The 114,767-nt window shown below is 38.8% G+C and overlaps 18 protein-coding genes across 20 annotated transcripts; 5 read left to right on the top strand and 13 right to left on the bottom strand.

Annotated features, from left to right (window-relative positions):
* Positions 1–18,770: 18,770 nt before the first annotated feature.
* On the bottom strand, positions 18,771–24,040 carry LOC119559785 (esterase B1). The gene is made up of 4 exons (XM_037872865.1): positions 23,797–24,040; positions 20,456–20,768; positions 19,683–20,394; positions 18,771–19,629 (listed from the first exon to the last, which is right to left on the bottom strand). Exons 1-4 carry the CDS (start codon positions 23,835–23,837, stop codon positions 19,004–19,006), a joined length of 1,692 nt encoding a protein of 563 aa, XP_037728793.1. The 5' UTR covers positions 23,838–24,040; the 3' UTR covers positions 18,771–19,003.
* A 2,671-nt stretch (positions 24,041–26,711) lies between these two features.
* LOC119559796 lies at positions 26,712–27,178 on the bottom strand. The gene is made up of 2 exons (XM_037872877.1): positions 27,054–27,178; positions 26,712–26,999 (listed from the first exon to the last, which is right to left on the bottom strand). The coding sequence occupies exons 1-2, from the start codon at positions 27,086–27,088 to the stop codon at positions 26,876–26,878; spliced, it is 159 nt and encodes a 52-aa protein (XP_037728805.1). The 5' UTR covers positions 27,089–27,178; the 3' UTR covers positions 26,712–26,875.
* Positions 27,179–27,767: 589 nt separating this feature from the next.
* LOC119559782 (esterase B1) lies at positions 27,768–39,671 on the bottom strand. The gene is made up of 5 exons (XM_037872861.1): positions 39,102–39,671; positions 31,269–31,581; positions 30,981–31,131; positions 30,182–30,918; positions 27,768–29,371 (listed from the first exon to the last, which is right to left on the bottom strand). The coding sequence occupies exons 1-5, from the start codon at positions 39,143–39,145 to the stop codon at positions 28,907–28,909; spliced, it is 1,710 nt and encodes a 569-aa protein (XP_037728789.1). The 5' UTR covers positions 39,146–39,671; the 3' UTR covers positions 27,768–28,906.
* Positions 35,290–36,774, bottom strand: LOC119559793 (growth hormone-inducible transmembrane protein). The gene has a single exon (XM_037872873.1). It carries the CDS (start codon positions 36,562–36,564, stop codon positions 35,470–35,472), a length of 1,095 nt encoding a protein of 364 aa, XP_037728801.1. The 5' UTR covers positions 36,565–36,774; the 3' UTR covers positions 35,290–35,469.
* A 4,629-nt stretch (positions 39,672–44,300) lies between the features above and the next one.
* On the bottom strand, positions 44,301–51,840 carry LOC119559778 (esterase B1). Its single transcript, XM_037872857.1, has 4 exons — positions 51,386–51,840; positions 47,719–48,031; positions 45,447–46,334; positions 44,301–45,392 (listed from the first exon to the last, which is right to left on the bottom strand). Exons 1-4 carry the CDS (start codon positions 51,430–51,432, stop codon positions 44,916–44,918), a joined length of 1,725 nt encoding a protein of 574 aa, XP_037728785.1. The 5' UTR covers positions 51,433–51,840; the 3' UTR covers positions 44,301–44,915.
* Positions 51,841–53,697: 1,857 nt separating this feature from the next.
* On the bottom strand, positions 53,698–54,386 carry LOC119559795 (ubiquitin-conjugating enzyme E2-18 kDa). The gene has a single exon (XM_037872876.1). It carries the CDS (start codon positions 54,207–54,209, stop codon positions 53,748–53,750), a length of 462 nt encoding a protein of 153 aa, XP_037728804.1. The 5' UTR covers positions 54,210–54,386; the 3' UTR covers positions 53,698–53,747.
* Positions 54,387–54,746: 360 nt separating this feature from the next.
* LOC119559779 (esterase B1) lies at positions 54,747–59,416 on the bottom strand. Its single transcript, XM_037872858.1, has 6 exons — positions 59,272–59,416; positions 56,827–57,139; positions 56,217–56,367; positions 55,598–56,161; positions 55,365–55,534; positions 54,747–55,309 (listed from the first exon to the last, which is right to left on the bottom strand). The coding sequence occupies exons 1-6, from the start codon at positions 59,316–59,318 to the stop codon at positions 54,836–54,838; spliced, it is 1,719 nt and encodes a 572-aa protein (XP_037728786.1). The 5' UTR covers positions 59,319–59,416; the 3' UTR covers positions 54,747–54,835.
* Positions 59,417–60,427: 1,011 nt separating this feature from the next.
* Positions 60,428–65,751, bottom strand: LOC119559780 (esterase B1). 2 transcript variants are annotated; one of them, XM_037872860.1, is made up of 3 exons: positions 61,665–61,794; positions 61,078–61,614; positions 60,428–60,972 (listed from the first exon to the last, which is right to left on the bottom strand). In XM_037872860.1, exons 2-3 carry the CDS (start codon positions 61,585–61,587, stop codon positions 60,517–60,519), a joined length of 966 nt encoding a protein of 321 aa, XP_037728788.1. In that variant the 5' UTR covers positions 61,588–61,614; positions 61,665–61,794; the 3' UTR covers positions 60,428–60,516. The 2 variants fall into 2 exon arrangements, with proteins under 2 accessions (XP_037728788.1, XP_037728787.1); XM_037872859.1 differs by adding an exon at positions 65,248–65,751 and having other exon boundaries at positions 60,438–60,972; positions 61,078–61,953.
* On the top strand, positions 62,413–65,242 carry LOC119559789 (esterase B1-like). Its single transcript, XM_037872870.1, has 4 exons — positions 62,413–62,462; positions 62,521–62,797; positions 63,453–63,603; positions 63,774–65,242. Exons 1-4 carry the CDS (start codon positions 62,449–62,451, stop codon positions 64,949–64,951), a joined length of 1,620 nt encoding a protein of 539 aa, XP_037728798.1. The 5' UTR covers positions 62,413–62,448; the 3' UTR covers positions 64,952–65,242.
* Positions 65,741–66,888, bottom strand: LOC119559794 (reticulon-1-A). The gene is made up of 2 exons (XM_037872874.1): positions 66,308–66,888; positions 65,741–66,156 (listed from the first exon to the last, which is right to left on the bottom strand). The coding sequence occupies exons 1-2, from the start codon at positions 66,780–66,782 to the stop codon at positions 65,843–65,845; spliced, it is 789 nt and encodes a 262-aa protein (XP_037728802.1). The 5' UTR covers positions 66,783–66,888; the 3' UTR covers positions 65,741–65,842.
* A 1,278-nt stretch (positions 66,889–68,166) lies between these two features.
* LOC119559792 (esterase B1-like) lies at positions 68,167–85,195 on the top strand. The gene is given in 5 exon segments (XM_037872872.1): positions 68,167–68,223; positions 70,304–70,509; positions 81,968–82,568; positions 82,570–82,690; positions 84,444–85,195. Coding segments are annotated over 4 exon segments (1,191 nt in total). The 5' UTR covers positions 68,167–68,223; positions 70,304–70,493; the 3' UTR covers positions 84,897–85,195.
* On the top strand, positions 68,168–70,120 carry LOC119559790 (tubulin alpha-3 chain). Its single transcript, XM_037872871.1, has one exon. The coding sequence runs from the start codon at positions 68,647–68,649 to the stop codon at positions 69,997–69,999; it is 1,353 nt and encodes a 450-aa protein (XP_037728799.1). The 5' UTR covers positions 68,168–68,646; the 3' UTR covers positions 70,000–70,120.
* On the bottom strand, positions 70,806–73,798 carry LOC119559788 (esterase B1). Its single transcript, XM_037872869.1, has 5 exons — positions 73,754–73,798; positions 73,422–73,695; positions 73,012–73,162; positions 71,732–72,465; positions 70,806–71,426 (listed from the first exon to the last, which is right to left on the bottom strand). The coding sequence occupies exons 1-5, from the start codon at positions 73,762–73,764 to the stop codon at positions 70,974–70,976; spliced, it is 1,623 nt and encodes a 540-aa protein (XP_037728797.1). The 5' UTR covers positions 73,765–73,798; the 3' UTR covers positions 70,806–70,973.
* Positions 74,501–76,598, bottom strand: LOC119559787 (esterase B1). The gene is made up of 4 exons (XM_037872868.1): positions 76,362–76,598; positions 76,022–76,298; positions 75,811–75,958; positions 74,501–75,736 (listed from the first exon to the last, which is right to left on the bottom strand). The coding sequence occupies exons 1-4, from the start codon at positions 76,373–76,375 to the stop codon at positions 74,550–74,552; spliced, it is 1,626 nt and encodes a 541-aa protein (XP_037728796.1). The 5' UTR covers positions 76,376–76,598; the 3' UTR covers positions 74,501–74,549.
* LOC119559786 (esterase B1) lies at positions 77,127–80,451 on the bottom strand. Of its 2 annotated transcripts, XM_037872866.1 has the most exons (4): positions 80,290–80,449; positions 79,966–80,230; positions 78,301–79,200; positions 77,127–77,854 (listed from the first exon to the last, which is right to left on the bottom strand). In XM_037872866.1, the coding sequence occupies exons 1-4, from the start codon at positions 80,295–80,297 to the stop codon at positions 77,396–77,398; spliced, it is 1,632 nt and encodes a 543-aa protein (XP_037728794.1). In that variant the 5' UTR covers positions 80,298–80,449; the 3' UTR covers positions 77,127–77,395. The 2 variants fall into 2 exon arrangements, with proteins under 2 accessions (XP_037728794.1, XP_037728795.1); XM_037872867.1 differs by lacking the exon at positions 77,127–77,854 and having other exon boundaries at positions 79,037–79,200; positions 79,949–80,230; positions 80,290–80,451.
* A 1,271-nt stretch (positions 85,196–86,466) lies between the features above and the next one.
* Positions 86,467–89,408, top strand: LOC119559783 (esterase B1). The gene is made up of 3 exons (XM_037872862.1): positions 86,467–86,628; positions 86,779–87,245; positions 87,910–89,408. The coding sequence occupies exons 1-3, from the start codon at positions 86,582–86,584 to the stop codon at positions 89,094–89,096; spliced, it is 1,701 nt and encodes a 566-aa protein (XP_037728790.1). The 5' UTR covers positions 86,467–86,581; the 3' UTR covers positions 89,097–89,408.
* Positions 89,409–91,153: 1,745 nt separating this feature from the next.
* LOC119559784 (esterase B1) lies at positions 91,154–96,089 on the bottom strand. Its single transcript, XM_037872864.1, has 3 exons — positions 95,873–96,089; positions 94,469–94,935; positions 91,154–92,844 (listed from the first exon to the last, which is right to left on the bottom strand). The coding sequence occupies exons 1-3, from the start codon at positions 95,917–95,919 to the stop codon at positions 91,661–91,663; spliced, it is 1,698 nt and encodes a 565-aa protein (XP_037728792.1). The 5' UTR covers positions 95,920–96,089; the 3' UTR covers positions 91,154–91,660.
* A 3,404-nt stretch (positions 96,090–99,493) lies between these two features.
* Positions 99,494–99,631, top strand: LOC119560178. The gene has a single exon (XM_037873538.1). It carries the CDS (start codon positions 99,494–99,496, stop codon positions 99,629–99,631), a length of 138 nt encoding a protein of 45 aa, XP_037729466.1.
* Positions 99,632–114,767: the final 15,136 nt, after the last annotated feature.

Consider the following 114,767-nt stretch of genomic DNA (forward strand, 5'->3'; position numbering starts at 1 on the left):
ATTTCGATGCCCCATGCCCCGACATCCTGTTTGTTTGCGGTGCACATGTGTTTTCTGTGCGTCTGCCTGTCTGCTTGTCACTTACTTTTGATTTCCCCCCTTGGATGTTTTTCTTATTTTTCGCTGCTCATGTTTTCCCAAGCCAAAATTGTCTAGCTTTGATTTATGCCACACACATGCACTGCATACGCTTTTTGGGGGCTCGGCTGTCAGGCGTCGCTTGATTTTTCTTCTGCCTCGCCAAAATAAAGGAGAATTCTTTTTCACTCCCAGATCTGGCCGCTTTTTGTTGCGTAATCTGTTCTGTTCCGTTCCGTTCTGTGTTAGAAATTAGATTTGCCTTTGCCGTTGCCTTTGCCTTGTTGGCCTGGCTCTGAAAGACAAACAAATATCAACAGGAGTCGGGCGGCTGCTGTCAGGGGAATTAACAACGTGCGGAAAAGGAAGCTATAGGAAATGGTCTCTCCATGGGCGTTATAATTTCAGAACTTGCCGCAAATAGCTGTCATTTATAAAATAACGCGCATACGCAGCTTTTTAGGCCTTAAATAATTAAAAACCGCGCCAGCACACAAAATCATTATAAAAAACATTAACAAGCTGGCCTGCGTTGGCCATTTGGGTGTGTTTGTTTTGGGCAAACAAATCATCTGTGCGCAACAAAAACAATTTAAAGTTCGGTGCAAACAATTTGCGAAGCTATCAAGATTATGGTGAAACAGGTGCAAAAAGTAGATGTTTGGTTTTAACAGCCGGTTCTCTCAGTAATTTGGTGAAATATGGATTTCCATTTTCCACAAATCCCTCTTTTTCAGAGTAAATCGGAAAACACTTAGCAGCAATGCATACATTTTTAATTTTTTAAAAGTAAGCACATTTAGTATAATTGTAATATTTTTCATGTCCTTTAAATATTACTTTAAATTTAAGTATTTAATACATCAAAAGCTTATAAATGTTTATTTATATATTTTAATTTTTTAGTCACTATATTTTACGTTTTCGTTGGGATACATATATGGAGTAGTAAATTAATATCTAAATATTAAATTCTAAGATTCGTATTAAATATTTGAGTTTATTGCAGAAACACATTATTCAATACAAACAAATATTGAATGGCAAGTTTTAACATATTAAAATCCACGAAGAAAGTGTTAGATACTGTCCATAAAAACCAAAGACTTTTAATCTTAATACTAACTATATGTTTGAAATTTATCATGTTTAAATTTAGTATGAAATTATGGTTTACGAGATACTGCATGTTTTTTCATCAGTGTAGATATTTGAAAAAATTATGCCGAACTGAAACTGAAAAACAACAATTAAAACATAACCGAAAGGGTCACAGGCTGTGCGAACTTGAACAGCAATTAAATAACAAAAACAGCAGTTAGGGCTGAAAATAGGAGCATACACAACAAGTGTTAGCTGCAGCAAATGTGCAATACCTATTTTGCAAAAATAAAAACAAAAACTAGAACCCGGCATTGTTTTCGGAGCCCCCAGTGCAGCGATCTCAAAATGCTGCTCGACTTCATTACAATGGCAACGCATTAGGGCAAAATGGATGGTAAAACAGGGGGCTGTTTTAGAAGGGGGTTTCGAGGGGAGCTTTAATGGTAAGAGGCTGCAAGCGTTTCGAGCAATTAGCGTGTGCCACAATCTCGGTAGAGGGCTAAAAGCAAAAGGTAAAAGCCAGCCAGATACAGACAATTTTAACAAAACGAATTGCCTCTCAGCCAGGGAATGGCTCTATACACATCGGGGAACGCTTATTCTTATATATTCAATTGTGGGATCGAAATTAAGAGCACTCTTACGGATACAAAACATTTATAGAGCAATTCATTTATTATATATTCAATAATTTACAGCACTCTTACGGATACAAAACATTTATAGTGCAATTCATTTATTAAATATTCAATTATTTAATGAAGTTGGGGCGGAGAATAATTTTTCCATTTACTCTAAAAAATTGATGTGAGTTTCTCTACAAAAATAAAAAAAAAATTATATGAATTTCGAAGATGTTCGACCAAACCAGTTATTAAATATTTCAGGACTCGAATCTAGCCATGATAAACCAAGTAATTTCGTGGCTCCTGCCAAGCCGCAGTTCCTTGTGGTTGCCACTTGCCGGGGGAAGTGGAAACTTGGCATTAACTTTTTCGGTTTATTAATTGCCAACATTTGAACTTTTATTCAATTTACGAGCTTGTACGCGGCAATTGCCTCTGTTTCAGCTGCATCGCCCCACACAATCAGCTAATACAAATGCAGAGTCGTGAGGATGTGCACAGAGGAAAAATCTAAGACGACATTGAGTTAGTATTAAAGTATAATTTAATCAAAAACAAATAAAAATAAAAAAAGAGGCTTTCTAGTGAGTCAAAAACTTATCCAATAATGCGGTTTAATTAATTATATTAAACCATTTTCATTAAGAAAATTGAACTCAAATTTAATTTTAGATGTTTGTATAAATCTGTGCCAATTATATAAAATGTAATAGTATGTTAAATATAAAATGCAGACATTAAAATGTCAATTTATGGAATTAAAAGATTAATACCTTAAGAGTGACTTGCAAAAATAAAAATGAATGTCTGCCCATTTGAATCATAATGTCAAATTAAATATTTGTATTAAGTACAAGAACGTAATACTAACTTTTATTAAAACATTTCAAATTGCAAGATTTAAATTTAAAATACTTAAATTATGTGTAAAAATCAATTTTCTATGTTTATTTAAATTAAAGTTTAAAATTATTAAAAATACTATAACTGCCACCTTTAATATTTCCATATTTAAAATTATTAAAATCCTCAATGGAAGAATATATTTAAATTCATTTAAATGATGATGGACTTACTATTTTTTCTTGTCAGTGTACCATAGTTGTACTGCTGTTGTAGAGCATAGGCAAAACCGCCATATATTTTTCTCTCTGTGTGCTGAAGGATGCAAGGCCGGCTTTAACTTGACTTCCACTCAAAGTGGGCGAGTGTGTGAGCGGGCCGCGAGGTGGTGTGCGGGTTTGCGCACAAGCACACATAAAACAATGGCGGGCAGAAAACTGAGCAGCAGCCAACATGGCGTATTAGCAATGTGGCCCGAGTGAGGTCGTTGGCGCGCTATAAATACGTGTCATGTCTGCCTTCCTGTGGACTCCGCTCACTGGCAACCCTTCTTCGACTTGGGAGGAAGATTTATGGGGAGCCACATACGCGGGTTATGCCGGGCTCATGATTTTAATTTCGCAGCGCCGGGGTTAATTGCCATTAAACTTAAAATGCTTTGTGGAAAACAAGCCCGACCCGCGGGGCAGGCCTAACTACGTTTTATGATGAATTTGGGAATTGCTAAGATTTTATGCGCAGTTCGGGGGCCATAAAACTTTTGGCTAGGCCAGCCCGATCAAACATTTACCCAAGCTGTTGGCCAAGAACCCTTTCTCCACCCCCACTTTCTAGCACTCGAAAGTTACGGTGTTGCAACACTGTTTTTGGCCCTGTACCTTATTTTTGCATATTTGCTGCCATTTATTTGCAACAAGAGCAAGAACAAGAAGCGGAGCGCAAATAATAAAATAAAATGGTTAAATTATGCATAAATTGCGCGAAATGTTAAGCAAAGTGGGCAGAGGAGCGGGGGCGGGGCCGGGAGCGTGGCAACAACAGCTGACTCCTGCCGGCGGCAGTACGCATCCTGCCACTCCCACTTCGCCGCCCATCGCCCCCATTTAACCCCCTCTGTGCCATAATTCTTGCGAGTCTGCGCCAACTGAATGCGTAATTAAAATGTTGCACAAAGCAAATGTTGCACTGCCGGGGTAACAAAAAAATGGCAAAAGGGGCCAAGGACAGTAATATAAGGAAATTATGACTTGGCATTACATAAACGCAGTGCAGAACGTGCCCGAAATATGCAAAACACCGAAAAGGAATGTTTCGAAGCTCAGTGACAGAAGTGGAGTTCTTCAGCAAGGTCCCGGATGAAAACAACAAGCAGAATTAACAATGCCAGTACCATGAGAAGAGTGCATCTATTCTTGAGAAAAACACAACACCTAATTTTCTCTTTTATGAACTGACAGTTTTTAAGGTTTGAAACTTTGTTTATCATGGCATTTTTCTTCTTCTATAAACAATAGTAACAACTTGTTTTTTAAGTAACTTTAGTATTATTTGATCTTGTGTTTACGCCGGGTCTTCTTTCAATTCATTTGTAGGGCTGAAATCTTATGTACACTCAGGGAAAAACACCGTGCTAAAAACAATTACAAACAGCCTTGATTTAAGAAAAACTGCATGCTTAACGCTCGTGCTAAAAAAACTCTCATATTGAATACTTTTTGGATTTTTAATGTCTGCCAACTCTAATAATTCGCAACTGTTTATTCTGAAGTACTCGGTATATAAGGCGCATAAATTAGACAGTGTTAATGCCCGTGAGCGGCAAGTCGTAAGTAAGCTTAAAATATTAATATTATTTATATATATCTCATTTATATCGTTTCAGTTTCCAATACTTATTTCCCTTACTAGCATAAAATAAAAACGCATTTTAATTTCATAATATTTATATATTGATTGAAGAATTATTCGTCCTTAAATCATGCCAGCAACTTTCTTACTTTACTATTAAATCAAACAAAAACACCTCTTAACGAGGTAAAAAGTAGTGGCAAACGCGCCTTTAACAAAAATTTGTGATATCAACAATTGTGACGAAAAATGATATTACATTCGAAAAAATAGAATAAACTATATTAAAAATAAAACTAGTTAAACAGCCGGGGGCTTTTATCCCCACCGTATCCAGCAGCTCCAATTTTCTAAATTTTTACTTTTACACTTTCACCGCTTTTTCTCCGAAAAATAATCTATATTTCGAAAGTCTTGGTATGCAATCTTCTTAGTTTTTGCAATAACTTTCGATTGGTGTATCACTCGTTGCGATCGGACCATAATTGCAGATTTTCAATTCTGCGGCTATATATAGTAGTTGTCTTCGCACGCTCTCTTGCGCGCTTCGCCACTACATTTACTGCCGTCCACAGTGATCGTTCTTGTTTTTAGTCCAAATATGACTTGATTTAAGAATTATTCATACTTGATTGAAGACCGAAAGGTTCTTAAATCTAGTATTTACGGACTTGAAAATTCGTGCTCGGAAGTAGTATTTTGTTCTCGCGTTCTGTATTTTCCATGCTTGGCGAAGTTTTGACACCGAAAATACTAGGTTCAAGCACGAAATACTTAATTTTTTTCTGAGTGTACCTTAATAAAAATTGAACTCCATTTCCCCTGTCTCTCCCAACGATACATTTTTTGTGGTTTTCTATATTTAAGAAAAAGTCCTACAGCTTATCAAAAGTTAGAATATCACTATTTTAATAACTGAATTTGTTTTGGTAAAATAAAGTCTATGAAAAAGTCAACTAACATACATTAAAAAGTTCAAAAAATATGAAAACATAAGCTTTAAGCTTTCATTATTTTGATGATGCATTGCAACAAAATATAATAAATCATTGTTTAAAATATATCGCTGTATTTAATTGTAGTCCTTGGACTCTTTTTATTTTGCATAATTTATTTTGTATTCGATTGTGGTTGCCAGCCACATTAAATTGGTTTAATTGGCACACCTGTCATCATTGGTTTCTATTAGCTGACCCACTCTTTATAAATTATTTTTATATTCAAGCGTCGTGGCTTTTGAAAGGCGTATAGGGTATATGTCAAACTTACCGAACAAAAGTGGACGAAATAAATCGACACTAATTTGATTTTAAAGGATGAATGCACTAATACGAATTAAAAGAGACAAAGTGTCAGTTTTCATTGCGCAAAAGCCATAGCTAATCTGGCACAATTTTGCTAGTTTATTTGTATTTTTTAAGCGCCATCAACAACCATTTTACTTGACTAAGCCACGCGGCATTTAACCGAATACAGATAATTAATTTCATTGCACATTGAGCTGGTGCTAATTTAATAATATAGTACAAAACGCTTTGGTGACTTTTTCTATTGACACATTAATTAATTTGATTGCCAATATAGTACGCAAAATGGCAAAAATTCCAATTTGGTTCATTATTAGAAACTAACTGAAAATTTGTGCAGGTTTATTGAACTGAAGAAAAATTCAATTAGTTTTTCATTCACTGGTTTTAAACAATGGAGTATAATCCAAAAAGTTATAAATGAAATTGCCAATTTACGCCTCTATTTGATAATGTTTCAGCACAGGAAAAAACAAGTTCTGAAATCAAAATACATGTGCTTGTATCGAAAACTTTTATAATACAAATGAGTTAAATAGGCTTTTTATAAACCCATTATAAATGTACTTAAATATATATTTCCAATTTGTGATATCTTATACATTGACTGGCATATTTGTTTTTACTTACTTAAATAATAAATACAAATGTTTCATATTATGTTTTGGCTTCAAAAAATATTTGTGTCCTAAAATATATATCCCTACATTTATCCCTATGTTTCCCTAAGTGCACCCTCATCTAAAAATGTCATAAAACACAACCCTTTATTGCTTGTACTTGGTTGAGCAACTAAATCCTCCGTGAAAGCCTTTAACACGCCCACAACTTTAGTTTTCAATACTCGTAAACTTTATCCAGGGGAATGGGAAACACCAAAGAGAAGATACAATGAAGATCGTGAAACGAATTTGTAAGTACCCTTCTAGTGATAGTATTATTTGATAACCATTTAAATTGCATTAATATTAATTGGGCTCGAAAATAAAAGCCCATGCTATAAATAAAGTCAGATTTTTAAAGAAATATTTAAAAAAGCTTGCTTGTTCTGATGATTTACTATTATAATAACACCTGGATTTTTAACCAGTGGCAGATATATTTTCCCTGTTCTTACACCCGGACTTACAATACATTTGAACTAAAAATAGATTTTGTTTGGGCTATCTACAATCGACCAACCACGACTGTTTGCTTCAAGCTAAGCTTAATGTACAGAAAATAGCTGATGTATAATTCGATGGACGAAAACCTTGGCTTGTTAAAATATTCCCATTCTAATTTTGGAAGCTGAACGCTGACGTCTGGGAAATGCAAGCCTCAGGCCAAATTTAACCAGAATACCTACACAAGTAAAACAGGTGTGCTGTTATGTAACCCTCTGAAAGGGTATCGAAGGTGGGAAAATGTTTACCGTGGCGCCTAAACAAACAGTGCATACTTTTGGACGCCACTGTTGACACATGCAAGGCGTGCAATAATGCGAGCTACCGGGCGTGTTGTGGCCGTGTCAAAAGTATTTTGACTTGGAAAATTTAAATTCACCCCTGCCTTGTGCAGAAACAAAGTAAGGAAGCCATGAAAAAGGTTGTTTTGCGCGGGTGCTGAGAAAGGTAAAAGGTAAACACTCTTTGCCTGGCAACAAGTTTTTTATTGCTTACCAAATGAGCAAAAGGGGCGGAAGGGGTCCTGCGAATATGGTAAACATCGCCGTGCTAAGTTTGCCAATCGGAACTTTCATATGCCATACAAAGGCGGTGGGCAATAAAAATGCATTTTTTATTTGGCTTAGAGATTTATTCTTCCGAAAAAAGGGGAGGGAGCACAAAACGCGAATTTCTATTTCTTTGCACTACGTGATTTGCAATTTTCCAATTTCCCAAGAGCCGAAAAATAAAGTTCCACCCCGCCCCAATCTCGCCGACTCTGTTTCAGTTTGTGGTATATCAGGGCAAACACACACGCGGTTGTCCACACGGCAAATGTCGGCTGCCATTTGATTTTTCCTCAGCAATTTTATTTGCCAGTCGCGATGCGTATTTTATACATGACTACAGCGCGTATTCACTAAGGAATAACGCTGGGGAAATTGGCTTGAACTTGCTTCAAAATGCTGGCGATGTTTCGTTCATTTTTAAAGTAGTTTGTATTAAAACCTTAACCTATTTAAATCTCAACTTATTAGTTATTAATAGCTAATATTCGGGATTTAGGGAAAACTTGATTTAAGTTAGGACCTACATTAAAATAAGATCTTTTCGATTATATATTCCTATTCAGCTCTTTAAGTTTTGATTATTTAAAAATTCAGGATTTAGTTTTCAGCTTTCCTAACAGCAACAAACGTTTATATGTTAATTAATTTACATTTTCTGTTTCGCAAATTGGGCATTTAATTTAGTCAAACTTTACTGTGGCGGCTGTAGTGATTTGGTAGCATTTCGGCTTCGGTTTGTTTGCACTCCTGCATTTGTATTGCATTTTATTTACGGGTTCTAGCTGTCCTGGTTGTTGCTGTTGTTCGCGCATTTCCCTGACGCGATATGCACTTCCTGGTCTGATACCTCAACTTTGTATTTCCGCAATTTCTTTCGACTTTCCTCCAGGAGATGGGGCTCAGGCCAAAGCCGTGGCCGTATCTGCAGCTGGAGCACTACGATTTCTATTTTAACGCTGCCAAGGCTGCGCTCGAGGCCAATAAATATTTTTTGGCGCACGCGATTTTTTGCCCCATTTTTCTTGTTCCTTTCTTACACCCGGTATTTGTTGCGGACAAAGGTATATTGAATCCGCTCGGATGTATTTAACGAGCGGAAAATATCAATTCAGAATATTTTGAGTATTTATTGATAATGTTATTTTGCCTTCAGAATTTGTGTACTTCCTTCGATCATCATATTTTCAAGATTGCTTTGGTTAATAGCATATATCTATTAAATACTAATTGGTCTAATACAATTTAGTAAAATTATTTTGTTAGGATCACGATTATATTTCTCATATTTATGTTTGCACGTAAAGTTAAAATATTTAATAATTTTTATAAAAATAAGACACAGAGTAACTTAAGGTCTTAACTCCTAGAAGTTGGGATCTAAGTTTATTCGCTTTTATTTTCCTTGCCTGGAGATGTTTCTGTTTCGGTTTTGGGTCTGGGCCTCGTCCTTCGTGTCCTGCTGCCATTGTCTGCCACACCATATAATGTGTTTACTAGATAATCGAAATCATGGCAGTTTGTTGGTTTTATTTGTTGCATTAACACATTGCAATTGCAGACATGTGGGCTGCCAAGAAATTTCCTTTGTTTGTCCTTAAGTTTGCCTTCTAATTGAAGTTACGTTTAATAGAAGAGCAAATGTTTTCTAATTCCAACTCGTAAGTTCGCTTTTTCCATTCTTGAGTGAGTCACATGAAAGTTGTGAAAATGATTAGCAAAGTTAATTTCAGCTCGTCAAAGGATAGGGCGCCTTTAATTAATTTCGCTGCTCGTTATTACCAGATTGAAGACAAAAACCCAAAACTTTCACAATTCGCACACGCACATAGCAGCTGATGTGATGTCAGGCGATAAACTTGCCGGGGCGGAGTTCAACTATTAATTACGTAACGGAAATGCAAATATTTCAGCCAATTTGTGCCCGCAACAAAACACAGCTACGTGCAACACTTGCCAGCGATAATTAGCAAAAAGTTGCCCCTGCAATAAAGTTACAGCCAACTGTCTGGTGACACCCTTTTCCCACAGCAAATGTACCTGCGTCCTTGGATGCAAGGTGCTTCCTAGAATCCTGCTCCTGCTGACAGGTGTTGCCAGCATTTTGCATATGTCTTCCTTCCATTTCTGGCAACTGAGCACAGGAAATTGCTGTCGGCACAACTTTCTTTTTTCTCGAAAGTTGCTGCCGTAAAAGGTAAAACGATTTATAATTTAGCTAATTTGATACAAGATATTTGTCGGTGTGCAATTTTTTTTGGTCCCCATTTTAGCATGGCACTTTCGCTCGATCCAAGGACGCCTTAACTTTTATCATACGGCAAATATTTGGCTTGCACTTTTATTGTTTGCCAAAGTTGGCCAAAGTACAAATGAATGGGGTAGACAAACTATTGAGCATTGTTTTACTTTTGTTCGAAAAAATGTTTGCTTGTTGCATTCGGAAAGGGGAAGAATTTTTGTGTTGTTTACTTTTTTGCTGCAACGATTTCGTAATGAGAAAAGTTTTTGGCATGGCGAAAATGTTGCCGTCTGCGGGGTTTTTGGATTATACGGATTCCAATTTTGCATTTAAATGCTTTATGGTTTTTGAGACACATTTTGTTTAGTAATTTAAGAACGGGTTAGTTTTGTGATGGTACAGAAAAAATAAGTACAGCTGGGGTCAACAAGATAGCACCTAAAAGTTGACTTGCCTTTTTATGACATTATCAAGTTACTAATAATAATATTTTTAAAATTATTAAGATACTAATATTAATATTTTTAAGATTGATTTTATTTCTTTATGTAAAACATTATAAGCCTAAACAAATTATACAAAAAGGTATAATATTAATGACCTTTGTCAAACTTCAAATACAGGTCAAGCCATTTTATTTTCAATCCGATAAACGGAGACAATATGATCTGCAAGTTTTAAGATTGACACGATTCTTAAACCCTTTGCAAGGTTAAAAAAAGTTGTTTTATTTTAACCACAACTGTTTGTTTATCAATTTAAAGGTATTACTTTATCGAAATGTAATTTAATTTTAAATAAGTTTATTATATTTGTGTTTTACTCATTATGTTAAGCTACCCAATGGCCGAAATAATTTATATTATGGCCACTTGATAAAAAAAAAGCCCAAAAATCTATTTGTTCAATTATTTTTTAGCCTACCTTAAGAGATACATATTTAAAGAGTACACTTTAAACTATTTCACGCTGGAGCATTTAATTTTTATTCGAATTCCCCAAACAGAAATTAAAGCCAACTCATATCGGTAGATGACAATCCAACATAAGCTTAAAATGAGACCACTTGGGAGCAACAAAACGGCTCCTTTATCACGAATTGCTCGACTCCCATCTAGCTTTACTTTTTCACAGACTCCCTGACATGTTGAACGCTGTTGCAACATGAACATGCTGGGTACGGCCATAAAACTCTTGTACCAATCCCAAAAGCCCACTCTCGAACAACCCCAAATATGTCATTACGCATACGCACTGTGGGCGGAAACCGGGCCGAGTTAAACAAATGCGAAAAAGTCGAGAGTCCGGGACTCAGATCGCCAAAAAGCACACTGCGGCAATGCAAAAATTAATTTCAGCCAGCGGCCATGCAGCCAAAAATTTTCGACAGAAGCCGGCAACGCCTAATGTTAAGCAGGGCGTTGGGCTTTTCGGGGGCTTTTGGTGTTTTTGGAGTGATGGGCTCAGGGTTTTGGGCTTGGGTTCTCGGGTGGTAACGTCGGTTCTCCCGACAGTTACAAGTGCTGGTTGCGACTTGCCAAAACAGCCATGGCCAGCGAGCCAAACAAGCCGCATTAATTAGTGGCCAAGGACATGGACATGGACGTGGACGTAAAGGGAACCCTGTCCCGTTTTCGCAGCCCCCGCATTTTGCATTAACAATATTTTTTTCCGCCGGACTCTGTCCCGCTGGCTCATGACAAATTGGACGAGCTCTCCCGAGAGTCCGGAGTGGCGAAGTTATTGCTACTCCAGTCGCCGGAGACCCCGCTTCCTTATCCTTACGCCTCCAACGCGGTGCATTTGTTTAGCGATATTGCCACCATGCAATGTCCCGCTGCTGATATGCATTGAGTGCATTAGTTGCATGTGTGTACACTCAAAAAAAAGGGATTGCCATTTTTAAGTGCCAAGAAAAACGTTTTTGTAACTTGTAACGCTAGGGTACATCCAAAAAAAATAAGTAATAAATAAATTCAATAATTGGAGGTTGTATTCTAAAGAAAAAAATGTAAAAAGGTATCATAAAATTTTGTGGACCGCAAAGAAACAAATTTTTAAAGTAAAAGTAATGTAAAAAAAATAATTTTTGTTTAAAAAAAATATGTTAAAGAAATTTTATTTCCCTTTTTTTATAAATAATTTCGTTTGATTTGTCAACATAATAATATCTTCATATCAACATCTAACGTAACATATATCAAACATCTTTTATATCTTTAGGTTACTTGAGTATGATCCGCACAATTTCAGGAACTTAATTGAATTTTTCTAAACAATAGGCGGTTGTTAAAATAAAACGTTCCCAAAACAATTTTTTTTTAAATTTAGGTAACATTGAGAATTATTTCTCCAAGTGCCCGATGAAGTGTTCACGCCAAAGTTTGTGTGTGTGAGTGCTCCGTATTTTGCGGCGACACTAAAAGCTATTTGTAAATTTCGCGGCTGCAATTATGTTTGCTATGTCGTGTTGCCACCGCCGCCTCCCACTGGCCCCTTCCGCACCCTTTGTCCACTTTGGCCGCACTTAGCACATATCTCTGCCCATCTCCCTCTGGCCCAACTTCCGGTTCCCTCGCACTTTTTTCTGGCCATGTGGCTTTGCTGGTTATTATTAGTTTGCAGTGGTTTTTTGGATGTGGCCGCTTTCTGTCTTGCTGACCACATCGTGTATATATGCATGTAAACATGTAAATATTTACACCATCGTCCATAACACTTCGCACAGTGCTTGTATCAGTGGGTCCCGGGCATTTTTAAAGCTTAGCTTGAATTTTGGCACTCTTTTCAGTTTCCGTTTACACTTTTTGCTTCGAAATATTTTACACGTTCATCGCAGACACAGACTTTTTGTTTTACTAAACTGTTTTCGAAATTTGCACACTTTGATTAGTTTTATGCGCGATTTTATATGCTTGATTTCATATTTAAACAAGAATTTATTCCGGTGAATAAATTACAATTTTTATGTCATATGTGCCCGTCGGCAAAATCCGAAAATTCTTTCCAACAAAAATGTCAATTTAAACTGAGCATCCACTGGTGAAATTGTTTTATTAAATATTTTATTATTGCTTCTGATGTGAAAATTTAATTTTATCTGAGTAGGGGTCCTGAAACAACAATGCATAGTTGGGCAATTAAAATATAAAACAGAAAAGTGTATAACATTTAAATTTTGTGGTACAACTAACTAACAAACACCCGGTAGTATTTTAAGTGAAAGCATCCGCTTCGCGTACGAATACTCTTTAAGTTTACTAAATATTGAGGTTCAAGACGAGGACAAAAAAATTAAAGAGAATCGCTCAATAATTCAGCATTGTCTGTGTTAGCAGCTGCTGGGAAGAACTTCACCGATAGGTTTACCTGAAATGTGCCAACAAATTATGTTCACACTTCAACGAAGGCAAACTTCGACGGCTGGCCATATCGGCAGACACTGGCCCACTATATCCCTCGCCTTTTTAGTGGGCCCACAAATCATTCAGTGGCATGAATTATTGCTGGGGAGCTTAGGACGTGCTCACAGCGTTAAAGTGTCATTACTGGGCTTAATGAGTCGGCGAACTGCACAAAAAACGAGACAGGAGCAGATACACACCACGCTGGAATAAGATGCATAGAAATATGTGCAGAGGAACCAGAAAAAAGAGGCCAAGTACAAGGGGAAAGTAACAAATATGTAGCATGCAAACAAGAGCAAGCTACATTGCTCAGTGACTGCGTATAATTTATGTTGCCAAGGTTAATAAATAATAGTTCCTTCCTCAGATAACTTCAAAAATGGGGTATCAATGGGCCACTTAGGCAATTAGTATTAGTATTAGTATTTCAAATACTACACACAATTAAAAATATTCAAGAATTTCACTTATTGCACACTAGTGGCCATAAGTACTTTGACAAAACTTAGAATTATATCTACTCATAATTGAAACTTAATTTTGGCATGAACTTAAGGAAATCTATATACCGATTTAATGAACTAAATCTTATCTTAACCCATTAAGTACCCAATAAAGATGTTTTATAAAAGTCTCTTTTTGGTTTTTTTTTTTCTTCGGCTAAACATAAAAACTATTTCGATGGCAATGGCTTTTTAAGGCAATAAGTATAGTAGCTGTTAGATCGCTATTAGATTTGATTTCAGATTTTTAAATCTGGGGCTATATTTACTAGACACCTCGCGCACACTGCCGGTGCGGTTCGTCACTACTAGGACTGCCGTTCACGACGCCATTTTGTCTTTATTTCGAACCGATTTTCAAGACTTTAATAAAAAGTTCTATCATTCTGTGCTACTAAGTAGTAAGAAATCTGATAACTATTGTATTTATTAGCCAAAATATAGGTACTTTTATTTTCAAAAACAACACCGAGACCCTTTATTTTTTTCGAAAGGATGCAGAATTATTTATCTTTTAAGTGACCACAGCTTCACCTGCCGATTAGCCACATCTTCATGTGAAGGAGCGAACCTATTAACACTGATATGCCACGCTGCCTGTGGCTAAGTGCAGTATCAAGGATCTTGAGGCTCTGGAGCCAGAGGCACCATCGCCACATAAATTGCGGCACCCAAAATGCATAAACCAAGCATGTCGCGCAATCATTTTCAGCTGCCACGTGCCCCGGCATACATTTCGGGCACTTTATGGGGCAGGGGCAGGGGCAGAGTGGAGTTGGCCGCATGCTACTTTGGCCAAAAAGGAACAAACAAATGGCCAGCGGCAGATGTGATGGGAGTGGCCCGAGAAATTTTAAAGCTGATTACTCAATAACTTTACTTGGGAGTGCATAAAATGCGGAGCATATCCTTCGAGTGCATAACTCCTTCGGCACTCCGTCCGCAGGGGGCCAGGAGCAGGAGCAGTGCTTTCAGCTGCCTGCAAGTCGCTTTATGTGCACTTAAATTGTGTTTGTTATTAAAGCCGGCGAGGATGCAGCTTCTCGGGAATCTGCTGCTGTTGTTTTCACTTGGACCAAATGAAATTTATGCTCAAATTGAGTTGCGTCCGTGTGCGTCGAAGTGTTTTGCAGGTAAAACGCAGTCAACGGGTCCACGTGCCCCCCGGCAGCCTTTTTCACGTAATTTGTGACACTTAAGTGAATAATTTATGCTTGCAACATAATTGAGTTGCACCTGCCTCCGTTTTCTGTCTTGGCTATAACAGCAACCTTTCTTAGTGCCAAGCACTTAGGGGTCAGATGTGCACAAGAATGTATGGAAGACGTTTCCATAAAAATCATTTAAATATTTAAAGGAGTTATTCGTATAAATGCTTAATGCTTTTATTCAAAGCCAAAATTTAATTTTTTGATGGTAAATGTTTTCCGCCCTAATGTTTTCTTTATTTTTCTATGTACTATAATAACGTACAAAAAATATAATTGAATAATTTAAAGCTAACATCTTTTTAAAAAATAATACTATGAAATGTTTTTTAAGCAAGCATTGTATTACAAGTGAACCGAGCAAAAACAGAAAGCTCGCTTATAAATTAAAAAACCCCTGACTTAAAAAAGTAAGCTCCATCAGTCATCATAAAACAAACGAAACGAATAAATATTTATACACAATTTGTGTTATTTATTTATTTCATTTGTGCTCAATTTCCATTGAAATTTAACGCAATTTATTTTTCATCAGCATGAGTTATTCAATTTGGAAATTAGGAACCAACTTTTTGCGCCATGAGCTGTCAAAGTCACTCCGACGAGCTTAACATAGCAGATATAACAAGGAAGAACGTCGAGTACCTCGACTATCAGATACCCGTTACTCAGCTAAAGGGACCAAAGGAAAATGGAGATATGCAAGCAGCAAAGCGAGATTGAAATGCGACACCTACCGGCGGTAGACAGATTTAAGCGTTGTGGGCGTTAGAGTGGGCGTTAGAGTGGGCGTGGCATATTCGCGTAACAAACTTGCGCTGCGCTCAAGCCTAATCTAAATCTGAAATCCCATTTCTCTATCTTTGATATTTTCCGAGATATCCGCGTTCATATTTACGATTTTTTGAAGTTTGTGGGCGTTCAAGTGGATGAGAACAATACATTTCAGTTAAAATTTTTATTCTAGCATGAAAACTGTAGGAGCCACAGTTTTGGGCGGTTTGTGGGCGTTAGAGTGGGCGTGGCACTCTGCTGAAACAAACTTGCGCTGCGTAAGAAGCTCAGGAATCTGCACGCCTAGTCTCAATAGCCTAGCTCTTATAGTTTCCAAGATCGCAGCGTTCATCCGGACGGACAGACAGACGGACAGACGGACATGGCTAGATCGACTCGGCTAGTGATCCTGATCAAGAATATATATACTTTATGGGGTCGGAAACGATTCCTTCTGCCTGTTACATACTTTCCGACGAATATAGTATACCCTTTTACTCTACGAGTAACGGGTATAAAAATGTATTTAAATAAAAACCGTTGAGTTCGTGGATATCCCTCCCTAATGGTCAGAGATTCAAACAATGAAATAAAAAAGAGATTCAAACAAATAAATAAGAACATAATAAAAGATTCTGGTTTATGTGCGGACGCGGCATAAACCAGAATCTTTTATTATGTTCTTATTTTATTATTTAAATGTACAGTAAATTCAATTAGGCCGCAGTTAAAAACAACGGGCGCGAAAAAAACGCGGAATACATGCACATAGCAGAAATTCAATTACAACCGCTAATGCCACTTGTATTGCCTGAAGGCCCGGCCACAGACTGTTCAGCTCTAAATACCTGTAATCCGGCAAATTTAATTTGATAAAAGTTGAACTTCAATAAGCGCCAAAGTTGCCATGGTCGTCGGCCATTATAATTGTGGTTGTTGTGTGTGTGCTGACCACTTTTTGTTAAGCGGCCGCCGCAGTTCAGACCGCAAACAAATATGATCAGACATCCGACGAGTGACTGCGATAAGCAGCAAGCGAGGGGGATCCCCCTACGACAAGTGGCAACACGGCGGATGAAAATGGCTTATGCTGGCAAACACAGCCGGGCACGCACCTACACACTGCCCTCGGGGAATATTAATCTAAAAAAACATTTATGTGCGCTGCATACTTTTCTGCGGTGGCGGAAAAAATTCGTCATCATCTGAACTGGCTACAAAAAACAAACTCCAAGCTATTAGTGCGAAAATATGCAGCTTCCAAAACATATTAAATTAAGTGTCTATTTACAGAAAATGCAGTTAAAAGCCTCGGTCAGGGTAAGCTGACTTTTTTGTTTAACACTTACAGCAAACTTGATGAAATAAATTAAACAATTTTCAATTTTCAATTCAGTGCGCAGTACTGGGCAAAGTAAAATAAATAAATCCAAAAAAGCGGAAAATTTTTTTTATAAATAGTGCTAGCCCACATGAAAAAGTAATAAAAATGTCGAGGTTATAGGAAGCATATTTAAACTGTTTTGCAAAACATACAGAACGCTGACCAAACTGTCACTTTTTATTTTAAACATTTAATAAGTAACGAAAAAAATATAAAAACTTACAAAATATAAAACTGTAATACACAAGGATTGGTGTATTTCACTATGCTGTTAATGGTAACCAAGAATATAATTTAAAAATATACAAAAAAATTCTCAACGGGCTGCTATGGTTTTCTTCTAATTAAATTTAAAGGTGAGAAAGGCTTGCTTTTAAAATTAGGTAAGGTTTTTAATTATTTGCTATAAAAAAAGCGCACTGCGATTTATGTGCCACTCCTGATAGCCACATTTTTTTTTTCATATTAGGCCCCGGACCTGAGAAAAAGTAGAAGCTTTCCAATCAAAAATATTAACCCATCTTACTTGATTTTTAGACAATTCAATTGCAACTGTTCAAATTAGTTTTACTTAATCCCTTCGCCTGAAATTAAAACCTGACTTTATGCACAAATTCATTAAAATCGAATTGAAAATATTTAATCAAACGCCAGCACCAGGAATGGAAAGAGGAATGTGTAAAACGAGAAATCGCATTCTCAAACAATTTTGTGCAACGGAAAAAATTCTAATTTATTGAGTTAACGCCCATTTTTACACCCTGTGCACATGAACGGGATCCAGGCGCTAACGCTAACCCCTCCTGGAAAATCCCCCTTTGGGAACCCCTCATCCGCTGGTCACGCCCGGCCGCATGCCACAGCCATGACCATAACACAGTCTAATTCTGAACAAAAAAATTTTATATATAGGAAAAATTTAACGAAAAATTGCCCAACTCTCTGCGACCACCCGCCCGTCGACGAAATGAAATTTTCACGTTGCTGATGGGAACACGCATCCCGAACACACGGCGAACCCCCTTTGCATTTACCACACAAACATTTTGGCCGTGTTCCGGCAGAGCCCTACTGCCTAAAAAAACGAATTAAAAACTTGCAAAAATTTTAATGGAATTTTTTTTCATTCTTTCTACACTCCCACGCTCCCTGGTGTCATCCCGCCCATCGTTGTTGGCGGTGGCATTGCGGAAATTGTTGTCCCCTTTGATTGTCAAGCGTCGGCTTACACACATAAATGTCACATCAGCATATAGCCAAGTGGGTGGAAGGGTTGTCCGTACCTATACGCTGACGGCTCTGCCTGGTGTTAGCCTTATAGATGAACGAAAAATAAACGTTTACAAAAACCGGCAGGTTTAGTAACACGATGTCCCCTACTGACACTGAACTAAAGCTTTAAGCGGATCTTCGACACGGAAGTGTAAATGTTTAAAAAATACAGCAAAACTAAGAGTAAGCCTTCAGAGGAGAATATATCACAGGAAAAATACTTCATGAAAAAGCTTTCTTTTTAGAGATGAAATAAAAAGCTCTTAGACAAAATTTTCAAAAACATTGATTTGGTTTTAAGAAGTGTACCTGTCTAAATATGTTGAAAATGTACTTTTCTCTTTGTTTGCCACTTGACGAAACATTTTTAATTTTTTCTAGCAGGACTAATGGGACTAATGATTATAAAAATTACTTTAACTGAGTATGTATACATTCAGTTATGTTAAAATTGGTTCAATTTTTTGCCTTGTATAAAAAATGTAATTATAGATTTATTTTCTTAATAGACCCTGTAAGATCGAATCTATGTCATGGTAACCCTAAACAAAATATTTCATATTAAACATCTAACATCTCAAACTTAAAATAACCATAACATATGTACAGAGTATTTACACAAATTAAGATCATCCAAATCCATGGAATTGAGACAGCTAAAGCTATAATACCCCTACTTTTAATGCACTGCATCTACAGTTGATTCGGGGCGTAAAAACTGTTCCACACTGATTTGATTTTCTGCAATTCAGGGAGATCTTTTACTTCGAACTGCTCCCTAATATTGAGGCACTTGAAATCCGTTTCGTTTTCGAGGGGAGCGAACTTCAGAGACTTTATACTTTCGCAGTTGGGATCACTGTTGGCGGCGAAACTCGTCCAAACGTCGATCATTCCGGTGATTACCTTGTATTCCGGTGAATCTGGCGCTGATTGGTGGGACAGCATGCTGTGGAATATATAGCAGATGTCGTCGCCATGGCAAACACCTCGCATCTGATAACCACAAAGCACAATCCTGATGGCATTGCACAATTTTGAATCGTGATCAAAGCGATATAGATAGGTGGGAGCACTGGACTGGCGGACTCTAGCCAAAGCAGCCCTATAAATGGGGTGCCAGAACTCGCGGTATGAGCACAGTTCCAGGAACTTCATCATGTTGGCCTGGTTGCAGGGTTCGTCGCCGAAGTAAGCCTTCTTCAACTGCAATCCGTAGTTTTCGCGCAGCTTGGGATCCAAATTGGGGCTCAGATCGTTCGGCAGCATGTTTTTGCAGTTTCCCACCTCATCCAGGGTTGCTGGCCGCCTTGAAACCTCTGTAATAATATAAATAAATATGTTTACTTAACTCATATAAAAACTCACTCACCTGCATAGAAAAGCAGTCCCTCGAAACTGGTGCCTCCGAACATCATGGGCACCCTGTCGCTCCAGCTATTATTCATTAGATCTCGGGGTGATTTATCAATCACAGTGTGCTCGGTGGTGTAGGGTTCTACAACAGGTCCAAAGGCAAACATAATTCGGTGATGCTTTTCGTCATTGCTGAGGACTGTCCCGGAGGCCTTAACAATCTCGCCACCACTCACTGATTTCAGGAACTCAAGGATGGCCTTATCCTTATTACCGCCAGTGTATCCCAATTTCTGGGCCAGGCGATAGGCCCAATTATTCCTCGGTGGCTGTGTCCAGGGGCACAAAACACTGCCCGACATAATGATGGCTTTGTGGATAAGTCCCTCGGTTTGGGGACATAGTGTGAGGAAGTGGGTGGATGCTCCTCCAGCACTCTCGCCAAAGAGTGTCACATTTTTAGGATCACCGCCGAAAGCCTCGATATTTTGCTGAACCCATCGAAGGGCCAAGATTTGATCCTTGAGGCCGGCATTTCCGGGCACATCTAACTGAGGATCATCTAAGCTCAGGAAGCCCAAGGCTCCTAGTCGATAGGCCACAGTGACTATAACAACATCCTTCGACATGAAAAAGTCGGGACTGTACATATCGCGAGAGGCCTCTCCAACTTGAAATCCTCCTCCATAAAGCCAAACCATCACAGGTCGAAGTTTACTCGGTTGCAACTAAAATTCAAGGTTAATAATATAAATAAAAAAAGAAAAAATTGAATTGTTAGGAACTTACATCCTTAGCATAAACATTTAAGTAGAGGCAATCCTCAGAGCCCGCGTACTTTCGGAATAACGGGTGTGCTTGCAGGGGCTTCTCTGCCGCCGAAGTGCAGTCTAATTCCCGATCCCATGGTTCCACTGGTTCCGGGGCCTTGAATCGAAGTTCTCCCAACGGGGGCTTTGCGAAGGGTATCTTCTCGAAGCTGAAGTAGCTTTCGCCCCAAATTGTGTTCCTTTTTACTCCGCGAACAGGTCCCAACTTCGTCTTTATCACAGAATATATGCTTGTGGCCAACTTGCGCTGCTCATACTTAAAACTGAGCACCCTAAAAAAATATTTGTTTAATAAGAGAGATAGATTTAATAACGATATAAAAAGTTTTAAGTTTTTAAAAGTGATATCAGATATGAAACGTCTAGTCATAACATGATTAAAAATCTTTTCTAAATCTTAGAAAAAAGAGTTTCAATCAAATTTAATTAATACGTTTTTTTTAAGTAAAACCAGTTATAAGCAAATGTTATTTTTTTTATTTTGTTTTATGCAAGTTTTGCCGCGAGTTACTCAGTTTCAACAAGTTGACATCTCTTTTATGAAATATGGGATCCTTAAAACCCTTTGGAGTGGCTGGCAAACTGCTTGGAAATGTCATTATGCCCACTGGCCATTAATACCCCGCTCCTCATCAAAATATTTATATAATAACGTCTGCGAATCTAATCCGGTAAGCGGAGTCACGCATTAGGGACATGATTACAGTAAGCACTCGACGGCGAGCACCTATAGCCAGTTGCCGGCGAACCACTTTCAATGTCGTTGAAGGTCTTTGTGGCTTTAAAAGTCTTGCGAATCGTCAACGGCTTTTGACCAACCTCAACGCTTCACGTTTTGCATGCACGACCAGTTCTCTATTTTCTATAACTCTCCTTTGTTTATGCCTGAGATTTTTTGTTTCTGATTTTTATGGCTAATTTGTGGGTGGGCGTGCGGCGGTTTATTGCATTTAATGGCCTATTTTTATTTGTTCACACTGCGCACCTTCGACTGAGGCGCAAGTCGTATATTTAACTGGCATTCTGCAAATGCACTGACATAGTTTGATCCAACATCATTGCACACGAATGCATACAAATAGGTAATTACCACTGGAATCGAGAGAAAGGCGAGATCAGATTGTACAGCAGATTGGATAGTACGTGACTGCTGTGGCTCTGTGAAAGCCATCGTGCAATATATAACGTTTTTCAACACTTCATACAAAGCGATTTTGTTATTAAAATATTTCTTGCCAGTGTATGTAGCTTTATATGGCCTATCGCCCGAAATACCGAGTAGCAAGGTAACCAACCGTAACAAATGAAGGTAATAAATTAAGACTAATTCGCTCACTTAACCTAAAGTTAAACACTCTTTTATGTGGGAAAATCATTCAAATCGCTTATGTTTTCATTCATCAAAATTAAAATCAATCTTATCAGCATTCGACAACCAATCAATACAGTAAGAAAGGCAAACATGTGCACAAATTTGCGACAAAGTTGTAGGTATTACATTTCAAGTATTTAAAAGTCATTGGGCTGGCAACAAATGGCATGACTAACAAACTAGTAAGGTATAAATAAGTCAGTAAAACTACTGCAAATGGTTATGTATTTATTCAGAAACTTATAAATCGAGCTCCTAAATGCCTAGCTATAAAAAGTTGAGGTAAAAGCTGTCGTGTCATGCCCATAGAGCAGAAATTATGGAAAACCTATCACCTGAAGTGAAATGAACCCTGAACCCGGGGAACTTATCAGTATAATTCCGAATGCGTGTGTATTGACAAACAAACGATTAACTTGTCTCGGTGCTATATTATACAGAACGAGTATCCATTTATATATGGATTTAAATAGCAGGGATTATTAAAGCTGTTCCCGAGTGCAAAAATAAACGATTAAAATGATATAAGTGCCTTTATCTGCAATTTAAATTTAAACCAGAGTTATGAGTCGTCAAAAAATCTTACTGCAGAACAGTGCGGTGAAAACTTCAAAGAAATAGTATTTATAATGTCTTAATTTAATTTAGTGCCTTATGTACCTATGAGTAGCCAGCCTAATACACTCCTTACTGACCTAACCTACTTTTGTGATTTCCTCAATTGAAAAGCCACATAAATAAATAGTGATAAATAAATATAGATACACGCAATTAACACAATCGTGTGTGCTGTGCAATAATTTATGTTAAAAATACTAACTACCCGCAAACTGATAATAAACCTGCGAAAACGTGCAAAAAATAGTAAACACAAATCAAAATAACAAAAAAGACTAACGAATGCCGCAACAGTGGAGCATCGCCGAGTCACGGGCGAAAAATATAAGGGGAAAACTAGAGGCGAAGAAAACAAAACGGACAGAAATGAGCAGGAGAAGAAGCAGCATCATTAAGTTTATGCAAAACAACTGAAAACAAGCAACATACAACCAAAAACAAAAAATGCAGCAAAGTTTGCGCAACAATTTCACCAACGCAAGACACATAAATTGATGTGTGTACGTACAAAGTACACAAAGAAAAAAAATTTAATTAAAAATATTTAAAAAATTCGTGTTTTTAACGTAATTTTTTCTAATGTTTATTTGTGCGTTTTAAGTATCTCTTTGTATTTGTGCATATTTGCAGTTAAAATTCAATAGAATATGATGGGAATGCAGGTTTGCACACAAAGACTACATATTTGAAAAATTACAAAATCATTGATACACGTTTTTCAACATACCTAACATAAAGATCAGAGTAACATTACTTTTTAATTTGAAACATATTAACATTGGTAAAATGCAAATGCATGTTAAGACTCTATTAAAAAAATTACAAATTAACGAAAAAATTTTTTTTTTAGGAATGACAGATTTTTTTTTAAGGTTAACAATTATTAAATATCACGATTGGAGTCTGGTATTTTGAGAAATCGATGGTTTCAGTTCCAATTTTTAGTCATCCTAGATGAGTTACATGTTGATTATGAAAAAACAATTAGATAAGGCTTATAATAATAATAATAGTTTTATGAAAACATTTCATGAAGGTATAACAAAAGTTTTTAAAACAAGTATTGCTTATTATGAAAAGGTTTCTAAAACCAGAATTGCTTAGAGAGCTTTACAAAATTAAAATAAGAAAAAAGATTTTTAAGCACACAGAAAACAATAAAGTTAAAAAAAACTGCTAAAAATTTCCCAAGTGCACATGTGTGCATTTGTATGCATGCAAGGCAGAAGTTATTGCAAAACCAAGACGCGAGACCTCAAAACACAGAAAACCGTTTAACGCTTGGTGATAAACTGAGACGGAAAACTCACTTAAAGGTCAGCTTTAGTATATCCATAAAGCGGGTGGTCATTTCGTATGTCTTTCCGCGCACTCTTTTTCATGAACACCCAAATCACACTGGTTATTTATGTTTGTCACACACGCTTCGATAAAGAGCGCCGATTCGGGGAAAGTGTCACAATAAACTCGAAGCTATCCAAGTTAACCCGACCGGCTAGGAAAACAAGGTGGGTAATCGCTGAACGGAACAAATAAAGCGCTCTTCAAGAGCGTGCTGCACCAACTGACCGATGTGTGGCGATCGGGGTCTTACCATGACGATGATAATCCCACTCAACAAACTCTCTTCCTCTCAATGTGATTCAACCGCGGAAACGTGTCTCACCTGAATCAGCTGTTGTCTTACTAGCTCTCTGCTCTCAAAATACCGGTTGTATGGTTCACTTTACGATTTTTCTTTAGTGTTATGATTCGGCTTTATATACAAGTTATTATCATCGTAAACGAATATCTTTGACTCGCTGAAATCTATGTAACAAATAGAAGAAAGCGTTTCTGACCGCAAGATATCACTGTGGACGGCAGTACACGTAGTGGCGAAGCGCGCAAGAGAGCGTGCGAAGACAACTAAACTAAAATTATGCCGCAGAATTGAAAATCTGCCATTATGGTCCGATCGTAACGAGTGATACACCAATCGAAAGGTATCGCAAAAACTAAGAAGATTGCATACCAAGACTTTTGAAATATAGATTTATTCGGGAGAAAAAGCGGTGAAGGCGTAAAAGTAAAAATTTAGAAAATTGGAGCTGCTGGATACGTTGGGGATAAAAGACCCCAGCTGTTTAGCTAGTTTTTTTCTTACTGAGAATACGCGTCGTATGACATTCATTCGTTGAAATCCAGGGTCCCGTTCAAAAGTAATTCAAAAAACAAGATTTTCTTCTTCTTCCCAAAATGAAAATGTTTGTCCCTTTGTTTGTGGGTTTGTATGCATCCCATCTTAGTTTTAGGGTTTTGGCAACCCTATGGGTGTATAAAGCAGCTTGAAATAGAAAACGTTTGTTCTACGACTTTTGGAAAATCCAGCTAGTTTAGCGGAAAAAAAGCCAGATTTAAAATGCTTATAATATCTAAACAACTAATGCTACAGAAACGTGCTATATATCTCTGAAAAGATAATTTAATTTAAAATACTCTTACTCTTTATACAGTAAAATTGTCTGAATATAATAGATTAAGAGTTATGACAAAAAGTTATTTCTTTTTAAATTTAAAATCATATAGCCCTTGATATTTCTCAACTTTTGGTGTAAAACACTTTTTGCCTTAAAAATTACCGTTTGGAAGATATTAAGCGATAAAAAGTGCAACTCGTTTCAGCTCCGTATATGAAATATTTCATACTTATTAGAATAAACAAGAAAAAACCAATTTGATGAAAAATATTCTTATTAGATTTTTTAAACGGAAAATCTGTTATGGTTTTAGGGTCCTTTACTTGCATGAAGCTAATCGAAATTGGAAACTTGATCTATTTGTTCTACCACTTTGGAAAAACCCGCTAGTTCGGCGGGAAATGTAAGAAACGTCAGATTTCTCTAGGAATCTGAAACTATACAGCCCTTGAGATTCCAATCTTGTCCTATTAAAATAGGTAATTGAAGCGATAAAACTTGTTGTGCCTAATTTCAGGTGGCGTTCAGCTAAGATTAGGGTTCGAATCTGTGTCTTTGGATTTTCAATAGTCATGGTATTGGGGTACTTAAACTCTTGAGCAAAAAAAACTTCTGATATCAAACAAAAACACCTCTTAACGAGGTAAAAAGTAGTGGCAAACGCGCCTTTAACAAAAATTTCTGATATCAACAATTGTGACGAAAAATGATAATGCATTCGATAAAATAAGTAAACTATATTAAATTGATGTATTCGGCACGCTACAACAGAAAATGTACGTGTAGGTAAATAAATATTTACTTTGCGGGCCGAAATCATAAATGTAAAATAGTTTATGTATTTTATTGAATGTAATATCATTTTTCCTCACAATTGCTAATATCACAAATTTTGTTAAAGGCGCGTTCGCCACTACTTTTTACCTCGTTAAGAGGTTTTTTTGTTTGATACATAATAATAACATTCTTAATGAGAACTACGTATTATATACCAATCTGAAAAGTTATAATCCCTTAACATTATCATACAATTTGAAAGTATTATTTACGTATACTTAACTTATGTACATCTATATTCCCTTATTTTTTAGAAATGTTCTATGCAAAATTATCAAATTAAGAACTGGGTATCTTATGGATGAGGTCTTCAATAAAACTGATATTTCTGGTTGCTGCTGGCAATGCTGAACTGCTTAGAAAAAGCTTTTATTTGAAAAGCTCTTTGTGTTCATACAAAATGCTGAATGTTGTGATACTACGTAAGAGTAATAATGATCAAGCTCATAATTTCAATATTCAACCCATAAACCAACGCCCCAAGATCACCTTGAAGACGAACTTAGCTAATTTACAATTCCCAACTATTATTTAAGCTTTTCTTAGCACTTCTAATGAGAGTAAAGACTACACTGTAAATTTGGATTTTGTCATTATCAAAAACATCACCTAATTTATATAGGAATTTAGCCACCAAAGTAAGTTATCCAGACCCTAGTTAATAATTTTCAAACCGTATCGCAAAATGTATTCTTTTGAAATGATAAAATTGGTTTCGGGGAATTATTTGCACAATTTTATAGAGGGCACTTAACATATAAAATGAAAAAATGATAAAGAAACACTTTGCAAAAACCTGGGAAATATTTTTCGCGATGATAAGAAATATCTATGACAGTAAAATCGCACAGCTTATAGATACTCCGTTCTACCTTAAAAGTTGGATGTACCCAACACGTTTTACTAAAATAATTAAGATGCGAACGAAGTTCAAGTTGTTCACTACACAAATGTAGGCTATACTTTAATAGATCAAGTGACAGTGAACTTAATTTTTAAAAATAAATAAAGCCACTTGTCAGTGGTGGTTTGTCCGAAAGATAACTTATTTATTTACCCATGATTGGGCTTTATAGGGTTCTGTATGTATCCGTTAAATGTCGTAGTCATCTGATGCGGTATAGTGCTCCTCACTTTCAGTTACAACCGTGTCGGCTTCGGCAGATGGAACATCATCACATATTGTAAAGTGTAGACTTACAGCAATTAAAAAAAAACTGAAAAACATTTTTCCAATATTATACAAGTATTAAATTATTTATTTAACCTACCTGATCAATAAGATAATTTTCAGTAGTGCATCCATTTCGACTTGACGAGCTGCGAGTCCCAAATATAACTGATATGTAGATGCCCGATCTGAAATAGGAAAACCATGTCAGCTAACCGATATAGATTACACTAACTATTAGCACTTAGCAGCTGATTCACAGCAGTTGGCACAATCACCGGCATTAACTCGACCAGATCAAACAAATTTTGATTAAATTGCTTTGACATTCACTTTGAAACATTATACAATTATTAGAGCTAATTACCGCAACGAACCAAATGCGAAGAATAAAGGTTCCAATTAGCAAGGAATTAGTCACGCTGTATTTGATCTCGCGATTTGTATTAGGTATTAAGTTTTCGCATCAACGCATTTGCGATAATTTGTAGATATTTCGTCAGTCTGATAACTCACATGAGGGCCAGATTGAAATTTGTGACGCGACTTATGATTCCGATGGGAAGTTTTATGGAAGTGATAATGAAAATACAGCCTCATGTTGTTATTGCTGATTTCATTAGTGCTTGGCTTTAATACTTACTGCTGTATAAAATCCCAGTTGGTGAAGACTTGCGGAACATTTTTATTCGAGATGTGGCTAAAGTGTCTCAGTTTTGTCAAAATACCAAGTACTTTCTCATTTTAATTGTGTGAAGACCATTTCAAAGTTCTTTTTAAATCTTTTATTTCTTTGTTTTAAAATACAAAGGAATTATTTTTTTTATAAAATATGGATTTATACATTTTTAAATTTCATAGATTATTTGCATCACAAGACTTTGAAGCTTTTCGACAATAAATTTGTAGTTCCAACATACTGACTTAAAACGTTATATTCTTGTGGACATTTATAAGCGACTTCATATAAATAGTTTTTCTTTGTTTCCTTTTCATATTCTATAAGCAATGTAAAACTTGGACAGGTTTTCTTTTTGTTCAAATATAACATTTTACCAAAAACAACCTATGCATACAAAAGGTAAATATCTAAAAAGACTTAGGCTACTAATATAAAGAAATTTGTTATGGTTAACTAGTTGTCTCAGTTAAATTTAGACATTGAAACACAAATGGAAATTTCCTTGTTGTAAATATGTGCGTGCGTTAGGTAATGGAAGAAAAAGAATGGAACTCTTAACTTAGGTTTGTGCTGAGGACTTAAAACAATCTCGAAATTGAATTGTATTAAATACAGTTGATATTAGTTCGCCTTTTAAAGTTATCAGCGAGTCTTAAAGGAACGTTAAAAATAAGTTCTTTGCTCAGATTCCTTGGCTGTCTTGTTTAGTTTGGTTTAGTAGGTTTGGTAGTTTCTCAAAGAAGGTACTTCAGTTGCGACATGTTTTACACTTATAGGTTATAAGTCATAACTATATACAAACAGCCTGCTTAAACTACAAATTCGATCCGATAAGATATAGACAGAAACGGATGAACTTTAACACACATATAATTCTTCTCGTTAACAAACTTAACAACAGTAAACTCTCTTGGCGTCGGGACTAAAGCTACGCTTTGCATTGTTTCAAACAGAGGCTTCAACGTAAAGCTTTTAGAATCATTTATGGTTAGGGTGGGTTTACTTTAAATGGATACCAAAAATATTTAATAATCTAAGGTCAATTTTACCACATTTGTACATAAAACGGTGGTCTTTTATCGGGGATATGCTGTCTTCATTATAGAAAAACTAAGATTTGCTTGTAGAAAATATCTTAGATTGAAAATATTAGATTCAGTTATTTTTTTAATTATTATAATATTCAAGCCCCATTATTCTTGGTCTCCAAATATGACCCACCCTCGTACAAGTAAAGCTAAATATCTAGTCTATATGGATTCTGCACATCCCTAAAGCAATTCGTCGCGTCGGAAGAAGCTCTCCCAGACCATTAACTTCTTAAGATCGGGCACGTCGATCACCTTCAGCTCGTCGGATATGTTAAGGCACTTCAGCTGGTGTTTCTCGACGGAAGCCAGATCGACGGGCTGCCACAGGTCCTCCTGTTCCGGATCGAAGTTGGGGTTTCCGCAGGCCGCGAAATGCGTCCACAGGCCCACTAGCCGCTCGATGCACTTGTACTCCCGCGTGTGGTTCTTCAGCTTCCTCGCTAGCGAGTTGTAGAACAAGTAGGACAGGTCGTCGCCGTGGCAGGTGCCGCGCACCTTCTTGCCACAGCTCAGGATGCGCAGGTGGTTGAAGTGCTTCGAGTCGAAGTCGAAGCGGTACAGGTACGTCGGCGCACTGCGGGCGTACTGCAGGCGGGACAATACTGTGCGGTAGATGGGGAACCAGAAGTACTCGTGGGAGACCATCTGAAAATATAGAAAAAAGATCTAGCTTTAGAATTTTTTTAAACTAAAAACAGCATGTGTGTTGTCATAAAGTCGCGTGTTAGGTTGGTATACAATATTATCCGACGCTTAACCTCAATAATGTCTCACTAAGAACAGCAGTTTGCTAAACCTTTATAATTTTAATATCAAGAACGTTTATATTTTTATATAAGTTTGGGTACACTTTGAAATATACTTATATTATTTACAATTTTTGCACTTTCACATTGTTGCCCAATTAATTAATTGCATTTAGGATAGATATTCTTCTTTAAATGAATAAATTCGAAATTCTCTAAAATCATATTTACTTAAAGAGTCAGCAATTAAAAATGTACTTTTGATCGGAGCTTATCACTTTAAATTAAACTTTTCTTTAAGCATTTCAAAAACCTCTTGGCTTTTTAAAATTTAAGAAAAATATGAATATTTCAGCTTATCGCTTTTGCAAATTTTGCAATTTAAAGGTGATTCACAGCGTTATTCAAACTTTACTCAACCCGTTTTAGGAACCATTTTGGGTTTCCCCAAAAATATTTATATTTTATCGGAGCTTACACTTTAAAAAGTTGGAAATGTCGGTACTTGCATTTATATTTGATTCAAACCGTTACTTAATCTTTACTCGAACAACTTCATAATCATCTTGGCTTTTCCTAATTTAAAAAATATGACTAGTTTTGTACTGCACATTAGTCAGTGACTAAATAATTCCTTAAACAACAAAATAAGAGCTTATGTTACTTCTTTAAATTAATAAATGGTGATGAGAACATCCAATAATTTTACCTGAAGATATTCATGAAGGGTTTCCAGACTCGGGGTCTTATCGCCGTAGTAGCACTGTCTCAGCTGATCGCCGTACTCCCGGCACAGGGCACTCTCCCTGTCCATGTTCAGTTCGATGGGCACCACGAACCGGCAGTCGTCCAACTCATTTAGACACTTGGGATTCGTTTTGGTCTCGGTGTACAAGAGTAGTCCCTCGTTGGATACGCCTCCGAGGATCAGTGGGATGTTGTTGCTCCAGGCGGTTCGCATCATTTCGATGGGCTTAGAGGGCACCACACAGTGGCTGGTTACATAAGGTTCTATCACGGGCCCGAATGAGAAGCCAATTCGCTCCTTCTTCTCCTCGTCGATGCACAGTTCTCCATTGGCCTTAATGATGTCGGATCCCTTGGCGTTATTCAGAAACTCCCACACATCGCGGGTGTTGTTTTCACCCGTATAACCCGCCTGAACGGCCAAGCGATAGGGCCAATTTCTCTGAGGAGTCACTGCCCAGGGGGAAAGCGTGTTTCCCGACATGCAGATGGCCTTGTGGAAAAGTCCTCGCGTCTGCTCTGTGATCATCATGTAGTGGACCGATGCACTTCCCGCACTGTCCCCAAATATAGTAATGTTTGAGGAATCTCCTCCGAAACGGGAGCAGTTAGCCTTGACCCATCGGAGGGCCAGCACTTGATCTTTGAGACCAGCATTGCCTGGAACATCAAGCTCGGGATCGTCCAGACAGAGGAAACCTAGAATGTTTTCATAATATATAAATATACTTGTATTGCTTTGAGCTTAAAATGTTTCTTACCTAGTGGTCCTAATCTATAGTTGATGGAAATAACCACTACATCTTCCCGCAGCAAGTAATCTGGACTGTAACACTCCCGCGAGGCCTCGCCAAACTGAAAACCACCGCCATAGATCCAGACCATCACAGGCATTGGTTTGGTGGGATATAACTGGGAAGAAATTTAATAAATAATAAATGAACAATTCCATATAGGTTGATCTTATTGAGATAGTTTTAAGTAACCTTTTTAATTATTAATCTTTATTCTTATAATTGAAAAACCTTCTATTACTTCACTTCACTCACATTCTTTGTGTAGACATTGAGGTAGAGGCAGTCCTCGGAGCCATCGGTCATCTCGAACACGAAGTGCTTCTGGAGGGGCTTGGGTCCCTGGGAGGTGCAGCTCTTGACCTCCGTCCAGACCTCCGGGGGCTGAGGGGCCTTGTAGCGCAGCTCGCCCACCGGCGGCTTGGCGAAGGGGATCCGCTCGAAGCTGAAGTAGGACTGGCCGTAGATGGACTTCCTCTTCACACCCTTGATGGGTCCGTAGGTGGTGCTGACGACAGTCTTTTCGCTGGTTCTGTAGCGACGTTGTTGGACCTTAAAATCCACCATTCTGCAAGGGAAAGAGACCGGAGTGAGCTTGGGGGTTTTCACAATATATTTCCCGATTTCCACCAATAGATCTAAGCCTAATCAGCGAGAACGGAAATTTGCGGCCATTAATCAGGTACAATAAACGACGTCAGCTCTGACGATATTGATGGGAGCGTCTTTTCCGCTTAGTGTTCTGCTGATAAGGTTAATTTTTTATCAGCTCGTGGCTGACGGGCCAGGTGTGCGCCATTTATCAGGCCCGCGACTCTCCACGATTCGTATTAAATCAGTTTGCAATATTTTGTTATTCTTTCTGGCTTTGATTTTTTGTTTTCGGCTTATTTGTTTTGAGTAGCGTTCAAACAAAATCTGACGCGCCCTGGTATCAAAAGATAAACAAACCGCTAGCCAAACAAATTTTCGGGCAATTTTTCGAGTTGTGTAAGTCATTCAACTTGAGTGTAGGAATTCAAGGGTAGAGGCCATTGAAATTCAAAAGTGAACTAGACTTTAAGCAAGCACTCACAACTGGGTTACGTGTTTATAGATTCTGAACATTTTGTACTTAAAAGTGAAGCAGTTTTATTTCGGGGAACTATTAACCCATAGTTCCAACGGTGCCGTGATTAAAAAATAAGAGCATATGCGAAATAAGTCGTTTTGAGAGCAGGAATTCAATGCAAAGGCCATCGAAATTCGAAAGTGTATTACCTTTTACCTTTTTGGCTCGGCATTCCGCATTTTGGCAATTGCTTACAGACGTTGTATTTTAAAAATAGAATGAGGTGCTATGTTTTCAGCAAACTAATAACCCGAGTAGTCAGAGGTGCAATTTTTAATTGTCTAAATAAAGACATCAAGGTTGCCTGATAAGGTGTTCGAGACATTCATAGATTTAGTACCCAAAAAATAATTTCATAAGTGCGCAAATATGAACATTTCTTCCCGTATAGATGCCCAATTTTTGATCACCATGAGGCGTTTGTTTATCGGTTGCCATAATCTCCAAGTCATGTATACAAAATTAAACCATTTCTGTCATTGTTTCCAATTTTCGATTGAATGATGTAAGGGACGATAGTTTGTGAGCTCACCCGGCGGAAAAAACGTGCTTAAACTTTTAATTAATGCCTACGTCAGTCCCTATTTGTCATATGCAGAAGAGATAAAACAAAAACCTGGCTATATCTAAGAGATCTGTCCCACTCTTTGTACTGTTCGCGTTGCCGTTGTTTGCAAATGTCATGAGCAGCTGAAGAAACCCCAAGGCGGCGAAAATATATCAAAATTTATGTTTATTAATAGCCGGAACGAGCTGTTGCCCATTTTTCGACCGAGATGGAAGCCAAAGTCCCAACGCATGATGTGAATAATACATCCGGAGCAATTTGGCAGCGACTGTTTCAAAATGCGGCCTTGAACTTAGCCATGGAAATTGTTATGGCGAAGGAGCGCTTAAGCTAATGGTTGGCACCTATAAAAATAGGGAAAGTCAATATAAATAATGTTTATGACAGGTCTGCCCTGGCTATAAAAACTGTGTCCTAATGCCGGGTTTGCGTGTACCAAGGTCATTTCTCTATTAAAGGACCTCAAACGCACCCTAACTCGGCGGACTGACCACTGAGCAATTTTTAAAATGTTAAAAGCTCATGGAGCCTACAAATTTCACTTTGTCCATGGTTAATTTTAATTTTATTTGGGAGAAAGAAAACAAAGTACAAAGAATGCAGATAGTAAAATTTAATGTGCTCTCATTTAGTGCTGCTTAAAATTTGATTTTGTTTTTCTATTCCGTTGCTTCCGTTAAGAATGTATCTGCTAAACGATCTTGAGTGTCACAACTGATTTATGTGTTATTTTTGGCCACTGCAGCGATAAATTTAAGGCAAAACAAACAAGAAAATTCTGCTTACACTTGCATGGAAAATATTCAGCTGCTTATTAGCAACAAGTGACGACAGCAGACCCAAAAAAGCCTCAAAGGAATTCCACAAATTGCAAGGCAAATAAACTTCACTTTAAAAAAATTATACACAAACGGAATTTAATTGAAACGAATAGAGCGAATGAAAATATATTATTTCAATAAATTTCCTAAAGCACACGTAAACAAAAAATGTATTTGTATTTAAATAAATTGAATATATATATAAATAAATGTTTTATAAATATATAGTATAGTATAGTACAGTATAGGTAGTATATACTTTTAATTAAAAAAAAAAGTGGAGCACTGAGGACATGCAAGCCAGAAATTTAGATCACCTTATCTATAGAGCAGTAGGAATATTTTTAACACCGCTCTGATCTTGTGTTGTGTTTTTATGCACTCGGGGGAGCGATAAGCCCGACTTATGTCACATATGATTCAATTAATTTCCCATACACATCCGTAATCTTCCCGGTTGCGCGTTATCAGCTAGACGTAGGACAAATCCGGCACGCGATAGAAGGAAATGTGAGACCTCATAATCTAAGGCAACATCAAATATTGTCTGACCAACTGACTCTTGAAAAAGATGACAACACACGAATATTATGATTAGTGCTCACATAAAAGTGGATACATTAAACAGCAAGAATTTAATTTCAGCCTCAAAATGGCCATAAAAAGTTGGCCTCTATTTCTAGACATTTTACATGGGACTCTCGATGACCTTGGCAAGGCTGCAAAAGCTCCATTGGCGGACTGCAGAATGAAAGCTTCTGCGCCATGAATGAACCGGTTGAAAAGAAGGCCAAAAGCCTACAGAAGGACAAAGCTTCGGGAGGAAGGGAGGGTCTAGCTGCAGGTCAAGGAGCCGTCCGAAGGATGTGTGGGCTGTCAATTAAATGTAAACAACATATAAAAATGTCCAAGGATAAAATGAATGAACTAAAATATTTTAATTTTACAATTTAATATAGGTAAAGGGAACCGAATATATTGCTTTTTATAGATAGAGTTTAACACATATAAGTATTACTTGCAGCAAACATGCAATCACATTCAGTAAATAGACTTTAGTAGGTTATGTGACAATAACTCAGCACAAATTTAATACGATTTTATTATAATTTAATCGTCAAAAGTTGACTTTATTAACCCTAATGGGGTAAATATATTTAATGAACAAGTTAAACCGATTTGCGTGTCTTAATTTAATGAAAAATGAGCTTAAATTTGAACTCATTCATTCATTGAACAATCCTTATAATACATAGCACCATTTACATTTATCAGAATGCTTGCTCTTCTCGCGGCAATTCTTTCATTCTTTATTCATTTAAAAAACTGTTTTCGCCGTACAAAAGCTTTTGGCAAAAAAAATAATAGAGAAAAAGAAAATGCGGCAAAATTAAATGAAATTGACAAGTCGACAAGAGTGTTGGTGTGTGTGGGCGGTAGATAGAAGGCGAGCACGAACGGCCAGCGACAGAATTTCACATACTGACAGACGAATTTTTATGCCGCGGGTATACACGACGTATGCGCAATGTCAGAAATAAAGCATGCGGAACAAAAGAACGCTGAAAATCGCAGAAATCTTAAAACAATACATTTCTTGAGATGGAAAAAGCAGCTGACCACAGAGAATGCATTGTGTCTTTCGTAAGCAATATTTTAGTTTAAACTTTAATACTTCAGGGAAGTCCGCTGTTCTATGCTATTACATTAGTCCGTATTAATGAGATTCATTATAGTATTTTACCTATATTCGATACCTTGTAAACCGTTAAATGATTAAAGCTTATTTAGTTTAAGTTTAATGTTCTCACAAATGACCAATCCAAAGAAGTTACTATTGAATGTATGCCTAAGATATTTATAAATCAAGTATTGGGTTCCCGTTTAGCCCGCTATTATTTTCTAAATATGATGAAATTAATTATTTGCTTTCTTTGTCCGAAGAGTCAAGAATAACTACTTTCGCTTTTGGTCTCCCGCCAAAATAATTGCGATGCGGATAAAGATGTTCAGGGCATCCATGTATATGGCCAGGGCATGATTAATGGGATCGTACAGCGAGCTACTGTACTGGGGATGCAGTTCCGCCGACTTTACGATCCTCTGGGTGTCGTACAGAAGAAATCCGCTGAACAGGATCAGTCCGCCGTACAGGGACATGCTGGCCAGCCCCGCCCCAACCGCAGTGGTGGGCGGTAGCCACATGGAGGCCAGTGAGGAGGCGAAGACCACGCCCAGTCCGATGGCCAGGGGTCCGCCCATGTTGAGGAACTTTTCGCTGGGGGCACATGCGGCCACCGTGGACAGGGCACCCACGATTCCGCCGGTGTAGAGAAGGGCCTTGGTCAGGATGGGTCCACCCAGAAGGCACATGGGCGCCAGGACCGCCCCCAACACGGCACAGTGGACGAGCCAGGCCAGCTGCTTGGCCCCGAATCCTGGATGATAGTCAATGCCCTGGGCTACGGCTCCACTGAGCATCACCAGTCCCAGGGTAACCAATGAGGCAATCCAACCAGAACGCATCATCAGGGACATCATGGCGTCCGACTGGAAAATGGCAACGGACGAAGCTGCTGTAACGCCGCAGGAGGCTCCAAAATAGGCGTAGGTGGCATGGATACGATCCCTCACATACTGTGGCCAGACCACCGAGTGATCGTAGATACTGGGCTGCTTCGAAAGACCCAAACCATAGTAGCACAGACCCACGAGGCCCATCAAGGCTGCCCCCGCAGCAGCTCCTTTGCCCATGGAGTAGGCATTTTCACTAGGAGGCCCCATCATGCGATCCTTGAGAGAGGGTCCCCTCGTACGGCTCTCCAAGTGGGAACGATCGCGATCCCTTGACTCCCTGGAGTACTTTCTCATTCCAACTTCCTGCATATCCATCTTGGGCATCCCGGATTTCCCTTGCGCTAAGGTAGGCATCCTCCTGGGATTACTCGTGATCTGGGACTGGGTGGAGCTCCAAAGACGGGGTCCTCCTGTCTGGCCCAAAAGGCGCAGCGATCGTCCTGGCAGCACATGGGTTAAACGGGCCAATAGCATTTCGATTTGATTTATCTGTTGCTCTTTTCCCAAATAATCTTTAATTTAATTTTTGATGGAATGTGCTGTCTAACATCAGTAAGATATGGATGAAAAAAGCCCTATGGGTTAGTGTTTCAGAGACCTTGTTTCTAAGTGAACAATTTAGCAAACAAATTTTGAGACGAGACTGACCACAAATTGATAAAAGATGTATTTCCGAAAGGCCACTGTGTTAGAAGCTAAAGGTGCATACAAAATTATACATTTTAAATATTTGTTTACTGGTTTCTGTATTTATTATTTTATTACCTATCATTATGTGCTTATCAGTTGTTGTTGACTGACAATTAAAAGGGAATCACTTAAAAAAGCCGCCATACCGCTTTAAACGAGATCAATCTCGCGAAAGCGAGATGGGAACTCAGAGAATTACCAAGAGATATTTTTATACCTCATAAAGACATTTTTGCACGTGCCCAAAGACGCACTAAGAATTCCCAGCGAAGATTGTCTGTAATTGAAGGTTAATTGGCTGGCTAGCGATGAGTTTGCTGTATCAATTGATCAAACCAATGACTAAAATTGATTTCAGGCAATAAATATCAAATTGGAATTGACCAAATTTCAATTTCAAATACTTAAAGGCAAGCCATTTATTGAATGCAAGTTGAAAATACATTGTATGTGAATTGTCAATTTATATGTGCCGAATCGATTGAAAGTGTGCTGTGTGAATTTATTTCGACAAAAAACAACGATTTAAGTATGCAAATGAATGCAAAGTTAAAACATATAAAAAATTGCTTGTGATATGACGTCATTATACTGCAAAAGTATACAAGGCATATCAATGGAAGCATTTTTTAAATAAATACAGTCAAATAAATGCTATTTTATATTTGAACAAAAAACTACGGCAAGCAAACAGTATCGCTTACCAAAATAAAAAGCAAGCTTTTTGAATAATGGGCTAGCAACATCGGATAAAAATTAAAAACCATATCAGGCCCGACATCCCATTTGGTACAATTCATCTTTGCGGCGATTGAAATTCAATGAAATCATCAAATGAAGGGGCCCGAAATGAAACCAGTTAGCCACCGAACCAACCTGATCTCATTCTACACCACTCCCATTCTTTGCCAAATGCCAAACAGTTTTTTTGCACACCAGCCGGAAAATGTGAGTCAGCCTCTGATGGGCTTACTACGGTTTACTCAATACTACAATTTACATACATCCCGCAGACATCTGGGAGCGGGTTGGTGGAGAATTCTAGTTTGCTATCTAATTATCTGCGCAATTTAAATGTCGGCAAAAAGGCCCACAGACAAAAGACAGAGCCAAAGACCCCAACCAAACACAATCAACTCATATAATGACGGCTGCCCTGTAGCTATAGCACCGGTGCCAGAGTGTTTGTGGGTATCTATGATTGCTCATAATATAGACTAAATACAATTTCGAAGAATCAATAGAAGGAAAAGGGGGAAATCCGGCTAAAGGGAGTCGTAAGGAACCACCTGCGTGATAGAAAGTAGCTAAAATGTTGTATCTTAAGTCATAGCTTGGTAATTATTAGGTATTAAATAGGTATCTGTTAAAATGTTCTATGTTAAATTTCAGATAAATAAAAAAATTCACATAATTACTAACGAATTAAGAATTTTCTTTTTTTTTGAAATTTCAATAAGATACAAGAGTTATACTCTTAAAAATATGTTTGTTACATTTTATAAACCCTATATTTTAATAAGTTCAAATATTGATTTCAGTTTTTAATATGTAGTATCTATCTTTCAATGGTTTATTTCTAGTTACGCAGTTGTAATATTCATTTTTAAAGGGAAATTTTGGTAAATCATTTGTATCTTTTCTATGAAAACACCAGTACCTTTACCATCACTTCCCACCTGTGTCCTGTTTGTTGTTGTTCACTCGTACATAATTAAATATGTATGCGTGTTTTACCCAAGGATAGGCAGACCCTGGGGTAGGACATTGTAAACAGCTGCTCTACCGAGGCAATTTCGTTGCTCCCAGCTGCGTAAAATTCGTAATACAGAAACACATAAAAAATTGTGTTTACCGAGCATAAATATTCTCACAGGGATTGACGTAAAAAAAATGTTGTAGTTCCAAGGAAAGTTTAGGTTGGTACGGGAAATATCTTTATCAGCAAGAGACTTATTCAGAACTTGCAGCTGACCCTAGTTTGTTGTTCTGTACATCACGGCATAAATCATAAGTGTGTCAGTTACGACTTGCACAAGCCTTTTATATAGCCCGTGGGTTTTGGAGGTGTGCAGTTTAATTGTATAGTTTGCTTCAGTTGGGATGACACAATGCGCTGATGTCATGTGCTTGTATAATTGGAACGATTTTCATTCGACTCTTAGCAAAGCGAATTAAATGTTTTAAAAGGCTTTATAAATAAAACTGTATGGCCTAGCCAAGTAAGGAACCCTCTAATATAGCGCTTGTTAATTAATTGCAGGGCACTTTATTGCTCAGTTCTGTTAAATCAAATATAGTACGTTATAGTGTCAACTTACTTGAGTCCAATTTTGATCTGATCAAATGCAGCCATGGAAGACATGTTCTTATCTTTCTGCTTGGTCTTTTCGGCTCGATTTCAATTAACAAATTAAACAGCCGCTGTTCAAAAACAGCCAAAATTTGCTTCGCTGGTTGTTAATAAACTTTAAAAATAGTTTTGGGGTTTCGTTGGTGCTTAGATAAATATTTAAAAAAGGTTTCTATAAAAATTGTTTTAGTTTTTGGGCCTAACGCGAGTTGAGGAACTGCCAGCTGTTCGATGGCCTTGCAAGGACTGCGTATATCAACAAAAATGGAGCTTTTATGTCCTGCGCACAAACACACGCACACGCGTCGAAAACCACGCTGGAAAATCGGAACTCAGGATGCGAAAAATTCCGGACTTAACGCTAAATCACATAACTTTACTCGAGTCGCGGAATTAACTTTGGCGAATCGGTTCGCTCACTATTGTTGCCCGATGTCTATCTTGTATATAGTTTGTGGCTTTTGTGGGCAATGGATGGTATTGTATTGTTATATATAGTTTGGCATTTGTTGCCGCTACGCGTCCGCTTGGCGTGAAGGCAGCTCGTCAAATGGCAGCAAAGCACAAAAAGTTCTAAGCGTGTCGAAAAGCTTTCGACGCATGCGAAACATAAAAGCGTTTCTCGGTAGACTCGGGCGATACGAAACCGCGAGCCTTATCAAGTAATTCGGTAGTGCTATGCTGTGTTTTTTGGATTTGGGCGCACTTCCAGGGGCCTGACTCACTGCCATTGCAGGGCACAAATTGTCTCGACTTTGTCCTGCCGCCAAATATCCACTTTATCACTGTCCCAACAAACAGAAACCCAGAGATAGCAGAACCCGAATTTATTCGCACTGGGTAACAAGTTGTGATTTCGCTGATTCGACAATATTTTTCGATTGGTTCTTTTTTGTTTGATGGGGGTGTCATGCGGCGGTAATCTTTATGGCCCACTCATGCTTTGATAAGAATGCGAGGAACCCATTTCACGAATGAGTCATTTTTTATTGTAGGGGACTTCTAGGAAGCTGTAATCAGGCAACCGAATTTAAGTGCGTAAAAGTTTATGGAAGTACGTCACAATTTCTTAAAAATCGTGATTTTTATGGTTATTTAAAGCAAATACTTGATAAGAAACACATCTGTTTTGTTTTTTCCAAATAACTTATCGGGGTCTTAAAGATTTAAGATTTCAAATTATTTCGGTCCATGACTTCACTAGAAAATCTGAAATTTTGTTTAAGTCATTTAGGGAGAACAACACATTGCTGCTTCTAAAAACTGGTTTATAATCTAAATATTTTTATATTTTCTTATTCTTTAATGATTTATCTTAGTCATATATTTAATTATATTCTGCAGAGCTTTAGGTGGTTACTTCATTCTAATGGTCACCCTTCCCCCAATTAAAATGTACCCCGGGAAGCACAAATTTCCTCGAATAAAGTCATTCATTAGCAACCAGGCACACTCTTGTTGTTTTCATTGTTGCCACTAGAGGCAAAGTAAACAAAGCCACGTGAGGAAAACAAAATAAAAGAGGGCAGGACGAACACAGCTGACTGAAGGATCCGCCTCCTGTTGCTGCAAAAGCTGTTTTCCAGGCCAAAGTTAACCCAAAACAAGCACTACTGGGCAGCTTTTCAGGCCCAAGCTTTTAACTGATGAACTGATTTTGATTCGCACTATTGTGTTTTTCGATTTGGTCTGCCCCAAGTAATTGCCTCTAGTTATGGTCAGTTCTAGTTCTCAGTTCAGACACGCAACCGCCACAGACTGGAATCAGCGAAGATTACACCTAATCAAATTATGGGATGGATTAAACGAGCATATGTGTATTTATACACCGGAAAAAATATCTGAGAAAGAAAAAAAAAATTGTAATTCAGATAAAGAGCTATAAACTTAAGTTTTTATAAACCTGTTATAGAAAAATGAAATTAAAATACTTAAAATGTATGCTAGTTTCCACCAAAATATCGTCAGACAAAAAATAGAAAGTTCAATCATATTTTTTTAAAGGAAAATAATTTTTTCTTTTTTAACTAAAAAAAGGGGTAAGGAATAAAAACAAAACATTGCATATTATGCAAAACATATCTGTTTTTACCATATCATGGTAGCAATCAGCCCGATAAGCGGAAATGTTTTCCTGCTTTTTCAAAAAGACATTTTTGACAAATTAGTCATTATATTATATGGAATTTATAGGATATGGTTTTGTGACCCAAACGGAAGTGTCAAGTCTTTGCAGAGACCTCAAAACTAAATATATCCCAAAATCAAACTCACCTAAAAACATCTGTAGGAACAAAAGGAAATGCCAGTATACATTCTTATGAACCATGAGTAATGTACTGAAATGCATAGATATACAAAAAAGTTTAATTTTTTTAACAGTATTTTATGTTTTATAAACTAAAAAATTATTTCCACTGCTTTACGGTTTAGGCATAGTTTTACAAACAACATTAATGAGAGTTTGTCATTTTTTTCTGTGCATGCTTATATAGGCAGCCGACAGATTTGTTTACATTTATGATATGCTAAATAAATAACCTTGGCTGGGGGGTAATATAAACTCTCGTGACTTTTGGCGCTATGTTGCCATGCGTTTATCGCTCGTTGAGCTTTTCAATCAGAACTACTTGGCTTCTATATTTCTATTTCGCTATATGGATTAAAGTTCTCTCTCGTAGCTCGAGTGATATATCTCTCTGGGAACGATCTCGTGCTCTGCGGTCGGCACGTTTTTTCGCTATTTGTACGAATGGTTCTCTAATTCATTTAAATCAATTTAAATAAAGTTGTCGTTTTTTGTGCAACTCGGCAACGACTATTTCTGGCATTGTCAGGCCGTCACATTGTCGCACATTGTTAGATTTTAAATGATTTTAATTAAACCAAAATGATCGCAATCAGCAGCAACTGAAAAAGTATTAGTAATATAAAAGTTTGTTTTCAGTATTCTGTTTTCAAAATATTTTTTTCGTGGGCTTACGTTGGCCATATGTTGCTTAGCGATTTTTCTCTATAAAGACTGATTTCAATGTTTATAATATAGTGTTGGAAAATACACCAAAACAAAAATAATATAAAATATAAAATCTACTTATCCTTGATTTTATTTTTTAATATTATTTCAATCTATTCTGAATAAATTAATTTTATTTAATTTTCAAATCTTTGAAACGGTCAACAGTTCCTATAATAACGTTTTAAAATTCTTTATGTATTTTATAAATTTAACAAGTGGTGAGAATAGATTATTTAAATTTTAGTATGATATTAAAATATATTGTTACTACGAAAATGTGACTTTCTTTGTAATAATTTTTTCTTGTGTGTTTTGGTAAGATCATTTTATGGCTCATCATTTCGAACAGAAAATTGGGTCAGTGAGTAAATGTTTTTACCGAAAGTTCAAATTCCGATGAATTAAAAATTCATTTCTGGTAACCTCCTCACTTTCGATTTCGTGTTTTCCCGCCACAAATTCGGTTAAGAAAATGTAAATGGAATATCAAATGTCCAGGAGTTGAGTCGAAACAACGTGCCAGCTCAGCGGTTCAAGTCGCACATGATAATCATGAGCATTTCGCGCCGCGCACCAATTGCCTCATGAATTTTTCAAAGGCGAATCAAATCAAAGTGGACCCTCTGCCACGCCCCCTCATCAGGGTCCCCTTTTCCGCCCCGGCGAAGTCATAATTTTCCGGCAGTTCGCGTGACTTTTCCATGCCATTTCGTGACTTGATTACAGCGCACGGTTAACATGCGCTCTTGTTTTTGTTTTCCTTGTGCAAGGATAATTGGGGAAGGTCCTTGTCCCGGCGTTGAGTATTTCCCAGAGCCATCAAAGCACCATTCCCGTTCTTCGGTTCTGCACGTGACACAAACCTATTGTCTGTGATTTTAAAAACTCGAACGAAGACTTCTGACACACTTAAGGGCTCACACGTCTGGCTTGAATTGGGGGACTAAATGAAATGGGATAGCTCTTTGAAAGAAATCGCCTTTAATAGGTATTGATTCTGGCGATACCAAAGTTCTTCGTGGCGACCAAATAAAAAAATGTATTTTAATCTGCTAAGATTCAGCGCGTGGAGAATTCAAGTAAAGTTTTCCGTTTTTTAAACAAATGCTTACATGTCTGATGAAATACTTATTGTGCATGTGTGCCCATAAAAACCAAAATAATCCCCTAAATCTTTACCATCAAAATGAAGCCATCCAAAAACATTGCATACTTCGCGGCAGCCGCAAAAATTTCATCTGAAAATGTAGGCATCCCAAAAAGATGGCCCGAAAGTTCCACCCAATTTGCTAAGCACCTGTACATTATTATTACAATATTACAACATAAACAAAATGCCAAAAAATCCTGTTGTTGGGCAAAGGTCAACGGAAGTCAGCGCAACCGAGCTCAGTAAATTTGAAGCACGTGTAAGTTTTTAATTACAATTAATGGGTGGGTGGTGGTGTGCAATGTGAAAGGTTCAGAGGCTAACGTTTTGGCGGTGTATTTGTGTGTATTGTGTTTTAAGCGACCTTTGAAGTAGTCATAGACACAAACACAAACATATAATTTTTTAATGGGTGGGTTATAAACAGGGTACACACAAGTATAAATATATTCATACATATATACATGAGGACAGGTGTGCGCGGCTTTTGTCACCTGACAGCTATCATATGTATGCGTGTGTGGCTTCGTTTCTGTGCAGGTGTTAATATTGTCATGTTTGAGCGTTTAAGTATTTTTAATATCATAACATGTTGCATACTTTATGGGAGGCTCACGCATGGACTTAACCGACACAAAGGCAGGCGTGATTGTGTCACTCACACATCCAACCAGATCAATGTTTCTGTTGGCAAATTTGGGCTTTTCGTTCATTTTTGTAACCACAAATTTAAAAGTAGCCTCTATATACTTTATTTTCTCTTCTAAAATTCGTACTTTTAAGGTAAAATGCAACGTTTTAAATGCAAAAACAGGCTTAAACTATTTTAATAAGTATAATAATACGTTATAAAAAGCACTTTAAAACAACACTTGTATGTAGCATTTTTCAGTTGCTTTTGCATCTAAAACTTTTGCTAGTTTTCTTTGTGTATATACGAAGGAATTTTAAATTTAAAATATCTCAAGAGCCAGCCCAAAATTAAATAATTGTAATCATAAAACTTAAAGAGCTACTGTATTGAAGTGTCATAACGCAATTGCTAAAATTTCCAATTTTAGATTGAAACAAAATGTGGTGAGATATGGCAATTTTTTGTTAATAAGATAGCTAATTGAGTGTGTTTCATTTAAAATGGTAATAATAAGGTTTTATAATATTTTGCTCAAGACGATACATATTTGGATAGTGAATTAGCAACGAAGAACAGGTCAAACCACTTAACTTCAAATTCATTTCATATTTTCTTGGACAGGAAGATATAACGCACATATTAACATAAAATCGATTTATGATTATTTTTCTTAACTAAAAAGTTTCTCAACATTTTAATGCGAATTGCAAAATTAATTTCCCTCGGCTTGCAGCTTGAAGCTTGGTGGCCAATTTTCATGGTAACAAAATATTTACCCACTCGTGTTTGTGTATACATTTTTTGTATTTACTCTTACAGCTAAGCTTTAAAAAATCGCTATTTACATGTGTACATTAGATGTGCTTTTAAGGCCACTTCAGGGCCAGCTTAGGGGCTATATCTAAGGCTAAGTATGTATTGCTATGGGTAAATGGTATTGCGATGGGGAGTGTTGGTCGTAGGCAGGTGGGTGGCCCTCTCAGTACAGAAGTTCTCTAACATAGATGCTGTCCCAAAGTCGCAGCTTTTCCGCCTCTGGCAAATCAATCACATGCACATCGTGCGATATATTCAGGCACTTAAACACTTTATCCTCCCGCGAAATGGGCAACCACGCCCCCTGGGGCTGTTCCTTCTCATCTTGGGAGACCATCGGGATATTGGGATCCCCGGAAATGGCAAACTGAACGATCATGGAGACCAGCCGCTTTATCGTTTTGAACTCAGCCGTTCGGCGTTTCAGCTTCTTGGCCGCCGCATTGTAGAACAAATACGACAGATCATCCCCGTGACAAGTACCTCGCACCTTGCGACCGCAGGTTATAATTCGCATGATATTGAAGTGCTTCGAATCGAAGTCAAATCGGTACAGGAACGTGGGGGCCAATGGAGCGTGATGAGCTCGAGAGAGCAAAGTCCTCTGGATGCCGTGCCAGAAATATTTGTACGAGAAGAGCTGTAGAATGGAAAATTGATTAATAAAAGCTAAAAGTTATTTTTCCCAACTTACATCACTGTACTCCAATATGGTCTTTCTCCCAGGAATCCCATCGCCAAAGTACAGCTCCCGTACTTGCTTCCCGAATGCTTTTCTCTGCTCTTCATTTACCTGGGCATCCAGTGGCGCCAGGTTTTCGCAGTCACCCAGTTTGCAAAGCAACTCCGGCCACTTGTTCACCTCGGGGAACATGAGAAGGCCTTCGAAGGAATTGCCACCGATGACCATGGGAATGCTGTTGCCCCAGCAGTCGCGCATCATCTCCAGAGGTGACTTGGGGACCACACAATGCGGGGTCTCATAGGGTTCGATGGTGGGGCCAAAGCTGAACATGGCCAGCCGCTGGTGGCGCTCCTCCATGGTGATAATATCCTCGGCCACCTTCAGCATAGTGCTGGCCTTGCATCTCTTGAGATGAGCAAATATCTCCTTATCGTTTGGTTCCCCTGCATACCCCGTGGCCTGGGCCAATCGATAAGGCCAATTTACATGAGTGGGGGTCTGAGCCCAGGGGGCCAAAGCCGATCCCGACATGATAACAGTCTTGTGGAAGAGTCCTTTTGTCTGATCCGTCAGCATCATATAATGGGTGGAGGCCCCTCCGGCACTCTCACCAAAAACGGTTATGTTCTCCGGATCGCCACCAAAGAACTGGCAATTTCGCTTCACCCACCGCAAAGCCATCACCTGATCCTTGAGTCCTGCATTTCCAGGAACATCCAGTTCTTTGTCTTCAAGACTGAGAAATCCGAGGGCTCCGAGACGATATGATATGACCACCAGAACCACATGTTCCATCATTATGTAATCCGGACTGTACAGATCCCGCGAGGCTTCGCCCATTTGAAAGCCACCGCCATAAATCCAAACCAGAACCGGCAAGGGTCGGTGGGGATGCAACTAAGGGGAAGAATACAAGTAAATGAAAATACAATCTGAACTACTGAACAAAAAAATAATATATTTTTTTAATTAACAGTAAAGTAAGTGAGTAAAACTAAAAGAGTAAAAATTCATTGTCATAAGGCCTCTTACGTTGTTATCTATTGGTCGTAAAATAATGGAAAAATACTTGATAAACCAAGCTGATATCAGAAGTCTATTTTATAATTGGCACTCTTGGTTTTAATCATACAGGTTTTCAAGACAAAGCGACTTGCTTTAAATTTTCAAGTTTCATATAATTAGGCAAATATATTATTACAAAAAGTAATAGTATATTGATGAGATGTAGGCACTTTATCTACCTTTGGTTGATTATTTCTTATTGCTTTCACGTGAATGGATTTTTTTAAACTCCCTTTATGCTTTTTTTACAAGAAAGTGCTATTTGTAACGTGTATATTTATATATTAAAAAGTTCGACCAATTTTTAAAAGTATTGGGATATGTAAGCAAAAACTTTAATATTGGAAATTCTAAAAGTGTTTAATACAACGCAAAGTTAATCAAAACAAGGAAGAGCGCTATAGTCGAGTACCTCGACTATCAGATACCCGTTACTCAGCTAAAGGGACCAAAGGAAAATGGAGATATGCAAGCAGCAAAGCGAGATTGAAATGCGCCACCTACCGGCGGTAGACAGATTTAAGCGATGTGGGCGTTAGAGTGGGCGTGGCAAATTTTTTTGGATCAATCGATAGGTACTGACGAGACCAATACATTTCAGTTAAACTTTTTTATCTAGCATGAAAATTGTGGGCGCCACAGGCTTGGCCGGTTTGTGGGCGTTAAAGTGGGCGTGGCATATTCGCGTAACAAACTTGCGCTGCGCTCAAGCCTACGGAATCTAAATCTGAAATCCCATTTCTATATCCTTGATATTTTCCGAGATATCCGCGTACATACTTACGAATTTTTGAAGTTTGTGGGTGGCTTGTGAGCGTTACAGTAGGCGTGGCAAACTTTTTTTGGGTCAGGTGTCGATAGGTATTGATGAGAACAATACACTTCAGTTTAAATTTTCATTCTAGCACCAAAACTGTAGGAGCCACGGTTTTGGGCGGCTTGTGGGCGTTAGAGTGGGCGTGGCACTCTGCTGAAACAAACTTGCGTAAGAAGCTCAGGAATTTGCACGCCAAATCTCAATAGCCTAGCTCTTATAGTTTCCGAGATCTCAGCGTTCATCCGGACAGACAGACAGACAGACGGACAGACGGACAGACGGACATGGCTAGATCGACTCGGCTAGTGATCCTGATCAAGAATATATCTACTTTATATCTACTTTACTCTACGAGTAACGGGTATAATTATGAAACCCTTTAAAAAAAGGGTGACTCACCTCCCTGGTGTAGACATTGAGGTACAAACAGTCCTCGCTGCCTTGCACCTGTTTCAGCACGATGTTCACCTGGCAGGGCTTTGATCGCACCTGGGTGCATCGCTTGACCTCTGTCCAGGGGTCGGGCTCCACAGGGGCCTTGAACCGGAGATCGCCCACAGGGGGCTTGGCGAATGGGATGCCCTCAAAGCTGTAGTAGTTGTTGCCGTAGATCGACTGCCATTTCACCCCTTTCACCTTTCCGTAGATCGTATCGGCGATGACCTTGTCGCTGCTGCGCAGACGCTGCTGGTTGGTCTTGAACTTGACATAGCTGCAAAAAAAACATATACAAATAAATTTAATTAAATCAAAGGCGGCAGTTCAGAAACACTTTGCAATAGCAGAGACACCTCGGAGTGTTTGGCAGTTCGCTTTCGATTTTGTTTGTAAACAAACGCTTGACGGCTCGTTTCTAGTATTTTTTTGCGAATTTTCAATTAGCGCGTAAACAAAATAAAATATAAATAGCCAATAGTGAAAATAGAATGTCAGTGTGAAGTGATGAAGTGTTTTATACCCTCTAAGCCCGAAAATATATGAAAGAAAAACAAATACATAGTAATTTAATGAGAGGAGCTCAGATCACCACAAAAACTACATCGGTGTTTGTAGAAAGGAATTGCTTAACACATTTTAAGGATTTAAAAAAAAGGCAGCTTGGGATAACAACCATATATTATATTTTAGAAAATATAATATATCTCGTTATTACAAATTTGTCTATAAAATGCTGACAATATTGACATAAAATAAATACTTTTATATGTACCTGTAATCTGAAAATTATTTTAATTTTTGAAACAAAAAAAAAATTAAAAAGGCCTGCCCGTTTTCGAGGCGTTCACTTTAAAAATGTCCTTAAAATAATATCCACAGCGACTTTTTTATGTTACCTAGAAACACCAGAATTGCCTTCGGCAACTAGCCTGTCCAGAAAACCGAAGCTCCCAGATTGAATTTCAATGGGCAAGCTATAATATATCATCGGAAATACCCTATATCGATGGGGGCGCGGCCCATTTAAATTTCAAGTGCGTTTCCATTTAGGAACGTGCGCTCTAAACGACGCGTGAGCCGATCCACAACAGACCGCCATACGCTGCCTCAATATAGAAGAACTCATAAATGTCTATGCCCGTGTAGTGAAATAAAATAAAGAAGACGGAATGCCTGGCCCAGACGAAAGTCAAGTACGGCGATCACAAATCAAGAGAGCAAACGGGTCTACGAGTAGTAAACAGAGGCAAGAATTAATTAACAGCTGCCCAGCGTCTACTTCTGATTTTGCAGCGGCAGCCTTGAGGAAATTCCAGTAAAAATACTATTTCCAGAGGCAATCAGATCTATTAGAGATCAAGTGCTAATTGCAAGATGGCAGTCGAGGCCGGGCCCTAAGATCCAGTTGTTGAATAACGTAGAGTTCAAGCATGAGAACTTGTTTCTAGTTTCCAATTAGTGGAGGCAGAATTCAATTAATATCACCTAGTATATGGTATTCCATATCCGCAATGAGAATAAATAATCTGCTCTCTCATGGACTGTAAATTGGCCGGAGAGAAATGGTTTCGGAATCAATATTAACAGATTAAGAAACCCGAATTCGATTCCATTTCAAACATAATTGCATGTGTGTGTTTTATTTTCTGTATTTTTTAGAAAAATAAACTGTGCTACTGGCAACTCAAAATATTTACAAATTAAAATACGTATGAGAGGATGTGAAATGGAAATGAAAATGGAAAATTTCCCAAAATCAATCAATATTGCCATGCATCAAAGCTTTGCATGCGGGTCAATGGCATTTTGCTTGAGTGCATTCAGTATTCAATATTATTTTCCCCCAAAAGAAAAATAAAGACAGCATAATGTTCCATATTTTCCATCTATCAAATTCATGCATTCGTGTGTAAAGCCATGCTGAAAGTTATAAATGGCCGTTGATTTTTGATCAACCTCGTTTTATTTATTTTTTTCTTCGTATTGCTCCTCAAAAACAATTTGAGCTCTTGATAAAAGGCGATAGAAAAATATTTACAGCTATTTCCAGTTCAGTACTCATAAACGTAAGGATTGCTGGCGGATGAAAAAACATTTAAGATAAATATACAACTGCAAGTCATTGTGTAATTAAACTGAAATTGATTTCAACTCCTATTCAAACTTAAAAATATATTTGAAGTGTGGGAAAGAAATTAAGCCACTTAAGGCAAGAAAATGTTGAATGATAGTAAACGGAGTAAGTAAAAGCTTAAGTTTGTTGTTTAAAAGTCGAATAATTTGCATTCGTCCATTGAACTTCTTCACTTCTTGTTTACCTTGCTTGACTTCTTCGTTTAACTTTTTAACTGCCTTTTTTTTCTCCGACTTCTTTGCTTTGGCCAAGTTAAAACTTTTTCGCTGAGGCTGCAACTTAGGTAATTGCCTTGACATTTGCTAAACGTGATTCTTATTAAATACTTTTTGTAGTTGTCACCAAAAAAAAAGTCATGTGACTAAACAAAAATGTAATTATATTTGCAAATACCGCAGCTGATTCGGCTGCCCGAAAGTGATTTATATAAGAGGATCGCGGAAAGGTCTAGTAATCTCTTCACTGACTCACCTTGGTAAGCCTGGGTAGTTTAAAATCTTATCAGTCTATATGTCGATACCGATAATTGATAATTGGCTCGAACAGGAGCACCAATAAGTTGTACGTTATCAATTGTACATGGCTTGCTTCGACATAATTCGCGTGAACATTTTCGCACTCAAGAGCCCCGACTTTGATTTTTTAAAATGATGTGTAATGCCGAGAAGGTACAAGGTTCACAGCAGATGTCTGCGGATCATTTGACAAACTTTATTTACAAACTTTTGACGAGACTTCGTTTTGATGACGCTTTTATTCGGCTATCGCCAATGCCGATGATGCGGATGCAGAAACGAGACCTTATCGACGGCTTTATGACTATTAATAAGACCCAAACGGTGAACCGGATTCGGGTCTCTGCCACAGCAGCCTGTAATCTCTGATAAGAAATGAGGCTCGGCGGGCCGGACTTCTCTTATCAGGTCTTCTCAACTCGCGCATCGTATGGTCATGGCAACTGGGCTTTTATGTATAGCAGAAAAGAGTGTGGAACCACTTAATTGACCTTATTGATTGACGGATTAACTAGACTCAACGCCGGCAAAATGTATGTTGCCGAAATGCACAGGAAAAATAAAAAAGGGAAATATGTTTATCGCATAAGTGATTCTAAAATGAATACCAGATGTTCACAATCAGCAAGTAAATTAAAATATATTCAAATTAGGAACCAAATATTAAAGTTTATAGGCTATCGCCTCGATCTTTTTAACCACAACGTGTTTATAATGAAAATGCCTTTTAAATACAAATTCATAAAAATTTCTAGTTGTTATTTCATAAACTTTTATTTTATGTGAAAAAGAAGCGCGTCACATAACATTTTTTTATGGATTTTAAAAATATATTATGAGTTTATACATTTGTAGGCTTCCTGTTTCGATAAAGGAAATTTGTTTTTTACAATTTTTTCAAATATTTATGATAGTTTGCCAAATACATACTTGAAAACAATGTTGTTTGATTTGACTTAAAGTGAATTGTGAGACTTACTTTAGTGCAATCCGCATCTGATCGGCCACGGCTATATCAAATGACATCCTGCTGCGGTCTCACGCCAACGGCCACAATATATGTGAAACTATTAAATACACAGAACACAATTGGCAAGCTGGTCGAAATCCCAGTGAAAATAAACGCGGGCGGCACACACGGAAAATCTATAAAATCGACTGGACAACGGGGCGAATGCGTAACGAGAGCTGCCGGCCCTTAAAGTTTCGTTTTGTTTTCCTGTTGGAAATATTTTCGTTTTGTATTCACTATTCGCTCCACAAAGCCCAATGTCACATCACTTGTTGCCGCCACTGCACAGTAACTGCTTTGATTTCACGGATGCGGAGTAATTGAAAAGGCACCGGATCGTGGGACGGGAATGTCACTGGTTTCCAGCCTGAGAATCTAAGGCTGGCGTTGCGCTTTACTCAGGGTCCGCTCGGCAACTGAGCATTTAAAGTAAGCGCCGGCTAAGTTTACTGCCCGCCGACGTTCGACTCGCACACACAAACAAGGGCAGCGTGTCGATGATGATTTTTCCACTCGCTTGCCCATTCCGCGCTGGCCACGGGGTCGTATGAGTGATATTCTAGCTTGGCTGTGCACTCAAGTGCCTTGGGCATTCGGTGTGCTCGAGTGAGTCCGCTTGCTGGCCGTTCTGGGCGCCGTTGTTTTGTTTAGGCGTTATCGTTTTTGTTGCTCCCGCTTTGTTTATTGTTTATAGCATGCGCCGCTATTCGGCTATCAGCCCCCCGCAATTATTGCTAATGTTATTGCTCTTTGTAGGCGGAGTTTGGGCATTCCTAGCCTGGGAATTATCAAGGGATTACATCAAGTGCGGCTCTAATTATAAATCAATAAAAGATTATTACCGATCATTCCCCAGAGTGAAAAATAAGTCGAAACTTACAATTTATTTATTTACTTTATTTAAATTTCCCCCATCATAAGTTCTAAGTTTTCAAAATATTTAATGCTTATATATGACAGCGATGCTTTTCGTCGGGGGTTTAGTAATTAGACCAGATTGTAAAGCAAATTTATAAATGATCAACATTGCAAATGAATTTATATATTTTTTAATATTTGTTTTTTTTTTAATTAAATAATGTTTGAAAACAAAAAAAAAACATGTTAGCTAGAATTTTTTTAAATTTTTATTTTACAACAAAATTAAAAACTTGAAACAAAGTTTGCCTGACCTTACAAAATGCATTTATTTGTACTAATTTATACATATGTTTTTCCACGGTGAATAATAATAAACCAGTTTTCCGCATTACCTTATTATTCCGGTAATTTTATTAAGTGCTGTTAAATACAATTATATTGCCCTTAGACATGACCATGAAAAATGAATATTATGCAATTACCGAAGTAAATGGGAATATCATCGATGGCTCGAATTGTAGAACAAAGGTACTACATGAAACCTATATAGGAACATTACTGACCATCAAACAAAAGTACTCCCAGAAAATTGAGCTAGTTTTCCCGAGAGGAAACACCAGTAACATGTAGTTCGCGTAATTATAGAATATTATATAGACTTACCGCGCAAATTCCCCCCACTTAGCCGCGCAAACTGACGTGCATGAATCAAGTTTACTTTCATGTGATAAGTTAACTGATGACTTTTTACTATGCATGGTAGAAACAGTTTCTCATTTTTATATGACAAATTTTATTCAAAACTTAATTGGTCAATTAAAGTCAGCGAGAGTTGACGCCGCTTTGATCTTGTTTAGCGGCTAACTTATTGAAATCACCTCATCTCGACCGTACCTATGTTTTAATAAATATTCTATATTATTTTCAGCACTCGGAGGGTTTGGTCAATTGGGTAAGAGACATTTAACTATTGTTTCCAAAAGCTTCGGACACACTGCAGTGCTAACCTGTCCCTTCTCCCAGTTCTGGCCATAAATTATGCAATAAACAACAAGGACTGAGCAATGCAAGTCACTTGAGTCCATAAATTACTTAACCGCCCTGAAACACTCCAGGCTCTGTTTCGATAAGAAAAATGATAATTATATCAGCTATGGTTTCATTAAAGAGCATTGTTAAATTCTCAATATTATTCCTTTTCATTAACGTAAAAATGATTAGGCAATATGAGAAAAAATAATTTTCTAACAATTTGAATTGGGAACACATTTATCAAGAGATTTTAATTGTACCCTTACTATCATAATAATCAAAATATAGTTAGAAAGGCATTAAAAGCCAGTCTTCTTAATTACAAGAAGTGGCTATTTTAACGTTCTTAAAGAAAAGGACAAGGTGCGAGTTTGGTATTCATGGCCTAAACATTGTTTAATTTTGATATACAAATAAAGTAAACTGCTGGCTGACCTTACTCCGGTCGCTTCTCCGCATTCTTCTTGGTGAACTCCTCGGCGGTCTTCATGAACTTCTTGTGCTCCTTTACGAACTCCTCCGCCAGGTCAGAACGGAGCGGGTGCTCCGGTTCCGGGTCGTGGACAATGGCTATCAGGGCCTGGAGGACCTGCTCCGTGCGCGTCGTGGGCTTCCAGTTGTCCGTACTGATGATCGGCAGGCACACCTCACCCTTCTCGTCCACATTCGGGTGGTAGATTTTCGTCTTGAAAAGGATCTTCGGGGGCATGAAGGGATACTGTGGTGGGAAGTTGATTTCGATGCGGAAGGCGCCCTTGTTGTACGGCGCCTTCTCCGGAACCAACAGACCCGTCCACAACAGCAGGGACTCGTCGCTGCTCTCGATGTTCCGCAGAGTGCTCATCTTGGCCTCGACCAGATCGGAGAGCTCCCGGGTCAGACGACGAGTGGCAGCCATTCTATAAATGCGATCGGAGTTCCTTTCCTGTGCTTTCCCTGCGTCTCGAAAAAAAACGTTATAATTTATAAAAGTCTAAATAAAATAATTTTCCTATTGTTTTATTGAAGGCTGACAACAATGTCGAGAGTTTCTGTTGAACTCTGGCTTACATATAAATGGGAAGTAGAACTATCATAAATCTGAAAAGAGTTGATCCAAGTCAAAAGAGTATCCTTTTCATGGCTTTTAAAATGAAATATATGAAAAATATATATGGTTGCCACAGGATTTTTGGAATTGGAAACATGAACTATATTATTTATTGTACTCTGTTGCCAAAAGTTTTAAACTTAAGGTACAGGGAGGAATCGGCCATAGTTGCTAAGGCTTTCGGCCATGAACTATATATTCTTGAGAACACACGTAATCTTTAGATATGAAAAGAAATTTATTTCATAACGTGTTAACAAGTTACATCAGTAGTCTTTAGTTATGCTAACAAGCAAACAAATGTAATTTATAACGTATTTATGTAAATATTCAAGTAAAGTAATCTTCTTGAACAAGCAAATAGTATAATATATTTTATAAAGCATTTGTCCTATATACAATTTCTATATAATTATTTAGCTGTACAGTTCGCACTAGAACAATAAATCCTTGTTGTCATCATATAGGCTCTCCCAAGCTTTCAATTTGGACCACTCGGGCAGTTCGATAACCTTCAGGTCATCACTTATGTTGAGGCACTTGATGACCTCGTCCGATTTTCGAACTGGCTCTATGGTCAGAGTGTCCATTCCGTTGATCTTCTCGCTATAGGGATTTCCCGTGGCTGCAAACTGGGTCCAGATACCCACAGTTCGCTCAATGTTCCGGTATTCGCGACTTTCCTTGGGCAATCGACGGGCCAGCAGACTTGTGAATTGGTAGGCCAAATCGTCTGCATGGCTCACGCCCTTAACACCACGACCCATTCGCATAATGCGGTAGGGGAAGATGAGCTCGTCGGAGTCGAAATCAAATCGGTAGAAATATACAGGGGCTCCAGCAGCATGGTTGTGACGGGAGTGGACCACCCGCAGGGCCGGAAACACGAAGTAGTAAATCGAACAGAGCTGGAAAAATATGAAAATGTATAATTAAGAGATACATTTCTTAAACATCACTTACATCCATGTAATTGTCGGGGTTGCTTTCTGCTCCAGTGCGATGAGCATCACGGATCTTTACACTCCACGAATCCAGCTTTTCTTTGCTGGGCTCCGTGGCCAGCAGTTCCCTGGGAATGAAAGGAGTGCCAGCATCAACTTGCTGCACCACCTGTGGCAACATCTTGACCTCTGCGAATTACAATTTAAATTTTAGCTAACTTCAATCAAGTGAAAAAGATTTAATCCACTCACCCGGCACCCACAGTAGTCCCTCGTAGGAAGTGTTTCCTATCATCATGGGAATGGAGTTGCTCCAGGCGGTCTTCATCATCTCCTTTGGCGGCTTGGGTATCACGCACTCGGGCGTCGAGAATGGTTCCAGAGAGGGCCCAAAGGCAAACATAATCTTATTCATTCGATCCTCCAGGGTCAGCACATTTTCCTCGACGCGTATGAGATCTTTGGCCTTCACAGTCTGGAGGAACTCCAGCACATCCTTGTCGTTGTCCTCGCCCTTGTAGCCAACCAGCTTGGCTATCCTGTAGGGATTATGGGTGATGTCCCCATTGTAGGACCAAGGACAAATGGCACTGCCCGACTGCAAGATACCACGATGGAATAGTCCTTGGGTCTGCTCGGTTATCATCATGTAATGAGTCGAAGCACCTCCTGCACTTTCTCCGAAAACGGTGATGCAGTTGGGATCTCCCCCGAAACTAGCGCAATTATTCTTGATCCACTTGAGGGCCAACACCTGATCCTTGAGGCCAGCGTTTCCAGGTACATTTAGCTCCGGGGACTTTAGACTCATGAAACCTGTATTGGAATGAGACAGTTAGTAAGAATATTTTCTATAAGATATGAAGCATACCCAAGGCTCCGAGACGATATTGAATGGTGACGAGGACAACATCTTCCTTCATAAAGTAGTCTGGGCCATACCATTCCCGATTGGCCTCGCCAATGATAAAGCCACCTCCGTGGATCCAAACCATAACCGGACGGGGTTTATCGGGCTTCACCTTAAATTGACAAATAATTATAAAAAGTTAGTCAACATAATGGCTTCTTTCTCTCAAATAGAGATTATAATCAAAGCTTACAATTTTGTTTAGCCATTGCAGAGAATTACCTTTAAACTTTGAGCGAACATTGTATCTCTAAAGATTACACAGTTTTTATCTCAATTTTTTAATCTGTCAACAAAATATTTGCTTTTGTCTTGAATAAAGGTGGCATCATAATTTAGCAGAGTTGGGGCTTTTATAAATTTTAAAATTAGTCATTATAAATGCCTATTTCAACCACAACAATTACAATTAATGTGAAAAATTATAAAAAAAAAGAATTGGCAATCAATCAATAAATTGTAAGACAGAGAAATCGTTGTTTAAAGTGATATTCATTATACCCTTGCACATATGTACCCACTTACTAATTAGTGATTGAAAAATGACGTGGTTTGGTTTCGTCATACTCACATTGTTGGTATAAACATTAAGGTAGAGGCAGTCCTCGGATCCCTCGACCTTATCCATGACGAATTGCACCTGGACGGCCTTATCCTTGGGCTGGCTGCAGTCCCGAACCCCCTCCCAGGGGGTGGGCCTCTGCGGGGCCTTGAACCGCAACTCCCCCACCGGCGGCTGGGCGTAGGGGATACCCTCGAAGCTGAAGTAGGGCACATCGTAGAGCGACAATCGCTTGACACCCCGCACTTTTCCATACTCCGTCTCGGCAACTACGGTCTCGTTGGTGGACTGACGATACTGCTGGACTTTATGCTCGATGGTTCTGCAATTGCACGATAGCACATATAATTAGCATAACAATATTGGGCTCGACTAGCACCCGGATAATTTGATATTTTTGTCACAAAGTCAATTATTTTAATTCATTCTCAAAGCCACATGCCAGTGGGCAGACTGCATGCATTGCATTAAATTTAAATTGTTTTGCTGCTGTTCATCACATCGCATCCCCCAGACCATCCCAACACTTTACAATCCATTTCTCAGCTGGAGGAAAACACTTGGAAAAATGTTTTTAGGTTAAGGTTTTGAAAAGTATTATAGCAGAGATTGAACATTTTTCTTAGCCCTAAAAAAATTATTTACTTTTTCATCACCGTAAAATTTAAAAGTTAAGTTAATTTCTAGTTCTTAGTTATAAAAATATTTTTTCGGAAAATTCTTTACTTTAATGGAAAGAAATCTATAAATTTCGGACAATAAATGCGTTTTGTTGAGTGCACACGTAGCCAGAGTTGCCGGCTCAGCCAGAGTACCAGGTTTAGGTGGTTCAGTCGACCGTGTGGTCCACCTGCTAACCAGGCACGTCTGTCAGTGATAGATTAACACAGTCCTGTGCTTCTGCTGGGGACCATTGGAGCAGTAGGTACTCAAAAATTAAAGCCAGTTCTGTCCTTAAATCATTTGAGGTTAAAGTGCAGACTACCTCTTGGACTGTTGTTAATAAACATGAAAGTGTAGGCATAATCTTGTGAATATATAATGAGCATGGGCAATTATTCTGCCTTATCAGCAGCTGTCAGCTTGTTATCATAGGCCAGGCTCTTAAGTAGAATTAATTATTTTATTTCACTTTAAAAATAAATGCCTTTAATCAGAAAGGTCCCGAGCATCGTTCAGTCAGGTCTATTGACGTTTAAGAATACACTTTAAAATAAAATTACTTGCTGGGAATTAATTGAGTTGTGTGTATTTATTCTATAAAATATTAATCACGATGATAATATGAAAAATTGCTGGTAATTATTCTGAGCCCTACACAGACTTTTAATTGCATTACATTGGGGCAACAAAATGAAATCACACCTATTTAGCTGTCATCGTGATAAAATGTTAATTTTTCCAATTACTGGCCATAGATTTAAAGCGAAATGCCGTGAATCGAGCTGAAACTGAAACTATTTTTGCCAATCGGCTTCATTATCAAGGTTAATGCGTGATAAGAACCGAACCAGTGTATGAATGACTTTGAAAATATAATAATTATCATTGCATCCACAGCAAGCTCAAGTCAATATTTAATTAATGTTATCATCTATTGACATGCTACTCGGTTTTTAAATTTAAGGGTGCAGTAATCAGTATTTATTTTACAGATGCTTACCATCGTGGAACTATGCAGTCAGTTACCCAGCTGCTCGACCCATTTGCTTACACAAAATGATTTTGTATATCGATTTAATGGCAAGCCCTGATATTACGGGCTTATGTGATAATAAATACAAAATATCTTTTACGTTATACTGATTAAGTAATAAAAACAAATTTATGATTTCAATCGATTAATGGTAACAAGTGACAGTTTTATTACCTCAACAAAAACTTTTTCGTAAAGAGTACGTAAAAACTTTTTCAGTTAACGCTTTTGATGGGCTACAATGATTTGCAAAATTATGTAAATAAATTATTTTTGTTGCCTATAAGATTTGGAGGATAAAATGAGTCTTAAGATATAAGTGATAAAAATATAACCGCTCATCGCTTTGTGTTCGATTTGTATTTCGCAATATTGTTCAGTAAAATAATCTTGTATCTGCCTTCATCGATGTTCCCTGATGACCTTACCCTACCTATATTCATAACGATTGCGTAATTCTCTGAAATCTAATCTCTCGGCTGCAAAGCTGCCTCAATTAGAAAGCTAAAATTAATAATTCCTACCATCCACAGAATTACTCATGCCTGACAGCGAAGAACAGAAATTACTACAAAAAAGGCAAATAGAGCTGAGCAAACAAAAAACCCGAAACTCGAACCGCCACAATTGACAAAGCCAACCACAACAAAGGCACCCACAACAACAGCAAGCGAAGGTATAGGAAGAGCACTCTCCGGCATTAATAAGCTATAATTTAATAAATAATTCCCGGCATTAAGGTCAACGTCGAAACTTACTTGAGGCGCCAGCGCAGGCGCTCCACAAAGCCGAGGTTCTTGTGCATATCGAATAGACTAGTTCACCAGGCGCGATCCGATCGATTTGCTATACACAGATATGGCCACGAGCTGCGGACTGTATCGCGCCAGCGCCAAACCGAAACTGAAATTAAAAACATACTTTTTCACATCGAATTCCAGCGGCGGAGCGTCCGGCAAAAAAGCGCGCAAAATAGGCGAAAACAAGTGAACAAAAATTATAGAAAAAATATACTACATTAACACAAATATCAGAATACAAATTACGCGAAAAAGAAGAGCGTCGAGAGCGGTGGAGAGAGAATAAAATATACAAAAGAATACAAAAAATGGTATTTCAAGTGCGGAGCCGAGATAAACAGAATAACTGATATAGCAGCAACCGATCATCGAGCGTGGGCTGTCGGGTGGAAAATGGGCGAGGGGCGTCCTAGCGAATGCATAATTAATCAGCACTGCAAAAAAAATGTTTGTTCAACCCGGATTAAACATATAATCATAGTTTTTCAAACTAGAACAAGTATCTGAATCTCTTAGCTAAGTATCTTCGAGATAGAAAAGCATACAAGTTTTAAAGGCTAACCAATTATTCCACACTATTAGCTGATATATCTTAAGTATCCAAGTATCTGAAACTATTAGCTCAGCCATCCTAAGTATACTTGTCACTAAATGAAGGGGAAAAGAGGGAGGGCCGCCCACTGAGTGGGTCAACAACATTTTGATCGCGCCGGCAAAACTACTGTAAACAAACAAACTGATGTGTTTTATTTTTGTTTACATGGTCACCAAGCTTTCGACTGGAGTGGGGCGTTGCCAAAAAGCTTTCGATCAGCTTAACTGCAGAAAAGTTGACAGTGGGCCAAATTCCTTTTTAATCGCAAAAAACACGACGTTTTAAATAAACAACTCTTATAAAGTAAAATTTGAATTTTATCTTTTTGATAAGTATTAAAAAGGTTTAAGCATCATAATAGTAATTAATTCAACGATCGCAAAAATAATTAAAATTTTAACACTTTTTATTTTTTTGTTTAAGTAAAATTATTACAATCTATTAATATATTTTTTTAAATATGCTTACAAACTTTTATTTTAAGTTGAACCTCTCAACTGCCAAAGTCATTTTTTAATTCAATATTTTTCGAACAAATTTGCATTAAAGCCAATTTAATAATATCCGCATTTCATAAATAGTTATAAAAATTATAGCAAAATAAACTTTCAATTCCTTCTAATTGCATTACTATATAGTCGATTCCACACCTCCAAGCCCTCCTTTTCGAATTGCGTTACACACTCCACCTCCTGTCCAATATTTAAGACCTTAAATGGGGACTTTGGGGAGATGGGCAGCCACTGGTCAGGGCCCGTCTCCGGACAGTTGGGATCCCCGGTCTTGGCAAAGGTCGTCAAAATGCCCATCATACGCTGGATGGTCAGGTATTCCGCGGAATCCAGCGGCTGTTTCTTTTGGCCCTCCTTGTGAAAAATGTAGCCCAAGTCGTCCGCATGGCAAACTCCGCGCTTGATGTCATCGCCGCAAAGCTGGTTTCGCATCAGGTTCAACTTTGGCGAATCGAAATCGAACCGGTATAGATAGGTGGGTGCTTGGGCGTGGGATGATCTAGAGAGGACCACCCTGTGGATGCCGTGCCAAAATAGCTTGTAGCTGAAGAGCTGGAAGATAGAAACATATTAATTGGAGTGTTTTATTAATCTCTGAATTCTTTATTGATAAGTCCTTATAACAAGTAAAATCAATTATTTATCAAATTTACTCACATCTAGAATCTGTGTGATATTGCACTTGGTGATTCCCCGGGGCCCGTAGTGATGTTTCACCAGCGCATCGGCGGCGGTTTTACGCTCCTCGACGCTCATCGAGCGATATAGCTCGTGGGGCAGGACCATCGCCGGTTCCTCTTTGAGCAGATCCAGCATATAGCCATTGTCCAGCCGGCAAAAGGGGTAGCACACCAGCCCCTCAAAGGAAGTGCCGCCCAGGAGCAGAGGCACTTGGCAGGACCACGCCTCCTTCATTAGCTGCTGAAAGGGGGCTTGAATGAGTCCTCCTACAACGGGAACAAACGGGTTGAGGAACCCAAAGCAGCGATCGCGGACTGAGATGAAATCGTGACCCAACAACCTTTCTGCTTCTACGCTACGCAGGAACTTTAGCATCGAGGACTCTTCTACGGGTCCTTGATAACCAGCAGCCATGGCCAGGCGGCAGAACAAACTCTCTCTTTCGGGAGCATCCACCCAGGGACTTAGCATCGAACCAGACATCATGATGGCCTTGTGGAAGAGACCCTTCGCCTGAGGCAGACACATCATAAAGTGCACCGAGGCAGCCCCAGCACTCTCACCAAAAAGCGTAATATTCTGCGGATCTCCGTTGAAATTCCGGATGTGCTGGCGTATCCATTGGAGAGCTAGCAACTGGTCCTGAAGTCCCGCATTGCCCGGAACATTCGACTCGCAACTCGGCAGGCTTAGAAATCCCAGTGAGCAGAGGCGATAGTTGAATAGCACGTATACAACATCCTTGCCCATCAGGTAGTCCGGGCCGTATTTACTTCTTATAGCGCCGCCCGTACGAAATCCTCCGCCGTAGATATACACCATAACGGGCAGGGGTGGCTGCGATTCATCGAACTAGGGGGTCATTGAATTAAGTTTCTGAATGCTTAATTAATAGTTTAATTTTTTTCTTAAAACAAGCCATTAATGCCATTATTTTTAAGATGATTGATGGTTCTTTTAGGATAGGGGAGGATATAGGGAATGAATCCCCCACTCTGGTTAAAAAGTATATGTAATATGTATTTTGTTCCAAACTTTGTGATTTCAAGTCAACAAATTTTTTTATATCACCCCTCATTCCACACCGAAGTTCTGGATTCGCCCCTGGCAAAACCAAATGCTTTTGTAGTAGAAGGGCGCACTAAGAGATTTCAAGACCGCCTAAATCTGTTAGGTCTACTCACTACACTGCTTATCATATTTAAAAAGTCTATATAGATCGTGTGCATGAAATTTGCCATCATAAAAGGTTATTTTTCCAGTTGATAAGCAGCTACTATCTTGCTTGAGTTTGGTCTCTGTGTGGATCTCCGCTCAGTCAAAGTTTTATATTACTCGAGATCGGAGATGGCGTCCAACTAGTAGGAGAATTTGTTCTAGCCTCAAAGTATATGCCTTAAATTTACATAATACTTGCAGTAACGAAACTACCCCGGTGGTGCAGACGACACATGGCAAAGTGCGGGGAACACTTCTAAAGGGGATATACGAAGATCAGTTTTACGCTTTTGATGGTATTCCCTATGCTGCTCCCCCGCTAGAAAATTTGCGCTTCAAAGAGCCACTTGATATTGAACCGTGGCAAGGGATTCGAGATTGCACCAAGCCGCTAAGCAAGTGCATACAAGTGAGCTCTTATACAAATTTGGTTGAGGGCTCCGAGGATTGCTTATATTTAAACATATCAGCAAAAACGGTGAGTTTTTTTTTCTAAAATTTGAGGGCGCGATCGTCTTACATCGTTAAGTGGTGTTTTTGTTTGATATAAAATCAATTCTAATTTGTTTTCCGTAAATCGTACAGTAAAAGGGTATATTTGATTCGTCGTCAGGTAGAAGGAAGTATATATATAGTTTATGAAGTATATTATTGATCAGGATCTCTAGACGAGCCGATCTAACCATGTCAGTCTGTCCGTATAAACGCTGAGATCTCGGAAACAATAAGAGCAAGAATGTTGGGATTAATCATGCAGATTCTTGGGCTTCCTACGCAGCGCATGTGTATTTTATCGGAGTGCCACGCCCACTCTAACCCCCATAACACTAAATCCTACCTAGCGCCCATATTTTCGAAAATTCGCGTTAATTCAAATTGATTTTAATGAAGCATTTTTTAGTTAGTAAATAAAAAATGGTTGCATGGTCTGTAGTACCGCGTTGATACGCTAAGTGGGGCCACCCGTTAGGTGCTGCGTCAAAAGATAGGCCATGAAACTTTATTTTAAAATTGGCCAACAGTTTATAGTTGGTTAGCTGATTGAAGCTATCTGATAGTCGGCATCTTTTTTTATATTCAACTTTACATTATTGCTTTATATTGTTAACGACCAAAACCGATATTTATAATAGCTACACAGCGAAAAGCCCTTGCCTGTGATGGTATTTATCCATGGTGGGCTATTTAAAGGCGGCGATTCCTCGAGACGAGCCTGGGGTCCGGACTATTTTATGCGAGAGGATGTCATTCACGTGAGCATCGGACATCGTTTGGGACCTTTAGGTGAGTTTTAATTTCTTTAATTTAATTAGTAAGAAAATCACATTGTAGCCCCCGCTATAAGATACCATCCGCCTTGAAACAGACACCTAATAAAAAATGTACCACTCCGTCGAGTTGAATTGTTATGGACAGTTTGCTTTATATAGTTAATCTTTAAACTTGAATTTCAGGCTTCGTCAGCTTTGCGGATACCTCGCTAAAAATTCCTGGTAATACTGGCCTTAAGGATATAATAATGGCTCTCCGTTGGATAAAGGCGAATTCATCCAACTTCAATGGTGACCCCGATAGAATTACCCTTTTTGGGCATAGCTCGGGCAGTATGCTCTGTCAGATGTTGCTTGCCAGTCCACAAACGGAAGGACTGTTTCACAAGGCCGTTCTTATGGCTGGTATTTCCATGGAAGTGAACAGCCTGCCTCAAGTGGAATACCGTCTGGCCAAACACTTGGGATACGCGGGAGAGAATGTAGATAGCCAGGTTCTAGACTTCCTTTTAAGGGCAGACGCGCACCTGATCGTCTCTGCGGACTTTTTAACTCCTGTAGAGAAGGGTCATGGCAATATGGCATTTAAACCTAGCATAGAGAGCTATGTGACACCGAATGCTGTTCTCTTGGCGGAGCCCATAGAACTGCAGCGTAACTCCTGGAGCAATCGCATTCCCATAATTTTGGGGGCCAATAAAGAGGAAGGATTAATTAATGTGACCACTTTTAAAACCAATCCCAAGGTCTTGCAGATGTTCCAGGAATATCCGGACCAAGTGCTTCCCAATGACCTTAAGAATCACTGCGATTCCGTGCAGAAGCGTGAGATGGGACTTAGAACGTTGGAGTATTTCTGCAAGGCCCATGGTCAAGAACTGAACTTGGATCACTTCGATTCCTTAGCAGAGATCTTCACTCACAATGCGTTCCACTTGCTAGACCGATTCGTCAAAGCCAGATTGGCTTTCGGCCAGGCACCGACTTATGTTTACCGATTTGCTTTCGATTCGCCGGACTTTAACTTCTATCGCATTCGATACTTCGGAAAGGGGCAGCGCGGAGTTTGTCATGTGGATGAACTAGGCTATATCTATGTATTACCGGCCACTTTCAAATTAGACAGGTCCCGGCCGGAGTTCTCCACGATATGGCGAATGGTATCAATGCTGGTGCATTTTGCAGCCACCTCGGATCCCAACTCTCACCTTACTAAACCTCTTGTGGATTGGAAGCCTGCGAGCTCTGGTACTCTAATGGTCCTCAACATCACCGAGGAACTAAAGTTTGTTCCTCTTTCCATGCCTAAACTTAAGTTCCACGATCACATGTTCGAACAGGCTGGTGTGGCACTTTTTTAGATGTGTTCACCTTATAACAAACCTAATTATGGCAGGGATAAGCCCCAACATAACCTTGGGTTATAGCGGTAATAACGAGAATAAAAGTATGTTTACAACTTGTGCACTTAATTCTCTTTCTAATTCGGTTTTATCACAATTGTGTTAAAATCATTTAAATATTTTCAACATAAACTAAAAGAATTTTTTAAAGTGTTATAATTGTCAAGATTCCTACTTTTTCCCCTGTTACTGAATTTGCTGCAAATGCTTATGAACTGTTTTTTTCCAATAAAAGAATTATAAATTTTACTCACATGCTTGGTGTACACGTTTAGGTACAGACAATCCTCGCTGCCTATGACTTTTCCCGTCCGCCTATCCATCTGCAGGGGAATCGGCCCTTCCTGCCGTGCATCCAGCTCCGAATTCCATCTATCCGCTGGTTGAGATGCCACGAATCGAAGATCCCCGAGAGGGGGCTTGGCAAACGGAATTCCCTCAAAACTGTAGAACACATCGCCATAGATGCCGCTCTGCCGGCGACCCTTCACTCTCCCCACTGACAGCTCGACGACCTTGGAGTCCTCCTCACCGGGTGAGGGGCAGGTAATTTGCCTGATGCCATTGCCACAATGCGGGTTGAGGAATCGAAAACATTTTATGCGGCATCGACTAATCGGCTGGCAGAGTTTCCACATGTCATAATCGAGTGCTTTGCTTTGACCTGTGGCGAACGGAAGACTGGATCAGGGCTATGTGGAGAACCCGGGTCCCCCAGAATGAATTTGAACAAATGAGGCCGATGAATGAAACTTTTTTGATTGCCAACTGAGTGGAACAACAATATTTAATTCCACAAAACGAATTTTGAACAATAACACCACAGAGATATAACTATTAAATTGAAGTTTAAAGCACCTCGATGGGCAACTCCTGGTGCTCGCAATCGCGACAACGACATCCCTTGCGGTGCTCCGCCTCTAGAAGATCAAGAAGCTGCTCATTGTCGCAGACTTTATATAGCATGTTGCCTTCATTGGAAACCTGGCTTTCATATGGTGACTCCGGCGGATATTCTTCTTCAACGTATTCCGGCTTCTCATCCTTAGCTTCCGGTACATCCTTCTCCTTCTGCTTGCATTTACGGAATTTCCGGACCTGGACATCAATTATTGGCTTATACCACTCGTAAAGTTTTGGTAGGGTGAAAATAGATACGTGTCCTAAAACAAATATTAGACTATGTTAAAAACTATACAATTAATATAAATGTAGAGAATATATAAGAACTGGTGACCTAATATTTCTCAATATTTAGATATTAGAAAATGTGAATAATCTTATTACAAATAAATTAAATAACAATGTACAAACCAATAAGCATCAAAGTCAGCCCGTTGAAACAATCGCCCAGCAAATTAATACCACAGAGCAAAGCGAATAACTTTAGGGAATCCTCCAACTTATCCACGAGAAACAATCCCATCATACGGTTTAACGTTAAGTTCAGATAATGAACGGCCATCCCGGCAAGTCTAATAGTGTCCTCTCGGGGAATTTCGATTTTCTCCTGAGTATACAGGCGTAAGATCTGATCATTGCTTCCGTCCTTCTTCCAGGCCTTCAAGAACTGCATCAAAAGGCGGTGACCGAAGGCCGCTAGGAGTACAGTGATTCCCGCCATGCTAACTACACTGATCACAGAGTGGACCATAACGTCCAGTAGCAGGAGCAGAATGCTCGTGAAGACGATCAGTGTTGTACGGAAGTTACGCCACAGTATTAGGTCCTTCAGCCTTTGCAGCAGCTGGATGGAATCATCATCCTTCTTTAAAGCTTTCGAATTCATATTTTACAATTTCTGTTGTTCCTTTACGGGTACTGGCGATTATGTAAGATTAAGTTTTAGATTTTCAGAAAGGAATAATTTTTCAAAGGCCACCAGATAGACAGGAAAACAAAATGAACATTACAATCAATGGTACATTTTTCGGGTTACTTGAAATATACCATATACGATCAAATTAAGCAAATGTTGTGAAAAACAGAATAATTAAAAAACAAAGCAACCCACTCTAATGTACAACAAATTGAAAAGCCATCGACTCCTAGGGTTCCATTAAAAATATTTGAACTAGTTTTTTGGGATTATTAAATAAAGTTGCCACAAAAAAAATAGCACCATTGTGTGGGCAGTTCTTTGTGCTATAGAATGGCAAATTTGTGCAATATTTTTAATATGTTTTAACAGTAAGTAGGGTTACATATCTAGTAACTCAAAAAAAGTGTGGTTACGCCCACAATGCAAATGGTTTTTGTCACTAAGAAACATTTATAATTAAAGTAGCAAAATTATGGGCAACAAAAATAGCACCATTATCGGTTTTCGGTTCAAACCTTCATTTATTCCAATTTTTTTGCTATTCTTTCGTTTTGTTGTATTAAAAATAAGTACTACTATGTTATTTGGTAAAATAATGAATAAAATAAAAATAAAAATGACTTAAAAAAAAATCTCCCTAGACTGCAAAGCATGGATGAATTTGAAAGACGTTGACTTAAATAAGGCCCACAATAATAGAGAAACTAATTTATGGTCTGGCGGCTGAAAATTGCTTATGTTTAGATAAAAAGGCCTTAAAATTCAATTAAACATTTTTTAATAAAATATTATTTCCAACACTGAATTTTTTTTAACCAATATTTTTGGAATCTTAATAAACCAATATGAATAATTTCAAAAAAATACCACGTTCGCGCGCAAGTAATCGATAAGTGCGCAGAGTGGATCGATAACTGCGCAGTTCCGCACAATACCGAAAAACTACAGCGAACAAAAATACTAAAATACTGCGTAATAAAATATTGCACCCCCCTTTCCAAAGGTTAATGCCACGTATTGCTCGAGCTTACCTGAATAAAAAAATACTGGGTTGACACAGAAATTTCTTTTAATTATTGTACGGTTCAATCCAATGGATATATGTATTGGTTGAATAAATATATACTACTCTATACCTATTACTGGATTTTGATTATTTATAACTACGTTTTAGTATCGCTGAATATTCATGGAGTAACAAATCGCCTTTCACAAAGACACTTTATAATGTCTGCAAATAAGATGAACGTACAAATTATTTCATATCCAATTTGTACAGTTCAAATTAATTTAAACTTGGAAGTAGCTGGTATTTTTAAGGCCCCGCGGTAAATTTCCGCTACACGGTCATACTTAATCTACCAACAAGCGTGCTTGTGCAGATAAAATTTACTGATCTTTAAATTGGGTAAATACCTCCAGTATAACCACATCTAAACCCTCCTGTTGATGGTAAAACAATATTGGCCAAGAGCTAGCAATGTTTTGTAGAAAACAAAGTCGCAACCAAGCCGAATTCAAACAAACGAATCAAAAATCGGCCTGACAGGGTTTTTCGTGCCACCAGAGCAAAATCGATTGGTAAAACGCGTTCATATTATCTAATATCCGAACAAATTGTGAAGTTTATTTTTGTGAAACCCAGAGCTACGTGCGATACACGTCTGTTGAAAATCCATTCTCGGGCATTCCAACGTATACGCTCGCAGAGTCCGACCCAAAATCGTAGCTCTACACTTTTTCCGTTGATTTTTCGTAGTCGCGTGTGAGAAACTGTAACTAGAAACTAGAAACCCGAAACCAGAAAACAGCAACCCCGGTAAAAATCAATATGCGTGAATGTATCTCTATCCACGTGGGCCAGGCAGGAGTCCAGATTGGAAACGCCTGCTGGGAGCTCTACTGCCTGGAGCATGGCATCCAGCCCGATGGCCAGATGCCCTCCGACAAGACGGTGGGCGGGGGTGATGACTCATTCAACACCTTCTTCAGCGAGACCGGGGCCGGAAAGCATGTGCCACGCGCCGTGTTCGTCGACCTGGAGCCCACTGTGGTGGACGAGGTCCGTACCGGAACCTACCGGCAGCTGTTCCACCCGGAGCAACTGATCACCGGCAAGGAGGACGCCGCCAACAACTACGCCCGCGGGCACTACACCATCGGCAAGGAGATTGTCGACCTGGTTCTGGACAGGATCCGCAAGCTGGCCGATCAGTGCACCGGTCTGCAGGGCTTCCTCATCTTCCACTCGTTCGGCGGTGGTACTGGTTCTGGGTTCACCTCGCTGCTCATGGAGCGCCTCTCCGTGGACTACGGCAAGAAGTCCAAGCTGGAGTTCGCTGTGTACCCCGCTCCCCAGGTGTCCACCGCCGTGGTGGAGCCCTACAACTCCATCCTGACCACGCACACCACCCTCGAGCACTCCGACTGCGCCTTCATGGTGGACAACGAAGCCATCTACGACATATGCCGACGCAACCTGGACATCGAGCGACCCACATACACCAACCTTAATCGTTTAATTGGCCAGATCGTGTCCTCGATCACCGCCTCTCTGCGATTCGATGGAGCCCTCAATGTGGACCTCACCGAGTTCCAGACCAACCTGGTGCCCTACCCCCGCATCCACTTCCCGCTGGTCACCTACGCCCCGGTCATCTCGGCCGAGAAGGCCTACCACGAGCAGCTCTCCGTGGCCGAGATCACCAACGCCTGCTTCGAGCCGGCCAACCAGATGGTCAAGGTGGATCCTCGTCACGGCAAGTACATGGCCTGCTGCATGCTGTACCGCGGTGATGTGGTGCCCAAGGACGTGAACGCCGCCATCGCCACCATCAAGACGAAGCGCACCATCCAGTTCGTTGACTGGTGCCCCACCGGCTTCAAGGTGGGCATCAACTATCAGCCACCGACTGTGGTCCCCGGCGGAGATCTGGCCAAGGTGCAGCGCGCCGTGTGCATGCTGTCAAACACCACGGCTATTGCCGAGGCCTGGGCCCGTCTGGACCACAAGTTTGATCTGATGTACGCCAAGAGGGCCTTCGTCCACTGGTATGTCGGCGAGGGCATGGAGGAGGGCGAGTTCTCAGAGGCCCGCGAGGACCTGGCTGCTTTGGAGAAGGACTACGAGGAGGTCGGCATGGACTCTGGTGACGGCGAGGGCGAAGGTGCTGAGGAGTACTAGAGTGGACTGGCGGATCCCTCGAAAACGCAGTTTATTTTCACACGCCCCCACTCGCATGCATAAATTCTCTGCGATACTGTAAAGCGAACAAACAAGAAAATAAATAAACACAAGAAACCCATTTAGTATTTTCTTTATCCGCGCTTAGAAAAATAGTCCATCCTAATATATTACGCTTTAGATCAATTGAAAAAACAAACATTTGAGTATCCAATTGCTACTTGGATACGGTTTAGGTGTAAGCTGCTTTTTTCCTTGGTTGGCTAAAGTCCGTTACTAACCTAAGTTGTTCGTAATTTCACAGTCTACAGGATCCAGATTCAAGACGGCAGAAACCATCATTCACAAAGGTCACTTTGGGATACAGTTACCTTCCACCAGATTTCGGACCCCGCTACCTGGGAAAGCGCTACCTGTTTTTACTGCGAATCGTGACAGTTTGCTTTTGAACACGGATTCCGAGAAGGGATTTTCATATACCAGCTCGTAAATTCATGGAGATTATGGGTGGTAAGGCTTTTACAAGGTTTTCTTCAGAATGTCATGTGTGCACATATCATTCCTGAGATGTACGTCTTCCATGTGACAACTCTATCTAGCTAACGTATAACACGGGTACAAGGATCGAGAAAAGAATTTGTTTGCCAAGTTAGTAAAGACATTTGAAAGAATTTTTTAAGGATATATTGGAAACTGGAAATAAGCATAGATACTTACTAAATTTATTAAGGTTTATACGGAGACTTACAAATTTAGCAGTTCAACTTAAATTTACTATTTCTTTTCAAAAAAATGTAAGACAAGACTATTTGACACAAGTGCACCATTTTATTTTGAAATTAATCATAACGTAGTATATTTTTAATAAAAATTTGTATTAGCTTTGCGAATATTTTGTTGGAATCTAATATTTTTTAACTGACAGACTTACTGATTACCATAAACATAAAAAAATGTTTATTGTCTGTTTAAGCTTATATCAATTGATCCGGCTTGTAGATGCCATCCCAAATTTTAAGCTTTTCATTCTCGGGCAAATCAATTATTTCTATATCATTACTGATATTTATAACTCGCTTTGGATCATCCTTTGTTGATGGTTTCCAGTCGATATGGGCAATTTCATCACAATTGGGGTTGGAGGTCGCTGCAAATGCTGCCCAAATTCCAATCATCCTTTCGATGGTGCGATATTCGGCAGATGACTTTTCTAATTTCCAAGATTTCGAGTTCCGAAACAAATAGCTAAGCTCATCGGCATGGGCCACACCAGTCTTTATGTTATCCCCACAGAATTTAGAGCGATAGAAGTTGAAGTTTGGAGAATCAAAGTCAAAGCGGTAGAAGTATGTTGGTGCCTTTGCATATGCGAGTCTTGCGTTCAAAGTCCGATGAACGCCATGCCAAAAGACTTTGTAGGAATACAACTAGAGAAAAGAAAGGTAGATAAATAGTAACCATATAAAATTCATTCTTGAATAGAATACAACTTTAAACTTTTAAACTTTCTAAATATAAAATCTGGATGACTGTGGTGGTAATCAAGAATATTTATATATTGTAGGACCTGGAATGTCTATATTGCAATGAAATCATAATACCCTCTGCAAGGATATAAAAAACTCGTGTTCATAATTTCCAAATATTTGTTAGAAAACATCTTAATTAAGGAGTCTAGTATACTTAAAGAAAGATTATTTGTCTATGAAAAAAGTATTTTACATTTACTTACATCGAGAATATTCATAAAGAGCGCTGAACTGGGTGGGGCATCACCGAAATAGGCTCTTATCAGACGCTGAGCATATTCCAGATTCTCCTTCTCGCTATTGACCTCACGGACCTCCCGAGGCACCAATCTCAGGGGATCCTGATTAAGGCTATCCAATCCCTTGCGATTGGCAGATACGGCTGCATACATGAAGAGCCCCTCGAATGAAGTTCCCCCCAGCATGACAGGTATATTGTTGGACCATGCATCCCGTGCCATTTCGACGGGCGGTTTGGGAACCACACAATCATCACCCACATACGATTCCACAGTGGGTCCAAAGGCAAATAACATCCCGTTTCTTCGATGTTCGGGTGTTATCAGATCGTGGTTCACAAGATCTCTAGCGGGAACACCCTGAAGGTGCTCCAGAACCTTGGCGTCGTTATTTTCGCCAGTGAATCCACACTGCTGCGCCAGGCGGAAAGCGAAGTCCTCACTCGGGTTATCGGACCAGTAATTATGCACTGTTCCCGACATTGGAATTGCCTTGTGGAACAGTCCCTTGGTCTGATCCGTGCACATCATAAAGTGGGTGGAAGAACCACCGGCACTCTCGCCAAAAACAGTAATATTATCAGAATCGCCGTTGAAGTTTGAAATGTTTTCCTTGACCCACTTAAGTGCCAGCACCTGATCCTTGAGTCCAGCATTTCCTGGAACCTTGAGGGTGGGATCCTTGAGAGAAAGAAATCCTGCCAGGATAATCAGAAGGTTAATTTTCTTTAATTCTAGTTAAGGTTTCTATGAAAAATATTTTGTACTTTTACAATAAAAAGATCAGATTCGAATTTAATAAAAGTACCATAGATTTGAATTTTACTTTATTCGACACTGTTAAGAAATGTGGTAAGTTAAGTATTTTATATTTTAATATATTTTGTTTAATACAGTTGAAGTATTTTAGATAGGCTTTAATTATTTTTTGGAGATGATATGTGTGAAATTGTTTTTCGCATTCGTATAATGATTTTGTAATTAAAATTTACACGTTATGGCCTTAATATATGCTTTTACCACAACCTTCAATTTGAACGGCATTATGAATTGTATCAAACAGTAATTTATTTTATACACATTTAGATTCTACAATTTGTATCAAAATTTGTGATAAGCACCTTTGACCATAAAACTAAACTTAAAATGGAAATTTTGAACGCGAAGATAACGTCAGATAAGGCAAAATGCAATTGCTCCAACTATAAAGATAAGATATCCACAATCGATTTGTGCTGACTTACCGAAACAATCCACGCGATAGTTGAGCGTTACCAGGACCACATCTTTGGTCATAAAGTAGTCCGGGCCGTATACTTCACGGGTGGCCTCACCCACCGTGTAAGCCCCGCCATAAATGTACACCATTACCGGCAATGGCTTCTCACTCTTCAACTGCCAAAATAAATTAGCTATCAGTTATTATGAACGATGGGGTAAGCGATTATAAGTTTTAGTACACACACGCATAGGTATTTTCATTTAAGAATTAAATAAAATGTTGCTTGAGTTTAAAGCGCAAATTAAAAAAAAAGTAAAGTATTCTATCCGCAGTGAACAGAAGATAAGACTTTTGACCCGGTTTACTGGATTCTGGGCTTTTTAACCTCCTACAAAAATTGCCTTTGCTGTACTTTTTTCATTAACCACTGACCTGTTTGGGATATACATTTAGATACAGACAGTCCTCGGCACCTTCAATAACACTTGTCTGTAAATTCCTCTGTGTTGGCTTGTCCGCGTAGTGGGTGCAATCCAAAACACCGCTCCATGATTCAGCTGGCACTGGCGCCTTGAATCTCAATTCTCCCAGTGGGGGCTTGGCAAAGGGAATCTTTTCGAAGCTATAGTAGGTGTCATCGTAGAGACTAAGGCGCTTAACGCCCTTAATTTGACCCAGGGGCAGAGCAAGTTCACATGTTTCCAAGCTGTGTTAACCGAACTCGATAAATACAAGTTTTGGGGTTTCCATTTATAAGAACTCACCTCTCCGACATAGTTTGGAGGGCGTCCGTTTGCTGCGCGTATCGGCTGTCGATTGAATTAAAAATAATTAATTTGCAAAGTCAAAGCAAAAGCAAAGCCCCCCAAAGAGGGGGCTGAAAAATAACGTATGGTGATCGAGCTTTTGCACCCATTTGGTATAAATTGTGGCGACACCTTATCATCTAATCGTGTCAATTGACAAAGGCTCTTGCACAAAGCAACAAACAAATTTATTTTGCGCTAAAAGCAAAGTTCAATAAACATAGAAAATGGTTAGATTAGCACAAATCGAATGAACTTTTTTAAATGGAATATTTTGAATATGTATATAGGAATTGCAGATTTTATAATATATCCAATGTTTTAAAGAAGACTGTTTCGGTTTTTAATGTTGAGTGCTTAACTCGAATTCGATTTGCACAAAAGCTTATATTTATTCGCGCTAAAAATATTTTTATTTTAAGCTTATACTTTAATAATTATTTTATTCAGATGATATAACAATATTGAATACAAATATTTTTAAGTTGCATTAATAACAGTCAAAACGAATTCGACAAAATTCAAAAATCAGAAGAGGTGTGCAAATTAATTGTAAAGCAATTTAAATAATACCTGAATGCAAGAATCCAAACCAATCCCCCTTTCGGTTCTGATTCCGGTACAGGTTCTGCACCAAATCAACTATTTGAATAAACGATCCATTTTAATTAATAAGAATAAATAAAAGGCAGCTATGAAAGTTTGATCAGGAGAATAAAAGCTCGCTGTTATGATTAAAATCATATAGTATTTCTTAAAATAATGGCACTCCGGCCATTTCGAATAGCCGATTGAAGAACTTTAGCTTCGGCATTTCTGGCTGAGGAATACACTTTAATTCTTCGCTGATGTTGAGAACCATTCGTTTTCCAAATCGAATAACCGGTTTCCACTCCACAAGAGGCTTAGTGAGTGCTCCATTGGGATCCGAGTTGGCGGCGAATTGCACAAACATGTTCACCATTCGGCAGATGGCTGTGTATTCTGGTCGGGATTTGTTCAATTTAAAGGTGGCTGGGAGCACGAAGATGTATCCCAGCTCGTCCACATGAGTGACTCCTCGCTGCTCCTTTGCCATAAAGCGAGTCCGGTAAAAGTTGAAGTCCGGTGAATCGAAATCGAAGCGGTAAACGTATGTGGGTGCCTGACTATAAGTCAATCTGGATTGAACTAATCGATCAATGGCATGCACAAAGGCGTGGGTGTATAGGTCGACTAACGCGTTTGTGTGATCCAAAGTCAGCTCATGTCCATGTACCTGGCAGAAGTGGCGGATCAGCGCCTGACCCAACTGACGTCGCTGGCCGGGATCACATCGACTCCTCAGGGTCCAAGGCAAAACGCGCTCCGGATTTTGCCGAAAGGTTTTTAGCCATGAAGGGTTCAGTTGCAAAAAGTTCATAATGGTTAAGCCCTCGCCACTATTAGCGCCCAAGATAATTGGAATGCGATTGCTCCACGAAGTTCGCTGGAGGTCAATGGGTTCCGCAAGGAGGACAGTATTTGAAGTGGGATAGGTCTCAATGCTAGGTCTGAAGGGCATAGAAAAGCCTTGAGACTTCTCCAGTGGCGTGAAGAAGTCCGCTGAGACGAGCAGTTGTGGATCTGCTTTCCGGAGAAACTCCAAAACCTGGCTATCGACATTCTCTCCCTCGTATCCCAAATGCTTGGCCAGACGGTATTCCATTTGGGGCAGGGGATTCACTTCCATTGTAACACCCGCCAAAAGTATGGCCTTGTGGAATAGTCCCTCTGTCCGGGGACTGGCCAGCAGTAGCTGAACAAGCACGCTGCCTGAGCTGTGGCCAAAAATAGTTATTCTATCAGGGTCACCATTAAAGTTGGCAGCATTAGCCTTGATCCATTGGAGAGCGAGGACAATGTCCTTGAGACCAGCATTGCCAGGAACTTCCAGTGTAGGATCCTTAAAACTCAGAAAGCCTGGGTGAAGATACAAGGATAAAATTGATTTTGTTTGATAGGACTGATACTCATTTAGTTTCATTTAAACTCACCCAAGGGTCCCAGACGATGCCCAATGCTTACATAGACAACGTTTTCTTTCATTAGGTAGTCCGGACCCCAGGCATGTCTCGATGAGTCCCCGCCTTTGAAACCGCCTCCATGAATATAAACCATTACGGGCATTGGCTCGCCGATAAGCTAGTAAGCACACCAGATTTAGAAAGCTATATCAATAGAAAATTAATAGGCGTATCCACCTACAGTTTTCACAGAAACGTTCAAGTACAGACAATCCTCGGAGCCCTCCACCAACTTGGTTAAGGAGCTGACCTGCAGGCACTTATCCAATGGTTTAGAGCAGTCTCGAACCCCATGCCATGGTTTTAGATCATGCGGCTCCTTGAAGCGCAGAGTTCCAAGGGGAGGAACAGCATATGGAATGCCATCAAAGGCGTAGAATGGATCTTCATAGATCCCCTTAAGGAGTTTTCCCTGCACTTTTCCATGCGTTGTCTGCACTACTGGCGAACTTTCGATGCTAAAATAGATTTAAGATATAGGTATATAAAAATAGGCGTTGGCTCTGGAATAATTCTCTTACTAGTCGTCCGTCATCTCCGATTACCAGCAGACTCTAGCGTTAACTGACTTCTCTCGGCAATAAGAAATCGATAGCCGCGGCTTATCAACCTAAAAATACTCGGACGGTTCTCGTATCTTGAACATTGGTAAACTTGCACTTCAACAAGCTGACGAAAACCACAATGGAAAGTAGGCTATCTTGATGGATTTTTAAGAGAATTTCGGTAGTGCATGACCTTCGGAAATATAATATAAATGGTGTACATAAAGCGAAAACTCATCTGTAATGTAGCTATTGGTATTCTATGAACTGATCCATTGCACATTTCAAGCCGAGCTAAATATACTTTTCCGTTTCCGTTCTAACCCTCTGCCCATTCTCCCAACTGGTGGGAAATATAATTTTAAATTAAGGTGTTTTCTGTTTTAAAGTACACAAAAAATGACGCGTAAAATTTATCCCAACCATTTTTATATACACATTTTTTATATACACGATCGTTCTAATCAATTAAAAAGGTGGGCACAGAATGTTTTAGTGGTTTGCGGGCCGTCCCTGAATACCAATTTTCCTGGGTATACATTCTTATAAGAAAAAGTTAAAAGTGTGTAGCAAGATAAATCACCTCAAGTAGGATCTTCCGAGCCATCGCGCCCCAAGATCAGGAAATTTCTAATTTCCGTTGAAACCATTCACAAAACGAAATTAAAATGGTTAGAAGCAGATATCAATTTGAAAGAAATCTTTAAATTCATCATACATGTTGTAAAAGAATTAACAATATAAAAATGTACATACAACTTTTAATATCGTGTACCTAACACATAACAATATTGCACTTAACTTGAATTGTATTTATTACATTCAGATACTTTTTACTCTTAACTTATGAAATAGATTTTACTTTTTTTAAATTTTGGCACATTTTGTTAAGCCTTTTGTTGTTATGGCCCTGGTAACCCCACATACGTACAAAATAATTTGATCAACACTTTCTAAATATATAATTTTATACACTGCGATTTTCGCACATTAAAATAAAATAGTTCTGACTAGTCCGATGATTGGCAAACACTCTCCCAGACCCTCAGCTTCTGCAGCTCGGGCAGTTCCATCAGCTTGATGTTGTCCGAGATGTTGAGGCACTCCAATGCCGAGTTGCTGTTCAGGGGTTTCCATTCCTTGGCCCTGGGAAGCTGATCCTTGATAAGGTCGCAGTTGGGATTCGAGGTCCTTGAAAAGCTCGTCACCATGTCAATCATCCTCTCGATGGTCAGGAACTCGGGGGTGTGCTTGTCCAGCTTCCAGGAGAAGTCCCCGTACCACAAATAGGAGTGATCGTCGACGTGGGCCACTCCACGCAACTTGTCGCCGCAGTACTTCAATCGCTGGTGATTGAACGTGGGCGAGTCGAAGTCAAAGCGGTACAAATATGTGGGCGCTCTGGAGCTGCTCAGGCGGGACTTCAGTGTTTTCAGGATAGGGTGCCAGAAGACCTTGTAGCTGGCGTACTAAAAAAAAAAATTAATTTAATAAAATACCATTGTTCGCCTATATGGTATGCATTTTTGCTTATATATGTTGAGTGCGAGTGACTGAAGCAAATTAGTATGAGGTGTAGCAAGATCTCTCTCAAGAACTGGTATAATTTAAGTCATATAAAAAGGCGCGGGCATTGGAAAAAGTGAAATTATCAACAGAGTTCTTTAACCTCCGATATCCGTACGATTTATAGCAAATTTTGTCTTTATCTCTGTTAATTGTTTTAAGCTGCTTAAATCATTTTATGGAAAGTACATCTTAAACAATTTCTTAATCAACATGGATCTTTAAAAACAGGAGGATGTGTTGGAAAGGTAATAAAATGTCTCATGATAAAGCTTAACTTCAAATGTACATAAGAGTAATCTGCTGTTATCATATATTATTGATATACAAATATCTTCAACTATCTCACCTCGCAATAAGCCTTTAAGGATTCCGGCGACATGGACGAGGGGTCGCTTCCGCCGAAGTGGGTCTCCTGGAGTCGCTGGCCCAAGTGTCGGGCCAGTGCGTTGGGCAGATTCCGCTTCACATCCAGTGGCAGCATGTGCTCCGGTTCCTTCTTCAGGCTGGTCAGCAAGTAAGGAGCCATTTGCACCCGGGCGTACATCAGCAGTCCTTCGAAGGAAGTGCCGCTCATCAACACCGGAATCCGGTTTCCCCAGGCCTTGTCCAGCAGTTCCTGCGGATGCTTGGGCAGCACACAGTGCTCCGTTTTATATGGCTCCACCATGGGTCCGAACTGGAAGACGCAGTCGTCCAGGTGCTCTGCCTCGCTGAGGAGATATGGTCGAACAACTTTTTCCCCCGGCAAACTCTGCAGGTAGTTCAAAACCATGGCATCGGTCACATGCTCGGCACTTTCCATTCCCAAGTTGGCAGCTAGCCGATGCGGCAGGTTCTTGATGGGACAGAGGGCCCAGGAGCAGAGGACATTGCCCGACTGCATAATGGCCTTCTGAAACAATCCCTCAGCCTTGGGATTCAGCATTAAATAATGGACCGAGGCAGCTCCGGCACTTTCCCCAAAGGCGGTCACGTTTTTGGGATCCGCATTGAAGTTCGCCGCGTTCTCTCTGATCCATTCCAGCGCTAGCAGCTGATCCTTAAGGCCAGCATTTCCGGGCACTCCGACAGCCGGATCGTTCAGGCTCAGGAATCCCAGGGGGCCCACCCGATAGGAAACCGTCACTATAACCACATCGCGCATCATGAAGTAATCTGGACTGTTCAGCTCCTTGGTAGGATCACCCTTCTCGAAACCACCGCCAAAAAAGTAGACGATCAGAGGCAGGGGACTTGCCGAGTTGATCTGTAAAAAAAAAGAGAAGAAAATTTGCAATAAAAGATTGCGAATACATTGCCTCTAAAGGGTAAACTGGGGCGGTTGTCAATAGTATGGGGCATTAATAGGCTTCTGTTTTATATTTTGTTTACAAAGAAAATATGTTTGTTAGCATAAAAAAAATTCTTTAAATAAAATAATATACAAAGTAATTAAGGTTGTTAGGCCTTTGATCGGATGACAAAATTGTCATATCTGTCTGTTATATACCCAAGCATATTTCAGTCTTAGAATTGACTTTGCATAAATTATTGTTTTTTATTGGTAATAAAATCATGTAGACTTGGGTAAATTTTCGTTATCGAATTTCGACTGTAGCTATCTTCAAAAACCAAAAAGTCGGCTGTACGATGTAGTCTTATCTGAACAATTCGCTTCTAAAGGTGGGTAAGGCAATACTGACATAAAACTTTGAACTCCGACAAGCAAAGTAGCGTGATTAAGCTTTGGAGTATACTAATATATAGGTGTACTTATCTTAATAAATAAAATTTCCATTACTTAGTCTTCATTCAGTGGGAAAATGGACTATAAACACAGTTTTCCCAGACCTTCCTAGCCAATTGGTAAATGAATAATAAAATACATAAGACCATTTTGATATAGCGTTATCGTCTTACAACTCAATTTAAGAGTTATAAATTCACTTGTTTGAGCATTACCAACTATGTAAACTGTTGCCAATGAAACAGTGGTGATTTTATAGAATAATTACGGAGACGGCAGTGATACCTCCTTAGCGTAGACATTAAGGTGTAGGCAATCCTCGACGCCCTCCAGCTGCTTGGTGTAGTGGTTGAATTGGAGGGGCTTCTCCCCTTTCTTCGTACAGTCCAGTGGCTGAGTCCAGGGCTCCACGGGCAGTGGGGCCATAAACCGGAGCGGACCCAGCGGCGGCTTCGCATACGGAATCCGCTCAAAACTGACGTACTCGTCGCCATATACACCTGTACACCATTTTCCGCGCACCGGTCCGCTGCTCGTGTTCACCTGCAAGCTGCGATACCCCGTATAACTAAATTCACGGCGAAATATTCGCGGGTTTTGCGACCTCACCTCTCCATATTTGACAGTCAAATGCAAGTTCCACACTCGGCTCTTTTTATCTAGCAATAGAAAAGCATTTATCGCCCTTTCTATCGCGCAAAAAAAAAAAAATAAATAAAATGCAACTAATTTTCTGAGACAGCTGTTTTCAGATTGCTTTGGTTGCTTTTCTGTTTTCTATTTGTTGCTTGGCTATTGTTTATTCTCGGCTGAGTTCTGGGATTACAGAAAGAGATCTACAGAAAAAAGCTCTATCGCTAACAGCGATGATCTGTTAGCAGTCACAGTCGCAGTCGCTTAAAATGAGCATGCTAGCATGTTGTAATATTCAATAACATATTTAGGTATCTCTAAGATGTCAACTGTCCTCAAGCTTTGATTTTTATCCATTTCTTCATTTAAAAAAGTCAGCAGTAGTATACTTTCTGCGAAATAGAACCTTACAAACCAGAACGTTTTAATGAGAGTAAACAATCATAGGTTACAGTAAGTAAATTATAGTTTATTCACAGCATATATTATCTCCATCTGCAAACAAAAAATATATATTAAATAAATAGAATTAAATTCATATTATCTATAAGTAGAAAAATATTATATTGGGATACAGCGTTAAAACGGTCAGAAACATTGATAGTGACTTTTCCTATTAGTACTTTACATTTTAATGTTTTTAAAGTTTTAGTTTAAATAGGTTTTGTGATTATAACATGAAAAATAAGTTTAATATATAAAATTTATATATATTAAAATTTTTTTGTAAAGATATACATGTTAACTAAAAAGTATTATTATTGTTATACCATTAATTAACTAGGCATTCGGCAACTGATTGAAATATATTACTTTATAATCAAACTAAACAAGAAAGGAAGCTAACTGTGGCATGCCGAAGTTTCTATACCCTTACAGGTGGCTCTCGTGGGAGCATCATTTGTATAGCTTTCCGATTTTAAGAAATCTAAAAACTAATTAAAGAAATATTAAGAAAATGTTCCAGTGGCAGCAATATGATAAAGTAGACCGATTTTTTAAAAATTTGTTTCGAATGCATTTGAATCCTTTGAGATATTCCATAAATGCTGTTATTTTTCACTATTGATTATATTAACTAAAGAATTTATTTTTGCAGTTGAAGAATGGCAAGCCATTGCCGGTAATGGTGTACATTTATGACGGAAATGATACAGTATCAGGTAAAAGGAAGCGTTAGGGCCATATACATAAAGGATATGAATTCTTGATCAAAAGCCGAGTCGATCTAGCCATGTCCGTCTGTCTCACTCTTTAAAGAAAAAGTTGATATTATGTCCGTTACGGGCAGAGTAAAAGGTGATACACTATATTTAGTCATGTTTTTCTGTCCGTATGAATGCTGAAATCTCCAAAACTATAAGGTCTTCTAGGGCTTTCTGCGCAGCGCAAGTTTCTTTCTTATATCGAAGTGCCACGCCCACTCTTACGCCCACAACGCTAGAACACTCTACACTCCAATTTTTAAATCGGACCTTTCATTAAATGAATGAGTGAAACAATTTTTTTTAACCCTTAATACAGCGGTATTTTTAAAACTGAGTTGGAATCATCTGGGTTATCGTGAATTATGTGGCACCCTAAAAATATAAATTTTATCTAAAATTAATTATTTAAGCATTCCAAAAATTACTTTGATATTATTTCCTTGCAGGATTTCTTTCCCCTAAGGACCGGAGCTTGAAGGTTCCAGGGAATGCCGGCCTTAGGGATCAGGTGCTGGCACTCAAGTGGGTCAAGGAGAACATTTCCTACTTCAATGGCGATCCTAAAAACATTACGGTTTTCAGAAACAGCAGCGGTGGCAGTACCACTCACATTATGATGTGCACGGATCAGGCCAAGGGACTGTTCCACAAGGCAATTATAATGTCGGGAACAGTGCACAGTTACTGGACGGATTGCCCGAGTGAGGACTTTGCTTTTCGCCTGCAGTGTGGATTCACTGGTGAAAATACCGACGACATGGTTTTGAAGCACCTTCAGGGTGTTCCTGCTAGAGATCTTGTGAACCACAATCTGTTAACACCCGAGCATAAGAGGAACGGGAGGCTATTTGCCTTTGGAACCACCGTAGAATCGTATGTGGGGGACGATTGTGTAATTCCCAAGCCGCTTATTGAAATGTCACGCGGTGCATGGTCAAACAATATACCTGTCATGCTGGGGGGAACTTCTTTTGAGAGTCTTTTCCTGTATCGAAACGTATCTGCCAATCTGAAGACATGGGAGAACCTAAGCCAGGATCCCTTGAGATCCTCCGGAGGTTCGAAAAGTCAACAGCGAAGAGAAGAATATGGAATATGCCCAGCGTCTAATCAAAGCACATTTCGGAAATGCTCCACCGAGTTCAGCGCTCTTTATGAATATTGTCGATGTGAGTAAATGCAAATAGCTTTAGGGATGGATATGGGTTCGGACTTACATACTGCCTGCAACAACAACCTGTGTAAGCAGCAAAGCGAGATTGTAATGCGACCTGTGGGCGTTAAAGTGGGCGCGGCAAAATTTGTTGGTTATTTGATAGGAATTGACGAGACTAATACATTTCAGTTACAAACTTTTTTTCTAGCATGAAAATTGTGGGCGCCACAAGCTTGGGCGGCTTGTGGGCGTTAGAGTGGGCGTGGCATATTCACGTAACAAACTTGAGCTGTGTACAAGGCTACGGAATCTAAATCTGAAATCCCATTTCTCTATCTTTGATATTTCCGAGATATCAGCGTTCATACTTACGATATTTTGAAGTTTGTGGCCGGTTTGTAGGCGTTAAAGTGGGCGTGGCAAACTTTTTTTTGGGTCAATCGATAGGTATTGATGAGAACAATAAATTTAAGTTACAATTTATATTCTAGCACTAAAACTCATACCCTAGAGAACTGGGTACCCTCTTGGCTGATGACACAGCCTTTATTGCCAACTCCACGTGTCGAATCGAAGCAACTCAAATCACACAAAACTTTTTGGATTTGTATGGCGAATGGACGAATCGATGGAATATCTCGATAAACGGAAATAAGTCACTGCACTGCAATTCCTCTCTTAGAAGTAAAATTCTCCCCAGAGTGAAATTCCAGGACACAGTCGTACCGCAATCAGCCCAGGCTCAGTACTTGGGCTTGATTTTGGACAAACGTCTTACGTGGAGGCAGCACATAACGAAAATTACAGCAACATGTCGCGCTAAACTTCGGAAACTAAATTGGATGCTTAAAGGTACAAGTGAGCTCAGCCTTAGCAACAAGATGTTGCTGTACAGGTCGATAGTGGTTCATTCATTCACTTATTGCATTCAAATATGGGGTACCGCTTCTGACTCAAATGTCATGGGGGTCCAAAGAATGCAAAACCGGGCTCTACGTACGATTGCGGATGCGCCTTGGTACGTAAGGAACGATGTCTTATCCTGCGATCTTCACATCCCCACGGTGCGAGAGCAGATAAACATGCACTCAAGCCGTTACAACGACCGTCTACTAGCCCACACCAACCATCTAGCAGCATCCCTGGCAAACCCAACTACAACGAGAAGAAGACTGAAGCGTCGGCACCCTGGCGATCTCTGGGCACGAGGACGTCATCGTACCCGTGTCCTAAAACAATAATGTTGAACTGACACTGTTATAAATTTGTTAACTTCCTTATTTCTGTTATGTTTCATGTTATTTTTCCTTTGTTATTTCCACGCGTTTTATAGCCATTGGGTTGGCTGATCAACGCTTAAATAAATATTAGCACAAAAAAAAAAAAAGCACTAAAACTGTAGGTGCTACAGTTTTGGGCGGCTAGTGGGCGTTAGAGTGGGCGTGGCACACTGACGAAACAAACTTGCGCTGCGAAGAAATCTCAGGAATCTGCATGCCTAATCCCAGTATAGTTTCGGAGATCACAGCGTTCATACGGACAGACGGATATGGCTAGATCGACTCGGCTAGTAATCCTGGTCAAGAATATCATTTATCATATCATTTACACTACGCAAGTTTCCTTTAATACAGCGTAATTACTGCGTTGCACACATCTAACCAAGGTTATAAAAGTTGGCTTTATTTATTAAAAAATAATTATATATAGACCAACAAACATTATTTTATGAGGCTTTTTATTTAATCAAGCTTTCATTTCCTCAGTATTATTGCTACAGAACCTACTGGCATGGCTTTCATCGCACTCTCAACGCAAGACTCGCATATGCAAAGGCACCAACATACTACTACCGCTTTGACTTTTATTCTCCAAACTTCAACTTCTATCGTGCTAAATTCTGTGGGGATGACATAAAGTCTGGAGTGTCCCACGCTGATGACCTAGGCTATTTGTTCCGGAACTCGAAATCTTGAAAACTAGAAAAGTCATCTGCTGAATACCGCACCATCGACAGAATGATTGGCATTTGGACAGCATTCGCAGCGACCTCCAATCCAAATTGCGTCGAAATTGCCCATCTAGACTGGAAACCATCAACATAGGATAATCCAAAAAGAGTTATTAATATCAGTTATGATGTAAAGGTGATTGATTTGCCCGAGTATGAAAAACATCAAATTTGGGATGGCATTTACAAGCCGGATCAATTGATCTAATCTTAAAAGAAATAAACACTATTATGCTCATCATGGAAACACTATTTTACAAAACAAGAAAGAACGCTACAGTCGAATGGAGATATGTATGTAGCAAATAAGCTGCTTTTACTAATACGCCACCAAGCCGCTAGGGGCGCTATAGGCTAGTTGGCATTGTTGCCCAAGTGGCGCTATACTATCCTGCCCCTTTACTATCCTTACCCCACTTTTTATACCCGTTACTCGTAGAGTAAAAGGAAAGTATGTAACAGGCAGAAGGAAGCGTTTCCGACCCCATAAAGTATATATATTCTTGATCAGGATCACTAGCCGAGTCGATCTAGCCATGTCCGTCTGTCCGTCTGTCCGTCTGTCCGTCTGTCCGTCTGTCCGTCTGTCCGTCTGTCCGTCTGTCCGTATGAACGCTGAGATCTTGGAAACTATAAGAGCTACAATACTGGGATTAGGCATGCAGATTCCTGAGATTCCTGCGCAGCGCAAGTTTTTTTTAAAAGAGTGCCACGCCCACTCTAACGCCCACAAACCGCCCAAAACTGTGGCTCCTACAGTTTTGATGCTAGAACAAAAATTTTAACTGAAATGTATTGTTCTCATCAATACCTACCGACTGACCTAAAAAAAGTTTGCCACGCCCACTTTAACGCCCACAAACCGCCCACAAACTTCAAAAAATCGTAAATATGAACGCGGATATCTCGGAAAATATCAAAGATAGAGAAACGAGATTTCAGATTTAGATTCCGTAGGCTTGAGCGCAGCGCAAGTTTATTACGCGAATATGCCACGCCCACTCCAACGCCCACAAACCGCCAAAGTCTGTGGCGCCCACAATTTTCATGGTAGATAAAAAATTTAAACTGAAATGTATTGGTCTCGTCAATACCTATCGATTGATTTAAAAAAAACTTTGCCACGCCCACTCTAACGCCCACAACGCTTAAATCTGTCTACCGCCGGTAGGTGGCGCATTTGCTGCTTGCATATCTCCATTTTCCTTTGGTCCCTTTAGCTGAGTAACGGGTATCTGATAGTCGAGGTACTCGACTATAGCGTTCTTCCTTGTTTGTAAATAAAATGTTTGGAAAAAGATTTTTAACGTTTTTTAATAAACTAAAAATAATTTTTTGTTTTGATTTCTGTACAAAAAATGAACTTATACAGAATACAAATACTTATGTCCATACGTTCATATGCACCTGAATTAAAAATGCGTACTTATATATTCATACATTCGCAGTCAACAAAATATCATTACAATTTTGAAAATGATAATGACAAATTCATAGCGAATAATAAAATATTGAAGCGCATTAATTATAAAAGCTTTAATTAAACACAAAACATAATATTTTAAAACAAAATATAATAATTTCCAAATTAAAATTGAAAATCCTAAAAAAGGAAAGAAATTAGTTGTTTTATTCATGAAAGCGGATCATATGGGAATAATTAAATTACGTGATTCGTTGCCTTACCGTAGCTGTACGTGATTGCGGAAAAGATTACTAGGTGTATTCATGTGCTTTAGACTTCTCTCCTCGTTAAAGGTGGTTCCGCCTAACATCTGCGTTCAGTCTCACGGGAAACGTCGATCGATCCAAAAACCCCGCAAACGCATTTAAAAACCTAGTGTCCGAATTCAGGCTCACAGAAACCAAAGCAATTGAAGTGCGGTCAAAATTATGGAAGTGAATGTGGGATGGCCAAAGTTGCTCAAGATGAGCGCCCAGTGAGTACATTAGTACAGGGCCAAGGTCCTGTTTCGGGAATCGCTAACTTTGGACTTGGTGTGACCCACTCCCTCTGGTTATCATTCCTGATCGCTTATCGCAAACTGTCTGGCCCAGTAACCCCAGGTTTCCTCCGATCTCTCCCGCAGGTTGGTGGGACACAAGTTTCAGCAGTACCGCCTGTCCACAGGTCACACTGTGATTTTGGACACCAATTACGGACAGGTTCGAGGACTTCTAAGAAAGACGGTCTATGATAAGGAACTTTACTTCGCCTTTGAGGGCATTCCATATGCCAAGCCGCCGGTGGGTGAGCTCAGATTCAGGGCACCTCAGCCACCGGAACCCTGGCAAGGAGTACTCAATTGTACCACCAACCGATCCAAGCCCCTGCAGAGAAATATGCTTTTGGGGATCGTAGAAGGCAGCGAGGATTGTCTGCACCTAAATGTGTATGCGAAAACTCTGAAGTCTGAGAAACCCTTACCCGTGATCGTGTGGATTTACGGAGGGGGTTTCCAGAAGGGCGAAGCCTCCAGGGATGTTTACAGCCCCGATTACTTCATGAAGCAGCCGGTGGTGCTCGTTTCCATCAACTACAGGTTGGCAGCACTGGGTAAGTTCTTTTAAGAGAAGAGTGGGTTGGAAAATGCATATATTAAGGCAAATCGTACTTACTATATTTGCCTTGCGTATAAAAAGATCGACTGCATTTGTTGTTGGATTTTTAATCGCGGATGTTTATATACAAGCGATAGAGCAAAGCGTTTTTAATGACAAAACGTATAATTCAACTGATACATATAATCTTTATCAACATAATAGGTAGTCACAATCAACACTTAAATTATTATAACAAACACTTATAGTGCACCAACCGAATAATGTTTGAGCAGGCAAGCACTAAGGTGTTTCTTATGGGCACAAGAAGCATCTATAATATTTATCCCAATCATAGAACCATAACAGTAAAAAACATGCCTTACAGATCTTATTCAAAAGTTTAAATTAAAGTAATTGTAAAAACACAATGTTTCAGACATATCTCAAAAAACATCAAAATAAATACTAATACTAAAAAAATTTGCTTAAACAAAATAAGAACATTTTGCACTAATTAGATTCACGTACTTGTTGATAATGATAGATTCACATACTATATTTATGTGTAATGTACATTGTACTTACATAGTTAAATAGATAAACAACTTAGGCATTATATATTTCTGTTTTGATTACCTTTTACATTAAATATTTAATGTATTATTTTCCTTGATTAGGTTTTCTCAGTCTTAAGGATCCGAAGCTAGATGTTCCTGGAAATGCGGGGCTGAAAGACCAAATAATGGCACTGCGCTGGATCAGCCAAAATATCGCCCACTTCAACGGCGACCCCAACAATATTACAATAATGGGGGAAAGTGCAGGTTCGGCTTCCGTTCACATGATGATGACCACGGAGCAAACACGTGGTCTGTTCCACAAGGCCATCATGCAATCCGGATGTGCTCTTTGCGAATGGGCGGAAAGTCCGGATCACAATTGGGCTTTCCGTCTGGCTCAGAATTTGGGCTATAAAGGCCCAGATAAGGATGCAGATATATTAAGTTTTCTCGGCAAGACTTCTGCTCGTAAGATAGCGGCCATTGACCAGGACGTGATCACCCAGGATGAAATTCGGAGTTTCCTACTGTACGCCTTTGGTCCGGTGGTGGAGCCCTATGAGACCGACCACTGTGTGGTACCCAAAAGACACAAAGAGCTGTTGTCCAAGGCCTGGGGCAACGATATACCCGTTATTATGGGAGGAAATTCATTTGAGGGCTTGTTTTCCTACCAAGTGCTAAGAAATGATCCTTGGGGCCTGAAGAACTTCCACAACATTCTGCCAAGGGAGGTGAGAGAAGCCAGCTGTCTGGAGGAACAGGATCTACTTGTTCGGCGTATGAAAAAGCTCTACTTTAAGGACGAAATGCGGGACTCAATGAAGGTGTTTGAGGCCCTAAACATATTTTCCCATCGCCAGATTTGGCACGACATGCATCGCTTGGTTCTCGCCCGTCACACGTATGCTCCCAAGTCGACAACCTATCTATACCGATTCGACTTCGACTCCCCGCACTTTAATCAATTCCGCCGATTCGTTTGCGGAGATCGCATTCGCGGAGTGGCCCATGCCGATGAATTGTCGTATCTCTTTTACAACATTATAGCCACAAAGTTGGAGAAAACATCGATGGAGTACCAAACCATAGAGAGAATGGTGGGCATGTGGACATCGTTTGCCTCCAGTGGGAATCCTAACTGTCTGGAACTGGGAACTGCCAAGTGGGACCCCGTTCAGCTGATAGACAACGGCGTAGAAAAGTGCTTCAACATCAGCTATGAACTGGATATGCGAGATCTGCCCGAGGCGGAGTTCTTGGCAGTGTGGGATTCATTCTATCCCAGGGAAGACCTTTTCTAGTTCTGAAATCTTAATATAATATCTGTGAACTAAAATATATTGTGGGTAGTAAGAGTAGCTGCATTCGGGCGACTTTCGGATTTCACTTTAGAAGTCATAAATGATAACAAGTCACCTAATCTTGTAAATTGTCCGGTTTCCTTAGTATAGCGTTAATATTGTACATTTTAAAAATAACTATTGTACAATTTGTTGAGATTACATATTTTATGACGGCCATTATTTTTATAGTATGAGAGTTCTACTTTTTTGTATTTTTTTAATATGTTTTTAACTTCACAAAATAAATACATTAAATACTTTAAAAGAGAACCAGAAAAATGCATATACCTGTTACTCAGCCCTCACGGAGTGCAGGGGGGATAGAGATATACGAGTAGTAGAATTGAACACTTTTTGGCATGCATCTCATTTAAATTTTTTTTAAATGGCTTCTACCTGTTACATACTTTCCGACGAATCTACACAGAAAAAAAAATGAGCCAGGATCAATTTGATATGCGCATGGTAAATTTGTGTTTTTTAGACACATATCATTTTTACCATTAAATAATGTCAAATTGATACCAAAAAATGTCAAGTTGTCGATTTCTCTCTTTTCGAAAAGTCTTTGACATCGAAAAAGAGAGGATATATCAATACGGCGACATCAATCACGTGAGTGGAAGCGAAAAAGATATATTCGAAATTCGAATTGGCCTACTTCGACCATGTTGTCTCGCTTGCACTTACATACGTTTTAGTGGATTTTTTGACACTTGAGTTTTATCGTGAAGCCGGTCAGACGTAAATTTTCAGTTTTTCACTTAGCGAAGAACAAGGAAAAGGTGAGTAAACTTCATATATAATGAGTATATGTCTAGTGTTATAATAACATAGAAACATAATAAGTGCAAAAAAATAAAATCGTGTGCGATTTTCAAAAGCACGTGCAACTATGTATGTACATACATACGTATGCGTAAGCGTGTGTATGTGTAGAGGCTGTGTCAGCGTAAAAACAAAATTAATAAGTATGTACATCTAACAATAAACATAATTGCATTTAAACATAAACATATTTTAAAATACGCTTAAATTTATATTTAGATGTATTTACATCCCTATTAATTATTTTTTCTACGCCGCCCTGCAAAGTCGCTTCTCATGTACATACGTACATATATATGTATAGACAGATGCACGTGATTTTCATTGCTTTTCATAAAATTTTGCATATTCTTGAATGTCTTTCGCAAATTCGTTGTTATTACTCAATTAATTAAGGTTTTAAATTTTAGCGAGCACTTTCAAGCTTATGTGGTGGATGCCGAACTGGAATCTTATACGATTGTATATAAACTATAATTATAAGTGAATCACAATTAAGAAATTTTAGTAAATAAGTATACAAGACACAATGTAAATATCTAAAATAATATGTAAATAAGAAATACTGTAAATATTTTGTACAAACTGTAAATAGGTAATAAAAGGTATATGAAAATAAAATAAATAATAAAAAAAATTGGTATAGTATTTTTTATTTAAATTTGGTATTTTAAATATCCAATCTACTACAACGTACATTTGAAATTATAATATCAAATTTACAACAAAAATATTTCAAAAAATTGATACCGCCTAATGTAAAAATGATATTACCGAAATATCGTTTTTACCATTTCGAACATATCAAATTGATATGTGCCGTATCAAGGCCAAATTGATACTGGATTTCATCAAATTGACCATCATATCATATCAATTTTTTTTTCTGTGTAGCATTCTACATATACATGGTATAATATTATTTCAGTATTTATGAATTATGTGTGTACAGATAACTATGCAGGTACATTATTTGTAGGTCGCACACATTTTGAATATGCCAAATATATAAATAGAAATTGTAGATTAGGACACTATTTCCAGCGTCCTATAAAATATATGTTATAAATAAATTGTTCAGCTCTTATCTTTTGAAAGGCTGCCCTTGCTTTTAAAAACAACTTTTAAATAAATCCTAAATTGGAATGATAATAAATGTTTTATATTAAATAAATAAGTCACACAACTAAGTCAGTATACTAATTTAATTGGCTGGCTCGAGCGGGTCAAGTTGAGGTGATTTGATGGAAAGCTACCTGCTAAAAGCGAACTGTTTTTGCACTGTTATTAATGTGATCACCCAAACCAGTTTTATTTAGCTAGTAAGGCATCATACCTGACCTGTAACAAGACCTACATGAAAAATCTTTAATTGCATACAAAGCAGTTAGTTTTTGAAGTAATTACTCTTATTTGTTTAAACTTTTAAAATGAACTATTTTTTTAACAAGATCGCTTGGATAAGAATAATTTTTAAATTCATTTTAATTACTAAATTAATAGTCGCAACATTTTTTTTTTAACATTTTTTAAAATAAAAATATTGTTGACTCTTTAATAAAACGATGGGAGTACATATTATTTATATAGTTTCAATGACCTTTCAATGCTTATAATTATCACAAATTTTTGTTCAAAACCAAATTAACTTCTAGGCCAGTTGTGTTTTATTTACAAAATATACAAACTCCCATCTAGTACAGGTCGTGTTTATCGTAAAATCTATCCCAAATCCGATTCTGCTTTGACTCGGGCAGCACAATAAACTCTAGTTGCTTTCCAATGTTGAGGCACATCTTCGGGCCTTCCTCATCTAAGGCTTCCCAGGTGGTCGTACTGATCTGTGGACAATTGGGATTATCGTTTCGGGCGAATGCCACCCACATGCCCACCATTCTCTGTATAGTTTGGTACTCCATCGAGGACTTCTCCACCTTGTTGGCCAAAATGTGGTAGAATAGGTAGGAAACGTCATCGGCATGACTGACTCCGCGAACGTGTTTACCGCACATCACCTGCCGGAAGTGATTAAAATGGGGCGAATCTACATCGAAGCGGTACAGATAGGTGGGCGTAGTGGGGGCGTGGCTGAGGCGGGCCAGTACAGTGCGGTGAATGCCATGCCAAAAGTGTTTTACGGAGAGTACTTGGAGGCACTCATTGAACTCCATGCGCCCGCGGGTTGCATCCTCGAAATTATCCACCTTAAACTGACGCAGCAGATCCTTGAGTTGAGATGGGGAACTCTTTTCCCTGATCTCTCGCGGAATCAGGGCTTCGAAGGCACTCAGCATGTGCTCCTCATCATGCAAGGTGGTCTGGTAGGAAAATAGGCCCTCGAAGGAGTTCCCGCCCAGGATCAGAGGCAGGTCATTGCCCCAAGCTGCGGACAGCATCTCTCTAATGGAACGGGGTAAAATACAGTCCCTGGTTATATATGGCTCCACCACCGGCGTAAAGGGAAACAGGACGTAGTCCCGCCGTTCTTCTTGGGAGACGAGGTTGATTCCGTGGGCGGCCATTTCGGAGGCGGGGGCTTTTTGGAGGAACCGGAACACCTCTTTCTCGTTCTCAGTTCCCGAGTATCCTAACTGACAGGCCAGGCGGTACGCCCACCTGCCACTGGGCTCATTGGCCCACTCGCAGAACATGGATCCCGACTGCATGATGGCCTTGTGAAAAAGTCCGCGGGTTTGCTCCGTGGTCATCATCACGTGAACGGAAGCCGCCCCCGCACTCTCGCCCATCAGGGTTATGTTCTGGGGATCTCCGTTGAATTGGGCTATGTTCTGACTGATCCAGCGGAGGGCCATCACTTGGTCCTTAAGGCCAGCATTACCGGGCACATCCAGATCCCGATCCGAGAGGCTGAGGAAGCCTGTAACACAGTAAAATATTCATTTGATAAACTTATAATTAATTATAATTAAAAAGAAGTTTTGTGATTCCCAGAAACACTAAAAGACTATAAAAATTCAACTCAAGGTTCACATTTCAAGCAATATGTAAAAGGGCTGTAATATAATACTTTTTAAGCATCTGTAAAAATTAATTAATTTAAAGTTTGCAATATATTGATAGAAATATTTTCTACAATGTTACACACAAAAAAAATTTTTTGGTAAAATTGAGCAATGCAGATTGTTTAGTAACTTTAAAATATTGTAATTTACAATTTAAAATGGTTGTATATGTACTCGATTTTGCTTTGTTTACTTCTTAATAGTTAAGCCACTATATATTAAAGTGTGCATTTGCTATTCCAATATTACACAATTTATAAACTAATAAAAATAGTTAACCTAACGTAATATCTTCCACACAAAAATGTGCAACAGTAACAAACAAATTTTCTCCATTAGACAATTTCTCCATGAAGTAGACATTTTTTATTGCACATTTTCAACCTTTCTCGAAGAAAAATAAATAATTAATATTCACATCTGAATATAGTTATACCCATATAACCACGCCCACTCTAACGCCCATAACGCTTAATTCTGTCTACCGCCGATAGGTGGCGCATTTCAATCTCGCTTTGCTGCTTGCATATCTCCATTTCCCTTTGGTCCCTTTAGCTGAGTAACGGGTATCTGATAGTCGAGGTACTCGACTTTAGCGTTCTTCCTTGTTTTAGTGTGTATTCATCAGTTAGTAACCTTGCCCCACAACTTTTAAAAGTGGAAAAATATTGCTTTACGCCAAGAGGTGTAGTATTTAACTCAGCTGGAAATTTACCATCGATCACGAATGTGCGCAATAGATGTCGCAACTTTCAGCTTATAAACTTTTTAAAAATATTAATGTTTGGATAAGTGGCATTTAAAAAAAAAACTGTTTGTCCCTATACCCTGCACTTTCCTACAGAAAACACCAATTCAGATGGTGAGCTCATTTAACCTTAAAAAGTCCAACCTAGTGTACAGTTACAAATCGCAATAAAATTAATTGATCGTTCAGGTAACAATAATTACAGGTGGGTGTTGCTCTCTCAATTTTAATTACAGCTAAAACGAAAGTAATAGTAGTCTAATGAATTCATGACGATGCGACAGTAGTGGACAATTAAACTATACATTCTGTGAATTATTTTCGATTGAAATTGAGCTTGCATGACATGGAGATTTCAACTTCTAATTTGAGTGGTGTAGACTTCCCTAAATATGGGTTCTGTGAGCATTATAATATTTAAAAATCATTATTATGTTTGGATACAAGTAAGAACGTTTCATTTATTTTAAGCTTAAGCCTTAGTCATCATAAAAGAATCAACCTTTTCCCACAAAGTCCAAAATAAGTACAGACTTAACCTTTACTCAAACTCATAATTCTATATATCGCGTGTAATATCACGCTATCCACACCTTACTCACCCACCATCCACACTTTTACTCAAACTCAGTTACCCATATCGCGTCTAATATCACGCGATCCACACTCTTAGTAGGTATGGTATTTATATGAAACGAAATTGCAGCTAGATGTGAATTTTAGCCACTTACCCAATGCACCCACTCTATAATTAAATGTGACAACGACTACGTCTTGCTGCATAAAGTAGTCTGGACTGTAAAAATCTCGACTAGCCTCGCCGATCGTGAATCCGCCACCATATATCCACACAATTACAGGCAGCGGTTTGTCCGATTTAAGGCGTTTGGAGTACACGTTTAGGTAGAGGCAATCCTCGCTGCCTTCGATAATGCTGAGGACGAAGTGCTTCTGCATGGGCTTGGCCCTCGGATAGGTGCAGTCCCTGACCCCCGTCCAGGGGCGGGGTGGCTGGGGGGCTCGAAACCGCAATTCCCCCACCGGCGGCTGAGCAAAGGGAATTCCCTCGAAGGCGAAGTACAGCTCATCATCGTAGAGCGTTCTGCGGCGGAGTCCGCGCACCTGTCCGTCCCTGGTGCAGACCACCTTCGTCTGCTTCGTGCCCAGGCGGTACTGGACGATCTTGTGGCCAATGAGCCTGTAAGAAAAGATACATATACCAATTTAACAATACTTTGAATTTTCTTTTTGAGCCTTATTATTTTTCCATAAAAAATATTTTATTGCAATGCGGTTCATAAATTCCCCTCTTTGCTGCAGCCTATTCAAGCACATTGCTTATTTAACTTTCGTTCAGTGATCCTGATTTTTGTTCGGTATGCCAGGGGTTAATGAGAGAGACCGACATGATTGAGACTAATAATAAGCTTTTCTTATCTTATCGGTGCGAGAGCGGAACCATCAATTGAGTACAGTAAAAGCTCCTTTAAAAGGCTACTATATTGACAAATCACTTGCAAACAAGCAAGACACGATATTATAATCACAAGATGTAAGGGGGCGGTGTGTTACAATTATTGAGTTATACTCAAAAGTAAATTTAAAATACAAAAGATATGGATTTTTTTTGCAATAAAAGATACGACGAAGATTTTTAGGATTTCGCTGTTTCAGAATATTACATACAAATATACACGTCAAATGTCAAACACGCATAATTTTACAAATAATGTGTAGAAAAGCCTATTAATCCGGCTTATGTTTTCATCTTGACAAAAGCAACATATAACTTAAATTTTGTAATATGTCTAATAATATGAAATCAGATTTTATAAAAGAAAATACTAACAGATGCTTCAAGCGGACTAATATAAAAAATAAGGATGGTGATACTTTACAATCCCTTTCTGGAAATGTTTAAGTGTTTTTCAAAGCCAAATAGTCTATAGTCTATAGTCTATAATCTATAGTCGAACAGTCAAATATTTTTGATTAATTCGATGCTTAATAAACCTTATCAATTTTGAGATTAGACTTTGCTTTCACTGGCATACTACAATTTAATTCAGTAAAACTGAAGAATGAAACACAACGATGTAAATCTCTCACTAGAGCTTTCACTGTAGTTAACCTACTTGGTACCCATTTTTAGCAGATCGCCCACTCCCACTCGGATCTCCATGGCTGGCGATGCCAATTATTGTCACTACCACTATTTATAGAGTAAATCCAAGGGTCAGAATGAACGGCGGTCCGGTGCGGTGAACGATGATGATAGTAGCACTTCCGCGGGCCGCGATCGACGAGGAACAACTGAACCGAGCTGAGAACCGTACGATTTGATCTATCAGTTCGACTGCCAGTAAAACCCCCAGCAGCCTCAATTCTGTTGGGGCTTTAATCACGCCCGCCGCTTATCGCAATATGAGTAGCTGTCGCTGCACCGAAACATATGGCGAGAATATAGAAGTAGAATATCACGACTGATAAGCGTAGCGGGCCGCTACTCACTACTCACTCCAGACAGCTGTTTCGTGTCTTCTGTGTAATTGCTTTTTAATGATTACTTTGTGAGCTCTCGTATGTGTTAATAAGTCGGACCTTATGTCAACTCTGGGCGGGTTAAAACCTGCCAACTCCCATTAACGATCGGGGTTATAGATCAGGCAATTGCCACGGTAATGGGTTTCATCATAGGCTACGCAAACAATATGAATTAATTTTTGAGCAAACATGCTAGCATTTAAATTAAAGCTGCGCGCGCAGCTAACATAAACTGCTTTTACTGCTTTCATTAACTCGCTGTTAACTTTAACGCCTCAATAACATTCAGGTGGTATTCTGTAAGTATGGAATATTTGGTATGTTGAATAATTGGTATATTTTAAAACAAAATTTATATGTATACTTTTTTATAATCACCACATAAATAGGGAAAAATTGTTTTAACAAGTTTGCAAAAATTGCAAGCAAAGACATTTTTATATACAAAACAAGGTTGTATTTAACCTATAATAAGGTTTTGTCTGAAAGAAAAGTTTCTATAAGATCTGTAGGGTTCGACATATATAATCTGGTCATACTGACTGCCAGTCTTATAATCAAAGTGATATTACGAGTATGAGTCGCCTTGTTGTAAGAACAAAAATATCGCAATTTAAAAATTGAATTTAAGCTCAACGCAGTGTTAAGTACTCATCAACAGTAGTTACATAGAGATTCAGATTCGAAATGATTTGTTTACGGGATTTCTCATTTATTTGGCGTCTATGGAATGTCAAACAATAATGTTTGTAGTATCAAATTGTTTGTGTGGTTCTCAGTTTCTTATTTGCTAGAAGAATGCAAAGTCATTTAACGTCTCATTGCAAAGTGTGGAAATTATTTTGAGCTTCGACAGCAGAAAATAGTGAGTTTCTCTCCAATTAGTGCACATAGAAAATTGGACTATAAAATACAACTTACGTGCAAAGGGAAGATAAAAATATCCAATCCTTTTACAAACTTTTATTATTATGGTAAGTGACTCATACAGTAACTCAAACAATTGTGTGGTCCGTTTATTTCTAAAAAATGCTTAGACTTGAAATCAATTGTAGGTGAAATGTTACCATCTTACAAATTTCATTACTTAACTTTTTTACAATTATGCTGGGTTGTTGTGAACTTTGTCGCATTTTGGGTAAATGTGTTTCTACGATTTCAATCAATGCCAATGAACTCGTGTGCCAGAAAATTCAACGAAGCAACAACTGAACAAGTGATATGAAAATAAAATGCTCCTACTTTTCCCATAAGAAATTTTAACAAACACCTAAAAGTTTTTAAGTTTGCATATGCATTTCAAAATTTTCTTTAATAAACGAGAGGAAATTTCGTGAGCATAACATAGAAAAAGTTTGTTTACGCGTAAACGATTTTGATTAATAAGGAAGCCCCGAAAAACGAAAGGCGACGGACGGCAACGTCAACTAATTAAAAAATTGTCATAAATCCCAAGAGTTAACCCATTTACAGTCGACTGGCCTGCTGAGAAATGGCCAAGAAAGGGATTGCTCGTATAACTTGAGCAGCTACTTAATTACACTTGCGCGCACTTTAATTTCCAGTTAAAAAATGCTTACCGAAAATCGTAAGCGACGGCAAAGAAATGTTAATTTTTCGCATCCCAGGAACCGAAGATGGGATCCCAAGTCAAGACGAGCCAAAACATTGTAAATTATAGGCTTAAGCCGAGAGATGTGGCAAAGGATGAGAAGTCAGGCTCCGCGAGTTGGTTGCATGGCGGGCTTATTAAGTTATACAGAGGTCTTTGGTTTGAAGGAGGAATGGGGTGTGGTCTTAAATTTCCAGCATTCTAATCTCGATTTAAGCCAGTGCGTGCAGCTCCGACGGTATCAAGTGAATTCAATGTCAAAAGGGTTAATTGAAAGTGGCGCAGCAGCTGTCAGCCCAAAACGGAAAGAGGGGAAAACTGGATGGGAGGCTTTCCCTGAGACACCTCCCTTTGCGGACACATGGCAAATATGCAGTAGTCATAAAATCAAAGTCCATAAAACGATACCGACCCACCGCAGTGCATAAAAATATTTTGCTTGGGTCCGGCTAGAAAGTTTCATGTCTTGGGTCCACTTACGCTTTTTTCCTGGAATTCTTATTGCACCCATAGGGAATTTTTATTCACTCGTGTAACCCAACTATTTTGAATTCGAAATGCAGACAAATTTCTATGCGTCAAAAATTATGCGTGCCTCGACGGGAATGTGAATATAAAGAGGGCGGTGTCAGGGGAACAAATTGTTTCCTTTTTCTTTGTGCTACTTTTCTGGAAATGTTCAGTTCAATTGCCACGTGCCTGATATTGATTTTTCTGCTAAATTATTGCCGAATCCTGCGTGGGCGGAACAATTAAAATAAATTACCGTTTAACAAATCAAGTTTTTTATCTAGAAATGTTTTTTTTTCATTTAAATTTTCTAATTATGTTTATAATTTAAACGATTCCTAGAAGTTGTTCAGAAAGGTCAAAACATTTTAATTAAATACAAAATTTTAGAAAAAACGAAAACCCCGAAAAACAATTGAAAATCTTATCAAGCCCCAAAAGAAAAGGGTAAATGAGGTACAAGCCACTGAAATTAAAATCAGAAGGGTTTATGTAGAAAATGGAAAGCGTTTTGCATTCAACTTTGCCATTTTTTACAAAGTAATTTGGTTAAAAAAGCAAAATGAGTAATTATTAAACTGTCGCCCCTGGGCCGAGATTGGGTTAAGCACGGGGGAAGCCGCTGAAAGGCAAAGGTAAGGGAAGTTGAAAAGTACGTTCAAGGGGAAAAAGGTGCCAACCATAAAGTTAACTTTCCTTCTTTCTCTGAATACATTCTTTTAGGGTACTCGGAAAGGAGCTGGGAAAAAGAAATAAATTAACTTTTTTAAGGCTGGGTGCTGTATTTCTTAGGTGGAAGGACTCGGCAAGTGCTCGGTCCCCATCAATGGCTAAATAATGGACTGCTCGTCTCATTATTAACTGAATGCTTTTTGATCTCGCTAACGCAAATTACAAGCTACACCTCCCCGACTCCTTCGCTCCCCGCTGCTCAACCAACAATGGAACATTATCTCGGCGCTGGTCCTGGTGTTATATATAACACTTTCAAATTGATAAGGACGGGGCGTGGAAGGCGTCGACTCCATCGTCATTTGCCAAGTTGCCACTGTCATTGTCTGGTGGCATTTGTAATTCACTTTGATTAAATATGCAAGGATGCTGGGCTCTCTCGCAGGACGCCGCTGGACGAGGACCGCATTCAAATGCCGCAGCAATGCAACGACTGTCGAGGGACCCGAAATCCAACAATCCACCATCTCACTTCACTGGGCGAAATTATTGCTGATTGCGGGGTAAGAGTTACACAAGATATACATATATAGGCTGACAAGCAAGATCTCCAAAATATGTAAATTCATATTTTTATGGTAAGCAAAACACATTTTTTGTTTTGTGACGGGTGTTTAGTTTATATAGTTACAAATTGAGAAATATCACTTATGTTCTGTTTTGATTCTTAAAAATATTTTTATTTTTAAAAACAAGATAGTACTCCTATGGACAGACAAGCCTTAAACTGTAATATGTACTCACGAACCATAGGAAATATCCAAATGCTTGGAATGTTTTAAATATAATTTGATAATTCGGTTGCTAAATAAGTAACTAGTTCATAAAAAACATTTATACGATCATAAGTAAAATTCAAGAAATTGTTTTGCTTTATACAGTTATGAAGAAATGTTACACTTTTTGAAATGAAATGGTTTCTTTTCAATACCATAAGCAACTATTTTTTAGTTCCTTTAAGTTGTTAGGCTTAAAAGTTAAGACAACAATGAATTCATTGAAATATCTAAAATTTTCACCAGATTAAATTCATCAGCTATTTTGTTGAGTGCATGCTGCCGCTTCTTAGTCAAGTCGCCAAGAAAGCGCAAAACAAGTTTGTGAATTTCGGCAACGGCGTGTCCTCTGACAGGATATAAAACAATCAGTGCAAGCTAGCGGAAACGGAAGTGCTGCCCCACCCCCGTTTCAGCCCGCCCCCTATGCCATTGTGTTGTGTGAAATCGTCTAAATTGTGGGCGTGGCAGGCTCTGTCTCTCTATGTGTGTGTGCGGCTCCTGTGAAATGTAGTCCAAAGTTGTTTTGTGGCCGCTGCCGCTCCAAGAGATGACTAACCAAAGAGTTGGACGAGAAACCGGGGGTGGGATATGAATAGTTGGTGGGGCACTCTCCGCCTTTGACTATTGTCTATTTTTGTGTCTTTCCCTCTGCTTCTGATTGCATTCGCTGGAAGTTTTCAGCTGGGTTTATTAATGGGTTAAATTGAAATTTCACGCTTTGCTGGCCTCGGTTCTCGTTGTCAGGGCTTGGAACAGGTCAGGTCGGCATCGGTCTCGGTCGTTGAGGCCATCCTTGAAACGAATGCATATTTATAGTAATGCGGGTCAGGTTAACCCAACCGAGAGATTATTTTGAAAGGATAATCGAATCCAAGAGAATGCCACAGCAAAGGTAAGGAAATACTGTGTTTTTATAGGAAGAATGGCTTAATATCCCTATTTCGTACGAAGTCAAAACACATTTATTTTTTTATTTTTACACGGAGAGAATTCTCAATTGAAATTGTTCTTTAAAATAGAACGAAGTGTTTGAAGTTGAAAATGTTTTCATTGTGGTTGAATCGAGTTAAATTGACGGTACTTACATTATATATCTCTACAACTATCCCTTTGCCCCTCGTCAGTAGTGTATACTTATCAAAAATATGTTAAATAAACCTAATTTAAGTTTCTGCTTCTTACCATTTTTTTTTTAATATTAAGAAAATTGAGCCAAAATGTACTCACCCGGTTTTTAAGAACGAATATTCTCAATTCAAGAACAATGGACTTGAATATTTCCCTCTGTGTACTTGTATCCGTTTTTCTTAATTCTCCCACGAAACGTACCTTTTAAACTATATTTGTGATACGCTTCAGGCTGCTTTTAATAAAATTGGATTCAGTTAACATGTTGGGTAACTTTATTTATATCTAAACTTAGTTTCCAGGATACCCAGTTCAAGACATCTCAAGCTTGAACTCGTAAATTTTAGCTTTTGAATTTAAGGAACATACTTCAAGAGAAAGTTGTCATTGGCGTGGCTGAATTCAGGCCCACGCATAGATTGAATGACGAACTTTTACTTTTCAGCTGTCCCGTACAGAATCCCGAGAACTCAGGACCAACAATGGGCCCTGAATATTTTTCGGCTGCTTCTGCCTCACGATGTCAGCTGTCAAGACTTGGTGCGTTGTTTTCCTTGTCCTCGTTTGGGCGTTTGCGAGGGGTTCTGAAAATGCAAGAAAACCAAACAGTTTTGTGGCATTTTCTTGCAGTTGCCCATCCCCTGCGCACTTCCTCTAGCCGTCTCTTTCCGTGCCCCATCGCCTGTCTCTCTCACTTTCTGGTCAACGCTCGTCGTTGTCGTCATCGTCTCGTTTTGGTGGTTTATAAATGGAATGCCATAGTGTGCTGTGGACTGCTGGCGGCGGAGGTCATCCTTTGTTCCTGTTGCTGACATCGTTGTCCTTCACTGCTGATTCGGCAGCTCGAAAGAGACGGCTTCTCTGTGTGGGAGGGAGACGGGGGGACGGACTGCCCTGGGGCTCTTTCTCACAATGATAAACTGCTGCGCTGGTGGCTTCGGCTCATGGACGTTTGGGACTATTTTGCTGGCCCGCAGGAAGAGGAACTCTCCAACATGTTCTGTTCATTATGCCCTGGCACAGGGTATCTCAGATAATTTTCTAGTTCCAATAATCCCAATAACCCATGTAAACTAAATTTATTTCTTTTGGTTGGTAAAGGTATTTAATTTTAAAATGATTAGTCAATCCTAGAAAATCTAAATTTCTTTTTTAAAACTTTACTGAAATCGTTTTTCCAAATCTAGCTGTTAACATAAAAATGCACCCTGTCACTGGGTGCTTCAGATATTTGTTTAATCAATAATAATCATTCAATTCTGCGTATCAAGTAATGTAATTGCTGGTTGACTGTTTATAAGATAACTTATAATACTTATAATTCCCACCTTTTTTCAAACACATTTTGTATTCTTCCTCAGATTGCCTAATTTAAATGAAATACCTATAGCTATATTTCATTATACTGATGAAACCGTTTTTTATTAAATTACTAAAGAAGGTTTTAAACCAAGTTTTTAGATTTTAAATCATATTTTAAGCTTACTGTGAGGATGAGATAGCGGATCTTTTTATTTCATTAGTAAATTATTTTTTTATTAAATTACTAAAGAAGGTTTTAAACCACGTTTTCAGTTTTTAAATCATACTTTAAGCTTACTGTGAGGATGAGATAGCAGATCTTTAAAAAAAATATATAACGTAATAAATAAAATGAAATTAAAGCGAATAACACGTTGGCTAAGGAAATAAGGGTATTGGCGGACATGCCTTCTATCAAGCCTTACTTATGCAGTTAGTCATTAGTTGCCTGCGGTTGTGGTTGCTTTATATTGATGACTCTAGTGGGGCTCCGACCATTTGCTTTGTGGGATAAGTCACAAGTTGCATCCGGAAATACGGCCCCACCTCTTTGGGCCTTCACCCTAAAATTTACACCCTCAAACAATTGCAAAGTCATTTGCAATTTGAGAAATTACTTGCCTGACATCGTTGAGGCTTCTCTCTTAATATTTAATGTTGTCAGTCTAGCAAATGTTTCTCCTCCCGTTCTCCATCAAGAAGACATTTTCATTTCTATTCTCCACTTTTTTTCTGATTTCTTTTGGCGTATGAAAAATCACGAACTCAATTTGAAAGATAAGACCTGCTAAGAAAGTGTGTAATACCTTTCACACCAAACTTCTCTGTCAGATGCTTTGAATAAATAAGCTTGATTTGCATTTGTTATGCTTCATCCTGAGTGTAAACGAATGCAATTAGATGTGGTTTCACTCGTTAGCCACAAAATGGAAATTATGTTTTCCAAAATCCTTAAATTAAAGATAATCTTTTGCTTTCCAATAATTAGAATACTTCCAAATATTTAACTTCATATCTTGAAATATTTCAATCGTTTCCCTTCATTGTTTCTTAATAAATTCCATTTTACGATTTATGGTCTAATTTTGGCGACCAATACTTCCCCCAGTGTATCCCTCTCTTCTGAAGACATCGCTAATTAGCAACAACATAATGTGCTTAGGTGTGGCGACACTGGCCGCAGAACCACACTCATTACATTGTCGCACCTAGTGGCCCTGCTCCCAGTTTGTACCCACTGTGTACCCCCGATCTGCCCGGAATGGAGCCATAAATACTGTGTGCAGCAGACTTGGCGGCCCTGTCTCGTGTAGCTGTACTGTTCCGGAGCCATACCTCCCTGACATTCTGCTAATTTAAATTTATTGGAACAAAATTTATGCGGCGCAGTTGCAGCGAAGGCGGTGGGGCAGGGGCACGAGCAGGGGTCGGAGGGCAGTGGGCAGGGGGCGGGGCGCATCTTCGTCGTCTGCATGCGAAATTTATGACATTCGCCTGCATTGACACTGGCAGGCTTCGAAATATGGCAGCCAACTGAACAACGGCCATTTTTATTTTTGGCATGAAAGAAGGGGCGCAGCAAGCCCATTTGGGTATGCAAATGTTGCGGCTTGCCATTGCTTGTTTTGCCAATTTAAATATGGGGTCCCACTCTTAGGCATATCCATAAGGATATTATTCAGAATCAGTTCCCAAAAACAGCATGAACTACAAACAGTGAGAGAATAAAAAGAATAAGTATTTAGTTTTTTTTTGTGGATTTTGAACCTGTGGTGTCACAGAAATGTTTTTCAACCAAGGGCTGTTGGAAAATTGGATTGGTGTACATTGTACAATCAAATTCCAGCCAATTTTAGTTGGCTTACACTTTAATAAGTTGATCTTTTTCTGTTTGCATAAATTAAATAAAGAATTCCATTTAAGTATTATTTTAACTATAAAGTTTAAATGTGATGTTTCTGAAATTTTACGTCTCTTTATCATCATCAAAATACACAGTTAAGTTTGGCATTTATACGCTTCAGGAGTGGATTACTTTGGTCTTTATATATTCTAACCGTAATGCATATTTTAATTAATCGTTTTCATTTCTTTATTTAGGTTCTGTGAGAAAATTAAAAAATAATAGTTTTGTAAACATACATAGTTTAGTATGTAGTATATATATTATAAATGTACATATTTAATATAGAATTCGTAGTAACGATACATTTACAACATTTACAACGATCAAATATTACCTAAAGTTCTTTTTCGTCCTAGAGAAGATAACTAATTTCCTATTGTCGACCCTTGTTGTTATAATCCCACATCTAACACACATTTCTAAAATTTTTTAGCACATACTTTGCTTGCATAATTTATAATGTAATTAAAGCGATTGGTGTTTGTTGTTGATTTTGTTGTTTGGTCCACGGGTGAGGGGGGAGCCCAAACACATTTTCGGTTTTTGTTGTAGTTCTGTGGTCGTTAGTCATGCACCGGGTTTGTTCATACGGGGATACGGCCAAAAAAAATACTGGAATAGAGAAATTTTAATTGAAATTATAATAGCCTCATTATGCAAATTTCTTTTTTGTAGCTTATTTTTCACCCTGTTATCCCACACACAAAAACAAACACAAAACAAGCACCAGAAAATCCAAAATGTCGCTTTCTCATCGCTCCCCTCGTTTTTGTTTTTGTTTATTTTCTATTTGTGTTAATAACATTTTTTTCCCTGCTGTGTTTGCCGAATGTTTGTTTTGTTGCCAGGGCAATTTTATTGTATCACGGGGAATTTCTCATTTTGTACACTTTATTATTCAACAGTTATTTGTTGTTCTTCTGTTTGCCGTCGTTTTGTAATTTCCAATTTCAGCGCTGTAATTTTATTTGTTTGACGATTTGCAGAAGGGTAACTCTACTGCAATATTAAATTAAGGGATAAGGAATCATTGCCATCCACATTATTCGATGAATATTTTATTGCATTCCCATTAAAATTTAATTTTCAAAAATTCGTTTGAATACGAAATGGATTCCTCTCATGGAATCGGAAATCTCGTGTCGTTTTGGAACGATTTATTATTTTTTTATTTGATGCAGTGAAATTGGAATTTTTCGTGGTTCTGTGTTGTAAAGTGTACGGTGACAAATCGCAGTACAGAAACTGATTTGTTTGTGTATTCAAACCTTAATAAGTCCTGCAAACTTAACGAACAGAAATGAGGCGTGCAACCAAATAATAATTGCGAATTATAAATTCGTGTGGGGGGCTGGAACATGCTTTGGTTTGGTTCCATTAACAGCTAAGCAACTCCAATTTGCTACCTTTTGCCGTGTGGAAATCCCCCCTTTGAATGGGCACCCCGAATAGAGGTTGGACTCATTTACAAAAGGCATAAATAATGCAGGCCAAAACAAAATTTTAACGGCACAGTTTCGCACAACTGAATGCGCACAAATGGGGGAAATCCACCTGTTCGGGCAGATTTTCGCCACTCCCTTACTATTTTACCTGGGCGTGGGTCAACGACCCATTTGCCGCGAATGCGTGGAACGTGTGAGTATTACCATTTAATAGCATTAACTTGAAATATGTAAAACAAACCCAACTGAATAATGGAGGACTAGCTGGGCTGGAAATTTCCTGGCCATGAGGAAGGGTATCCCTTTTTTGTCATAAGTTGTGACCCACTTAAAAAAACATTTTCATGTTAAATTTATTTTATATAAAAATAATGCAACTTATGTAAGGTTCCATTAATTGTATTTTCAGGTTCCGACAGTATCGTTGAATTCTACAGAGTTAACAAATATATTTAATGAACCTATCATATTATTTGGCTTTAAGACTTTGCCTGACAATAGAAAAATTCAGCACGACTTTGACTCAAACTAAACGGCCAAACATATGTATGAATTTTGCAAAAACAAACTTTAATAGAATCGCTCTTTCATCCAAAAGTTCATTTCAAAGTCGCTTTGAGCCGACATAAAACGCTTTCTGCCTCTCGTGGACGCTTGATAGTCCAGACCGGGCAATTTCATAAATATAACCAAAAGGCCATCAGCGCGAACGATCCATGGAAGCGCAGCCAATGAAATGAAGCCCCAACCCAATCCTTTATACTGCATCCATGGACGCTCCACAACCGAAATGTGCAATGGGGCGTTGTGTATTGCATAAATATTTAGTCAGGCGATGCATTAAAATTAATGCAAAAGAAGCAAAACGAATTGGACTCGTAAAATGCACTGAATTTTGCGATGGTAGTCCTTAAAGACGACTAAACAGGGATGCAGACCACCCACCACTGGCCATTAAATGGAATCTCTCTTCATTTCCATTTCCATTCCCACCGCAAACATGTTCAAATGTCACATTAAAAATGGTTGCTTCTGCTTTTGCATTAATTAAAACTGCGATCGATCGATATGTTTGCTCGCCTGGGGGGCTGGGATTATAACATTTCTGTAAAATGCAAAAATTGACAGAAAAATAATAACAATTGGCAGGCGCGACTCGCGAGTGTGTGTGCACAACAGATATTCCCAGAAACATAACAAAGCACAAATTGCACCCACATCGCACTCGTTGGCATTACGGTTCAAGTTATATTGGGTTGGCGGTGCTCCCGATTATGACCCAACTGGGAATTGCGGCTATGACCGCAGAAATGGATACCGGAGTCAATGAAAATTAATTGTTGTTTTAATGATTCATTTTTCGTTGTATATATTTTTTGTTAATTGAAAAATGCATTAAGCTTAGTGTTCTCAACGCCGAAAATTGAAGCTTAAAGCGTAGTTTAAAGATGTGAGGCAATAAAATCATTAGTCTTGCCATCGATAAACATAAATCACTTTTCAATGTAGGTCATGGCAATTGTAATTAACAATTTATAACAATATTTCTGCAGTATTGGATGCGGGATTATCCTTAATTTTCATATGATATTATTAAATACATAATACCTTATATCAGCTGCATCAGCCGAATAATTCCATTGTTTGCGTTGCAAACACATACAGAAAATTCTAATAAAGTCGTTAAAAAACTGTTTGCAAAACCCACATAATTGATTATATTAAATTAACATTGAACAAACACTGCAAAGTAAATATTTTCCAGTAGCAGCAACCGGAATCTAATTCGAATTGTGCAATCAACTGTAAACCTAATGAAAAACTAAGATAAAACACATAATTAAATGGCAAACAATGGCGTCGAAAAAACCGTCGAGTGAAACCAGAATATATATTTACGTAACATTTGTTTGTTTACGCATTTATCGGTGTTATTCGTTATCCTTAAAGCATATTCGAAAGGAAACACTAGCTCTTCATACTCGCATTAAATCATTTTGTATTGCATCAGCAGACTTATCTTTCGATTTTCTTAAGCTAAGCTGTTCTATGCAATGCAAAAGGATTTAAAATAATCACCCAGGTAACTAACTATAAAAGTGAATAAATTAAAATTTGATTAGGTTTTTATATTTTAGATAAATTTTACTTCTAAACCATTTTTCGCTTTAACGATATTTAAGTAGAATAAGAATAATTAGAAATGTTCATTGAAATAATCTCCGTGACCTGCAAGAACATAAGTAAAACAAACATTTTTGTTCACACAAATCCGTTTGCATCGAAAAGCCTTGCCGAAAAGTCAATTTAAATGGGCGGAACGTTTCCTTTTTCCGAATTTTACTTGTCACCCAACTGAAATCCATTTAGTAGCTGCAGATTTAAATGCGAATTCAATGTCCATCGAAAAGTGTCAAATCCCTTTGTCGCAACCACTGGCCACGTGCTAATATCACCAGCTGCTGTCGAGGACCTCCTACGGTTCAGCTGAATGGACATTCTAGTGTCCTTGGGTGGTGTTTTCTTAAGACTCTCAGCTCTGCAACTTTGAATGCGGATTGCATCTGCATAGTGTTGCTCATACGCCATGTGGTCCGGCCACCTCAAAGTCGGAAAGACGGAGGATTATTTCCTTTATCGAGCCAAAGCCGGAGTTTGTTAGTGAAATTACCCAATAAAGTTTTACAATCCCCTTTAAACTTGTTACTTTTTTATGGTCACTTTGGGCTCTTTAAGGGTCCTTTCGCAACAACAAGTTGACTTTAAATTATTTTGTTACTGGTAGGACATAAATCAATTTTGAAGTAAAAAGTAGATAATACAAATAAACTGGAACTATTTTTGTTATAAATATTTAGTTTTAACGAAGGATTTAAATTGATAATAAAAAGTATATTAAGACGTTTCGACCTTAAATCTACAAATTATTTGCTTAATTTTGCTTATATAGTACATACGATGCTACCCTGTGATATTAACCCAAAATTGAAACTGGACGACCTTGGGTTCTCCCTATCCCTGTCCTTTTTAATTTTCATTCCCCATTATTTATTAATTGCCTTACTCAAGGACCTAATTTCGAGTTAAAAAGTCCTCGGAGGGGTTTTCCCCAAACTTCCAATCTTATGCTTTGTGAAGAGCAGGCAAACGTAAAGCAAAATGGTTTGATTTTTCAATTAATTTGCAATGACTTTGACTTTCAATGGGTTGAACATCTTACGCTTCGCTGAGTTAGCGCCTCCGCCTTTGAGCTAAAATGGTTTATTTGTGCTTTTTACTCAAAAAGGAAATTACCTAAAGAGAAGGAACTTTTTTTATTTAATTGAAGTGTGCTTTGCACTTAATTTGTCTCTAATATGTGCAGGTCAAAAATGCTTATTAGTTTTTTTTACCGAAGATTCCATCCCACCCTAATACAATTCAAGGAAAGGGTGTACTTTTGAAATGAATTTACCTTAAGTTAGTTACAATTATCAAACTTTTCTTAACTGAACTTCAGATACAGAAAAAGGGTAACGCTTTCATAGTCTGTCCTAACAGTTGTTTTTTCCTGCTCGAAATATTTATGAAAGAAGTTGCTAGCTGCCTTGGTTGTCTTGATTCGCTTTTCTGGCTCGGTTTATTGTTGAAGCACAGTCAAAAATATTGTTCATCGGTCATTGATTTGTTTTAGTTTGAATAAAGCATATTTAATTTGATTTGATTAATATGAAACTAATTGTAATATTAGATATACAAATTTAAGGTAAGCGAATAGAGACACATTTTTTCAATTTGATCACACTTTATACAAACATTTAAAATTATAGAACAATTAAAAAATGTACGAATAAAAACAATTATTTAAATGTATATTTGTTCTACAACCTTAAAATACTTTTGTTATACTTTGTATTCCTCAAAAAGTTCCTCTAAAAAGAAAGAACAGTTTTGACAGTATATAATTTTATAAATATAATAATTAAATTTTTGGCTGCAAGGTACGGGTGATTGTTAAAAAATTATAAAACTATATTACTGCACAGTTTTGAATGAAGCTCTTAGTTTTTTTTCTCTGTGGGGGATGACTTGCTCACCGTTGCCGCTGCCATTAATTACCAAACTCATCCAAAGTAATTCTATGGGAAAATTAGTTTAAGCGGGCGTGGCAGCCGCCTTCGGATGATTCAGAGCTGTCAGAGTGTAGATTGCTGTTGGTGGCGCTGCCACTGCAATTATTATGCAATTACTGAGGGGAAAGACTGAGGAGGCTGAGGATGTAGGCCGACATCGTTTTTCTATTGGCTCTCGGAGGGATAACTACATAAAACTGTTACCTAAGCAACCTGCTGCACAAAGTTATGCCCTCAGCCCCGAACAGGAAGGCAATTTGGCGGTGGCAAAGCGTTTCTGCCCCACTCCCAAGCACTCCTCTCGTTTTGGCCTTTTGTCTTCTTTACGCGTCGTCGGTGGCTGTGTAATATTTTGCTTTCTTTTCCCGCCATCCGACTGCTCTTTTTGTGGGGCCCGCTGCATGGAGGAAAAGCTCATAAAACTTTTTCAATTTCACTTTAATTTCTCCGGCATTCTGCGCTGTCTTCATCACCATCGCATCGCCATCTTTTCGCCGGCGCTTTTTCTAGCAACAAAGGCATTTGGCGAATAGGCCTCTTCTTTAGTTGTGTAAAAATTCAATTATATGCATTACCTTTCATATAGCCCATCCACACATACATAAAAACACTCAAAGAAAGCAGCAAACTTTAAATAAATAAAGTATGCGGCATCTTGAAAAAGTAATGATATGGCCTATCAACTATCTTCAAGGATTTAAATTTAAGTTCCAAATATTTTAAATATATTTCAAATGAAATATACCATAGTTTAGCGAAAGGCATTTCTGCTCTGTAAAGAGTACTCTATATTTTCCCTGAGTGTAGGCTTTATGGCCAGGGAGAAGGTTGGATGAATTTGTTTCTCGCCTTCGCCGTCTAATGACAATCAAATTAGCAGCATTTTCCCTGGCGCCAAAAACTTTTTCCATTAAACGTGCTATTTTTTCTTTTTTTACTTATTTTTTAAACTTGCCTCAATAAATTGATTGGACAAAGTTACGCTGCGTTTGGCTAAAAGCAATTTTTATGTTTTATTGTCGTCAAGCTTGGAGCGATTGCCAACTTGAACTGCACTTGGTCAGATAAACTTATCCATTGCCCCTTCCTCTATTCCTGTTTCCCATGTTCATCCCAGTGTTTACCTCTAATTGAAGTTTCTTGTTACCGGTTTAATTTCGTGTTCATAATCTTATGCAGAACACACGATTAAGTTTGGAACAGTTTGCTGGGGGAGTGGGCTAAGTGGGCTGTGGCGGGGTCTCCTTATCTACGCCTTGTTTAAGCTATACACTGTGGTTCGTAATTTTAGGTCATCATTGATAAGCAGCACATTTGATAAATGACTTTACTATCGTGGCAAATATATGCATTTTCTCAGATTTTAGCTGCAATATATCACTCGGAGTTTATTTGAAAGTATATAAATATATAAAATATATTATTTAAGAAAAAAATAGCTGAGATTCGTAATTTATTGCATATTTCTGAAAATGTTCAGGAAGTTGGGTTGGCCCTTAAACATTTCTTGCAGTTATTAAACGCACTGTGGATGCTTAGATGGTTCTTGCTTTGTGGCTGGGCGGGGCCCACGTACTCCTTACACACAATGTACATGGCCAACACGGCGGTGTAATATTAATTAGATGCTTTAAGGACCTCCAAAATCGAAGAGACTTAGCGCTATCCTCTGATATACACACCCCATAGTCAAGCACACTTAACCCTTTGCCCTACGATATTCCCAAGAACCCAGTACCCCGAGCAGATATTTTCATTCGATAATTTATAATTTTTCAATCTTAACCAATTTGATGCCGTGGTCGTGACTCAACTTGCAAACACTTCCTAACGCCCCCTATTTCCCCCCTTTTTCAGTCATTCTTGGCCTAATATAAAGTATAAAGTAAGGGGGAGCTCGATTGCGGAAGAAAGGTGAACAGTTGGCTGTGTCATCGCATCATAAAAATGAATAATTGCGATGCTTAACGGGCGTTGAAAGCTCAGGAGACCTCAGATGGTGACTGAGTTTTCCCTTCTTCTATATTTGGTATGTGTCTTGCGTTTGTCATACCTCTTAATCGAAAAATATGAGATCCGGACTAGTTCATCATTTGATGAAAATAATTAAAGGCTGATTAGAATTTTGAAAAGTTAGTACTAGTAAGATAAGATGTGAAATGTGATGGAATATAATCAAGTTGCCCTACAAAATAATATTTGTACCCCTTATCTTATTATGATTAAGGCGCTCATTATCTTCTTTCTTATCTACTTTATAAATATTGTTTACGATGCTGGACCTTAGTGCAGGGTATCTTGTGGTCGAGTTCCCAAACATATTATTTGTTTTTGTTCAATGTGCGTTCGTGCGCAAGTTCGAAGTTGCCACAACTAAAGGACGGGAAGTGGATGTTGGGGCATACATGAAAAGTAGCTTAACATTAGACAGGACGACATACGACACTTGTCGGGCAGTTGGTGTCCTCCGAGTCCGCTCCCTGCAGCCGGAGCCATCATTGACAGCCATCGACTGTGACCCTCGAGTGGGTGGATATGGAGGTGGATCGGGCGGGATAGTGAAATAGATAGATAGATGGGGCTGACCTAGTCTTCATTTGCACTCTCAGTATTCCAGTGCTGCATCGGATGTAAGCTCCTTCAGAGCTTGCTCCTGCCTCCCCTCATCGCAGCATTTGTGATTCGATTTGATTTGGCTGAATGGATAGATTATGGTTCCCATATATATGCACGTGTAAGCGAAATCTGGGTTAGTTGGCGATTGTATCGGATAAGTGTGTGCTGCGATATGAACCGTGGACCGAAAAAGTCGCTGCGATATTATTGCCAGCCTCTCCGTGCCACGCAAATGAGATTTGACGAGTCTATTACAATAATCTCGTGTGAATGGTTGAGAGTTTTCACTCCGATAAACCACTCCATGTGTATCTAATTAGGTCTCGAGGTACAAATCGCCTAAGCCAATTGGGCGGATCTTCGCCCGACTAATTAGCGGCTTTAGCGGTCTCAGGGTCTATCTGAAATGTTATTCATAGCTGTTGCCAATTGGATCTGAGTTTATCTGCCTGGCCGAAGGAGAGTGCAAAGTTTTAACTCAACAATGACAAAAAGACAATGGGCAAACTTTGTTATTTCTGGTTTTTGTGGCACGCAAAATGTAACGAAAACCAAAAGCGGAAAGCAGAGAGAAAGATATTGGTCAAACAACTAATAAAACTTTCTGTGGCATTCAAAAAGCATATAGCACGGAATCCCGTTTTCACCTGGCTGCCAAAAAAAGCAAAAATGGCCAACTAAAGCTGAAAAAACGCATGCTATATAAATATTTTAAAAGTTGAAAAATGCAACTCTACGACCGACGCAGAAAGAACAAATATAAATGGCAAAGCAAACTGAAAAATAATACAAACTAATTGCCAGCCAAATAAAGTTTATCCAACGAAAAACTGTTATAATGTGTATAACATTTTTTGCTTAGCTACTTTTCTTCGATTTCGTTTAAACTTTCCAACAGCATCTGGAAAAAAACCGTAACGAACTTTCTGCAAATTGTGCGGATTTTTTTGTTCGCCGACCAATTTTGTTCAGCAATTCTGGACTCAATTTTGGTTAGGATTAACGTTGATGTGCCATAAGCTGGCAGAAGTAAAACTTTTAACTCGAAAAGTCTTACCCCAGATTTGGTCAGTCGGAAGATCAGAAAAGTATTTAGAAAAATCCGAGTATAAATTGACATAGACGTTAACAACCTGCAAGTCTTCCTATTTATATTACCTTTTAAAAACAAAAAAATTAAGTTGTAAATCTTTTTTTTGGGTGGTGTTTATTCGCTCATAGTTAAAATTAATATGTTACTTGTTTTAACGATATTTATCATACAATATTTAAAAAGTTATAAACTATTAGTTCTGCTACCATGACTTGAACGTTAAGTGATCTCCCCTGAAGTTTGCCTGCAAATCTGGATCCCCTTAAATTAAGTTGTTTGCTACCCCTTTGGAAATACTTTTATTAGCGTATAAAGCAATTTCCAACAGATTTCGCAACATAAATTATCAACTTGTCGGGTTTTGGGGAACCGGGGAGGACGGGTGTTCAGCTCGCCAGCCATTTGCTTTTGGCCTCACGCCCATCAAAGGGTCGAACGACCTCCGCCCGCCACGCCCCCTGACTCGTGACCTTTTTGGCAGCATTAAAAGTGATAATTTTCACTCACACATAGGGAGAAACACGGGAGGGGGCCACTTGGAAGACTTTTATTATTTAATTTTGCCCGACTTGTGCTAATAAATTAAACACAGCTTGACTAACGCCCACCCAAGGACCGCCTTTTCCATCCTGAATCCTGATTTTAAGTGAAACGGGCAAAACACAGCACGTACGATGTATGCAAAAAGTATCCCAAAGCTAAACTACGGAAATGAAACTTTTTCGGAGCGGATTAAATGCCAAGACTCTCCGGATTTGCCCCATTGTTTTCTGACTTTCAATTGGATTTCGTCATTGGTAATAAGAATCAGTCAAATCTAAAGCCAAGTGGAGGAGACAAAGCGAAAGCGAAGCTAGTTTGAAATTGTTTTGATTCAATTAAAGCGTTAAGCATATATGGCTTTTCGGCAGCAGAAGAAGAGTGCTGTTATTCCATTTTATAAATTAAGCTGCAAAAGACACAGATGGAGTAATAGCGAACTCACTTACGCCGGCCAAATTTACATAATAAATCTATTTTCAATGGATTTTCTTGTTCTTATCCATCTCTTTTTGTGTGTTAAAGAAACTTATCTCCAACGAGCTTGCCCTTGCGCATTCTATTTTGATATCAATAGAACCATTATTATCCTGCAGTCTGCCCCCTCCCCACCAACCCAACTATCCTCCGTAGGTCTGTATTTCTCCTTTATCCTTGATGCTGTAGCGCTGCGAATATTTGGTTACCAACTGCAGTTGTGTGGGTGTATCT

The sequence above is a fragment of the Drosophila subpulchrella genome, unplaced genomic scaffold (assembly GCF_014743375.2).
Source record: "Drosophila subpulchrella strain 33 F10 #4 breed RU33 unplaced genomic scaffold, RU_Dsub_v1.1 Primary Assembly Seq354, whole genome shotgun sequence".
Taxonomy (NCBI): domain Eukaryota; kingdom Metazoa; phylum Arthropoda; class Insecta; order Diptera; family Drosophilidae; genus Drosophila; species Drosophila subpulchrella.

Coding starts and splice junctions, on each gene's coding strand:
- LOC119559785 (XM_037872865.1), bottom strand. CDS start 23,837: ATGACCACCCGCTTTATGGATATACTAAAGCTGACCTTTAA. Junction 20,395..20,455: donor TAAATGTTTATGCTAAGGAT/GTAAGTTCCTAA, acceptor CTTGAATTTTAG/TTGCAACCGAGTAAACTTCG. Junction 19,630..19,682: donor GGGACTGCTTTTCTATGCAG/GTGAGTGAGTTT, acceptor ATATTATTACAG/AGGTTTCAAGGCGGCCAGCA.
- LOC119559796 (XM_037872877.1), bottom strand. CDS start 27,088: ATGGATGCACTACTGAAAATTATCTTATTGATCAG. Junction 27,000..27,053: donor AAAATTATCTTATTGATCAG/GTAGGTTAAATA, acceptor AATGTTTTTCAG/TTTTTTTTTAATTGCTGTAA.
- LOC119559793 (XM_037872873.1), bottom strand. CDS start 36,564: ATGCTATTGGCCCGTTTAACCCATGTGCTGCCAGGACGATCGCTGCGC.
- LOC119559782 (XM_037872861.1), bottom strand. CDS start 39,145: ATGTCTTCCATGGCTGCATTTGATCAGATCAAAATTGGACTCAA. Junction 31,132..31,268: donor TCAATGTCTACACAAAGAAT/GTGAGTGAAGTG, acceptor ATTTCTTCCCAG/TTATATCCCACCAAACCAAT. Junction 30,919..30,980: donor CTATAGATTAGGACCACTAG/GTAAGAAACATT, acceptor AAAACATTCTAG/GTTTCCTCTGTCTGGACGAT.
- LOC119559778 (XM_037872857.1), bottom strand. CDS start 51,432: ATGTCATTTGATATAGCCGTGGCCGATCAGATGCGGATTGCACTAAA. Junction 48,032..51,385: donor CAGATGCGGATTGCACTAAA/GTAAGTCTCACA, acceptor TTTTTTTTGCAG/CTATGTCAAGTTCAAGACCA. Junction 46,335..47,718: donor TCAATGTCTACACCAGGGAG/GTGAGTCACCCT, acceptor TCTTCCCCTTAG/TTGCATCCCCACCGACCCTT.
- LOC119559795 (XM_037872876.1), bottom strand. CDS start 54,209: ATGGCTGCCACTCGTCGTCTGACCCGGGAGCTCTCCGATCTGGTCGAG.
- LOC119559779 (XM_037872858.1), bottom strand. CDS start 59,318: ATGCACAAGAACCTCGGCTTTGTGGAGCGCCTGCGCTGGCGCCTCAA. Junction 56,368..56,826: donor TTAATGTTTATACCAACAAT/GTGAGTATGACG, acceptor TGTCAATTTAAG/GTGAAGCCCGATAAACCCCG. Junction 55,535..55,597: donor GGGACTACTGTGGGTGCCGG/GTGAGTGGATTA, acceptor TGTAATTCGCAG/AGGTCAAGATGTTGCCACAG.
- LOC119559789 (XM_037872870.1), top strand. Junction 62,798..63,452: donor TAAACATATCAGCAAAAACG/GTGAGTTTTTTT, acceptor TATTTATAATAG/CTACACAGCGAAAAGCCCTT. Junction 63,604..63,773: donor ACATCGTTTGGGACCTTTAG/GTGAGTTTTAAT, acceptor CTTGAATTTCAG/GCTTCGTCAGCTTTGCGGAT.
- LOC119559780 (XM_037872859.1), bottom strand. CDS start 65,631: ATGTGGAAACTCTGCCAGCCGATTAGTCGATGCCGCATAAAATGTTTT. Junction 61,954..65,247: donor TAAACGTGTACACCAAGCAT/GTGAGTAAAATT, acceptor ATGACCCCCTAG/TTCGATGAATCGCAGCCACC. Junction 60,973..61,077: donor ATATCACACAGATTCTAGAT/GTGAGTAAATTT, acceptor TCTATCTTCCAG/CTCTTCAGCTACAAGCTATT.
- LOC119559794 (XM_037872874.1), bottom strand. CDS start 66,782: ATGAATTCGAAAGCTTTAAAGAAGGATGATGATTCCATCCAGCTGCTG. Junction 66,157..66,307: donor GCTGACTTTGATGCTTATTG/GTTTGTACATTG, acceptor TATTTGTTTTAG/GACACGTATCTATTTTCACC.
- LOC119559790 (XM_037872871.1), top strand. CDS start 68,647: ATGCGTGAATGTATCTCTATCCACGTGGGCCAGGCAGGAGTCCAGATT.
- LOC119559788 (XM_037872869.1), bottom strand. Junction 73,163..73,421: donor TAAATGTATATCCCAAACAG/GTCAGTGGTTAA, acceptor TTATTTTGGCAG/TTGAAGAGTGAGAAGCCATT. Junction 72,466..73,011: donor CTATCGCGTGGATTGTTTCG/GTAAGTCAGCAC, acceptor TTATCCTGGCAG/GATTTCTTTCTCTCAAGGAT.
- LOC119559787 (XM_037872868.1), bottom strand. Junction 75,959..76,021: donor TGAACGTTTCTGTGAAAACT/GTAGGTGGATAC, acceptor TGTGCTTACTAG/CTTATCGGCGAGCCAATGCC. Junction 75,737..75,810: donor GCATCGTCTGGGACCCTTGG/GTGAGTTTAAAT, acceptor ATCTTCACCCAG/GCTTTCTGAGTTTTAAGGAT.
- LOC119559786 (XM_037872866.1), bottom strand. Junction 79,201..79,965: donor TTAATGTCTACGCTAAGGAG/GTATCACTGCCG, acceptor TTTTTTTTACAG/ATCAACTCGGCAAGTCCCCT. Junction 77,855..78,300: donor CCTTAAAGGCTTATTGCGAG/GTGAGATAGTTG, acceptor TTTTTTTTTTAG/TACGCCAGCTACAAGGTCTT.
- LOC119559783 (XM_037872862.1), top strand. CDS start 86,582: ATGGAAGTGAATGTGGGATGGCCAAAGTTGCTCAAGATGAGCGCCCA. Junction 86,629..86,778: donor TTGCTCAAGATGAGCGCCCA/GTGAGTACATTA, acceptor TCTCTCCCGCAG/GTTGGTGGGACACAAGTTTC. Junction 87,246..87,909: donor CTACAGGTTGGCAGCACTGG/GTAAGTTCTTTT, acceptor TTCCTTGATTAG/GTTTTCTCAGTCTTAAGGAT.
- LOC119559784 (XM_037872864.1), bottom strand. CDS start 95,919: ATGGAGATCCGAGTGGGAGTGGGCGATCTGCTAAAAATGGGTACCAA. Junction 94,936..95,872: donor CTGCTAAAAATGGGTACCAA/GTAGGTTAACTA, acceptor CTTTTCTTACAG/GCTCATTGGCCACAAGATCG. Junction 92,845..94,468: donor TTATAGAGTGGGTGCATTGG/GTAAGTGGCTAA, acceptor ACTGTGTTACAG/GCTTCCTCAGCCTCTCGGAT.
- LOC119560178 (XM_037873538.1), top strand. CDS start 99,494: ATGCAAGGATGCTGGGCTCTCTCGCAGGACGCCGCTGGACGAGGACCG.